General features: G+C 42.9%; 3 protein-coding genes and 1 long non-coding RNA gene across 6 annotated transcripts; 2 read left to right on the top strand and 2 right to left on the bottom strand.

The window, feature by feature from the left end:
- Positions 1-10,218: 10,218 nt before the first annotated feature.
- On the bottom strand, positions 10,219-19,127 carry LOC133343360 (uncharacterized). The gene is made up of 3 exons (XR_009755246.1): positions 18,832-19,127; positions 15,976-16,080; positions 10,219-13,721 (listed from the first exon to the last, which is right to left on the bottom strand). It is a non-coding gene; the product is annotated as an uncharacterized LOC133343360 (long non-coding RNA).
- A 33,276-nt stretch (positions 19,128-52,403) lies between these two features.
- On the top strand, positions 52,404-75,812 carry MAN2B2 (mannosidase alpha class 2B member 2). The gene is made up of 19 exons (XM_061552906.1): positions 52,404-52,758; positions 54,448-54,594; positions 55,817-55,922; positions 57,559-57,731; positions 58,533-58,648; positions 59,744-59,921; positions 61,923-62,121; positions 62,651-62,841; positions 63,383-63,569; positions 64,041-64,174; positions 65,071-65,381; positions 66,297-66,488; positions 67,047-67,311; positions 68,427-68,546; positions 68,798-68,984; positions 69,656-69,832; positions 70,273-70,361; positions 73,274-73,391; positions 74,610-75,812. The coding sequence occupies exons 1-19, from the start codon at positions 52,606-52,608 to the stop codon at positions 74,708-74,710; spliced, it is 3,144 nt and encodes a 1,047-aa protein (XP_061408890.1). The 5' UTR covers positions 52,404-52,605; the 3' UTR covers positions 74,711-75,812.
- Positions 75,813-78,155: 2,343 nt separating this feature from the next.
- LOC133343358 (beta-1,4-galactosyltransferase galt-1-like) lies at positions 78,156-84,899 on the bottom strand. Its single transcript, XM_061552905.1, has 3 exons — positions 84,375-84,899; positions 81,624-81,785; positions 78,156-80,366 (listed from the first exon to the last, which is right to left on the bottom strand). Exon 3 carries the CDS (start codon positions 80,322-80,324, stop codon positions 78,993-78,995), a length of 1,332 nt encoding a protein of 443 aa, XP_061408889.1. The 5' UTR covers positions 80,325-80,366; positions 81,624-81,785; positions 84,375-84,899; the 3' UTR covers positions 78,156-78,992.
- A 12,911-nt stretch (positions 84,900-97,810) lies between these two features.
- Positions 97,811-131,650, top strand: LOC133343357 (protein shisa-like-2B). Of its 3 annotated transcripts, none has more exons than XM_061552904.1 (4): positions 97,811-97,905; positions 106,411-106,594; positions 116,748-116,891; positions 128,686-131,650. In XM_061552904.1, the coding sequence occupies exons 1-4, from the start codon at positions 97,860-97,862 to the stop codon at positions 128,732-128,734; spliced, it is 423 nt and encodes a 140-aa protein (XP_061408888.1). In that variant the 5' UTR covers positions 97,811-97,859; the 3' UTR covers positions 128,735-131,650. The 3 variants fall into 3 exon arrangements, with proteins under 3 accessions (XP_061408888.1, XP_061408886.1, XP_061408887.1); XM_061552902.1 differs by having other exon boundaries at positions 116,748-116,925; XM_061552903.1 differs by having other exon boundaries at positions 97,854-97,905; positions 106,486-106,594; positions 116,748-116,925.
- Positions 131,651-144,179: the final 12,529 nt, after the last annotated feature.

Genomic DNA, 144,179 nt, shown 5'->3' with positions numbered 1-144,179 from the left:
ATAGGTTCGCCATTGCCAAGCAGATGAATGGAAATGTGCTGCTGCACGAAAAGTGTTCCCGCATGCTGCTATATAACAGGGACTGGTGTGAAAAAAAAATGTTTTGTTAATATTCTCCATGGAGGGTAATGGTGCATTCTATAAGTGATTGCAAAACTGTAATCGGAAAATTACTTTAATATTTCTCAAAGGTCAGCCTAGGTAAGAACGATCTTATTTCAGGCTCTTAAAGAGCGATTGGTTTAGGGGCCGTCCATAAATGACGTCACGCACCTGGGGGGGAGGGTTGAGAAATGTGACGTCACATCAAAATGCGCAACTTTAAATAAATATAGACAACACGTTCTACTTAATTAAATAGACTTTTTAATAAATGTTTTATCCTACAACATCAGAGTGCAGCGCCACATTAAATACGCACTACAATGACAATGGTTTAAAGCGATTTGAAGCATGTTTTTTTTTGGGGGGGGGGGGGGCAGAGCTTTGTGACGTCATTTGAAGGGGGCTCTGACTTTTTGTGACGCCGTGTGACGAGGGGGGGGGGTCAAAAATCGTCCAAAATCGCGTGACGTCATTTATGGATGACCCGTTCTATTAATCTACAATGCTGTATACTTGTAACTGGAATAAAGTGCTGTGCAGTACTTCAACCGCCTACATTAAAGACGTAACGGACAGTATGTACTTTCTTGTACTGCAGTACATTGTCCTGTATTTTCATCCGTGGAGGAAATAATACGGGAGTCAAAGTCGACTGTATAATAACCTCGTGGTCAATGCGAAGGCCAAACTGTGTAACTATACATGAACTATCGTAACTGTTTATGAACTATTATTTAAAATAGCAATTAGAGTTATAGTTCTGTGCGTGACCTTCCGTGAGTCGCTTTATTGTCAACACATTGCAAGTGAAGTGACGTACATCCATATTGCCGTTCACGTTAGTTTGGCTTCTATACATTTCCACACGATAAGCCACTTCGTTGGGCTATCATTTGTGGCCAGGTCGCTTCTGATTAAAAAAGAAAATTACTCTATGGTTCAGTTGGCTGGTACCTGGCATAGTTTAGTTTTAGTTTGTAGTTGTGGTTTCTCATGCAACAGATGTGACCCGTATTGCTATACCCATTGCCACCTTAGCTTGTTCACTGGCTATGGCTAAACCTGAACCAGTCCCAGCCAATACACTTTCACCAACCCACACTCGACTAGCCCAAGGAAATAATTATGAAACAACTCCGTTACCCTCTACGTGGCCATGAGGAGGCCTTCGTTTGGGATTAACAAAATACTGAAATTAATAAATAAAAACTGAAATGTTGCCTATCAGCATTGTCAATTTTTTTTATGGCGTGTCGTACTTGAAAAAAAACACGTGTTGTAATTTGAACGTTGCGACATTCATGCTCTAGAGGTTACTTTGGTAATATTTGAACACTCTTGAGAAATACCAATGGAAATCCATATTATATAACTGGGTGTGTTTCAGACAAACATGAAGCTGCTCACCATGACATGGCCTTGTACGGATATCTTCAAAGAGAATGCTTTTTGCGTCCTTTATGGGAGATATAGCAGGTGTGTTGCGATCGAAACGACGTGAATTTACTGAAAGACCCAAAGAGTATAGCAGGTAGTAGTAATCTTGTCTCTTTCCCAAGATTAGTTTGCGTTATATTTCAGAGAATAGGCTCACAATACAGCATTTACTCGTGCATACTACTTATGTGTACTGCAGTTACATGGACATGGATTTTAGTGCACTGCTATAAACCTGGCCTTTTGATTTTTATTCCTCACCACGCCTTATCTGCCACCCACCTTCAACATGCATTGACCAGCATGGTTTTAGGTATGGTCGGTCAAACCACCGTAGTAACCACCACAGAATAGGAAGTATATCATCCAGCAATGGGATTGACAAAGGGCATAACGTTAATGTGTTTTTGCACTGTAAACTATTCAGTTCACTACAGTCCAATCACTATTATAATCGTACCTTTAATTAATTAAATAAACAATTTGAACATTGTGTATGTTCATGTGAACATGCACAACCAATACAGTGCACGAAATATACAGGGGTGCCACGGTTCAAAGATGTTAACTACCTTGCCTGGTATACAGGAGGTCCTGGGTACGATCCTGACACCTGCATATTTGTAGTTTGCATATTCTCCCCGTGGTCGTGTGGATTCTTCTCCAGGTCCACCGGTGTTGTGACTGAATGGCTGCTATACATTCCCACGTGACAAGCCACTTCGTTGAGGCCAGGTCGCTTCTGAAAAAGAGCTATATAGCTCAGTCGGCCTTACCTAGTTAAATAAAACATCAATTCTAGATTTGAAGCTTTCGTGACTGCAAGGATTCATATTCTTAGGCTTTTTCGGTAAAGTCACGTAGGTAAAACATTAAAATTAATAAAAGTAAAATAAAATAAAAATCACGACGTTTCGGAGGCAACACAAGCTTCTGTCTTCAGGTGGAACCGTCACAGCCACGACAACTGTATCAAGTAAATGAAAGATTACAAGAGCTACCACTCCGTATATATAATGGTTGGAGAGGGGGAATGGCCAAGTACGGCACACTTTTTTTATTAATATGGTAAGGTGAGGCTTAAGAGGCTGAGCCTTTGTTATGGAGAGGTACGGTTTGTGACTAAGCCTGGCCTACATATTGTTACGTGACTTTACCGAAAAAACCTAAGAATATGAAATAAAACATCATTTTTTGTTTTTTTTATATAGTTTAAATACAGTCAGCAGTTTTAAAGTGCCCTTTTGGTGGCAAAAGTTGGTGGTGCATTCATATGACCAGCACTTGTGAGCATAAACTGTGAATGATTCACCCATAGCATGTCTTATAACAGTAGTTTGCTATACGGAAAATATCATCCATTTCAGTACGTTTGGTTGTACTGAATCATTGCTGCTGAAAGAGTTACTCCAATATATATGTGGAGATAGATACATGAAGGAAACGTAATGTCTGCTAATATATTGTGTTATATAGGGTAACTACAATGGCATTAATTATTACTTTAAGTTATGCACTGGAGTGCGGCACTATGTCCTAACTGTATTAAACGAATTCTATTATCCGAGGCTACCAAGCAATCCCCATTGGTCCCGCATAGTCCCGCTTTCAGATAGGCCATCCTGGTGTCTCGAATAATTTTTCCGTTTTTTTCTTCTTGCATCCACTTGACTCGTGACATTGAGCAAATGGGCAAGGGCTTCCTTGGCCAGCGTGCAGGGCTCGGGTCGTAGAGAGCGAGAAGGCCACACTTGCTGTGGATGGGGCTGGAGCGGTTGAGTGTGAACGTTGTTCAGCAAAACTTGGGCGTGGATGACGGATGTTTGGGTTGCTTCGAGCTCGCAAAATGTGCCCCACACCCCCCCCCCCCCCCCCGGTTGAGCCTTGAACCTCCAATAAATCTTATTGCGGTTTAAAACGTAGGCTTTCGCGACCAATACAATCCATAATAGAGGTTGTTTGGGTTAGATATTATAGCATATAATTTGCCAAATATCCGAAGTGTAGTTTCGGGCTATGTTAATAAATACTCTACGATTCAACGTCAAATGTATTGTTCAATTAATTGTAACGCATACGGAGTACGGTATGTACCAAGGCCGTAGCCATAGAGTCAACATTGGGGGGGGGGGGGGCAAATCTTCCAGGGGGTCTGGGGGTCACCCCCAGAAAAAAAATCTAAATTTGAAAACGAATTTCCTGCCTAAAACCAAAAAAATTCACTAACACATAGGATGGACTTTTTATTTATTTTTTACAATAATGTCAGATTCCAAGAACACAGGATGAGATGTTACTATCCTTTGTGCAAGCACTTCCAAGAGTTCATGAACAGTGAGCCTGGTGAAATTTGGGGAGCGCATCGTCAGTAGTGTACCCTTGGTTCCTAGGGTGTTTCGGCCTTTCATACTATACACCCTCCCCAAAGGCGGCCAGCGACAGGGTGATCAATCCTATGCTTGCGTCCCATTCCCAATTAGTCATAGGAGTTGCCTTGTTGTTGATAGCCAACATCCCATGGGACTATGCATGGCAGGGGTGTCCTCCTCCCTGAGTCAAGCATTGTTGACCGCATACCTCCTGGCCCTCTCACTTCGGGGCCCAGCTGGGGTCTTTCCTCTTCATCCAGAGCCACTGACTACTGCCTTCTGCCGCCTCCGATACAGCTCTGATTGCCGAACGCTGGCTCTGGCCCTTAATTCCCAGGTCTCTAAGCAGTCTGGTTGTAGATGTTGCCACAAAACCTCTGCAGCCCACCTCCACTGGTCGGACTTCTGTGTTCCAGCCATGATGCCGTGCTTCGGCAGCTAGATCGGCATAGCGCAGATGTTTTCGCTCATAAGCCTCATCTCCTGAGTCCTCCCAGGGTACTGTGAGCTCAATGATGAAGACCTTCTTGAGCGAACGGGACCAGAGCACCATGTCAGGTCTTAGGGTGGTGGTTGCGATCTCCGGAGGAAACACAAGTTGCCGGCCAATGTCAGCTAGCATTTTCCAGTCGCGGGCCAAGCGCAGCTGGTCTCGCTCTAATGGTGTCAAATAGTGTATTTTATTACATTGTTCTGTTTTTTCTTTTATACCTTTTCTTGTTTCATTGTATGTAATGGCAGAGGTTAGGGATTAATAAAGTACAACCATAACCACAATCATATAAACATAAATCTATTTTATAGCAATATATTGGGGGGGGGGGGGGGGACATTTTGAGCATGTTTGAATATTTGAATATATATTATAATTACGGCCTTGGTATGTACTGAACCGTGCATGGTGTTCATTAAATGGTCATATTTTGACATGACTCACCACCCCTCGTGGCCGCGCCGACCTTAATAGATGTAATCTTCGGAACCCAGTGTCCAGCCTCAATGCCGAAGGCATGCCTAAGATAAACAGCTCCTTGGAAGCCATCATTGTTGAATTTATACAGTGCTTGAATAACAATGACGGAAAGGATTTTTTTCTTCCAAATCGTATCATAACTTACAAACCATGCCAATGCAGTGCTGGCTGAAGGGTTCCCCTACACCAGGGGTCGGCAACCTACGGCTCCGGAGCCGCATGCGGCTTTTTACGGGCTGCTTCTTGACGATGAGTACGTATGTACTCAGATGCATTGCGGCTCTTGAAATACTGAATTTTGTACCGAATTGGAAAGAAATGGCTCTTCTTGTTATTTTGGTTGCCGACCCCTGCCCTACACTGTCGGTGATGGAGGTTGTTCGGTATTACTTCAGTACGGCATAGGGGCAAGACCGGTTCTGATGTCGCTCATTGGGAATCGAACCCAGGTGGCAAGGTTCCATGGCACAATACGCTCATAAAGCGTCAACGCTCTCCCCGTCTAATTTTAACACAGGAATAATTAATGACTAATTTTAGGGCACACAAGAGTGAAGCGTTGACTTATTGGCGCATTGAATGGTGGGTATGTATCGCCCCCTTGTGGAATGAATTATTTATGCAGATCACAGGCCACGACGCATAACCAACTGCCAGTTACCTGTAACTACAATATCGACATTATTGTACATACAGTTTATTAATATTGTATGCGGAGTCATAATAATGTCAGGTTGTGACATGTATCGTGATATTGCTTTTGATTCATCTGATTTTCTGCTTATTTTGTAACCCATTTTTTCCACTGGCCTCAAATTAAAGTGTGAATTACCATGCGTGTGTCTAATATCATCATCCCGAGCCATAATCCACTGCTGCATGAAGTCCTCCGCCAGCATTCGCCATCTTATGGTTCTGCGATGTGAAAATCCACTCCGCACCTGTCATCATCATCACAATCCATGGGCAGATAACCCCATAGGTGTCCTGTGCAAATGTCGTCATTTGTTTCCACTTTCCTCTGTCTTGTGCCACTGGACTCAAGTTGTGCCACATCTTTTTTGTCATTAATCTCTCATGTCGTCGTCAAGCCGTTCTCTGTCAATGATCATCGACAATCAAATTGAACCGTTCTCCATAATTTACTTTCCATTACATTGTCTTTACAGTTCGATAATAGGCCTGTGGAGATGTTAAATGAGCTATACTTGTTTTCAGTAATGCAGAGTCCTTTTTTCCCTCATTTTAAAAAGGGGTCACTCAACCTGCACGAATCAGGCATGCTAATGGCCTCCATCCTGAGCTTACGAGTGCTTCATCATCATCATTACTGCTTAAAGGTGTCACTGATTAATGCCCGTGACATTAATAATTGGTCCAATGCTATTCGTCCGTGTTGCACCCAACGTTTGCGTTCGCTTTATTCGCAGATTTCACATATTGTCCTCCACATTCCTCACTCCCCAAAGCCTCATTTATCGTGCAAAATGGACAGACTGACGTGAAGTGATCACGTGACCCAGTGCCTTCAGTTCACTTAGGAAGTGGGTAAATGTGACACATTTTGTAGTTTGTAAGTTAATTTATGGAAGCAAGATTATATTTTTCACTCGATGCTATAGAATGGTTCAAGACAATCAACAAAAATAACTACTTGGAGCGTTGCCTATTGGTTGGCCAGTGTAGTAATTATTTTAATGACGTTACTCGATTTGTTATAAATATGAATAATCATACAAACCAGTGCGTGTGTGCCTCGTGTTTCCTGTGCACCAGTAAAACATGCACAGATGCAAGGCAAGGCATGGGTTAATGTCGTGTGTCACGTGGAAATAGCTGAGCATCATTACACTGCGGTGATTTCACATCACAGAAAAAGAAGCTGATGTCAATGCTCATTCATCATTGCCTGCATTCATCTTCTGGACACCAGGGGCAATTTTGTGAAACGACAGGGAGAATGAAACACGGTGCTGTGGACACTTTTTTTAAAAAAAAACCCTATTCAAGTACTCAGTTTAAAGTTATTTTTAATTCACAATCATTCGTTTTTCTTGTTCGTCAAGCAAAGTAAAGATTAAATTAAAGAATGCGACATGCAATCATTTACAATGTATCTTTCTTTAAGTAATAAAAACATGTTTTTTACAGCTCTGAGAAACAATCTCGAGGGGAATTTTTTTTAACAATGTATGATATAAATAGTTTTACAACATTCGGTGGCGTTTTCACTTACGATAAAGAAATGTGTACAATAATGTAAAAATAGTGCGATCCTTAAAGTAAGATTACAGTTCGGGTTCATTTGAGTATTGTCCATTACCAGCGTCTCGTGTGGCTAATAGTAATTTTTTCAAATAAATTACGTTATTTACAAGCGAGTGCGTCATTTAGCAAAGCGTATATGTACATTCTTGAAATACGACTTCACTGTAGAGCATGTGGCAAGCATTGAATCTACTGAGATACAACATAAACAGCCTGCTGTGTTGTGCAACTGTCGAGAATACAATCTGCTTAATGTCTCAGCTCAGGATAATACCCTCTGCTGGACAGACGTGATAATTTAAACTCCACACGTCTCACTTTACGCTATCCTGACCGAGTTGTCTCGAAAGCAAATGCGGTAGCCTCGTCTCTCTCGGCTATTTTGCCCAATCGTCAAACGATCTTTTGATTTAAAAAAAAAACACTCAACACATTCAACAATTCAAGTACATAATGGGATACATTTCACGCAATGGCCTTTTTCTTGATCGCGCAAAGAGCACGTATGTTGAGAGGTCGATTCGTCTTTTTTTATCTTTTCAGTGCACTGAAAGTGTTGTTAGGCTTTTGTTTCATACTCTTTGGGTTTTTTTCGGTAAAGTCACGTACAAGGGAAATAATACTGGTAGGAACCTCCTGGTTACACCAGCCCACAGGGGATTATTGTGTCCGTTCGTCCGTCGTGAAGGGAGGGGCTGGGTGGGGAGGGAGGGGCTGGGTGGGGAGGGGAGGGTGGGGTGGGGCTGGGTGGGGAGGGGAGGGTGGGGATGGGCTGGGTGGGGAGGGAGGGAGGGTGAGGAGGGGCTGGGTGGGGAGGTAAAAAATAAAATAAACTAAATCACGACGTTTCGGGCGCAACGCAAGTATCCTTCTTCAGGTGGGGACAACTTAGCGAAAGCGCTCCGCTTAAGCGAAACGATTTCTGCACTCCACTATGAACCCAGCGACCTGAGTTGGATTTCTGGCCAATGCCAACGTAAGTGATTAGTGCTATATGAACCGGTCCTGGGGATTTCTCCTTTAACCAACACTTACCAGTGTGGCCACGTATGGTCAAACAACTTCCATGAACCTGCCAGGAGTGGATAGACAGAGAGGCTGTACATGCACATGGAAATACATAATGACATTCAATCCTAATTTATCATCTCATCACTTTTTTTTCATTGTACATGTATTTAAATGTATTGCTGGATATAGACCTACCCAAACAGTTGTTCGTCATGGTGGTTGTTGGACCATACTTCACCACGCTGGTAATTGCTGATTGGTGATAGGACTCAGTACCAGTGTAAGATATCACTCGTCACTGATGTTAGTTTTTTACATCCTCATTTCAAAATATAAAATAATGCTTCATTTGAAACTGTGTTTTGCATTGCATTTTGGATTTTCCCCCAGTATATTACGTTTTATTGAGTTTTAGCTAAACCAAAAATCTACTTATTTTTTCTTTTGGCACTAGAACCTTTTTGCTGTTCGTGTACAATGTATTTGCCCTCGTCTCCGTTGAACAACACAACATTTTATTTAGCAAATACAAAGTCCCTAAGCCAAGCGGTTACTACCGGTCCTGCTGTGTTGAGGGTGAGTCAGCCTCCGCTGCGTTTGTGGATTGAGCAGCCATCTAGGATGTGCTGCATGTTTTTCTCCACTTCACAGGCACATAGCAGGGCTTGCTCTTATGCCCCATCGGTGGAGGTTGGCGAGGCATGGGCCGTGACCGGTCCTGAACCTGTTGAGGGTGGACCACTTCTTCCTGGGGGGGGGGGGGGGGGGGGGATAAAACCAGGGGTCTGCTGTGTGGGTGTAGTAACGAGGCTCTTATTTGGATCAGCGTTCACGCCGCACACCCGTCAGTACCCAGGTCCGCCTGGGAAAACGAATGCTCCTACAAACAGACTACATTCGAAGAGAAGCTTCGTGAGAAGAGCCTCAAAGATTCCTAGTCAAAGACCCAAAGCTGAAAAGAAACAAAAGAGACTACTGGTCACAGTGGACACCAAGCTGGCCTGAAAAGCAAAAGTGATTGACAAGTCGAATTATTATTAAACGCTTGCTGCATGTTGCCATCCTTCTCCATGGCGTCTCGTGTACAGCACACACCTCCCCACAATAATAAATAAATAAAGCTCTTTGGGAATAACTTCATGACATCCACTGCAAAGGTTTATGTTCACAAAGTTAAAGGCTTCTCAACAGAAAAAAAGGAAACTGCCAACAATGCTGGCGTTCGCGACGGAAGCCGAGCGAAAGCAAACAGGGGAAAAGAAGGCTCGCAACCCATCCAACATTTCTTGGCTCCGGCCCAGCAGAACGTCTCGTAACTCAATATTCTGGCTCAGTTACCGATGGATGGAGCTGGGGGCCCGAAGACTGTGAGATTAGCGGAGCCGGTCAGTCGCCTTCTGTGCGCCCGAGACTGGCTGTCTGGGGCGCGCAGCTGTTAAATATAACACGGTCAAATTCCGATCGTAATAACTGGAAACAAATCTCATTATGTAGTTCGGGTTGGCACGTCGCCCCCTAAACGGCTTGGCTATTGTTCAGGTGTGAGTTTGCGTGATACGCTCAGCTAAGTGCATCGGTTATAAATTGAAAGGCAAAATATATCTTTGTCAGATGTATAAGGGGAATTTTTTTTAAAGATGGAGTACATTAACGTTTTATGAATTCAATTCCTCTATAACATTTTTTTTTAGGGTTTTATTCCTTCATGCAGTGATAGTTATAAAGTTTAAGTTGCACAACCATCAGGGATGCAAGTATGTGTGTGTGTTCATTTACTTTTAACAAATCTTATTGCTTGACAGTAGTTTTGTTTATCTAAATTTTTGCAGATAATGCAGAGGATCATCGTGATATCCTTCATAAATATGGAAACTAACCGGGCAAATATGTACGGTAGTTTTAACAGTTCTGCAATGTGTGTAGAGTAGATTGCAGATAATGTAATTTACAAATATAAGGCAAATACCTGAATCAATTTAATGAGAACCAAACAACAGGACACAAACGTCAAAAAAACATGATATTGCATATAGAAACTTTATTGTTTACCATATATTCATGACTTGTTGTAATAAAATTAAATATTAAAAAAAACTGATCAGGAAGCCTGCTTCATGATGTTTGCATGTCCGTCAAACACACACATGGCAGATTACATGCAGTTCTAATCGCGTGGTTGATAACCCCAACATACGAAGGCCCGGTAGAAATGTACAGATTAAACTTTTGTCAAAACAAATGAAGGCAAAGACTGAGCACTGGGTTTGTTTTGCATTTAAAAAATATCCGATGTGGGAGCCGTAGCAATTGTCAGAAGACACGTGAGCGTCGTTCTCCAAAGTAGTTTCAGGTGGACATCCGATACGTTATACCGAACAACACTGCCGCTTTCAGCGCCACATGCTGGGAGCTTGCACACCTATCAACCCATGCGGTTTACCCGCGTTCGTGTACAGGGAAATGTAGTTTTCAGGTCCATACGGCATACAGCCGTTTCAATACGGGCAAAAAAATATACTTGTTTGTGTTTCTCCCTTGTGATGGGAGCTTGTCGGATGAACGTTGAGATTTATAAGGGCACGGGGTGACCAATACGGTCTGAATTGGTCTATAATAAGATCGGCTCTGATAAGGGGTTGACAGGTATGAGCGTCAGTTCTTGAAGGCCCCAGAATGTGGTGCGAAACGTCGGACAGCATGTCGAACAGCACGTGGTACTTCGGGGAGCTAGACAGCACAAACGCTAAACACCTCCACAGTAGAGTACCGTAATTTTAAAGTTGAACCGTGCCTTTGAACATGTCTAATGGGAATAACGATTGCAATGCACATTAATGAGTAACATACAATGACAATGTTGAACTGATATGATTACTTCAAATATATTTTTCAGAACAAAAGTCATGCACTACGTGAAAACGTACACCACATTTAAGATGAGTCCATAATCACTCCAAAAACGGATTTACATATGTTTAGGGGACTCAATGTAACCACAGTCTAAGCGTACCCATATAAAAGCCCGCGGCATTCTCTCTATGCCTACAGTAGCCACTGCAAATAACAATTTTATTTGATGCACGGTGCGGCCCCCGTATAGTGTACAGCCTCTGGTGTCTTGCATGAGCGGCACTTACAAACTGGACGTTTGGGGCGGTGTTTCGAACGTGTGATGGATACACAGATCCTCCGTCAGTCATTATATCGGTTATTATGCACCTGTTCTTAAAGCTAATATTTTCATGGTTGGTAAATGGTTCTGGTAGTGAACAGAGCACATCGTGTGTGTTCTGGTATATATATATAGATATATTTTTGCAGTGGTCGGCCCGCTGACACTAACATGTAACGAGAGACTGCGCTTTACAATCAACCTTGACGAAAATTGCGCAATTTGTTACGTTTTAAAAACGTGCTATGGGTGGTCATGTCGGGCGCACTGCTTCACCCGAGCAGGTAGGGTTTGAGATGGACACGAAGTTGCTCGAGACAAAGAATTGACTGCATTGTAATGCAATGTACGTGCCAAAGAGGTTCCTCCACTCTTGTGGTGTGTTACGCTATTATATACATTTAAATCGTGTTGCCAAGTTGTGGCATTAGAGGAGGCATTACACTCAATACTGTAGAACCATTTACTTTGTAATTATGCATGTTAAAACTTATTTCGCACCGTACGTAGCCAACCAACGCTAATCGGAGATGCGGGGGAAGGACAATGACAAAAAGCAGTTCTTAAGAAATTAGTTTTTCAATTAGTTAACTTCGACCACCTCTTATATTTACGAGCTAAAACAGTGCATTTATGCGTCGATTTAAAAATTTCAGACGTCCGCTGGTTGACGGATGTGCGAAACCTGATTTAGCGACCAAGATCTCGAGATAAAAGTAAACCACCGCGTTGTTGATGTGTGAATGCGAGAGGCTGCATCGCGTTCAGATGAATTCATGCAAGCAGGGCCATTTCCGCTGACATCCCACCTCAGAATGCAGTTCAAGTCAACCACATTACATTCCTATACAAAGGGGTTTTTATACAACGAGCACCAAGCACATATAGTTTATTTCACATTACTCACATATTAAGCTTAAAAGTAATTTGAAAAGACAAGGCACCCCCAGGGTTACTGCATGCCTCACATCTTACTTGATGAGATGTATTTTCAAGAGGTGTGAAACAGTGTGTGCTAACTGCCCATTGTCTTCAAGAGGCATTTGCACCGTTATCACAAGCCCCTCTTCCACATCATCAGATGTAATCGTTCACGAACACTACTCTAATAAAATTATTTAATTTAGATTTTAGCTAGGATCAAGTGCCAGCCTTGATCAAATACTCATTTACTATACAATACTTTCTAAGCTATGTGCATGTCAAACCCATGAACGTAGTTATATTTTCTGGGCACTATATTACAAGAGAAACCAGCTATTGTTCGAAATTGTCTGTGTAGAACATTTTATGAACGGTATTACATATACATTATGATACTAAAATGGCAAGATAGGCGTTTTGTACAATTATTTATTCAAATGTTGTTGTTATTATTATGGTTCTATATATGTGTTTATTAAATGTTTAAACTTTTTTTCAAATGGAAATGCAACGTAGCATTCTTATGATTTACCCTCACAAAATGGTAATTTGTAAACGTTGTCCATTCAATGTTTTAACCATAACACTACGGTAGGTAAATCTTGACTTAAAGCTTACGTGACTGCAGGAATTCATATTCTGTGGGTCTTTCGGTAAAGTCACGTAGATTGGTTCAAAGAAAAAAACTACGACGTTTCGACCGCAACACAAGTGTTTGTCATCAGGAAGAACGCTTGTGTTGCGATCGAAACGTCGTAGTTTTTTGTTATTTTCTTTGAGCCTATCTACGTGACTTCACCGAAAGACCCAAATTATACGGTATGTCTTGAGTACGTATTTCCTGTTATGAGTTAATCAGTAGTCCTTGGCCACTAATTTCATAGATCATTAACACTCCAGAAATATCTATGCCTTTGACCTCTCAGTGTCATGGCGGGCACCGCAGTGCTTACAAAATAAATTAAATGTAATTTATTTTAATCCTAAAGTGGGACACTGCATTCGCATAGGAGAGACTGAGTATTTGACTTAGGGGTGAACACTTTCAACGAACCAGCTCATTTGCCATGTTTTCCTGGCATGTTTTCCTGGCAAATACATTGTTGGGCACACGATGTCAATTTTGTTGACCACACTGACACTGCTCCCATACCCTTACAGCTACGGTACTTGTACGTGCGTTGATATTTTTGTTGTTGTTGTTGTTCTGCGCGAGTCTGTCGACGGCGCGTTGCACTAGCCCCTATTCCGGGACAAGCGACCACGCGACGCCGGGGGGCTTGGAAAGGCGCCAGCGTTAGGAGGCATCCGGGTGACGAGCGAGGCAAGGATGCGAAGGAAGAGTGAGAGGCCCTGCTGGGCACGGCCGTTCCTCTCGCTCGGGTCGACCCCCGCGGGCCGGGCAGGAGGGGGCGGCTGCTCCTGGCTCTGCCGTCTTCTCCGTTTGATTCTCACTATGAATCTGGCACCGCGGAGGATGCGACAATGCAACGGCGATTAGTTTGTTGTTTTTGTACCAGACGGTTGTATGCATTATAATTTGAGGAGAAGAAGAAAAAAAATGGACGTTCAGAGTTTGAGATAGCAAAAAAAAAAATGGACGTTCAGAGTTTGAGATAGCAAAAAAAAAATGGACGTTCAGACTTTGAGATAGCAAAAAAAAAATGGACGTTCAGACTTTGAGATAGCAAAAAAAAAATGGACGTTCAGAGTTTGAGATAGCAAAAAAAAAAATGGACGTTCAGAGTTTGAGATAGCAAAAAAAAAATGGACGTTCAGACTTTGAGATAGCAAAAAAAAAAATGGACGCTGCTATGTAAGAATATTTTAATGGATAATGGGTGATACGAGATGTTGGGGTAAATGTGCCGCCCTAAAATTACTTGCTCATTTACGGTGGTGGCTAGAGGACGCTCGACAGGGCCACACGAAAGGGTAGTTTAGCCTCCCTGTCGATGTCTTGGAAGAGGCTGTCTCACCCACACTTTCACTCACCACATTCGACGTGCCGATCGACTCAAATGTGCTGTACCCATCTTGATTTGAAGCTTTCGTGACTGCAGGAATCCATATTCTTTGGTTCTTTCGGTAAAGTCACGACTTTACCGAAAGAACCAAGGAGTATGTGCTGTACCTATTTATACTGCTGGGTGGACAGAGGCGGGGAGGATGTAAGAAACTTGACCGTCGTTATTGGAGTTGTGAGATTGTATTGTCTGTAACTTCAATTGTGCAATTATTCTATGCGACAGTAATATTTTTGTATCCATATAGTGGAAAAAACAGCATTACGTCATGCGTTAACTTTATTATTAAATGGAACTACGGTCTGTGAGTGACACTTAAATGCACGCTGCAATGTCTTGTTAAAACAATACAGTATGTAGTAATGCTAATATATATAAAGAACAACGATAGGTACACAGCAACATTACTGGTAAATCTTTTAAAGTGAATACACAGAAATGTGGCCAAAGCTATATTTTAAAAAACGATTGCGGTACTGTATGCGAGGTGGAACTGCAGAGTAGTGGTTAGCCCATGACGGTGTGAATCGGGAGACCTGTGTAGGCTGTGTTTGACTCCCGGCCGCAGGTAACAACATCAAATGGTCATTTTCTGAACCAGTCCCGGGCCCTTCACTTTCACCATTCCAAATTTACCAGCATGGTGAAGCATGGCCAAAGACTCTCCGTGAGTGACAGACACAATGCGGGGAGATCTTCATCCAGCCTTGATTTCACAAAGGGCTGTAACATACTCTTTGTTTTTTTCGGTAAAGTCACGTCGGTAAAAATTTTAAGTAAATTAAATCCCCACCTGAAGAAGGACGCTTGTGTTGCGCCCGAAACGTCGTGATTTAATTTATTTTAATTCTTTACCTACGTGACTTTACCGAAAAAACCCAAGAGTATGAATCCTTGCAGTCACGAAAACTTCAAATCTAGAATAAAGGGCTGTAAATTATTATTTTCATATTTTTCTTTCTGGATATTGGACTATTTAATTATAGAATCAAAACTTTCTGAGAATTAACGATACGTTTTTTTAAAGCCTCTGTATTCAGTTTACAATCTGTTGTGGTGTATATATCTTCCATCTATCGATATTCAAGGAAAACTAAGTGAATAGGAGACTACCTTTTTATTTTCAACAGTCACTTAGATTCGGCCATTCCACAGATGCTGTGTGTGTCGTGTTCCAGAATTGTTGGTTCATCAAATCAGATCAGTTGTATTTATTGCCGTGTGTTATTAGCCTCCTGGTTTAAGCCTTGCAAATACAGCGAAAATATGCCGAATGACTACGTATCCAGAACTTCAACCATCGCTGCCCATGCAGATCACGGAAACAACGGGAACGAAGTTCTCTATTTGTCTATGAAGACGTTCAAGTTAAATTATATTGAACTGAGGTGAAGTGATTAGTGATCCTCGGCCACGGCTAACATCAGTGGCGAGTTAATATCTGAAAGGGGCTTGGAGCCCCTCCTCTTCACCAACCAGAATTGACCAGTGTGGTGAAGTATGGTCAAACAATAACGCGATGTGTGGGAGGCCTTAATCCAGAAGCGGATTGACAAAAGGGGTAATTACATATTACATCAATGACTTGCCCAACGTCTTTATTACTGCTGACTGTGAGCCCGTATGTTGGAAGTATATCGAGAAATGCACTTCCAAAGATGTGTTTGTGTCTGTGTGTGATGACAGCACCTTTTTTTCTTCATCTTGTTTTTCTCTATTTCCATATTTGGAGGCGCTCTTTCTTTAAGTTTCTGCATAATCACGTGCTCTTCGTTGGTTAAGTTCTTGCATATTCTGAAACCAAGTGAAACGCAAAAGAAATTAACATCCTACCAATATCATTTCTGCGCATATATGTTTCATATTTTTACGTTGTTAACTACATTTTCATAAACATGGCCGCATGCACGTGTAAATTTGAGGTTTATATAATCAATTATTTACAGAATAATATCTCATTGCAATATCATTTCTGGAATGCATTGATGATGCAAGTTTTGGCACTGATATTGAATAGTATGTTCCCTAAATGCAGCGTATTAGTTTACTTAAAACATTCTTGAGTATTCTTATATGTACACTACTTATAGTGAGACATTCTGAGATGTTGAACATTTTCTGTTTTATCGCAAATGTTTTATGAATTTGACTACGCAGAGTATGTATCCATACTGATTCATTTGCTGTTTCAAAATAATGTTCCCTAAAGTTAAGTTTTTTACACATTGAAGTACAGGAAAAAAAATTGATTGAAATAAGTGGCTTATTCTTTAAACACAATTAATACATCGTAATTGCGTATTGTATGATGGCGCTTGCCTCCAATGATGAGTTATGTGTGTTTGCTTCATAAATCATACTGATTCCAGAGCCCTGGGCTGATTTATCGCACTAAATTCCATGCACGTTCTCCAGTCGACTATTTATGCGTTAACCAAAGATTCCCGAAAAATGCCATCATTGCACATTTTCAATAGCCATCATCCCATTCATCGCTACCATCATCCTGAAATTACTGCAGATCGTAGTCATCTTTTTCGTACATAGCAGTCCTCATAAGTAATAACGCTCTGGAGTTCCTTCTTAAATGTAAGTTCTTATGTCCAGAGGAAACATTGAGGAAGTGAACCCTGTTGCTAGATTTGAAGTTTTCGTGACTGCAATGATTCATACTCTTTGTTTTTTTCGGTAAAGTCACATAGGTGAAAACAAAAAAAAATATTTAATTTAATCTTTTTCATTTATTTATTTTATAAAATTTTTACCTAAGTGACTTTACCGATAAAAGCATAGAGTATGAAGTGAACCCTGTTACTCGATTTTGTGTGATGTGCTTTAATCCCTTGTACGTAATCTACAAAATACTCTACATCATTGTCTTGTGCTAATGATATCAATTGCCGCTATCTTAGTTTACAAACCTGTCTTTATAAAATACATGTGCCCGTGACCAGTCTTTCAATGCTTCACGAAGCGTAAACAAGACTTTATTTAACAATAACCATTAAAACTTGCCATGCGCACGGTATTCGCTCACTCTCAAAAGAGAGGGAACAAGGTTTTTACAGGTTTTTTCATGGTCGATAAAGTCAAGTAAGTCCTTTTTTTGCGAGCAGGTAAAAGCCCATTGAGACTAATTGACACTTGCCCAGTAACAGCAATGGGGCGCGAAACTGGCAGTAGGAATTTACTTGATATACATGTGGATTAATCAATAGATAACAAATCTTGTGATGTGTGTGAGAATGTCTTTTTATTCACATGTCGTATGGCTTAATGTGACCTTTGATGTTACAAGTGACCGTTGCATTCACCACAAGGATAACAAGTCAGATTTTTTAACATAAGTCCGACCCTGAATTTCGAAAATCCCTGTCATGTTTATTAAACAACATAAGTTAGAACTAAAAATCCAATAGTAAGTACGTGTTGTATTACATATTGATGCCTTTGTCAAAAACAATAGCAAGAATCATGTTTAAATTAATCCAATTGCTCGACAATTTTATTTCAATGACACCACTGGATACATCGCTTGATGAATGTGATGTGAGAGTTGTTTTATTATGATCAATAACATTTACTTAACATAACACAGCAAAGTAAAATAATCTGTCTACACATTTACTGCAGTGTGCATGGGTTTAATTAACCGTGTGCAGGTTATTAAAACGTCTTTAAAGCTCTTTTAACATCGCTACTTTACTGTGCAAGTATTCCAGGATGAGATACAACACTTGGTTTTTCGTGTTAAAAAAGCACTTAAATGATAAAAATATATTTTACTTCCCCTAAACGTACTCGTGAAATAATGTGAACGTTTTACTTTCATCTCTAAAACACAATCAAGAAAAAACATGATCACGCAACATCGATATGAAGCTTTACACGACTCTTCTAAGTACTTGTAATAACACAATTTGCCAACCCGATGAGGTAATGCACCATTCAAAGCGTGTTACCGATTGTGAATTCACTAAATATCTTCATTTTAGATTTCCCAACAAAATTTACAATTTTCATATTAAATTATTCTGACTTTTTGGACATGCGACGGGACAACAGAACATTGATTTCCAGCTTGAACCGTACATTTCTCACCAACAGTTAAATTGGCAAAAGTACAAAGATTAAATATTCCAAACATTCATCCACATCTCTGGAGAGGACACACGCATATGACAGGCGACGTTTCTGGCAAAGGGCCTTCTGCATAGCAGAGATATGGAGAGGCCAGAAATATTGAGTAAATACTATGCACCATGAGGCACTGATATATTGTTTTTTCTTACGTCGGATATTTGACATTCGCTTAAAATAAGATACCATTCATCAAAAAAGATACCATTCGTTTCGTTACAGTCTACATCATGTTACCGTACTAGGATCATGTCAATATCAAAGTGCAATTGAGTTACAGCTGCTTGATCTCACAAATGGTTTTCCATTGCACACTGCGTAACAAAAACCCGTGTATGGCAGTTATGCGAGGGTGCGAGTTTAAACGGGCACGACAAATATTGACAAAAGATCAAAAATGCTCACCTCTTTTTAACTTTCACCCTCCACTTCATGCTACCCATTCTTGCGTGGAGGTGAACTTGGTTGTGGTGACGCTGACTGACGGATGCTTCCTCTACGCTTAAGTTATATATATATTTTTTTCGGAATCTCACGACTGAGCAAGGTGCGTGGGAGGTGGAGGTATTAGGTCGAGCGGCCACACCGCCGAGCTCGGGAGAAAGCGAACTATGATAAGTGAACGCGCCGGTAAACGCGGGCAGCTCGCCACGTGCACAGGCTGGCAGGGAGCGTGCGGCACACGTGCCTGGGAGGAGGACGGCGTTCACACTGGAGGCTGCAGGGGACTTGCTTGTGAGTTTTGTCTGCATGGATAAGGGGGGGCTGGCTGTGAGCGCCGTGCCAGCTGCAATTCCACACCGACCTGACCCACCCCATAGAAAAACCACAACACCACCCACCCACGTACCCACCCACCCATCACATCCACCGCACCCGCCCTCCCCTCTCAAATCGCCTTCAGCCCGCCCCCTCCGCTCGCTAAAGCCATCCCAAGCTCTCCGCTCTATGCTAATTGCTCAATCAGCTGGTCCCTTACATCACCCGCTCAGAATTACGGGGTGATGTCACCACCTGAATCTAGGAGGGGGCTTGGGACATGATGGTGCGCTGGTGTTAGGTAATGCTTGGTCAGAGAAAGCTTCCCGCGACGTTTCACTATCCAGTATTTGATACGCCACACCAGCCATAATTATACACCACTTCGCAATTCCAGCCACTGACTGAAACTCTTTAATTAACGGGTATTTATTAACACGGTGTTAATTAAAATAATGCATGTAAATTAATGTTAAAGGCTGTAAAGTTCACAGTGCATTTAACTTAATAAAGTCAGTGTCTCGATACTCAAATGGAAAGGGTCTTCATTGGTGCTTCAGAGATAGTAGTGGAAATTCCACATTCCTATGGTGGGTGCCATGATATTCGTAAGACACTCACTGTGGATGCCCACCATGTGGTAAAGCGTTACCCGTTGGTAGGCATTTCAATCAGTGCCAGATTAAGCTAGTGCGGGGCCTATAGCATATGTTATAAAGGGGCCCTAAATAAAATAAAACACATATATATTAAAACGCAATTTTTTTAACTTGCATAGTAAAGTAATTGTATTTTTTCATTTGCTATACAGCAAGATAATACGACAAATCGCTCACGTTAAACACCCAGTCGCTCATAAAAGTTGAAGGCGGTATAGTACTATAGTAATAGAGCAAGTGCAGAATCACTGAACCGGAATTGATAGCTTGAAAGCATTTAGCGCGGGGCCCTTAAAAGTGCGGGGCCCATAGCTACATATGTAGCTACTTTTGTTACGAGGATAATTCGGCACTGCATTTCATCAGTCAACAGGGATCTTGTGCCGAGTTGCCAATGACCATAATTTGAACTCACGATTTGACTACTGATAAATCTACTCTTCTATCAACTCAGTTATATCCCAGCCGTGATTATAATGTATATATTGATTACCTCACTGAAGGATCATGGTAGAAAAACAAATGATACAACTCTTCATGAATGCATCAAGGAGCCCAGGAGAAACGTGAAGCTGCTATAAAAAGTGTCATGTGATGCATTATGTCTGCACGGTGGTATTCGTACTGCATTTAACACAGAGGATAAACTACCACGTCCTTCGCTTTCTGTCAAGTATCACATCGCTCCATTTTTTGCAGGTGCCGTAAGAAGTAAATATACATAGTAACAGAGCCCCTTTAACAGCCATATTCAGCACCAACTGTAGTTGGGTGAGTCCTATGTGTTTATGCGTGTCCTGTCTGCTTGCAATTGTAACACGTCTTCAAAAACGGATAGAATAAATATTTAAATGTTTGGCTTTTTGTAAGGCTAAACAAACTATTTTTAAAAAATCGTTGTTTCCGTCTGTTTTAAAGCCACACAAGACTACCAGAAATGATATATCGTACAAATGATCATCGTCCATGATCTATCCACTGCAAGATGAAGGCCCCTCACTAAGCCGTCGCCATCACCCAGTCTGGTGATGCAACAATCCACTCTGCTCCTGCAGGCGAGCTGACCGTATGTACCTTTGACAATCATTGAGGGCAGACCGGCATCAGTGTGATGATATCAAGACGCTATTCAGAAGAGGTTGGAGTGCTTTTGGAAAGGCGAAGCTGACAATGAAAATGTATCTTAAGAAGAACGGTTACTATTGCAGGAGTGTATACTAGCTGTTATAACATATGGATGGAAATATGGATACTGGCAAAAAAAAATGGAACAAATGCTTAAAAATCATCAAAGAAGCATGGAAAGTTGCATGCTTGGAATTTCACTGAGAGATAGACAAAGGAACACGTGGCTTAGAGGGCATAAGCAGGTTAAATCATATTGAGTGTAAGAAAAACGTAAATGGGCTTGCAAATTAGAGACATCGTATTTTGAATGTACAAACGAAAGTGCGGAATTTATCTTCCAAACAATAACTGCGAGTTGCAAACAGCATTGAGAATAATTCCACGCCGCGCATACAAAAACGTATAAAGAAGGTGCTCTTGTTCAAAAATCGGATGGGTATATGATTTAGTTCAGTACCTGACTTCGCATTCCATCATCTAAAATGTGTGTGTAGTCTCTTTGCAATCCTCAGCAGTGTATATATATAAGCAGCTGGAAGTGAACGTATTTTAAAGGTCTTGCGTGAGCTGCGTTTTAATTTGTACTTATCATCGACCTCATTTTATTCCCACTACCGCGAGCCTGCTTGACAGTGAACATCACGAATCAAACAAGACTTTAAATGCATTCATTAAATCAAAGTGTGTAAATTCCACGGGGCAACGTGTATAATGTGTAGACTATTATTAAGGCATTACTCGAACGAGTTGTTGCATAACCTACGAACGTATGGAATTGTGATTAACTTTCTTCGGAGATGAAAGAGGATATGTGGTACCTTAGACATCGCCGGCTTAGAAACAAGAGGGCTGTAAACAGCTATCGTACATTTGTTCAATATCAAAGTCAATATTTGCACAATGCAATATTAAGAGAGTAGCGGATCGGTAGGGTCTGGAAGCACGGATTGAGGCTCACCTTTTTAAACCAAGTCAAGCATTAAAGTGAACATTAATGTAAATACTATATGCATCTTTTATGATTATGGACTTTTACAAAGTAAACACGTCCTGACTGTTTTGAATGCTGGTAAGATTTTTAGTGTTTATTCCAGAGTCAAAGGGTAATCCAGTGTCTGTGCGAAAAAAATACACGACAGCGAAAAAAACAGTCCAAGGGTACAACCACCTATTCCATCATCATCGTCATCTTCCGTTGTCTATCCACTGATGGATGTAGGCCTTTCCCATGCAGTCAATATCCCTTGTGGACCTGTCCATAAAGTCATCTCAATTGCGTCTTCTTCGTGGTTGTAGTCATCTCAGGTTCATTCTCTGCTTTGGATGTCATTCCATCACCGGCCTCGTCCGTCGGTCGTCATCCCTTTCTCAAGTGACGTGCGCTGCCTCAGCATACTTACTTTACTTAATACAGGAGTCAAAACGTGATGTCTCTGGTTTTGGATGTATTCCCTGATTTTATTAACGCCACGAAATATGACGATACGAAGAGGCAAACAAGAACGCGGTCGAGTGCTTTCGGAAAACTGAGTTATGACGACAATGAAAAGCAGTTATACTGTGCCACTGTGTCCGAAGGAGACAGTTATACTGTGCCACTGTGTCCGAAGGGAAAAAAACATTTTCAATAAATGGATATTGACAGCTGTGGCACGGATCAGACATGTGGACGAGTTAAAATGCATTATCAACAACAACAACAACAAATAATAATATATAAACACCCGCAGTATTGAGGGTGTCACACAAAAACTGCAAACAAATTGTCACAAATGTTGTCTGAAATGACCCATATCCTCGGTATCCGGATTTGACTTTTGTTGCTTACGTTAATTCTTCCATTGTTTTTAACACGAACGCTTGACACGTGCACATTCCAGAGGGGTGTCATCCTTTACAGAAAAACTCCCAACGTCAGTAATCCGCTGTCATTTCCTACGTCGGCAATAAGTAATTTTTTTATCCAGCAGGATATCATTCCAGGGGCAGCAGTCTTTTCCTTTAAATAAAATCGTGCATTACACGCAGGAGCAAGACGACCCCACCCCACCACATCTCCTGTTACGGCGCGTGGCACTTGCTAGATGGTCGCCTGGTGCGCTTTGGGGGGGGGGGGGGTTCTTCACATTCTTCCGAACTTCCAATAAGGCGTAAACCTCAGGCATCCAGGCAAACATTGCACTGATGATTGCGCAACAGCAGGCATGAGTTGCAGTATTGCTACGTGATTTTTTTTGATCGTCTCTACTCTACACACCAACCTGTAACGTATTGACAAATGTACCGCGGCAAAGGATGGATAAAGGCTTAAGAGTTGTATAAATATTCTGTTTAATAGTTATGTGGTGGCGCAGTGGATATTGCACTGCGGCATTTAAAAAAAAAGAACAGCGACCTGAGTTTGATTCCCGGCCATGACTTTCATCAGTAGTGAGTGATATCCAGGGCCTACGAAAACAATGTTTTGCCATGTTTTTTTTGTTTCTATGTATGATAATAATTTTTTTAACTAAGATATCTTCTTGAATAAATATATTTACAGAGCAAGGATAGGCACAGTGCATATACAAATAGGCAGAATTCATGTCAACGTCGTGATAATTATTTTATTATTTTATTATTATTATTTTATTATTTCCCTTCTACGTGACTTTACCGAAAGAACCAAGAAGATCATGTCAATGGGTTTCTTTTTCATAATGTGAGAGAAATTAACACCGGAGATGAACTTTTCCAGGTTGTTTTTCATCGCAAAATTACCAATAACAGTCTTCAAATGGTGCTTTTCGCACGATCTCATTCTCAAAAGAGAGTGGTGCACGGGAAGACAAATGCGGCGGCGTTGTTGTCCTACGCGTCAAAACCAGCGAGTGACAGCAGTGATAGCAGTCACACGGGGCTGCAGCAGCAGCAGTACCAACTTAGAGAGTTATCACTGAAGGCCCACGAAACAGAAGTGCCTACAAGCACCTTAATCCGGCCCTGGTGATATCACCTGGCCTACGCCATCAATTAACTCACACTGACCAGCGTGGTAAAGTATGGTCAAACAACCCCGCACTGAAGGATCACGGTATAAAAACAGCCCAACCTGTGAGTATGTTGACCGTGTGATGAAGTCAGCTTGTGTGAAGGAGATAGATTGATTGTTGCATTGTGATGACTTAGGGGAGGCTTTCCGCCAGCATTGAATAGTTCATGGGGGATGATAATGATACAAAAGCGAGTTATACCATAAAGGAATAAGCCTTCAAATCGAGGATTTAAATGTATTCTCATACAGTGCTGTATTTTGTTATGTTATATCTCATCCAGAAATGTTTGTTAAATATGCTTTCAAAAAACAATCAAAATCATGTTACAATTTAATTGAAGGATTAGCTAATGTGCTTTAGGGGTTGTTTAACACGAAGCTGTAGTTGGGAAATGTCAAGCCGGGTCAACTTGGATTCTCTCCATAACCCCCTTCGGGTGCTCTGCACCTGCAAAAGTTACTCGCTGCTGGGGAGGTGGGAAGGTTGGGGAGGTTGGGGAGGTTGGTGAGGTCATGATGACATCAGACGCCAGCTGCCGAAAAAAGCCCTTGAACAATGGAAAAATAAAGTGTCTACACTGTGGATGGAATGTTTACGCTGGGTTATTTGATTGAACTACAAGTGACTCGGAAGCCAAAGCGATTCCGTCATGATTTCCAAATTGCTGGCAAATAAATACAAAATTAAATTATCCCTGAAAAAGAGGCATGTTGGTAGAGAAATGTGAACTATTTAATTACACGCACGCACAAAACAATCCTTTGGGATATTTATATTTTAAACATATCTGTAGCGGAATCAACTGCAAGCTACGTGTTATAAATTGTTCAGCCAGCCACACAATCTGAGACGTTATCATGGCCATCTACCAAATAGTTGGAAAGTGTCCTTTCAGCATGAGAATAATAATTCATGTTTTCTTTCCATAGCATCCTGTCTCGCTGGCATCCGCTACAATATCACGTAGAGCTGTGACATTTGCAATCGTTGCATCAGACCTGCCCTTCCATATGTCTGTCCGCCCTCCATCCGTCCACACTTGTGTATGAATCAAGGAAATCAAACATTTGCACACAAACCCCGCAGCTGGGACCATGAATTAGGAGCCAATGTACCTGGTAAAAACGAGTATTGGGGTTCGAAAAGTGGAAATACGGTGTTCGCCGAATATAGAGTGCGTGTTGCATAAACCGTAGTTGTCCACAGTCCATCACTGCAGCACCATCAGTGTGTGTGTTTTTGTGTGTGTTTGTTTAAAATAAGCCAATCGCTTTGATGGATGTGCTGGCTACGCCCACGTGCGAGTGGCAGCATGCCAGGAAGATGATGTCAAGTGAGGGCCCTTTGCCAGCTTCAGTATTGCAATGCTTAAGCTGCTCGGACAAATATAATTTCCAAATCATTCTGACCTCTAGTGTAGACAGATAAATAAGAGTCTAATCTGATGAGGGCGCCCCTAAATATCAATAGCACCACATACTTATCAGCAGTTACATTTATGCATCGTTAATTTTTTGGGTGGTTTAGTGAAACAGCCATTGGGCCTTTGCATTCCTCGTTGGTGCACAAACCTCGGTTTAGGCAGCAGAAATGGCCAATGATCGAGATGTTAACTACCTAGTCTGGTATACAGGAGGTCATGTGTTCGATCCCGACCCTGATGCCTGCTGTATATTCGTAGTTTTCATGTTCTACCTGTGGTTGCGTGGATTTTTCTCCGGGCCCTCCAGTTTTTTCCTGTCGACATTTAGAAACGTGCGTTCAGCGTATTTGGCTGCTATAAATGTGCACGTGATGAGAAGCCACTTCGTTGAGCTGTCATTTGTGGCCAGGTCGCTTCTGAAAAAGAGCTACGTAACTCAGTGGGCCTTACCTGCTAAAATAAACTAAAATGTGTTTAGTTTGGAATGCCTGCCAAAGGAGACATCATTCCAGAAAGGACGACCACCACGGAAAGACATTTTGGACATTGAGGCCACGGCTGACGACGATGATTATGAATTTCATCAGCATCATCGTTTGGCAAAATATATATGTTTTCGTTCCAGAGCAGCTAGTGGGAATACACGTCTGTCTCCCATCACTTTTACAACCTGCCTTGCAAAATTGGACCCATTCCCAGGAGAAGGGAAGAGTTGGCTTGTTCAACATTAGTGAATTTTAATTAAGATAAGTAAGCAGTCTTTGCCTGCTTTTATAGTAATTGGTCTTTGGGAAGGTGCTTTGCCAAGCATACATCAATTTCTTCAAGTAGTGTTTCGTCGGTTTGCAGAATAGTCGTGCAGTACTCGTGCCCAATTTAAACCATTACAACATAAACACTATAACTGTGCTTCGTCACTTGTATGCATGAGAGAGGAAGCCAAAAGTATTTCGTGAAAAGGTTGTATAGTGTGACAGACAAACACTTAAAATTGCCCCCTAATGTCAATATTACAATATTAATGAGGTAAATACGATGTCTATGGGGACCTCATTTGCCAGTAAAAATATGATAATTGGTTCTTTACCCTTCTATCTGGCAACAAAACTGACACCTTTTGCAAACATGACTCCTTGCAAAAGGTGTCAGTTTTGTTGCCAGATAGATGGGTAAAGAACCAATTATTAAATACGATGTTTCAAGATATAGCTGACATATATCCATGTGCCTTTTTAAGAGTTATATTACTTACATAACGGTGAATCCATTTTTATTTTTGTCACAAAATCTTCTCAGATTACAAATATTCCAATAAAATATTTAGCTAAACATTGGGAAACTCGTCGAATACTATGAATAATGCCACAAAACATTGCCAATTAAATTTCGATTTAAAGCTTTCGTGACTGCAGGGATTCATCTGCTTGGTTCTTTCGGTAAAGTCACGTAGAATTGAAATAATAAAACAATTATTTTATTATTTAAAGTTTTCTTTTTATTATTTTATTATTTCCATTCTACGTGACTTTACCGAAAGAACCAAGAAGATGAATGCCAATTAAGTATATAAAATCACATTTTTAAAAAGGTAGTGTTGACGAGTGTGTTAAGTTTTTTGTTTGTTAATAATGCAGTAGAGTAGAATCAAATGATGGTGGCCAGGTGAAGCAGACATTCAAGGTTGTGAATCACTTATTAGAGTGAGCAACTAAAGTGTATTGCAATTTAACACGCATACCTTCATTGACACTGAACTCTGTAAGTTTGGTGCTGCTCCAACACAAACACCCCAAGTGATTTTTCAGTGTGTACTCTTTACTGCAGCAACAACGAGATATAAACTATGACTTCATGTACCATGTTAATAAAAAAACAATTATTTTTTCCACCAGATCTCAGCAGTACTTCAGAAAAAGACCTCAAAGAGGCACTTACGTAGTAATAAGTAGGGCTTAATATATTTGCGGGGAGATAAGAAAAAACGTTCAAAATGTAATCCCGTTTAAGCTTCAACGTTTCAAATATTTTGTGGACATGTAATTATAATTTAAAGTTCGAACGTATGACGATTTCAGAGAACAGCGGTAAATTCATACCTGTCACCCCATACGGTTTAACCCGTATTTGTGTACAGGGAAATTGAGTTTTCAGGTCCATACAGCGTAAAGCCGTTTCAATACGGGCACATTTTTTGTGTCTGTTTGTGTTTCTCCCTTGTGATGGGACTTTGCAGGATGACCGTTGAGATTTATAAGGGCCCGAGGTGACCAATAAGGTCTGAATTGGTCTGTAATTAGATAGGCACTGATAAGGAGTTGACAGGTATGTTAATTTCAGTTGGAATTCACATTTTGGTATTCAAACAATATTGATTTAAATACATTCTATACGTAGATTGTAAAACGAATTTTTTTTCTGATTATTTCACGAATAAAAAATATATTAAAATCAGCCAAATTAATTATTATCGCTGTATAATTCCTGTTAGAACAAAAAGCCCCGTATTATGTAATCCCATTTCTAGACGCCATGTAAAGTATGAGAAAAAAAAAATACTTTATCGTGAGAGTTTTTTGTTGGTGCAATGTTTGACCAAGAGCTCTCTGCATGAGTCACCCCGAGGCGAGGCGGTGTGCCTGTCTGGTGATGTCACCCCTCCCTCTGGTAGCCCAGTGCCCAATTGTCTCCTAGATGACTCACTCGGAGTGCTGCTGCTTCAGATCGCATCTGTGTGCAGTTGACTGAACAGGCACGCGGCAAAACACGTGCGACTCGGCCGCCGTCTGAGCGCATTGCAATGGGAAATACTGGCATATGCATTGAAATGTATATTAACCCTGAAGGGGAAAACACAATAAAGGAACTTAACAGTGTAGTCTATAAACTACTAAACTATGTTTTATTTTACCAGGTGAGGCCCACTGAGCTACATAGCACATTTTCAGAAGCGACCTGGCCACAAATGATAGCTCAACGAAGTGGCTTATCATCACCTGGAAATATTTTAGCAGCCAAATAATCTGAATGTACGTTGATTCTAAATGTGGAGGGAATACCGTAGGCCCCAGAGAAACATCCACACGATCACGGGGAGAGAGACACGCAAACTTCAGGTACACAGCAGGCGTCAGGGTTGGCATCGAACCCACGACCTCCTGTAGACCGGGCGAGGTAGTTAACATCTCCTAGCCACCGTGATGATGATCATGAGAGAGAGAGAGAAACACCGCAAACTCCAAATATACAGCAGGCGTCAGGGTCGGGATTGAACCCACGACCTCCTGTAGACCAGGCGAGATAGTTAACATCTCCTAGCCACCGTGATGATGATGATGAGAGAGAAACACCGCAAACTCCAAATATACAGCAGGCGTCAGGGTCGGTATCGAACCGACGACATCCTGTATACCAGGCGAGATAGTTAACATCTCGCCACCATAGCGCCCGAATCCTTTATATACGTTGTCTTCCGTGGTATAGTGAATTAAAAGCAGTGTTTTGTTGGATACATTACTTAACTGCCGATTTACCAAAGTGATCATCCAAGTGAGTTGTATGCAGAGTACACACAATGGTGGCTGCCCCATAGAACAACCACCGCTGTGGTCACCACATGGGCTGTCCTGTAGGGAGACTGGCCCCACACATTAGTTCAGACAAAATAATCATTAGCGTTATTGTGGAAGATTTAAGTAACTGACCAAATACGCAGACGAGGCACCTTCCCTCGCTTCCGTAAAACAAATGATTTTTTTTAGATATCCCACCAGCCGCAAGGCCTTCTGAGAGTAAATAATTTAAGCAGCATGGATTCAACGCAAGCAGGTTATGGCACCTCGACACCCACAAGGCAGGAGTCCAATGTTTCAATGACATTCAGATTCAACGCTTGTTACATGGAAAATCCCATCTAGGCAGTTACCAAGATAATTTGCAAGGGAGATCCGTCCTGCATCAGCACAGAACAATAACATCAAAGTGATGTATACGAATGAACAGGCAACATTAGAACAAAACGCGCTGGAGGAACAGGCGACATACGAACACGGGTACACAGTTGTAATCCCATTGCACTGCTGACTGAAATAGCTCTCTTGGGTCCTGACCTCAGATGGGGTCATGAAGGGGCTTTACAGGGGTCATAAGAAGTCACTGCAGCATCCAGGACTCATACTACTCTTTCTAAACAATTCGTTGTTTCATGGTGTCAGTGTAACATAAAATACGTTTCCGTGCTAATTATCGTAACTTGCATCTTGACCACGTTGCAGAAACTAGCATTATTAGTAATATTTACATTAAATTCGCTTGCAGAATTAAAACATCTCTCTTTCATTAGCACTATTTATACATTTGGTCTTAAATATGTCATTATGGCTGTAAATTGTGTTTAATAAATGAACTACAATCGTAACAATTGTGGTTGTAACAATATTTATATTCAGTTTAACACGTAGGCTTTCGCGACCAATATGTATATATTAATTAATAAATATTGATTCTCAAGTTAAGGACACGTGCCTCATTTCACGGGCGTAAACATCCTCTATTTCCATAGAATGTGTTGACAAAAACCCTTCAGCCACCAGATAGTCTCCTTTAAATCACCATACATCAAAAAAAAATTTTGAATCAAACCATCAGCAGCAGCAGCAACGGTAACTTATTTTGGTCGGCAAGGAGGCATAGTGGTTATATTTGTGCGTTTCCTTCAGATTCTCTGGTCTTCTAACCATAGCTAAACTAAAACAATCATAAAATGTAACTGGTATTGGGCAAAAAAAATCCGGATGCTTAGAATTATTACCTGCAAATTACTCAATGGGGGTGACAGGTATCGATGTCGCCCCCTACTGTAGAAACTTGACAGGGTCCTACCAAACATAGAGTCTTAAGACCCAGTAAGCCTTTGCCGGGTAAACAAGCGTGATAATAAATATATAATGGTCAATCCATCTAAATTTCGATTTAAAGCGTTCGTGACTGCAGGGATTCATCTTCTTGGTTCTTTCGGTAAAGTCACGTAGAAGGGAAGTAATAAAATAATAAAAATAAAACATAATAAAATAATTCTCACGACGTTTCGGCCACAACGCAAGCAGCCGTCCTCAGGTGAAAACCAGGTCCGTCGAGGCGACAGCGTCTGAATGAAACAGCACACGAGCTTTATTACTTCCCTTCTACGTGACTTTACCGACTTTACCGAAAGAACCAAGAAGAAAAAAGGTCAATCCATCGTTGGATGAAGGCCTCCATAAGCCACCACCATCCCTCATGGTTCCTGCGATTCCACAATGCACCTCGTACCTGCACAGGGGCAGATTTCATCACTCTGTCCCATCAGCGGGCATCCTCTGTGACTCATTTAATCTTTTGGCTGCCACTCCATCATTAATATTAACCATCAACCATACACCCTCACAGCGATGTAACCTGCCCTCACAGCGATGTAACCTGCCCAAGCCAACTTACTTTTCTTGACACTTTGAATTGTTTATAACCTGGGCATGTTCTCTGACCCACATGTTCCTCTTAATGTACATACATGTAATTCCACGCGTGCTGAATCATATTATGACTTGTGAACAATTATTGAATGTTTTTTTTTGTAGAACCTGTACAATAAGTATTTAAGAGGCATTGCTCGAGTGATAATCAATTGTAACAAAACACCATGTTAACACGTGAATATGTTCGGCATTTCTACGTTACCCCACAGCATTTCCGGATCGCGTGTACCCAAATCGGTGTTGGAGACATGCAGTCAAAGGCTCGATTAATTGACAACAACAACAACATTCACACTTATCTACCTACGTGCCTAGGACGGAGTACATCGGCTCCGTGTGTGGGACATTGCACAGGGAGGGGACGACAACTTTTCCACATCTTTTGAGCTGGGGAGGGTTGGGAAACCTGAGCCAGACTCGGTGCAGCTCTTCCAAAATAGCGGACACTTGTGCAGGAAGTCAATCCAGCACTCCCACGCACAAACAGCTGCTGTTTGCATTCAGACGTTCGCTGGGCCCCACCCGAGGCCCAGACACAGTCAGGAACCACCGTCAGACGCCCAAGATATTCACGGTCAATCCCCGCGCCTCGGAGTTGTTCAACGCGATTTTGTTCGACGTCCTCCGCATTTCGCGCACCCGCACAGCGCACGGTGTTATTGTATCGGTGCACTGCGAACGCCCTTTTTCTGAGGTTTCATTCGTAGTCTAATATAGTCAAGAAGTCGAGGTGATTTCGTGCTCAAATGATCACGAACACAGCGCTCATCGCCCGCTTACAGCCCCTGATACAGTGGTGGAAATTCCACATTGCTGCGGCGGGGGGCGGAGGGGGTGGGTATGCAAGTATCACTGTAGCACGACCATCGACGATTTCCCCCGCAGAGTGGTGCTCATTGTGTTGACCTTGGAGGAACGATGGGGCTGAGTCAACCTCCAATCAGGATTTGAGTTCGCAAACCTTTCCGCTGAGCCACGTGACAAATCTGTTTGGCAAATGTTGGTTTGAGCGAAGGGGTGCATCCCTTTGTCCACAGAGTCGTGTTCTTTCTTTCGATGATGATGATGATTTATAATCGTGAACAATTTCACTTGGCACATGGTAATGACTCGTAAAATTACGTACCCTGTAAAAATATACATATTTTGTGATACTGCAGTGGTGCCACACGCACAAATTATATATTTTTAAAACTCAACACATTCTTGAATAACACTTCCTATTTATAAAAAGGGCCATCACCCAAAACGTGAATGATTTTGGTGAGTTTTTGCAAAAAATACCAGTTATGACAGTCGACTGCATGCAATTACATCACCGATAGGGTGAAATTAAATAATGTTTGTACATGCCTACGAATACGTTACTTTTGCCAGATTGCAATAGGTTACACCATGATACAAAAATGTATACGTAACACCACTAACTTGTTGAATTTAACCGATTTGTTAAATATTACTAAAAGGAGCTATGTAAACATTGCACCAATGCGGCAAGACGTGGATACGAGTCATGGATTAACATCATTCGAGTGGAATAGTGTTCGATTCCCAATCACAGGTAGCATCGAACGTGAGTGATATTCCTGCACTTACCAGTGTGGTGAAGTATGTCAAACAACCCTCATAGCAACACAGCATGGGAGGGACCTTAACGAGCAGATGCTTGACAAAGGTCCGTAAAGCGTTCTCAAATATATATTTAGCATCATTATTACTTAAGAACGATTCAGGCTAAATATTGACTTAAAGCTTTCGTGACTGCAGGAATTCATATTATTGGGTCTTTCGGTAAAGTCACGTAGATAGGTTCAAAGAAAATAACAAAAAAACTACGACGTTTCGATCGTCTTGTGTTGCGATCGAAACGTCGTAGTTTTCCGTTAATTTTGGTTATTTTTCTTGAACCTATCTACGTGACTTTACCGAAAGACCCAAGAATATAAACGATTAGGCTACCAATGCTGCTGCTCAATCGCTTAATAAATTGCATTGGTAATTGTCTTAATAATTGAAATATAACGTAACAATATGAAATCCACCCCACCCCACCCCCCCCGACGAAATACGTCCGTGCATTTTCAGCGACCTGGCCAATCTCACCAAGCCCACACGGTAAACATCCCTCCCAGCCAGCCAGCCAGCCACCAGCCCTCCACACGCACCCCACGCTCCCAACCCCGCCACAGACACAGAGGGCCCTCTTGTCCACAGTCTAAATTCCACAGACGGGTGAGTGGCAGGGGTGAGGCTTCTAATTGCTGCTATCTTTAGCTGCCAAACGCGTCAGGGCTCGGTGTGGGTTACATTACTGCCCCCCCCCTCCCCCGTCACTGCCGCCCCCCCCCCCCTTTTGCCAGTCAGACGAATAAAAAATATGAGAGAGTAATGAAGGACATAAATAAATAAATAACACTCCACCATATTTTGTTCCTTCAGTGCCTTCTATTTCAGACTCGTCCGCTCCCTCCACCCAAAGTTACCCCCCCCCCTTCCACTACAGCAGGTCACGTGCAGGTCATGCAGCCCCCCCCCCCACACACATCTCCCCCAGCTCGCCCCCACCTCACAACAACCCTTTCTCTTTTCACAGCTCATAGATAGTAACATACAGATATTTCACATTCTGCACGTACAAAAAATGCGCACACTCCGATTGCACAGAGCCGAGAGGGTGCGCGCGTAGAGTTCAACCCGCGCCGCGACCAGGCGAGTTACAGCTGCAAGCGACCAGTGGCAAAGGCGCCGAGGTTGGGAAAGCTTTGTCCAGCAGTGGGTAGAGAATGATACGATGATAACAATTCTTGATGAACGCGGGAGAGTTTGCTTTTGGCAAGCTGAAACGAGTTGATGTTAAGGGTGGTCATTTTCAAAACATAAGTTAGCCCGGAATGCACGTGGTTTAAGGCAAGAGATGTATTGGCCATTCCGTAAGAACGATAGCCAAAAGTTAAATGATGGGTCACCATGAAAGCTATGTAGAGTAGATATGATAAATGTATATGAAATAATATACTGCGAGCAATAAAATAGCTATTGCTGTAAATTCACACAGGAGTAAGTTATATAAGAGATATATTTAGTTTTGAAAGAGGTCATATTCCATTGCATAATAAATACTTTTGATACATTCAAGTGTCTCGTCAATATTTAACGTTTGCAAACATTTATTTTTTAAAATCAGAACTCTCTTTCCAGTTGAGGTTATCCAACTATTTCGTTGTGCGAGTGAATGGAGCATCGATTGTTTTCGCGGACGTACACGTCACCTTATTGTTCCTCTCGTTAAGCTCCACGTTGCACCCTTCTCTATTGAGTTCTGTCATTTGCCGTTGTTGATTCCGTTGGCTGTTGTAGTGGCTACGTCAACTGAATGTAGGGCGTATTATTTACACGTGGGGGTATTTATTGAACGCGAAACTGCGATATTCCTTCTAGATTTAAAGTTTATATATTGAACTGCGAAGTTTAAATAGTGAACTGCGATACACACAAAAAACACTATAAACAAAAGGGTGGATGGGAGCAGGTTCGAGTGATGTTATAAATCTGACTAGATAATGAAGAGAAAAGTTGCCTCAAGAATAACGTGCTTAATTGGTGTATATTATTTGCTATGACGAATAGTTTAGGAATACGGTAATTAACAAAAAAACAATAGACCAAACACTGAGAAGTGTGCAAAGCAGCACGGAGTGATGCAAACAGTATGTGGAGTTACATTGAGAGAGAGAGAGGAACACATGTATGAAAGAAGATATGCATAAATTTCGATTTAAAGCTTTCGTGACTGCAGGGATTCATCTTCTTGGTTCTTTCGATAAAGTCACGTAGAGGGGAAATAATAGACGTTTCGGCCACAACGCAAGCGTCATTCAGACGGTAATTAACAAAAAAAAAACATTCAGACGCTGTCTTTCCGACAGACCTGTTCTTCACCTGAGGACGGCTGCTTGCGTTGTGGCCGAAACGTCTATTATTTCCCTTCTACGTGACTTTACCGAAAGAACCAAGAAGATGAAGATATGCATACTGTTTGTTTTTTTCGGTAAAGTCACGTAGGTGAAAACTAAATAAAATATAAATAAACAACTAAATTAAATCACGACGTTTGGGAAGCAACACAAGCATCCGTCATCAGCAAAATTACTGTAGCAACGTCGCGATTTAATTTAGTTGTTTTATTTTGTATTTTATTTTGTTTTCACCTACGTGACTTTACCGAAAAAAACAAAAAGTATGGATCCTTGCAGTCACGAAAACTTCAACTCTAGAAGATATGTGTGTTAACGATATCATACAAGTTATGAAGAAAAGTGGGCTTGGAAACGTCGCTAAAAGGGAACGATGGACAATGGTGAGAATAAATATAAAAAATGTATAATGAAGACAAGGAATGGAACGCATTGCGGGATCGTGAGAGGTGAAGATGACTTGGGGAGGCCTTCATCCAGCAGTGGATTGACCATGGCCGATGATGATTATGATCACAAACCAAGGCCTTAAAAAATATGGTCATAATTCAAAACATATATCCAGATTATACAGCGACAATGAGATTACATGAAGCAAGTAACAAAATACAAGTCAGAAGATGAGTCAGGCAGGATTTATAAATAGACCAAAGCTGATCAAGTTGACATTAGAAGACATTTTCCCAAAAAAATATTGGAAAAATCAAAGCATATACGTAAATATTGAATATACAGGGTGCTTACATTTTTTTTACACTTCTGAGAATTAGCAACAATACCACAACAGAGACCACCTGGAGAAGACTCCAGGCATGTGCTGACAATGATGGCGAACAAGTCGAGACTCTGACCTTTTCAAGCTATTAACATACATTTAGTATCATGTGACGGTGTATTATCCGTTCTTTTTCCATTAAAAACGATAGTCCCGTGTAAGTGTTAACATTTATTTGAAACACCTTGTATAAACAATCTCAGATATGTTAACGACATCGTCGTTATAACAAAAATTACAGTGACCGACAGGAAATGATGGGTTCAATGTAATCACAAAGCAAAATAGAGTAATGTAATATAATTTTTACAAGCAAAGACAATTATTGTTGAAGGGATACAACTGGTAAATAGAATATGAATGAAGGCAGACTGTTACCAAAATGATCAGATAAATATGAGATTAAGAGCAATATAGAGCGTTTTTTCTACACTGAGAGGAAGACAGGGGAATCCATGAATCAGGTAACAAAAGCAAATCAGAGACATATTGACTGTCAAATAAGATAAATAGGCTTAGGCAGGGTGCCGCGGTTGCGAGATGTTAACTCGCTCGCCTGGCATGCAGGAGCCGTGGGCTCGATCGTGACTCTGTGACGCCTGCTGCTGTATATTTGGAGTTTGCGTGTCTCTCTCCTCGTGGTTACGTGGAATTTTTTCCCGAGTCCTCCGGTTTTTCCCTCCGCATTTAGAAGCATACGCTAAAAGTATTTGGCGGCGATAGATTTCCACACGATGAGCCACTTCGTTGAGCTATCATTTGTGGCCAGGTAGCTCAGTGGGCCTTACCTGTTCGAATAAAAAAAATTGTTTCGTTTTCCATCGCTGGAAGGGGTGACGGTTGAAGAACGAGACTGGTATTGGCAGCAAAATATGAAAATGCGCCCAAAGCATGATCACTGGGGAGATGTAAGGATGAGATCACTTTATGTGCAGGAGTCAGATGAATCGTGACATTACAAGACTATGAGGGATAGCAATGACATGGAAATTAATTCATCCAGCAGCGTACAGACCATGTCTGATGATGATTATTATTTTAAAAAAGTATATATTGATAGATTTCAATCTGACCTTGTATATATGACTCAATCCCAGTTTTCACTGAACCATTGTGAGTTTATCAAACTTCAAGTCCGAAAGAGGAGGATTTCTCCACAACTCTGCCTGTCATCTGATGATGCTGGTTGTAATTACTGGCGAAACGTCGTCCTCGAATTGTAAATCTTGTGAGTTTACTCTCCAACACACCGGTGTGCTGTACTAGTAACAAATTGACATGTTTTTTACGTGACAAAACCTATTAATTGGCTATGTCGGGTGGTGATGGGTTTAACGACACATTTATATATTAACGTGACTTAACCCAAAAACCCCTATTATGGATATAAAAAAGGTTGGTTTGTGGTTTTCAGTTCAGCACTTTTCAGGAGTTTGTCTCTCATGAAACTACTGCTGCGATTTTTATTTAAAGCTTTCGTGACTGCAGGGATTCATCTTCTTGGTTCTTTCGGTAAAGTCACGTAGAAGGGAAATAATAAAATAATGAAAATGAAACATAATATGATGATTATAAAACATAATACAATTTTATTATATTTTATTTGTATTATTTTATTATTTCCCTTCTACGTGACTTTACCGAAAGAACCAAGAATATATTGCTGCGATGATTGCATCTACTCTGTGTATAAAGGTATACGGTATGTGCCGTGTCACCGATCACCCTATAGAGCTCGAGAAATCCCCGGCTAAGCCTGGACTGGCATGCTTGGCACACGCTTGGGTACTTCTCTAATCTGCCTGCTGAGCTGTAACATCAAAGGGGGCATTGTTTACTTGACCATGAAAACAGTGAGCCACTTCTGATGTCCTTTTCAAAGTGATCAGAACAAAAAAATGGCCCTTTCATTTAAACTGTCCATATATACAGAACAGTAGGGTTTTTTTTGTTTCACTTCAAAAGCCAAATAGTTTATATTTAGGCAGCTTCAGATGATAAACTTCTAAAGAGTTAGTGTGAAGCTGTGGTGTGCCCGAGAAAATTACTGTGCTTTTGGGAGAGCGCTGTTTTTAATTTGTTGAGAAATAAGTGTGCAGCTTTATAAACAAACCACTACTAATATACAGCATATATAAGAGAACCATTATTTTGAGTAACAGTTGTGTTATTCATGACAGTGCAAGTTTACATCCCTTTGTCAATCCACTGCTGGATGAAGGCCATCCTATGCTATGTCAATGACTGGGGTTGTTTATGCATATTCTTAGGTTTTTTCGGTAAAGTCACGTAGGTAAAAAATTAAAATTAATAAAAGTAAAATAAAATAAAAATCACGACGTTTCGGAGGCAACACAAGCTTCTGTCTTCAGGTGGAACCGTCACAGCCACGACAGCTGTATCAAGTAAAGGAGAGATTACCTGAAGACGGAAGCTTGTGTTTCTTCCGAAACGTCGTGATTTTTATTTTATTTTACTTTTATTAATTTTCATTTTTTACCTACGTGACTTTACAGAAAAAACCTAAAAATTTGAATCCTTGCAGTCACGAAAGCTTCAAATCTAGAATTGTTTATGCATACTTCACCACGCTGGCGATCGTGAGTTGGCGAAGGGCCAGTCCAGGGTTGATTCCGATATTACTCGCCAAAGATGTTTGCCACGGAATCAAAAACTCCCTGCAGTGTTGCCAACCGCTGTGCCACCACTCCGACATTATTAATATTATAATGGCTTCATTGTTGGACTGCGGTGTAATGCCGTGTCGCCTTAAACATAATGTACGTACGACGTGTAAAGTCAACGATGTGGCCCACCAGTTAATCCATTTGGATTTGTGTTCAGAGTTCAGAGGGTCAAATTCAACCACAGTCACTTTGCTCTGTGCTGTGGAAAAATGATCAAATAAGGCATGCCATCTGTTAAATTGTGCGGTTGTAATATAGAAGATCCAATGGCAATATTTGTGGCAACCAGCTATTACATGCTGGTGTTATGGTCACATTTGGAGCTATATTTGCAAATGCTGTTACGAAGTCGGGTTTCGGGACCAGAGCAAAAACTGGTACCGCCTGAATTGACAGAACTTTAGTGCTACAGATTTATTTAATGGGCAACATAATTAATTCAAGAGATAGTTCGCTCATTTGAAAATGTATCACACAATCCACTTTTACTGATGAAGTAAATAACATGGTACCACTCACACTTTGTCACTAAAAGTGATACTATCATATAAATGTCCACACTGGACTTATGGACGACCGTAACTTTGGCGAAACATTCCCGTGCTAAGATAGTGAAATAATCTCTCTCGTTCAAAGGAGAGGGTCCTTGCCTATAACATCTGGGAATTCTGCAGAATTAATTCAAGCAAGCCTGTCTCTAACGATGAGATAATGAATGTCAGAACTTTGTCGAGGGTTTTCTTGCATTTGAATCAATGCTGCTGAAATTATGCACTTCCAGAAGACCGTGCGGCCGATGGTTTGCATGAAAATACTTTATCTTTCATGTGCAAAGAGTGATACATATTTATTTAACAAGGGATGTAATGTATAATTATACGAAATAAAGACAGTAATAGATTAACTACTTGAATTAATGTGCGGATGAGAGCAAAATTAATTGATTCAAATTTTGTTGTTACAATACTGAATAAAATAATTGTTACTTATCCTGAACTTTATCCCATCGCAGTTAACAACACAACGTTTTGAAATACCCGTGAATGGTGTGATCATGCTGCACACACACGTCATATAGTAAATACATTTTTAATGCATTTGTGTAATTCGTGGCCTTGTGATGACTGATATGTGAATGCTGTCTGAAGCTCAACAAGTCCCAACTTTCAATTAGATTGTGCAATACATGTAGGTGCACGATGTGCACCATATTTTGGAGAGAGAGAAAAAAAATCTTCAAAGGTATCCTCGTCAAACTTTAATTGTAGTCCCCCTTATTCTGTAAACGTGACCTGTCGTCCATCTATGAGTCTTCTTCATCTCACGGCAGTACAACAGGGGGGTCGTGGGAAATTGTCAAAACAGTTTACACACGGGGGACTTTAAATGAACTTTCCTTACGCATTCAAGCATCTACAAACAAATGTATATTATTGGCGTATAGCACTTTGGTGGCAGGCACGCGTGGGCCGTCTGACGTTCTCTCGCAGGCACTGGCTTTCTGAATATTTCAAAAAGAAATATATTTGGCGATTGACGGCCGCATCTGCTGCTGTTTGCGGCACCGAGACAGCTGCGTCCTCTCTGCAGCCCTTTCCCAATCGTGCAAGACAAGACAAAGATCCCCCGTGTAGCCTTAACAGACTGTTGGGGCAAGTGCTGTTAGCGAGCAACAGCACCTATGAAGGCAGGCACGGCACACGAGGCGGTGGGTGGCCAGCACCACGCCCGGCCGCCTTTGTCTCCCTAAGTGGCGATATTTACGCATCGCGCCAGGTACTCATTTGAGGCTGAGTCGACCTAGGGGAGACCCAGGACCGGTTCAGATAATCGTTACTGGTGATGGCCGTAAGCGGGAATCGAACTCGGGACGCCGGTTTCGTAGCGCAGCGTAGCGCAGCGTAGCGCTAACCGCTACACCACCGCTCCCCACACGCGCGCGCGCACACACACACATGTACACACACACACATGCACGCACTCACACACTCTCGCACGCGCACACACACACGCACACACACACACACGCGCGCACACACACACGCGCACGCACACACACACGCGCGCACACACACACGCGCACGCACACACACACGCGCGCACACACACGCACACACACACGCGCGCACACACACACGCGCACGCACACACACACGCGCGCACACACACACACACGCGCACACACACACACACGCGCACTCATACGGCGCGGCACGTACCCACAAACGCATGCAGTACATCGATGCACAGATCCCCCGTATATCCTTAACAGAGTGCTGGGGCAAGTACTGTTAGCGGGCACGCCCCCGGTCGTATTTGTCACCCCAGTGCTGATATTTACACACCGAACCAGGTACTAATTTTTGTTTAAGGCTGAGAAAACCTAGGGGAGGCCCAGCACTGTTTTATATAATCGTCACTGGTGTTGATCGTGAGCGGGAATCGAACTCGGGTGGTCGGGTTTGAGCGCAGCGTGCCGACCGCTACGCTGCCGCTCCCCACACACCAATGCGCACGCACACGCACACACGTGCACACACAAACGTGCACACGCACACACACACACACACGTACACACGCACACACACACACGTGCACACGCACACACACACACGTGCACACGCACACACACACACGTGCATACGCACACACACAAACGTGCACACGCACACACACACACGTGCACACGCACACACACACACGTGCACACGCACACACACACACGTGCACACGCACACACACACACACGTGCACACGCACACACACACACGTGCACACGCACACACACACACGTGCACACGCACACACACACACGTGCACACGCACACACACAAACGTGCACACGCACACACACACACGTGCACACGCACACACACACGTGCACACGCACACACACACACGTGCACACGCACACACACACACACGTGCACACGCACACACACACACGTGCACACGCAAACGTGCACACACACGTGCACACGCACACACACACGTGCACACACACACACGTGCACACACACACGTGCCAACGCACGGGACGCACGCTAGCACAAGTGTCCACACATAAAACATAACACATGGCAAGTGACGCGTTTGCGGTTAGAGCACGGGCAGTGGGGGCTACTTTATTTAGTGCACTGCCTGCGGTTGGCATTGGTTTGGGAAGATGGGTTGTCAAAGGAGGGGGGAGGGGGGTAGAGCGCACGGATTCATCTTACGCCGTTTTGAAATAACCCTACATGCAGACCTGGGGAGAGCGTGTGAAAACCCCCTTTGTGTTCAAAGCCAGATGTTCACGAGATTTGCCGGCGGTTCTTCGTTTGGGTTTGCGGATGGGGAACGACGACCCTTAGAGGTGGGAGTATGGGGGGGGGGGCTAGACGGGCTTTGGCCTTCGAGTGGTGGGGGTGGAATGGCTCTGAAATTAAAAGCACCATAATGTGCGCAGGGTGAAAACAAAGTCTGGCCGGCTAAGCCAAACAAGACAGCCAAGAATGATAAGTGTACCGGCATTAGCAAGATGGCAAATGTATCTTAATTCGATTTGGGATATCGCCCGTGGTAGTGCTGCTGCTGTAACGTCTGCTTACACGGCGGGCTTGGGAGTTGAGCAGGGGCTTGTGAGTGGGATTATTCGTTACCTATCCAGTATAGTGCGTTATATAAGATTTGTACTAAATTGTTGCTACTCTAAGAGATTGGCTGGTGAAACAAAACCATTTTTTAAATGTGAACGTTCATGATATGTATCTTCGTGTTGTGTTTTATGTTCATGTCAAGAGTCCAAGTTTCTGATCCATATGTCATGGCAGGTAATATGCAGTGATGGAAAGCTTTGTTCTTTAGGCACATTGCAATATTGTTTCTCATTTTTAAATGTATTTATTTTTTACTTAAAACTTTCGTGACTGCAGGAATTCATATTCTTGGTTCTTTCGGTGAAGTCACGTAGATAGAAAATTTAAAATACAATTTCAATAATTTCTTAAATCAAAATTAAAGCAAAAAACCACGACGTTTCGATCGCAACACACGCGGTCTTCATCTTCTCTCCGCCTGATGAAGACTGCTTGTGTTGCGATCGAAACGTCGTGGTTTTATTGCTTTTATTTTTAATTATATTTTAATTGTATTTTATTTTTTATGTGACTTTACTGAAAGAACCAAGAATATTTTTTCTACAAAGGACTCTTCTTTATTTTCAGAATGTTGAGCCCCACCAACTTAATAACCGCACTAGATATATTAATTGTAGTGTTTTCCAGTTGTGTCCCTCCAAAATGTAGTTTTGTTCTCAATGAACGTGTTCTCAGTTGTATGTGACGTTAATTTTGCTCGTGTTTATCATTATCCCATCTCTACAGCTTTCTGCATTCTGAAAAAAGATCCTGTAACTGCATTTATCATTGGGTTTACAATAACAATATCATCAATGAATCTGAGTTAGTCAGTACTTTTGCCAATTATTTTTACACCTTTATTTCGACAACATAAGTTTCAGAAAATATTCCAGTGTCACTGTGAATAACTCAGTGAGTCAATCTCTTTGTTCCCGACTTCTGATTCAATGTTGTTATTTTCTTTTTGCAGTCTCAGTGTAGCTGTTCCAGGTTTATAAATTATTCTGATAATATCGGTATATTTCTATTCGGGTCAACGTTTGTGAGCGCTTAGATGGCTCCATATTTTTAACTGAATCAAGTGCTTTCTCATAGTCTACAAAACCAGACATGGTAATATTTTGAACTCAATTGTCTTTTCTAGAATCTGCTACAATGCATGTGGACAAGCTGACAAGCACGCAAAGGAGCAAGGAGAGGTGCGTGCTGAGAATTATACTGAGAGACTGAAAGACAAACACCTGGATCAGGGCGCCACGGTGGCGAGATGTTAAATACTTCGCCTGGTCTACAGGAGGTCGTGGGTTCAATCCCGAAACTGACGCCTGCTGTATATTTGTCTCTCTCTTTCCCGGTGGTCGCGTGGATTTGTCTCCGCGTCCTGCGGTTTTTCCCTCCACATTTAGAAACATGCATTTAGAGTTTTTGGCTGCCGTACATTTCCACAAGATAAGCTACTTCGTTGAGCTATCATTTGTGAACTAACTAGCTCAGTGGGCCTTACCTGATAAAACATATATATAAAAAAACAGTTTCCTTTTAGCTTACCCTTTATTATAACGATGGGGATAACCGCTGAATGTGCGAGGATCACGCGGTACACTGAGAGTCACAATAAGCGTGTACCAACAACAGACCCGTGTTGCAAGAGTATCATGTGTAGCCCTGGACCCGTCGTGGACTGTCTAGTTGAACACTACAGCTGTTCCAGCGGGTACAGCTGTTGTGGGGCAACCCAACCAGCCAGCGTGTGCTGGGGAGACGTAGCCTGTTTACCAGAGAGCAGGGACTACGTGACCCCACTGGTGGTTAGGATGCCGGAGTGCAAAGAGTGTCTACAAAGAGAGCCCAAGGGGAGGGTATTGATGAGTGGTCTCAGAGCAGAGGGGGATGCCAGGCTCCCCAGCCTTGTGTAACAGGACCAGGATCATAGACGGATAGAGGTGGATTAGCGAGACCAGAGATGTCATCCTTCGATTCGTGGGTGGAATTATATTTCTGCAGCGATGGTTTTGATGGTGGATGCTGAAGCTGTCAGCATTTACCACACCCCGACCGCCTCCACTGCGCCCCTCACCTGCCCTGGCGATTCGACACATTGCCATGATTCAAGACCGTGTTTTGATTCAAGGATCTGTTCTTTTTCGTCTTTTTTTTTTACCGTCTCGTTTGTATTTTGTCTTTATTCCGTCACATTTCTAGGTTTTCTGCTTGCGCGATTAGCATAAATGTAACGTGAGTAAAACGTTGACTCTTACACGTGCAAATGGATGCACGTTGCGTTCATTTGGCTCCCATGTAAGCTACTTTATATTTTATTTATCATGGTTTTTATCACAATGTATTTCACTTTATAGAACCCTAACTATTGGTGATTACTTTGCTGAATACTCTGAGAGGCTGTAAACACTGCTGTTCTGGATGCTGTACACACGTGCAGCTGGATACACAATGGGCATGCAATGATGCAGACAAATGATACAAAAATTATGATATTCATTTCGTGTGGCCGATGAAAGAGCAACGATTGGAGATTCAGTTCCAAGTGATTTAGCCATACAATTGCTTTGTCTGAGAGTTGGGGAATTGCAGATCAACCGCCTTGCATATATTTACTTGGGGTAATGTGCAGTTTGATGCAGTCCATGGTTTGGTGTTCATAGCCACAGTCGCAAAAAGGAGATAATCTAAATTATTCTCCACTTGTGCGTCGATTCCAGTTCAGAGCTGTCCGTGTTTTTCGTGGAAGATGGAAGCCGGGCAGTGTAGTGTGGTGATGGGGTCGCTGCGCCGGTATTTAACGGGGCACATTCGATTAAATCCCACGAATTGGTTCGCACCGTTTCGATGCCCAAAGTCGCGTCACGCAGAGTCTGTGCCACGTGATCTCAACAACATGTGCCATGTGCCATGTTGTTGAGACCACGTGCCATGTTGTTGAGATCATGTGCCATGTTTGTAGAGATCATCGTTTATTGGCAGGTTTGGGTCGACAGCTGATCGGTGCAGTTCGTGAAGTGTTGCTGCTGCTGCTGCATTGCTGGCGAATATCATCCGGTTCTACAATAGTTGACAGTCCAGCAAGTCAAGGCAATGGCGTAGATGTTTATGCTCCTGTGATAATCCACATCAATATAAAGGCGGGGGGGGGAGCAGGGTGGTGTATTTATATAAATTTGAATGTCGCTGAAAATGAAAAGCAGCAAATCATTGTGCAGGAATAGGAACGCTTTAAGTTTTGCACAAATGCCAGCAATGGTATATGGAGTAGAAAAAAATGTAACTTAGAAAGGTAATGGAAGCTGAAAAGTGCACACATAGGCATGGAATGTTAACACGTAGGCTTTCGCGACCGATATCATCCGTAATATAGTTTTTTTTTTTGGGTGAAATACGCGATCTAACCCAAACAAAACCCCTACATTATGGAGGCATGGAATTGTACTGAGGGAAGGAAAGAAGAGCAAGCAGACCAGGGCGCAAGAGCACATTGGAGACGTGTCAAGCAAATTGAGTGAGAAAGCACGATGGCTGACGGACAAGGCTGGTGACGGAATCGCCAAATGAAGGAGAACGCCCAAGAGAACGACCATTGCGGAGACGGAGCGATGCGATGAGCTCGTGCACGAACGGATTACGGAATTGACGCGACCGTGTGTGCTCGTGATGGCCTGGGGATGTCTCCTACCAGCAGTGGATTGATTTTGGCTGATGATGATATTTTTGACATCGTTTTTGCAACTTAATACGTTTTTTCATTGTTTCATGGCGCACTTTCCAAAGACTGTTAAATACTTCCTAGGTTCCAGCAATTCCAATATTATACACAAACTATACGTTTCGATTTAAAGCTTTCGTGACTGCAGGGATTCATCTTCTTGGTTCTTTCGGTAAAGTCACGACTTTACCGAAAGAACCAAGAAGAAGAAACTATACGTTGTTTTGCTTTTGCGTTAAATGGGAACCCATACATTCTACAGAGCGCTCCTACCAATAACATCCAACAATTCGGCAGTAATTTTTTTACAAGCCTGAATCTGCCGGTTAGACTCAGAAGGGTCAAAAGCAGTCGGTGGTTTTGCTTTCGGCAACAACCGTTGCCGATTACTATTACATTAACATCACTAGCCACAGCCACTTCTTTATGACCCTTGGGCTACACCCATTTCAAACCTTTTAGCAGACCAAGCTTTCCCACCTGATGACGGACGCTTGTGTTGCGCCCGAAACGTCGTGATCTATTTTATTTTCTACCTACGTGACTTTACCGAAAGAACCAAAGAGTATGGATTCCTGCAGTCACGAAAGCTGAAAATCAAGATTGAATACTATTACACTGGAAAGCCAATAGGCCGGTAATATATTTCATTCATATGTGGAAACAAATGCCCATGCAACGACTCTCTATCGCCGCCTCGTGAATACGTGGCGTTAACAACGACAACACGGAGAGACACGTGCACGTGCGCGCGACTCTTCGGGTACAACCCACTCCTTAAGTCCCAACAAAGGGCTCAAGTTACAAATATGCCAACGATTGCGGAGCCGAGCAAAGGAGAGAGAGCGGTGGACGCTCGGAGTGGAGACAGATTTGTCCCCCCCCCCCGCCTGCCACCAGCCCATGAGCAGCGAAGTCCCACACTTCTCTGAGACTCGCTCAAGGTGACCCGTCTCCCAAGTGGGCCCTGTGCAGAACTATGAGGTCCCCGGAGGAGTTCCGACTATCTCCCCCCCCACCACCCACCCACCCACCCACCCACCCCCCGGCCTGCCGCAGCGCGGTTCCCACCGCATGCCAGACCTAAATGGTCGGCACTAATTCTCAGCGAATGTTTGTCCGTTTCTGTGTACGTTGCACTCGTCACGACGCGAGGTCACAGCCACACGGAGCACCTGCCGTGATTCCGTGCGTCACGCCGGCTAAGGCAGCGAGCCGCTTTCCTCCGATTTGCACGCATGCGGTGCATTGCACGGCTTCTCAGATTTTGTTACACGCAGCTACCAAATTATTTTCATCGTCGTCGTCGTCAATCATGACTTGATATTACGCTTCGCACGAGTATACAAACACGTCCTGAAGCACCAACAATTAAAATGAGCATCGCACATCGGTCGTAGCACACATTAACTCAGAATTACAAATGGTTATACGCCAATACTTTAAAGTTTAATGGGTAACCACGTGCTCAGCAAATTCTAGGTGTTTACATCAATACAGTAGGCACGATCTATTATTTTATTGTTATTAAAATAAGTCGAATGATATCAACATTTACATGCTACTAATTTTGTGAATAGTATTCAAATCAATGATATACAACATTCACTATAATGTATTTCTTACAATGTGTTAATACATGATAGATAAACATATGAATAACATTTTTACGGATTTTACAAGCAAGCTACAACACGAGAACACTTGAGTGTAAGTCAAATGGTCGTCACCATTCGGTCGTGAACAAGGCAAGTGAAAGGAACAATTTAAAGTGTTGTACATTCCTTTTTAATGGGGGACGCAGAGAGGATGAGCGTAGAGGCTGTAATTGACAAACTATGCGCGGGCCACCAATCCATCAGTCAACAAACGTGAGCTCAACGTTGACAACTACCGTCCAGCGTGCAATGCAACTCTTTCCCTCCCGTATACTTTGCCCTTCCAAGTTAACAGTCATCTAATTAAGGCATCCCTCCAAGGGAGGAACTGAACAATAGCCGTGATTGTTGTAATTAAGCTGCGGCTCCTGAGGAATTGACAAACAATAATATCCCCTGGGGGTGGGAGAGAAACTCTCCACACAGTTACATAACTGTGGTCTCAATTCAGACTCAGGCCTGGAATGTTGCACAAAAAACAACCCAGCATTGCTAAACCACAGGTTTCAGGCAGTAGCTGATGTCACCGCTGAAGCTTGCAACCCAATCCATCGTGGTCAAATGTCTAGTCTCTGATTTAATCATTGAGAATCGATGTCCCTTTAAAACATAACTTGTTCTAAGGGAGCTGTCCAGCCTCCTTACCACCCCTACGTTGCAATGCTGTGAGTCTAAGGAATATGAAAAATAAGAATAGTGTTAACCGTTTATGGCAATAAAACAGGTGTTATGATTTTTAAACACCAAATAGATACGCTTTGCAAAGAATCAAGTCTGCATCAACCACACGTACTTGTGGTGAACATGCAAACAAACATGCTCTGATAATGCTCTGATAATATGGTATTGTCTTTGAAACTGTTTGGCCTACACCAGAGACAACCTTCTTCGTGGTCGAGTCTCACCAGTGTCAGACCAGAGAAGGCCAAATGGCGAACAGCATAACGACATTGCATGTATCAGAGAATGTGACCAGCTTTGTCATGGGATAGCTTTTTGCGAGTATCAAGAAAGGTCCCAGTCTAAGTAATGTGCTTTTGTTTCTCACCGAACAGCACGGGGTAGGGGGGGAGGAGATTCCATGGGCCAAATGAAGTTAGAAATGTTTAACTTGATTTAAGTAACCAATACCTACACCCACATATGTTTAAATAATTTAATTCTTTTTTTAAACTTAGAATTGGCCAGCGTACAAACTCTACAAACGCCAAGATGCCCTGCCAGTTTTTTTTTTCCCAGACAGACTGACTTACTCGTCCACAACAGGCCAACTCACAGTATAAAAACATCGTTTAAAAGTGTGCGTGGATCACTGTGTATTTGTGTACGTTTGTGCGGGTGTGTTTATATTCCCATTAAAAAGTAACTTGCGGCACCACCGCTATTATCGTACGGAACGCGTGTGGTTGTGTTCAGTGTAAATCGCGCGTATGATCGCGCCCTCTAGCTGATGAGTGTTTGGGTATTGCACGTCTGCAGCAAATATCGAACACAACTTGTACATATTCTTGGGTTTTTTTCGGTAAAGTCACGTCGGTAAAAAAATTTAATTTAAATTAATAAAAGTAAAATAAAAATCACGATGTTTCGGAGGCAACACAAGCTTCCGTCTTCAGGTGGAACCGTCACAGCACTTGATACAGCTATCGTGCTGTGACGGTTCCACCTGAAGACGGAAGCTTGTGTTGCCTCCGAAACGTCGTGATTTTTATTTTACTTTTATTAATTTAAATTTTTTACCTACGTGACTTTACCGAAAAAACCCCTAAGAAAACAACTTTTACAGAGCGGTTCCGGATACCTTTTCACCCCCAATTAATTGAACCCTAACATTTGTCTATTTCTTTGAATATTAATTTCTGTTTGAAACAAACCTTACTTTAAAAAAACTAAAATTCGACGTTTTAGAGAATCGAATGGGGGGAGGGAGGGGTCACAAGACATCCGGGCCACTTTGTGCAATCGCAGCGTGAACACAGCTGGGTCGTGGTTCGCTTCGGACGGGCAACACGTGACTCACAGCTCGGAACCACGTGGGGTACTGTGACGTCGATACGCGTGCACGAGGTTGCTCCGACATTTGACATTAAAATGTCGAACCGTCCTGAATGATAAGATAATGCGAATCACGCGTGCATCTTCTTTAACACAATTAAAGCGATCAAAGCTGAAATGGTAAATATTTGATGACTTTGCGAACATTATTTTGCGGTGTGTTAAACGATGCAAGATTCACAACGCATGGTACTTCTGTGTAGTAGTGAGCGAGGGTAGAGGAGCGCTCTATCTGCGAGCCGAGTCATGCCCCAGTGTGTTCACGTTACAAGTCGGTGATATATTGGTCAGATCCCCTTCAGTAAATAGTTTAAACGTGTGCAGAGAGCCGGGCCTACGCTCTGGCTTAGTTAATCAGGCACATTGCTGGACCTTAGAAAATCGCTCCCGCTACTCCAGCCAATCAGCTGCCAGGGAAACAACCCCCATGCAAGAGGCAACTGTGACGACATGGCTCCATACGTTCAGCCATTCTGTGGCTGAAATAAGTTGCATTTTGTTAATATTTTTTTTATAATGCCAATGTGATTGTGTGTATATATTAGTGCGAGTATGTAATTTCTCAAGTGTCTTTGCGTGATAATGTCTTTATATGAGCCGGTCTTGGGACTTCCCGTAGGTCGACTCAGCCTCAAATGAGTACCTGGTGCGTTGTCTAAGCATCGCTACTGGGGAGACAAAGGCGGTCGGGCGTAGTGCTGACCACTCACCCCCTCGTGTACCTTCTTATGTGCTCGCTGACGGCACTTGCCCTCACAGGCTGTCCAAGGCTATACGGGGGATTTGTGACACACTGATTGTAACAGCTACTGGGGTTTCTCCCTCCTCAGCATGCCGGGAAAGGACCTGCCAAGGATGAATTATTCAACATCGCCTTGTCAGCCAACCTGAGAAAAGGCTTGTGGTCCTGCGCAGGCAGATTGAAAGCTAATTTCTTTAGAACTGCTTTTTGTGTTTAGTTTGTTGACCTTCCGATTTGGACGATTGGCTTCGTACGGTGTGAAAGAAGTTCAACATAACTGTACATACATCCCCATCTCGATCTGTGCTCCCCACTATGCCGCACCACGCACACACACAGACACACACACACAGACACACACACAGTGACTGTAACCTCTGTATGCACGCGTGTTTGTGCGTAGGAATACGAAATAGGTTACAAACTTACTTGTATGTATATGTCACGCGCATTTCTTATTACTGCACTGGAATTGTTTTTAAAATGATACTGGGTGTCAAACATTGTTGGCAAGAGCACTCCGCCTAAACGACGAGTCCCTGTAAAAATAATAAAACTAAATTGTATACTAATCTCATTGCTATTGTGGGCGAAATGCAAATACAATTCTGCCCGTGTCTTTGACGGTTAATTTGAGCCACCTCCGATTAGCAAGGTTGGCTACGTATCGTGCAACATACATACAGACAAAGATCCCCCGTATAGCCTTAACATACTATATGGGCAAGTGCTATTAGGGAGCACCTATAAAGACAGGCACAGTACACGAGGGGGTGGGTGCCCAACACCACGCCCGGCCGCCTTTGTCTCCCAAGTGGCGATGTTTACACATCGCACCAGGTAATTATTTGAAGCTGCGTCGACCTAGGGGAGGCCGAGGACCGGTTCAGAAAATCGCCACTGGTGTTGGCCGTGAGCGGGGAATCGAACCCGGGTTGCCAGGTTCGTAGCGCAGCGCGCTAACCGCTACACTACCGCTCCCCCGACAACAGACACAAACACACACCACACGATCAAGATGCCTATCATTTAAATTATCACTCGACCTCACACGGGGCTACTGTCCTGCAAGAACGAGCAGCGTGCAGCAAGTCTGCACCTGCTAATCGTAATCATCGATCGTATTTTATTGGAACTCCACCGCTCTCTCCTTTGCTGCCCCGTGCTTCCAGTGTTCAGGGGTCTGCTCAAGGCGCGGCTCCGGCTGGAGCACGCCATGTACCACACACATGCCGGTGATGTGCACGTCTTCTTCGAACGCTGGGGAGCCGGACAAGCACCCTCTCTGTACCAGCGTGGACGGCACCCTCGTGGTGTTCACCTTCTGAAGCGCTCGCTCGTCACCGTGGCGTGCGCGATGACCACCACCACCACCACGTGGCTTTTCTTTCGTGTTCTGCGCGCTGCATTTAGCGCCACATCGCGTGGATTTATAGGGCTTATTTGTTTGCTGGTGACTTTGTGTATTTCATATCGGAATCGCCTCCAGTGCTGTTGCTGCTGGCGGCAATACAAGTTGTTTAAAAGTCAAAAGTCTGTCTGTATATGTGTGTGTCTCTCTCTGTCTCACTGTCTCTTTCTGTCTCTCTGTCTCTTTCTTTCTGTCTGTATGTTTATCTCTCTCTGTATGTCTCTCTCTGTCTCTCTCACTCTCTCTGTCAACCACGTGGCTTTTCTTTCGTGTTGTGCGCGCTGCATTTAGCGCCACAGCGCGTGGATTTATAGGGCTTGTTTTATTTGTTGGCTGGTGACTTTGTGTATTTCATATCGGAATCGCCTCCAGTGCTGTTGCTGCTGGCGGCAATAAAAGTTGTTTAAAAGTCAAACGTCTGTATGTGTGTGTCTCTCTCTCTCTTTGTCTCACGGTCTCTGTCTCTCTGTCTCTTTTTGTCTGTCTGTATGTTTATCTGTCTCTGTATGTCTCTCTCTGTCTCTCTCACTCTCTCTGTCAAACCACGTGGCTTTTCTTTCGTGTTGTGCGCGCTGCATTTAGCGCCACAGCGCGTGTATTTATAGGGCTTGTTTTATTTGTTTGCTGGTGACTGTGTGTATTTCATATCGGAATCGCCTCCAGTGATGTTGCTGCTGGTGGCAATAAAAGTTGTTTAAAAGTCAAAGTCTCCTTTGCCGCGTGCGTCTCTCCCGGTCAGCTGCTCGGCGCACAGACTCGGAACCACGTGCGCTTCCGATCAGCTGATCCGCGCGCCGTCAGATTTCATTATTTAACAGCTGAAACACTTCCTACCCCGGGCTCAGTTCCTCGTCCACTCCAGCGGCGTTTGCATTTGTTTAGGCCTACGTGCTACGGTATTGTCGATGAGACTCTTTTAAGCCAACTCCAACCGAACTCCCATTTTGCGAGTGCCGTGTTAAATCGACAGTACGGAATATTTATCGCCCGCCTCGTCTCTATCCCATCATCGCCTCCCTCCCCCCATGTTCCCCGGCTCTCCTTCCGCGGCCTGGCCATGGACCAGGCTGCTCGTCCTGTGCACAGCGTGCCTGCTGGTTCCTTCCGTCGAAGCGGAGCTAGAGGTGTTCGTGGTCCCCCATAGTCATATGGACGTGGGCTGGGTGTACACGGTGCAGGTGAGTTACAAGGATAAAGCTGGGATAGGGTAGCGAGTGGCAAGTGAAGATGTGCGGGCTCGAATCGCGTTCTCGTAACCGTTTGCAAGTATTGAAGTGTGTATGTTGAACTTCTTTCGCGCCGTACGTAGCCGACCGTACGAATCGGAGGCAGGGTAATAGAGGCGAGAGATCGGTCCGCCTTGTGAGAATTAATGACAGTGCTTCTAAGTCGACGAAAGATGAAGACGGCGAAAATCACAGCAAATGCCTGGCTACGATGTGGGCAGCAGAGGGCAGTGCACCTCCGATTAGCACGGATGCCTACGGACGGTGCGAAATAAGTTCACCATACGTACAACAAAAATCATTTGTACCCTGCGGTGCATCTCAGTCCACGCTCCCCGCCTTCACGTAACGCCCACAGATCCAGCGTGGCGAGTGACGGTACCGCAGAGTCAAATAATACCCCGCGCCCACCAACACAAACCACACGGCGTGAAGAACCACTTCATGGGCCATTGAATTGATTTAAGGGCCATGTTGGGCCCTTTCCCAAATGAAATTTCAGCATGAGATTGAATGGTGAACGGATTCATGATATGCCTCAACATACTCGGGTGCAAATTGACCAATAATTAATCAACCCATGCGAATCCATATACGGTACTGGGATTCGTGAATAAATATCATCAACGTATGTTTAATGGATGAAGAAATGTACAAGTTATATTTTCAGCTGAATAGAGTCATTGTAATTGTGCAACTTAAAAAAACCCGTTAATCACAGTGCTGCATATTGATGTTATCGCAACAATCGGAACGCATTTGTTGATAGCATTGCCTTAAAGCAAACATGCGTGCATCACTGGTGTTGGTCGTGAGTGGGAATCGAACTCAGGCCGCACAACCGTGGCCTCTCGTTCTGTATACAGGCTGCTTAAAACAATGTTTAACACTTCTGAGAATTTGCAACAACACCACAACGAGATGTGCTTCCGGGCTCTGGAGACCACCTGGAGAAGATTCCAGGCCACGTGTTGACAATGATGGCGAACACGTGGAGACTGAGAATAGGTTTTCCCCCTTTTATCTGTCAACAAACAGGTGTTAAGTTCTTAAAACACCAAACTAAAACCTTTTACAAGGAATCATGTCTGTTGTAAAAGGTTTCAGTTTGGTGTTGGAACAACTTAACACCTGTTTTGTTACCAGATTAAAAGGGGAAAAACCTATTCTCATATTTTGGTACTGGCAAAGGAGGTCCCATGATGTAAGTGGAGACTCTTTGACTTTTTGAAGCTACTAATATACATTTGTTATCATGTCCCAGTGTATGATCTATTCTTAAATCCTTTATATTAAGTTCACTTGCTTGCTTGCGCGCTTACGACCGTGCAAATTTGTCGGTCGTTTTTTAACCCACTTCCCGTGATCCAATCGTTGTGCGTGACAATTTATTTTTGTGAAAAAATGTTTCCAGAATGTTACACTTGTTAGGAAAAAATAAATTATATTTAATTACCAATTGCTTAATGGTGGCAGGCGATCATCTGACCCATAGGTGGCAGCCATCTCAAGCCAGAGGACGAGAGGACTCTAGCCGCCACGCATATAAAGGATTTATAGTGAAAAACTTTGTTTTTACGGGTTAATTTTTTTTTCCATTAAAAACGATCGTCCCATGTAAGCGCCGCGTGCATCCTGCAGGAGAGCATGCACGCCTACGCAGCCAACGTGTACAGCACGGTGGTGCGGGAGCTGCTCAAGGCACCGGAGCGGCGCTTCATCGCCGTGGAGCAGGAATTCTTCCGCCTCTGGTGGGACGGCGTGGCCTCGGCCGAGCAGAAGCACCAGGTGTGGCCCCCGGAGTGCAACGGCATCGGTGGGCCCAGCTGGGTCTTTCCGCTAGCGTCCTCCACTTTGCGTGGAAACCCGCGGTCTTTCGCTCCGGAGATACAATTTTACGCGTCCAACACAATTGATGCCAACGACTTCAAGAGAAGCTTTTTGTTGCGCTCCACGGGATGATTTTTTTCATGGTCTCTAATTTTTTTGTAGTATCTTTTAAAGCTGTGGAGAGCTATGGGAGATATTGGGCAATCCACAGCCCACCATTGTTGTGGTTCTCTAACTAGCCAGTGGTCTACAAGTGGTGTAGAAACCCACATTTTGTATTCGTCATGCACTCCAGATCCTGAGAATCTCCATCAACTGTAAAAATGTAACATACATGGCTTGGGCAGGTGGATTATTTGCAGTGCATGTATAACGTTTGTACTCAGGATGCTATCCTGTTAATCAGCAGCATTAATGAGTGACATCGATGTGACTATGTTTCCGAGTATGGGCAGCATTTTTAAATAGAGAAATGCCTTTTTATTAAATGTGAATATATTTAACTTTTTTACTGTGGGAAGATGTGGTCTGTGTGCACATGCAGTTTTATTTTTAAAGGCTGGACTTGCATGTGTCACAGGGTGTCTTAACGTGAATCAGTTACAAGAGTAGATGTTCGTTTTTACGTTTTAAGTACTGTTCATAATTGCGGGAAATTTTCACTAACTCACAACTTTGTCAACGCTGCAGGAAACCAGTTCACTGCTGTGTACATGAGTAAATAATTCACGGTTGTATTAAGATGGAGGCCCATTACCTAACAAGGTTGAGGCTCATGTTCCACTGTTTATACAAAACCACGTTACAATACGAATGTTGGTGATGACAGTGTTAATAGGTGAAATGAAATCAATAACAGTTTTTTTTGTAATACTGTCACTCAGAAGAAATACAAATCTTGACAGAAGGGACTGGGTGTATTCAATAAACGAAGAGTAATGAAGGACAGGAAATTCAGAAGGCCAGGTGGTTGAACTGTCAAAATGTTCCTTTCAGTGACAGTATACAAGAAAACAAACGTTATTATTCGTAAATAACTTTGTAAATGTTTCAGCCCATCGAAGCAGACATTTGACAACGTCTATTAAAAGTTGTCCGAAACGTAAAACATCTTGGCAATTAAAACAGCGCTTTTTAGATGTTTAAAATGCACGCATCTCTCATTACTGCTTCTGCCCAGGTGCATGAGTTGGTGAAGCAAGGTCGACTGGAGTTCATAATTGGGGGCCAAGTGATGCATGACGAGGCCGTCACGGAGCTAAGTGCCCAGATCCTGCAGCTCACCGGTAACAATAACATCACTGCAGATAGTCCCCGAGTTACGACGGTCCAACTTACGATGTTTGGATCTTACGATGGCGATAGCGACAAAATTTCGATTTAATGCTTTCGTGACTGCAGGGATAATAAAATAAAATAATATAATAAAATAATTCTCACATTTTATTATATTATTATATTATTTTATTATGTTTTATTTTTATTCTTTTATTATTTCCATTCTACGTGACTTTACCGAAAGAACCAACAAAAAAGCGACAAAGTTGTAAAATATTTAAAATTTCGCGCGGCAGCAAAACGCAACAGCGTACTAGGTACGAATCTTGGTGAGTACAGTACAATATGATACGATACGGTACGTTCAATGCATGCATGATAGATAGCTTTAGCGATTTCATTTTAGGATTATTACGATACGATACGTTCAATGCATGTTAAAAGTTTTTATAGCAGATAGGATTGTGTCCTGAAAAAACTTTCTATTAAATTGCAGTTCATATAGGTAGGCTAAGAATTTACCTTGGTTTTTTTTACTCTACATTTTACTGTGCAATACAGTATTGTAATTAATAAATACATACAGTATATAGTTTATACAGTACGGTACTGTAAATTTCTCTGTTTTGCTAAATTATCACCATTCTCTAAGACTCCTGGGTAGGCTAGGCCATCTTCGACTTACAATATTTTTGACTGACGATGGGGTCGTCGTAACGTATCTCCATCGTAAGTCGAGGACTACCTGTGTAGGTATGCAGGGTTTTGCATTTGCCAATACTTCGCCCAGAGGAACCCTCTTTATTTAAATACAATGACATATATTCCTATCGACCATACACAAAAATAAACTACAAGCATATGTCAAAAAGCTCTCACAATCATTATTAACTGCCTTAAAGCAGAATAATGTATACTTGGCTGACATGTCGCACAGTGACGATTCTTGTGAAGAAGGCTTTGCTAATAATGGATGTGGCGAGTTTATTGTTTTTATATCCTTTATATTAAGTTCACTTGCTTGCTTGCTTGCGTGCTTACGACCGTGCAAATCTTTCAGTCGTTTTTTAACCCACTTCCCGTGATCCAATCGAGCTGACATTTTCCACACAGACTCGTTGTGCGTGACAATTAATTTTCGTGAAAATATTTTTCAAAATTTTTACACTTTTTAGGATTTTTTTTTTTATATTTAATTACCAATTGCTTAATGGTGGCAGGCAATCATCTGACCCATAGGTGGCAGCCATCTCAAGCCAGAGGACGAGAGGACTCTAGCCGCCCGTTTCAAAGACCAATGTGGGCTGAGTTGTGGCCCATTGAACACGCATATAAAGGATTTATAGTGAAAAAACTTTGTTTTTACGGGTTAATTTTTTTACATTTGTGCTTGAGAACCAATATCAGCGTAGTCCGGTCACTTACATTTCTTTTCCAATTCTGTAATGACACCTCTGCATATTACCATTGCGGGGAATGGAGTTGGATTGTCACCGATGAAGCTCTCATGATTTAAAGGCAAGGTCACTCGCCATTAGACACCTGGCTGCCTCAACTACAACAAGAATAATCAAAGTGAGCATACGTGCTCTCCCGCACTTTTGTACACAACCGTTGCCGTTTGTTTCATCCATTTGCCGGCAGAGGGTCATGGGTTCCTGTACGAGACGTTCGGTGTGAGGCCGACGTTTTCTTGGCACGTGGATCCATTTGGCGCCTCGGCCGCCACCCCCAGCCTCTTCGCGATGGCCGGATTCAACGCCCACCTCATCTCTCGCATCGACTACGATGCCAAGGATGCCATGCAACAGTTGCAGGTCATTGGTAATAGCCATTACCATTGTTATAGCAGGAATGCAACGTAGCCCTCCCACCTCGCAATGTGATGAAGTGTCAGGGCTTAAGGTCACGTGTTGATTCAATGATGTATATTTATTTTTTATAAATGGCAGTGATTATAGTGCCAAATTGCCTTACAGTGACTGAATCAGTCCTTCCTGTAAACCCGTTCCATGTCATTTGCTAAATGTGCTGTTCGACGCTTGGGCGTAATCATTTTAACGGATGAATCGATGCATCGTTAGATGCTTAATTATTGTCCTTTTAACTTTGCAGTGTTATCGCCTTTCAAGGTTACCACCCTTGTCCATGTGCTTAAAATAATTAGACCATTGTTGCTCATCACAAATTATAGTCGAGCATTTTGTCTTTCGCATTTACACCTTTAAATTCCAGGCCAATTTCCCACATTTATATTTAGATATACAGTGACGTGATACTTATTATTTCCCAAAAAGGTTGGCTTTTGCCCTCGCGGAATGTAAATTGAAAACTGTTCATATGCAGCACCTACCGCTGGCTTCTCAGCCACCGTCATTGTGTGATTGATGGAATGCCGAACTTGCAATCACACGTCGCGAGTTTCGTTTGTGGTAACAGAACGATGTAACCCTATTACCTGCAACTTGACACGGGTTAAACATGAGGTGAAGTATCACAACCTCTATTTCGACCTGAGGAAAATCCGATGGGCCGTGAAGCTCTTTTTTCACAGCTGCCCAGTGCGGACGGCTCGGCAAGCTACACACAGCCCTAACCTGTGTGCCGTCATCCTCCAGAAGCTGCAGTTTGTGTGGAGGGGCTCCCGCTCACTCGGGGCACGACAGGAGATCTTCACTCACGTCATGGACGAGTACAGCTACTGCACCCCCTCGGCCCTTCCCTTCTCAAACAGGTTTGGGCTGCCACTGAGTGGGGGGTGGGTCGAGTGCTTTGGTAAGGCCCTGCACCGCCAAAATGTCAATGTGGCCCGGACAATTGTCACTCGTCTTAGTGGTGTGGAGCATTGTTGTGGTTGCCCACCCACACAACAGGTCTACTCCCCTCCCCCTCGCCCCCCCAAATCTGAGCCACACGTGAAATAGGTGTCTCTCACATTCTTCGCAAAGTCGCAGTACATTTGCAACATATCATGAATCATATAAACTGTTGGGGAGGGTAGTGGTGAAAGCACCGAGCTGAATCGCTTCCCGGACATGGCTAACGTCCGTAGTGAGTGATATCTGAACGAGGTCCAAGACCCTCACATCCCACTTCACCAATCCGTTGATCGGTCTGGTGAAGAATGATCAAACAGCCCACGTGACCTACACGGTGTGAGGCCTACATTCAGCACTGAATTGACAATGGACTGTGAATTAAATATTGTTCATTAAGCTGTCAAACATACAATTGACTTTATTCAAACCGGTCCGACATATTGGCTTCAGACAGATGGGCGGACGTAATATTCTGAGTAGATTACTTACAGGACAACTCAAACTGTCAGTAAGATAAAAAGTCTTGTTCGGTGTTTTATTGATGCAGGGCACATATAAACGTTCACCACATAGTGTAAATATAAGAGGCCTTTTGTGTCACAAAAGAGGCATTTTGTGACACTAATGGTAGATCTTCTTGGCTCTTTCGGTAAAGTCATGTAGAAGGGAAATAATAAAATAATAAAAATGAAACATAATAAAATTAAAAACTAATGGTAGAGTTGTATTGTAACTGGGGGAGAGGGAAACGGAAAACAATGTCGTGATTTAGTCCACTGCTCTGGCCCCTTCTCGCATACTCTCTCAGGAAATTATGGCGATTTACGTCAAAACGGAAATTGTATTTTTGCTCAAGTCGATCCATCACAACTTCACTACACGAGTGTGTAACACCAGCAGCTGAGTCATGAATACAAAAAACAATTTATTCATCGTTTGCACAGAAGACTAACTAAATTAGCGTTCATCAGAATGCCACAATGTTTTGTTCTTTGTTGTATCCTTCCCAGGAGTGGATTTTATTGGAATGGCGTAGCCCTGTTCCCAGACCCGCCGGCTGATGGTATCTACCCCAACATGAGTCTGCCGGTTACAGCGGACACCGTGAAGCCTTACGCCGACACCATGGTGGCAAACATCCGTCAGCGAGCCGCGTGGTTCCGCACCAACACACTGCTCTGGCCCTGGGTACGCGGCAACGCACCACACGTGCTTCACACAGTCATGCCGCTGTGCAGATCTTACAAACGCACACGTGGTTTAAGCCGTCTTAGTTTTTTTATCACCTCGGTTGATGAGAAAAATGCTGAGCAGAGGCCCGAAAATCCAAAACAACAGGGCGGCCAGAAACAAACATCACTATTGAAGGTGTGGTAGAGAAGAGATAATATGTCACATGAATTGAGAAGGGTTTTGAGAATATGGGAAGAGAGATAATGGATGAAGTTATGAAATTGCGCAGAGCAAGCCTTTGAGTAATTTGGTAGTTGATTGTAGCATGGATGAAACAAAACGATCAGGCTGGTAGACTCAATTAATTAGTCACAATCGTAAAGCTGATATTAAATGGTTAATTTTCTGATGTGATTCATGTTTTTTCAGTTTAAAATGGTTGCAGCATGATGTGATTAAAGTTGTGCAAATGAAATGGAACGAAAGCAGAACAGTGCGGAGAGAAGTATTGATAGCTGCATCATGGGACCTCCTTTGCCAGTACCAAAATATGAGAATAGGTTTTCCCCTTTTTTCTGGCAACAAAACAGGTGTTAAGATATTCATATTCTTGGTTCTGTCGGTAAAGTCACGTAGAAGGGAAATAATAAAATAATACAAATAAACGTTTCGATTGCAACACAAGCAATCATCATCAAGTGTTAAGATGTTAAAACACCAAACTGAAACCTTTTACAAGGAATCATGTCTGCATTAACCACAATACAATGCAATGCAGAATGCAAAAAAAACGTACTCTAATAATATATGCATTGTCTTTGAAACTGATTGGTCCACGCCAAAGACAGCTTTCTTTTGAGCCTCGTTTCAAAACGCTGTTAGACCAGAGGACATCCTCTTTCTGGGAATTCACTGACAGAAAAAGGAACACATGGAATGGAGTAATCACAGAAGTTGTAATCCTCGTATTGACCGTTCAGAAAAAGTGGTCTTGGTCAGGATACATCGGTAAAAAGGATTATGGATGTTGAACTTATTTCGCACCATACATAGCCAACTCTGCTAATCGGAGGTGCGGGGGAAGGACAACAATCCGTCATGGCTCGATAGATTGTTACAGCACAGGACCCTCAGAGATGGTGACAGCCTTCGTCCAGCAGTGGATTTATCATTCATGATGATGAACAATACATGTGTAGGGGTGTTAGAGAGAGAGCCCGTTATGCATGGCAGCCTATGGCAAACAAACACAGTGGGCGGGGCTACGTAAGTGCACGGGGAGGTGCCCTCTACGACGTCCGAGCCAGGCACCCTGGGGGGGGCTGGTTCGAACGTTATGATCCCCCGGGGCCCCACCCCTCAGGGAGGGGTTGGGTATAAAAGGGGATGTATCAAAGGGCTCGGGAGTTATGTTAAAAGCTAACCAGAGAAGACTGAAGACGTCTTAGATAGAGCCCTGGACTCCCCTAGTTCGATGTCCTTATCAGGGCCGAACAGGACTGAGCCAGCGGCGTGGTCCCGGAAGCCAGAGCCGGTGCTCTTGTAAGAGCTGGTCTGGGACTCCGGGTACCGGGCCCGACTTACCAGTGTCGGGCCAGATAGCCTCCCCTAGCCCATTAGTGGAGGACTAAGAGGCAGGCTAGGAGTAGCTAGGACGTGTATCCTTAGCTAGTCGGGTGAGGGGGCCGATACCCCCTCCAGTGCTGTATGCCACGAACGTGCTGTGTCAAATAAACCCGTGTGCCTCCAACTCCGGTGTCAAGAGTCGTGAACGATATTACACATGCATGGAAAAAGAAGACTAAATACCAGATTGTGGATATAAATACTGTTCATCGAAGAAGAAGAAGAATATGAAAAAATGTGCACGTTGAGCACGTATATAGGCTGATCACAAATTTGCGAATCGCTCGATGGCCCTCGGCGCATTGCCTCTCTCCTCGTTCGGTTCAGATGCTGTCGTCGGTTACGAAGTGGCTCCCCGTTGGGCGCGTGCTCCGATTTTTGTTGTTGCAGGGCTGCGACAAGCAGTTCTTCAACGCGTCCGTGCAGTTCGACAACATGGACCCGCTCATGGCCCACGTGAACGCGCACAGCCAGGAGTACGGCGTTCGTCTTCGCTACGCCACGCTCGGCGAGTTCTTCAGCAGCGTCAAGGCGGCGGGGCTTCGCTGGGACGTGCGGGATGAGCGAGACTTTCTGCCGTACTCCTCGGGTATGATGGGGAGCGAGCGGTTTCATCCGAGCGCTGTGTGAGACTCGGGTGAGGATTCGGGGGGGGGGGGGGGGGGTGTGCGAGTAGAGTACTTACGTATTTGTTGAACTTCTTCGCATCGTACGTAGCCAACCGCGTGGGTGGACTCGGGTAAACCATCAAACCCGGTGCGAACCGCTCTGTGGTTTCCAACCCTGCCTGTCGAGTCCTTGGTGCCCTGTGATATTTAGCTCATAGCACTTCAAACTAAATGAACAAACAAACCAAAGTAAAATGATCGTAAACATCCATAGCCGGTGAGACTCCGCCTTTCACCTCTGTCTCTTGGTGATACTCAGACTAAACTGTGCTGTAGTGATTTTTTAAAGTATTATACAATTTAAATATTCAGTTGTTTGTAGGTTATCATTACACGTTTCAGGCAGGATGTGAAATCGAATGAACGCTCACGCAAAAAATAATTTAGCAACGCACTTATTTACAGTATGATGCCTTCCCATGCCTCCAACCATCACCGCGTTTAACTCAGACTGGCAGTCGGCATGGACCGGCTTCTACGCCAGCCGCAACACCTTGAAGGGGCTGGCGCGGGGGGCGCAGGCCGTGCTGCACGCGGCCGAGACGCTCTTCACGCTCTACGTGCGCTCGGGCCTTGCCTCCTCGCAGGACGAGCTGCTCGTATTCGAGCAGCTGCGGCGGCTGCGCTGGGCCTCGGCTCAGGTCCGGTGGCGAATGCACGCACACGCTCGTCGCACGCGCAAACACGCTCACACTTCCAGACGTACGTCGCCACGTGCGCAAAACGCTCGCTCAAGTTCACGCGTCCACAGACGCGCGTTCACGGATCGGAACACGGGTGATTGCACTGTGCTATGAACCTGTCAATTGTACGTGTGTATGTTGAACTGCTTTCGCACCGTACGTAGCCAACAGTGTTAATCGGAGTTGCGGGAGAATGACAACAAACTAACCATGGATAATCTCAGGGCTATAGAGAGGGACGATAGATTGGGCGATTTACCCCAGACCCTGGGTCCATTAGAAAGGTTTGAAGAGGTCTCAGAAGGGGCCTCATCTGGCACTTTACCTCGGCCCTCTAAATACATTTGAGCGACCCTGCATATTCCACATCATAACCTGGTCCATGCTCATATTCAGCTCGCAAATGCTCCGTTTCTCTCGCTTGATGACAAACGTCTTCCGAGTTTGATCTCTCCGACTTGCTAGTAGCAAACCCGGCGAGTGACCCTCGTCTCTCTAGGTGCAGCACCACGACGCGGTGACGGGCACGGAGTCGCCGCCCGTGCGCGAAATGTACGTGCGCGACCTGGCGGACGGGGTGGCGGGCGTCACGCCTGCGCTGGCGAGCATGCTGAGCGCGCTCGTGCCCGGCCTGCCGCCCCCCTCCAGCATGCGCCTCCTTTCGCCCCTCTTGCAGCTCCGCACAGGCACGGATGCACGCCCGTATGTTTTCACCGGTCTGCTGCCCGATCAATCGGTCAATCGAGCAACCTTCGGTTGTTTGCAAAACAAATGTGCCTTCTTCTTAGTTTTTTCGGTAAAGTCACGTAGAAGGGAAATAATAAAATGATAAAAATAAAACATTATTTCCCTTCTACGTGACTTTACCGAAAGAACCAAGAAGATTAATCCCTGCAGTCACGAAAGCTTTAAATCTAAATTTAAATGTGCCTTCATCCTGCTATTTTTCATGTTGTTCCCAGCACATGTGTTTATCAAGTTTGGTGTGTCTTCGTGATGTATAGCAGCATCGCTACAAGAGGAATGTGTTAAAAACACTGCTCCCTGCGCAATGCTCGTCGTGGATTACGTAGACTCGTCAGAGGCCCTTCTGTGTGTAAGCATTTGTTGAGAAGCACGCCATTATTTGTCATTGAAGTCCCTTGCTGTTCCAACAGCTGTGTTACGGAACAGCAGCACAGTGGTTGTCTACAACCCTCTGGGCTGGGAAGTGATCTCCTTCATCAACCTGACGGTGTCCAGCCCAAAGGTGGCCGTGTGGGACCAGCACGGCCGACCTGTTCCTACCCAGGTAACGATGCCCTATTATTCTCGGCGTCCCTTGGCCCGTTCGGTCGCTGGGCATGACCGTTTCGTTCACTGGTAGCCCCTTGCAGGCATCTTTACACTTCTCTATGTCTGCCATTTTGCTGCGTTGTTAATAACCTTGTTGGGCTCACCACATATACAGAATGAATAATATTTCATTCCATCATCCTGTTAGCCTTATAGATTAGTGTTTCTTCAGCAGTATTTACGAAATGCAATCCATCAGCAGTCAGGCTTCGTAAGCAAATGCAACAGCAAGAGCTTTCCGTTGGCAATAGGCAAGCTGTCCACAAAGACTGTGGGGCCTGTACATCAATATCTAAATTGTGGAAAACTAATTAACACATTTTTCGCTTTCGTGGTAGCTTGTGGATAATGAATGTATAGATAAAGATCTAGTTAGTGCAGACCATAGCTTTGGTTTGGTGGTTAGTATTTAAAAATTCTCATGCCTGGTATGATCAGTAATTGTGGGTAATTCAAGTTAATTGTTGGAATAGAATAGAATTATGTACAGACCGATGAGTGTAATTACAAATGTTTGGCCGTGCATTGTCAAGGAATTGTATTTATGTGGCGAGTTATTCACTTAAAATTAATGACTGTACAATTGTACATTTCACTCGAGGCCTCGCTAATGGCATACCTTAAATAAACTAACACCATTTGTATTATAGGAACATCCTAAGGTATATATTTAAAGACATATATCAGCCCTTATAAATATATTCAAATGAATTCAAATTTAAACGGTATATATATTTTTACATTTGCTAATGTGGAACCACACTAATATGCACATACCCAAATTCCAAGCCTTAACCTAAAATAAAAAAAACTGCGGACCCGACGGGCGTGTGTTTCCATCGCTTGTGCCAGGTCTACCCATCAGCGGCTTCAGCCAAGGACTTCTCCGTCTATTTTCCCGTGCGTCTCGACCCACTGGGCATCTCCAGCTTCCGAGTGCAGGTGTCATCCGCTTCTATGAAGAGCACAGGCTGGGCTGCGGTCGGCCCGGACGCCCCCGCTGGTTTTCCCACCTCCGTGACGGCACCGCTGTCGTTCCCCAGGAGGTGGCACCCGGATGGAGTGCGACTCGCAGAACGGCCCAACCTCATTGCTGTGGAAAATAAGTGCTACATGCTCATGTTCGACAAGGACACAAACCTGCTGCACTCCGTCACGGACAAGTAAGAAGAAACACTTGTGGGAGCTGTGCAAACCTCATGTGTGTATATAATAATAATACAGCTGTAAATTTTGATTTAAATAATTTTCTTTCTGTGGTTTTCACACCTGATGATGATTGCTTGTGTTGCAGTCGAACCGTCGTGAGAATTTGTATTGTTTTATATTTGTATTATTTTATTATTTCCCTTCTACATGCCTTTACCGAAAAAACCAAGAATAATAATAAAGCTGTAATTCAGTTTTTATATATTTATTATATCAATAATTATAATGATTTGCATACCTTTCATCAATCCACTGTTAGATAAAGACTTTCCCACGCCGTGTCGGTCATATTTCGCCGTGCTTGTCAGTGCAGGTTCGTGAATGGGACACCCAGGACCGGTTCAGATATTGCTCGCCGCTGGCCGTTGAATTAAATTAAGCTCACTGGGGTTCATAGTACACTCCGCGCACCACTAAGCCACTGCTGGACCCAATTATTATGGTTTCTCAATGTTAAATTGTTAAGTTCCATCAAGAGTAAATTGCAGGTTTAAGTGACCTGCGACAAGTCATCTCTCACTATATTTCAAGGGAATATCATTTGTGTTTCCAAGTATGACTTGTTCATGTAGAAAGCATGTAAGTGTAATATAAATAAGTGATTTTTTTCACAAATACGTATAAAGGAAAAGCTATAGGACATGCTCCTGAAAGCCATTCATAAATATATTTTTCCACAATCCATGTAAATGGTAATTGATAAAATGTATAGGCTTAAAATACATTTATTTTGAAGTTACTCACATCTAGTGTCACTCCACTCTTCCTGACACGCGTGATATTTTCACATTGAAATATTAAAACAACTTTGCTCCGCAGCCCATGGCTTGCAGTTGTAATGCAGCACACGCATGTCTGGCTTCATGCAGGGTCTCTACGCAGACTGTACTGGTGACCCAGCGCTTTCTGGAGTACCGTAGCCAGACGAACGTGACGATGGGGCAACCTTCAGACAACTACATCTTCTCTCCCCTGGGCCCAGCCACGGACGTGTCTCGATTCGTGTCCATGGAGGTGGTCAGAGGGCCGCTGCTCACCGAGGTCAGGCAGTACTTTTACGGGTGAGTGAACAATGCAGCTTCAACCGTGATTTTTTTTGCATGACTCATGGTTACAAATAAAACGTAAACGTGTATTATAGATGCCTCTGGAGGGGCTCTCTAGGGCAGCCTCCAGTGGAGTTCGCTTCCACCAGCAGTGACCTGAGCAGGCAATTACAGGGCTGCGCCTTTAGCTTTTATAAATGCATCTGTGGCAGATGCATCTATAATGTCAATGTAGTTTTTTAAATATTAGAATTTTGCACTGAAATGTAAAGTTCACTTAAACAATGTAACAATTTAATAAAACCAATGTACATTTGTTTCATTGTCCTGCAGCTGGCTAAAATAATGACTACTCCATTCATTCTCGATTTGATTGTATAAAAAAGGCTTTGTTGTGCAATATACGTGCAGTGTGGAGATGTCACGTGATGTGCAGGCTATAACGGGAACTCCGATCCTGTGGTCACATGTTTTTTAAAGTTTTTTTTTTTACTTACCTTTTGCGTCTTTCATTACCCCTCTTAAGTTCACCATTATTTGATTTGCTCCTGCTGCCACTGCTTTGTTTTCCAGCAAGGACTCTTCACCCCCCGGCTCTCACCGCTACGCGGTGCTGACGCGCCTGCATGACGCCCCCGGCGGCTCGGCGGGGGCCGCCGATCTGAGCTGCCATCGTCTCGAGCAGGAGCTGTGGGTGGGGCCGCTGGCGATGGACCGCGAGACCGTCCTGCGGACCAGCACGGGCCTGCGCACCGGCCGCGTACTCCACACCGACAACAACGGCTTCCAGATGCAGCGGCGGCTCTACCGCAAGTTCCCCAAAAACGAGCTGCCCAGGGTCGGTTCTGCTTTTATGCTGCGTGTTTCTGCGCAACCTCCAATTTGCACGGTTTGGTTGCGTATGGTGCGAAAGAAGTCCGACGTTCATATATTGCAAGCGAGCGACTGTATCTGGAATAGCAGCATATGTTTTCCGAATCTTTATTCATCGTGAAGGAATCCCGTGAGCTGTAAAGTTCTTTTTTAAAATCCTTTATATTAAGTTCGCTTGCTTGCTTGCGTGCTTGCTTGCTTGCTTACGACCGTGCAAATCTTTCGGTCGTTTTTTAACCCACTTCCCGTGATCCAATCGAGCTGACATTTTTCACACAGACTCGTTGTGCGAGACAATTAATGTTCGTGAAATTTTTTTCCCCAAAATGTTACACTTTTTAGGGAAAACAAATTAAATATTTAATTACCAATTGCTTAATACTGGCAGACAATCATCTGACCCATAGGTGGCAGCCATCTCAAGCCAGAGGACGAGAGGACTCTAGCCGCCACGCATATAAAGGATTTAGAGTGAAAAACTTTGTTTTTACGGGTTATACTTATTACAGATGTCCAATAGGGGCGGGTTGAGAAAGTTTCAACAACAAGAAATACAAAAACACGACAGGGAGTGCTAAGTAACTGAAAGATAATTAAATCACTACGAAAACATAAATCAACTTTAGTTTTTATTTTACCAGGTAAAACCCACTGAGCTACTTGCTTTTTCAGAAGCGACCTGGCCACAAATGATAGCTCAACAAAGTGGCTTATAAATTGATGTCGAGGTTCGTTGGCCATTCAGCAGCATTGGTTGTTACGTTGATTTTGGTGCTTTGGTGCCGCCGTTGAGTGGTTTTGTTGGGCAGCAGGTGACTTCGTGCTCCATTCTGCTCTGCGACTGCAGGGGGAACTCCTTTCCTCAGGGTCTGTGTGGGGGCAGCATGTGGCAACATTCTGTAATGCGCGCACGCGGCTTAATGCAGTACCGTAACGCATCCATCGATTGCTCGGAAAGAGCTGTATGCTTTGTCGGGACCATTGTTCTTGGCATGTTTTAACCAATTCCTTAGATATATAAGTGACTGGATATTCGTATGAGTACTCGTATAAATGAGCACGATTTTCTCTGCGTTCAAGAACTACTACCCACTGGTTCGGACAGCCTTCATTGAGGAGGTGATGGAGCACGGAATGAGGCTCACCGTTCACTCTGAGCGGAGCCACGGTGTGGCGAGTCTACACGACGGAGAAATGGAGGTAAACGCATCCTTCTATCTATTTTTTTACGACTGCCAGCTTGTTTAATTGCACGTAAAATGTCCATTTCAATAAAGGTTAGCTTCAGCTTGGCGCAGGCGAACTGTGTCAAGCTGTAGCGGATGCGCTGGAGTTAGCTCTGCTTCACGTAGGGGGAAATTAAATGTGGAACTTCCAATTCGCCATGGGGGTGGCATTTGCCAACAGCTGACGATGACGGAGCAGCAGCTGACCACTCATCCTCCCCACAGGTGATGGTGCACCGCAGGATGTGGAACAACGAGAACCACGACTACAACCTGACGCTGAATGACACCTCGCTCGTGCGACCGCTCTTTTGGCTTGCGCTGGCCAGGAAGAGCGACGGCGTGTCGCTCTATCAGCGCACGGGCCTTCAGCTGGAGAATCGTCCCCTCGTGCTTGTGGGAGAGACTCCAGGTCCCTCCTGCGATTGCAGAACTCACCACGGCTTCCTTTCGTCTCATTTCCTTAGAACCCATTTTTTAATCCTTTATATTAAGTTCGCTTGCTTGTTTAGGACCGTGCAAATCTTTCGGTCGTTTTTTAACCCACTTCCCGTGATCCAATCGAGCTGACATTTTCCACACAGACTCGTTGTGCGTGACAATTAATGTTCGTGAAATTTTCAAAAATGTTACACTTTTTAGGACAAAAATATTATATTTAATTACCAATTGCTTAATGGTGCAATGCAATCATCTGATCCATAGGTGGCAGCCATCTCAAGCCAGAGGACAAGATGACTCTAGCCGCCACGCATATAAAGGGTTTATAGTGAAAAACTTTGTTTTTACGGGTTATACTTGTTTGTGTTTAGTTTGTTGCCCTTCCCCGCACCTCCGATTAGCACGGCTTGGCTACGTACGGTGCGAACGAAGTTCGACATACATCCATGTCACAGCCACTTTTCACTGCCAACTCCTGGGTGGTGCATCTGCGAGCACTCGTCAAGAGGCATCTGCCTCTTTTACCTATTAATCCAAACCCTAGGTGGTATTGTCTCTGTTATTTTAGAGAATGCATTTCTTAGAGACAGTCGTATACATCTACCCCGCGTGTGTGTGCCGATGCTGCTGCTCGGTTTTCAGAGTTGGGCGTGGCACCCGTTGGCCGGGCCACGGCCCTTCCAGCTCTCCCGCCCAACGTGCACCTGCTGAGCCTGCAGCTGCCTGGCTGGAGCTACAGCTCCGACCACCAGAAGCACCTCAAGCGACTGCGCCGACACAAGGCCGAGGGTGCGGCCAACTCGACGGCGCACGGTCCAAGTGAGTCGAGCACGGTTGTCCCACGTTTCCCGGGGGCAGGATGCCTGTGGTGCCTATCGCTGAACACAGTGGCCGAAATGTTAATTGCCTCGCCTGGTATGCAAGAGGTCGTGGGTTCGATCCCGACCCTGACGCCTGCTGCTGTATATTTGGAGTTTGCACGTGCTTCCCCGTCAGTCGCGTGGATTTTTCTCTGGGTCCTGCGGTTTCTACCCCCCACATTTAGAAACGTGTGTTTAGAGTATTTTGGCTGCTATAAATTTGCACGTGATGAGAAGCCACTTTGTTAAGCTATCATTTGTGGCCAGGTCGCTTCTGAAAAGAGCTATATAGCTTGGTGGGCCTTACCTGGTAAAATATTTGTTTTATCTACGCGTATATAGTTTTAGTTTTACAGACCTGCGGCGGTGATGGTTTGCGTTTGTCCGCGGCTGTCGCAGACTTGGAACGAGTGCTGCTGAGGCTGCAGCACCTGTACGAGGAGGGAGAAGATCCTGTGCTCTCACAGGCAGCCACCATCGACCTGAAGGTAACCCTAAGCTTAGGCTAAGGCAAAGCACAGAGGCTCACTTAGCCAAAGCGCTCGAACTTACTTATATACGGTACATATAAGGCAAAAAGAATAGTTTAGTTTTATTTGTATTTTTTTAAAGTTATTTGTTTACCTTTACTATACTTTGCACGCCTATCGTGTTTCTGTAATGTTTGTTGATAACTTTCGGACCCCGTGCTCCAAATAGATATCTGTGAAAAGAGCTTTATAGATAATCGGATTCCTCCGGTATAAATACATTTTTTTGATTCTGATACGTCTATCACATATCTGCCCTCACCAGAGTGTGTACCTGGTGTAGCTGTCATGTTCTGTAGATGTTCACAAAATCAAACCTTTTCACATAGAAAAACCACAATTTACAGACTTTTTTCAATCCACTGCTGTCATTGGGTGTTGGTTGACCATACTTCACCACGCTGGTCAGTTGCGTTTTATGCGAAGAATGTGCTTGATTCAGTTAATTTGTCACTCGCCAACATCGGTGGCATTCAGAGCCTATATTGTAAACGGATAAACGGATTCATCGTGCTATTTGCTCCTCCATGTAGCTTAGAGCAGCGTTCTTCTTTGCAAGGCCCGTGGGCCACTGGCGGCCCCTGATGGCCTTTAGTGCGGCCCCTGACGTACGGCCCCCCGACAATACAAGTGATGTCTTATCGACGAAAGGGGGCCCTCTCTGAAAATTAGTGAACAACACTGGTTTAGAGTCTAAATACGTAAACGTAACTTTTCGGCACTGAACGTTGTCTTTGTTTTGTGCTTTTCTTAAAATGGTGCCTCTCAGTTCGTAATTTTCATGCAATTTTTTTGAAATCACATATTAGAGGGTGACCTCAAACCATGGTACGTCTGTGAATCTTAAACAAGTGCACAATGCGAATGTGAGTAGACTGTGCCTTTCGTTGTATAACCTTGACGTGTGATCTCAATTACCGTATTTCACTAATGGACGCATTCAGGGCCTATATTTTAAATGGACTCTGGAGTGTGGGCTCCCCTACCTTGTCCGAAGAGTTTGATTATTTATTAAATGAACCATGCCAAGCGTAAATAGCCACTGATGCTCGTCCTCTGTCACCCTCCTGAATACTGTCTCCAATGTTTATGGTGCACTAGCTCAATAATGAGACTAATAAGCCTTTCGATACCAAAAATGTTGTTCACTGGGTGGTTTTGTTTACGGTTACCTCTTAGCTGTGGTGGAAAACATTTTTTTCATGCACATGTCTAAAAATATTTTTGGGCTTGAACATAAACAGTCCATTATTGCCTCCTGTGAACCCTAATTACTGAAATGTGTAAGCCTGGTTTTGCATCATATATTTCCTGGCCATGTATTGAGAAGTCATGTCGTCAGAGCTCGTCCTGGGATACCACGCACGTCTCTCGCTCGAGACGCCTGGGGACATAGGCATGTCTTACTGCCGCTCCAGTGTTTTTAACGTAATTCTTTGTATTTCCTTTTTTTAGCGTTGGAGTAGCGGTTTTTTTTGTATCAAAACCATTTTAATCGTAGCTCTTTTAGAGTGTTTTTTCTTACGTAAATAGTTTTTTTCAGTAACTTTTATCGTGGCCTTGTTCGCCTTGCCATCCTGGAAAGTACCACAGCGCCAACAACAACGACTACAGCAATGGTAGAGCAACTACCTCGACAGCAGCAACAATAGAGCAATGACACCAACTCCAGCACACAGCTGCTACAGCAACAAAATCGACAGCAACTACAGAAATGGAAACAGCGACAACAGCGAAAACAACCACAACAACAGCAACTACGGAAACAGCTACAACAACATATACTACAGCAACAACTGCAGTGACACCAGCAACTACAGCAATAGTTAGGGCTTGGGCAACAACATCGACTGGAACTACAGAAATGGAAACAGCTGCGGCAACATCACTCCTCTTTTTGCATCACTTCACAGGTTGCCGGTTAATTTCCACATTCAATTCAAGGTCATCCTCACATTCGAGGCCCTGAATAATCTTGCGCCTCCAAATATTGGGGAGTTGATGCCACCCCTGAGTTCCAACAAGAACTGTTGAGGTCAGCTGACTTAGATCTCCTCTGCATCTTCAGAAGGAAGCTGAAGCCCCTGGGCGATGTAGCCTTCGCTTCTGTTGCACTTGGATTGTGGAATTTTCTGCCTAAGGCTGTCGGGGAGTCTGGTTCGGATGGGATATTCAAGTCCCGTCAAAAAAAATAATTACCTTTCAGAAGGCATTTCCTGTTTTAACTTTGCCACTTCTTACCCAATCCCCCCTCCCAGCCCTTGATATAAAGCTCGTTGAGATTTTATAATCTGCAATTTTTAATAACTGATCAGTGTGCTGAATTATGGTTAAACAACCCTCATTACCAACGTGGTACAGAGAGGCCCTTGTTCCACAGCGGATTGTCAAAGGGGCTGTATTTTTTATTATTATTTACCCACACTGCATTTTGTCTATTATTTTAATGCTTTTATGTTGTAAAGGTCAATTCTGATGTGTCCAGTCTCCGTGGATATTTCAGACACTGGGCTGAATGCTGTGGGGTTTTTTTTTATCCCTCAGAATATTGTGAGATGCAATTTATCTTTGAAATGCAGTGGTGTTGTTTTCCATTTCATATTATGATGAATTATTAAAATCTACTATTTCCATTTCGTGTAAAAAAAAAGCATTTATGTTGCTATGCGGTTGTCTGGCATTCATTCCATAGAGCATTAAAATATGCACCATTTAGTTCCGACGAGGAGCTGAACAGAATGATAGATGCTGTATATCTCAAACCCTTTGTATCGTTGAGTTATGTCTATGGGGAAATCGTTTTAGTCTTTACAGGCTTCACTTTTGATACTTAAGGAATAAGGCAGAAAATGTCATGGTTTTGATTTCAGATCCTCTTGGCCTCACTGGGCATAGTGAGGCATGTGGAGGAGCGATCGCTCACAGGCACGTGGGACATTGCTCAGCTCCACCGCTGGCAGTGGAATGTGACAGCACAAGCGAGCGCAGGTAAAACTGTCAACAACGTGGTTTTGTACTAATAGGGGTTTTCCCCTTTTTTCTGGCAACAAAACTGACACCTTTTGCAAGGAATCATGTTTACATTTACCACAATACTTGCAGTCAAATGCAAACAAAAAACAATACTCTGGTAATTTATGCATTGTCTTTTAAACTGATTGGTCCACACCAGAGACAGATTTCTTTGGAGCCTCGTCTCATATGGTGTTGGCGTCATCTGGTCGAACGCCATATGAGACGAGGCTCCAAAGAAAGCTGGCTCTGGTGTGGACCAATCAGTTTCAAAGACAATGCATAAATGACCAGAGTATTGTTTTTTGTTTGCATTTGACTGCAAGTATTGTGGTTAATGTAAACATGATTCCTTGCAAAAGGTGTCAGTTTTGTTGCCAGAAAAAAGGGGAAAAACCCTATTAGTATATTTTGGAACTGGCAAAAGAAGTCCCATGATGTAACGTGGTTTTGATTTAAACATTTAACTGGCAGATATTTGTAGGGACCACCTTTGTGTGCATATATGAAGTAGGCATCATTTTTCGGAGTGTTTTTTTAGTGTATAAACTTGCCATGGGTGAGGCCAACAATGTTTCTTTTTCCTTGACCTTACACAGCCACCAAATTGTTTAAACTCCTCAATTGCCCATAAGGTAGCGTGGGTTCTAGTTCGCAAAATAAGGCAAGAGGTTCGTTCACTCTGGATTACCCTGATGATGGAATGGCTTCAGTTGATTTACCTGTATCCATAGGCATATTTATAACTGTTTAAAATAACCATTTTAATTTACCATCGTTGTTAAACTGAAAATGCATCTCGCAAACGAAACGATCACATTATCACGGATATATCGTTTTCAAGATTACACAATACAATTTCTTACATCGGTAGAATTATTTCCTTTTTCACTGTCTCATAAAATGTTCACCATTTAATCTAAGTGTGAGTTATATCGTAAGAGCTTCACTAGAGCACGTTTCCGTCCACCCTGTCCCCATGTGACACGAAGGGTTTGTTTTCAGTGCACGTTTTACCACCATTCGCGACACACGGAAGCCCCTTGTTCAGTGCAGGCGGTGAGTGCAATTCGTCTTCGAATCACAGTGGGGTTTTATTCTCCTCTCTCCTTAATGTACCGATGCATTGTCAACATGTAACCGATGTAGTTCTATCAGCGTTGTGTTTACTAACGCACGGTATTTTATTTGCAGAGGCTGCTCACGAAGAGAGAATGGTCCACGACGATTTCATTATTACTATTTTCCCCAAAGAAATTCGCACCTTCTTTGTCCACTTTGAAAGTATTATTTAACACTCTTTGTGAAGATTTAATATCCAAAATTGCTGCAACCTTTCAAAAACTCAATATATTTTCTATGATTTCTAATACTGTAGACATTTGTAAATGAATGTCAAATTAACTCTAAATGTTTGCACAAGTACAATTTTAGATTTTTTTTATCTATGTCAAACGCTGGGTTTCTGTCAGGAATCATTAAATGTACAGTATTGCAACACAATATTGTGCGCTACGAGTGGTGCGATAGCGGTTGCCCGTGTGAAAAGATACCTTTGGAAAGTATGTTAAGCGAGCACCATAGGACCTTGTCAACCTACCACATTGCCCTGCAAGAACCTGGGCAAGAAAAACTGCGTTGCTTTGGCCTCTGTTTTTTTTTTTATATTTGGAGAAACCAGCATTGTCCGTGTCTCATACATTGTGCATCCGACACATGCAAGTTGTTCCCAAACACCTCGCGCAATTTGCACGTCTCACACACACAGACATGCGTCATGTCACTTGCGTGGATTTGACGAGGGTGTTTCAAAAGCGATTTGACAAGTGACGGTAGCGGCAATGATATGCCGTGTGTACACCCTCGCTTGATGTTACTGGAATATTGTCTCCTCTTGCTACACTGGCCTAATGTGTGCGAACACAAGCCTTTTCACTTAAAAGTTGCAATGGAGTTTTCATATCCCAATTGATCACTACAAAATAAACAATCTTCTATTATAGCTTGGCTGATTTGTTACTATTGTCCTGAAGGGAAATAATGAAGCCAAATGTACATATATAATATGCAATCAATAGTAAACAATTAAAATAAGTGTGAAAAACAACAAAGCAATCAGATATATTTTATCGCGTATTACTATAAAAAAAAAAGTTCTAACTGTGACAATTGGAATTCTACGAACAAAATATGAAATGCATTGGAAAGATTAAATGAGCTTTCCAATGATGTACCATACAATGTGCTGTCCCATTTACCTTTCACAAACTGCATTAATATAACCGATAAACATGAAGCGTGGCTATCCGTTTCCCACCATGGGCCTTCCAACTTAAATGTAACTGATTTCAATTCCGTTGCAATTTGTCCTGAATAAAGCCACTATTTGAACCCAGACTAATTTGTCCGAATGAGTGCACGTGCAATTGTGCGTCTGTGTGTGTGTCTATCTCTGGTTATGCCTGTGTTTGTCCATCTCCGATAGTGTCTGCGTGTTTCTGATTGTGTTTGTGTGAAGAAACGTGGAATGTGGAGACATTACTTGGCCACGGGTATAAAAGGGGCATAAGCACGTGGGTCTGTGGAAAGTGTTAGTGGTGAAGGGAATGGATAGTGTCGGGTTGGCATTGGTGTAAACTTGCCGACTCGCCCCCTACGTTATAACGTATGCTAAACTTCTTTCGCACCGTACGTGGTTAACCATGCGAATCGGACGTGGGAGTTAACACTTACACCAGAGGTGGGGCGACAGTCCGTGTTTATTTGTTAAAACAAGAACTCTTTACATAAAAATCATGCGGGAAGCCAACTCAATCCATGTACTGTACAGCATATCGACTCACAGTGGGCTTTTTGTGCCCATGTCGTCACGGAACATGCTGACAACCTAGAGTGTTTATTTTCTACCAATCATCCCTTTAACTGAGATGAATTTGCAACATGAGTAACACTGTACACGGGAAAACTTAGCGGAAACTCACGTTGCAAATAGTATGGCTGAGATAGCGTATGCACGTGTAGTGTAGCACAAGTCGGAGACGAGGTGTTGCAAGAGGCACCTTTATTGTAACACTCTTTCGGTTCACACAGGTCCGCCTCCTCCCTTCTTGATGCCGTACAGCCCACCTTAGACACAACCCTAACCGTGTTACACCGACGACATCGACCGAGACAACCAACAACTGCCCGGCCGCGCAATTATCGAGTGATGGTGGCGAAGACGACGGCGACAAGAGTCCACTCACTCCCAGAACCGACAGCCCGAAGCTCTCGCTCTCCGCTGCTTTTATCCTACTCGGCGTGGCCTGGCTCTGCCCTGGCCGTGCCTCCCTTCTAGAACTCACTAGCGGGTTCCAGGGGATTCCCAATGAGGTCTTCCATGACCCTTGCCCCAGTTCCTCCACCCTGCCGGCACACCCGTGTGTACGCTCAACGGCGTGTGCGCTGTCCACCGCAGTTTCCACTGCTGGACAGCAGTTTCCGCAATGTCACTCCACACGGAGAGGGTTGCGAGAGTCGACTGCTGCATTGGAACATACTCGAAACACGCTCACACAGAGCGCACAATGTTCTTGGTTCTTTCGGTAAAGTCACGTAGAAGGGAAATAATAAAATAATAAAAATAAAACATAATAAAATACAATTCTCACAAGTTTTATTATTTATTATTTCCCTTCTACGTGACTTTACCGAAAGAACCAAGAAGATGAATCCCTGCAGTCACGAAAAGCTTTAAATCGAAATAGAGCGCACAATGTTCACGCGCGTCCAAGCCCCATCTCCACTCGTTTGGGGACGCTGGATGGCGACTCATTTAACGGTCAAGTGACACTTCTGGCAGTGAACATCGGGCTGGCAATTCAGTGGCCAGGGATAAGCGTTGGGCGTGAGCGTCACGGTGCAGGAAGAGTAATGGAGATGGTTGGGGGGGTTAAAGTGAACTTGGAAAAAATTAACCCGTAAAAACAAAGTTTTTCACTATAAATCCTTTATATGCGTGGCGGCTAGAGTCCTCTCGTCCTCTGGCTTGAGATGGCTGCCACCTATGGGTCAGATGATTGTCTGCCAGTATTAAGCAATTGGTAATTAAATATTTAATTTGTTTTCCCTAAAGAGTGTAAAATTTTGGGAAAAAAATTTCACGAACATTAATTGTCTCGCACAACGAGTCTGTGTGGAAAATGTCAGCTCGATTGGATCACGGGAAGTGGGTTAAAAAACGACCGAAAGATTTGCACGGTCGTAAGCAAGCAAGCACGCAAGCAAGCGAACTTAATATAAAGGATTAAAAAAATAAAGACCGGAATTCTAGCAAAAAACGCCCAATGATGCTGGATGCAATTACTGTACCAGCGAAACGTCACAGTACTCAAATTGTAAACGTTGTGGATTTACTCTCCAACACACCAGGTGGGCTGACGTAGTAACTAATTGCCACGTTTTGTTTACTTGACAAACCTTACGAATTATTGGCTGTGTCCGGTGGTGGCGAGTTAACGACACATTTATATTTCGATTTAAAGCTTTCGTGACTGCAGGGATTCATCTTCTTGGTTCTTTCGGTAAAGTCACGTAGAATGGAAATAATAAAATAATACAAATAGAACATCAAAAATTTTTTTTTTTTATTATTTTATTATTTCCATTCTACGTGAAATAATAAAAATAAAACATTTTATGTTTTATTTTTATTAAAACATTTTATGTTTTATTTTTATCATTTTATTATTTCCATTCTACGTGACTTTACCGAAAGAACCAAGAAGACACATTTATATTTACGCGATCTAAAAAAAACCGTTATGAATATTGGTAAAGCTTGCGTGTTAAAGTGTACACAAAACCAAACAAGAAATGGAGAGCGACTCGGCATTATTTCTTACCAATAACAGGAAGCGGAAATCATGCAGCGTTCGATAAAAAAGGGGTAATAATTTCGGACCCAGGAACACATTCCTATTTTCCCCCTAAGGTCTGTTACTATGCCTCAGTTTTACCCAACACAGCATTTTCCAGGAACGTAATCCCCGCGTTCGGCGAGGTTTTTGCTTTGTACTATGTGTAAGGAATATTTGTTTACATCGAGCATCAGATATAGGAAAGACATGATCTGCTGACCTATTTTTCTTTATGTTATCCACAACACTCAAGAATATTTTGTGTTCTGCGCTATATAATCTTTACGTTGAACTAGGATCCATCTTATGAAGACAGGCTCCTTGCCTACAACATAATATAGTTCAGCAGCATTGATGCAACCAAGCCTGACGACTGATGAGAGACGATATGTTGATAACAGTCAAAAGTTTTCTTGCACTGAATCAATGCTGCCGACATCATGCACTCTCAGAACGCCTTTTGTCCAATGAGTTGCTTAATAAATACTTGGCTTTATGTGGATATATTGTTGGATTATCCATTTAGCCATATTATTCTGTAGTTCAATCACAATTCACACAACACCCTCGACACGTGGCAGCCAACATGACTTGAAAGTAATACATCTTGTGTCTTAAATGTGATAACTGCATTGACATTCAAAACGTTGCAAATACATTCAGAATCAGAATATGTATTTTACAACAATCCTTGTATTGAATTCCCTATCATGGAAACTCTTTCTCCAAGTAATTGGGAATACTTCAAGGTGCTGTTGTCATATTCGAGCTCTGAACTTTTGGGAAATTGCCATCTTTTGTCCCACGCTTTGTAGTGCTGCACTGTGGCGTCTGAGTCTGGCACATCTTTCCTCGTGAAACCAGAGTGAAAAGTCAGAACACCATGGACGGCGTGGAAGACGACCCTTGTTGGGCACAACAAAACCTTGGTAGGTGTATCGGCGGAATGGATGGGTGGCACCAGTTTCACAGTTTGCTTAAGTATGTCCGTGCCCCCTAGTTCCATTCCAGGACCCAGGTTCCACGTGTATGTTTCATTAACTGGGAATGTGTGCATCCTAAAGTAGTATGCTGCAACCTTGTCTTCTTCCAGCGCTTCCATCATGTTTGCCCAATTTGACCAATGCCTTGGTAGGATGATCTCATCAATGTCATTCACGGCAAGGTATTTTACTCTATACATGTTCCTGTACAAGCAGTCATTTATTGTAGCCATTTGTCCATAGTAATGAATGTCTCCTGGACTAATTGTTGGAATCCAACCTTTGGATGGGTTGAGGTGATGCTCTATGGGCCACTGCACAATGTCAATAAACCCAGTTTGGGCATAATGCTTGAGCACCTTCTCCATGCTTGGGCTTACACTCGTGTTGTACACGGTAACGACGCCGACTCCGAGAATGCGGTACATTTCCACGCTCTGGATGAACAGAAGGGAGTTGTTGAACTCTCCAAATAAGGTGGGGAGGCATACTCCAAAAGTGTGCTTGTGTGATGAATTACTCGGAGCGTAGACAGGGATGAGGAAATGCTCACCGAGGTGTAATGCCTCATCCACAAGGGTCACGTGACTCGGGGAGGGAAGGTGTTTTGGAGCATCACAAATAAAATTATACACGGTGTACATGAAGCCAAAGTGACTGTTCAGCATTTCCACTTTTGAGGAAATCTGGACAATAGGGGGTAGGCCTCGATAGAACAGTTTACAGGATATGTGGATGTAGCTTTTGTCCCTTGGAGCAAGTGCAAAGACACGGACAAACACGTGGTCCTCAGTGCTGGTGTCAAAATATGCCGAGAAGGCAAGTGCATGGGTGCCTCCCACAAGGTGAAAAACATGATTTCTACCAATGTCCCACGATGGATTTGGTCTCGTATTTAGTGACTTGTTAAACATCTGTAATACTTGTTTTGTGGCAATGAATATGCAGAATACTAAGAGCAATATGAACAAAAATGTGTTTTTCTTGGAGAGCGGAAATGCTGTCGTTCTGTACCATGGAAAACCCATGGTCTTGTAATGAAGTCTCCAGTCAGTAGGATTAACTCTGGCCTGCATTTACAGAAACAGAAATGGACATAGTTAACAAAATTCCGTATTTTGACCACAGACATTACCCCTAAGTGTATGAAATGGACAAGGCTGTATGTTTTAAGTCAGTTTGTCCTCAAGTGCATAAACCTAGTCAATTCATACCCCCATGAGACCCACATAATCAGCCATAATCAGCACGCTGGATGAGGGCCTCTGCAAGCCATTGCCATCTCTTATGGTCTTCAGAATAAACAATCCACCTAGCTCCTGCACACGATTTGAATTCAACTTTCCATCTCCTTTGCAGATATCCTCTCCGGCACGTTCCTTCCCTTGACTATGTCACCGTTTTTATCGTCCAGTGATGTGTCCTGCCCAAGCCCACTCTTTAAACAGTCAAAATTACATCACACACCTGCATATGTCACTCAATGTAATTGAAAGCATGCACCTCTCTTAAATTTAGTTTTTATATTTTTCTGAATCATGTTACAGCAGGTAATATGCATTGGCTACACACAATTGCTTCTTTAGGCACATTAATATGATTTGCAAAAGCACTCAAACTCGTTCTGTTCCACATGTTTATGTCAGCACTTTGATACAAATCTGCCTTAAATAACTGTTCAAGGTACAAAATATCCACGGTGATTTGGGGGACCAATATCGAGGATCCTTGTAAACTGTAGCGTTATCAGCGATTTTACTCCTCTTATCCACTGGGTAAAAATTGACAAATAGGAAAAATTTAGTTCATGGCTCTTATCTGCAAGAATGTGAACAGCAGTAATGTAACATCCATACCACTATAATCCGTGCACTTGCTATGATCATGGGTTTTTTTTTACTTGCAGATAACTGCGGCTATTTGGTGTCATTTGCCGTGCAATTTATCTTATCCACCTAAAACCCGAAAGTATTAGGAAACCACTTCACTATGCATTACAGGTAAAATAGTGGATAACCGCGGATAGAAATAGGGCAGCATTTAATGATTTTCGCAAAGCCTACAGCTTCCACAATAGGGCTGTGGATAACAGTTATCCTGTATACAAATTCTGTTTTGTTTTTGTCTTGACAGACATCTTCAATTGTTTTACACATTTGCTGTGCACGACCTTTGATTAGCTCGTGTGTGTCTTGTTTTGTGAATGACGTGGTAAAAATTGTGTCACCTCATCTGACTCCCCTGTTAATATGAACCTTGGTTATTTATTCATGTCATCTCTGTGAGTTTTAACTTTTCTTCAAATAGAGTGTGGACGGCAATCTTACCAGTTCTTGACGAGGTCTGTTTTACAAGTTCTTTGTTCTCATTTGCATATGTCTGCAATCATCTCATTGTTGTTCATGTTCTGAATGGCATGGAAACCTCTTGAAGCTGGACAACTTGGGGGGGGGGGGGGGGGAGAGATGGCAAAGAGCCTTTCCGGCTTCCTGTAAAATAATGCGGCATTATAACATTACATTGCGTATACATGTATTTAACACCTACCATATGTATTTCTCCACAATAGAGGTTTGTTTTGGGTTAGATCGCGTAAATATATAAATGTGTCGTTAAAACCCGCCACCACCCGACACAGCCAACTAGTAAGGGTTGTCACGTAAACGGAACATGCCAATTCGTCACAAGTACAGCACACCGGTGTGTTGGAGAGCCAAGTCACATTTACAATCTGAGTACGACGTTTCGCCAGTAATTACCACTAGCTTCATCAGGCGACAGCCAGATTTGTAAAGTCTAACTGTTTCGTTCCTCATATAGAGGCGTAGATGTGATGACCACGCTTCTGTGCTCTTGTGCAAAGTGAGGTGGGATTACTGAGTCAACGTCCATGATGCATGTGCATTATGCGAGCCCTTTGATCTTGTCCTTCCTGTCTATTGTGTATTAAAATAAGCCGTACCAACGGTAATCCCTATTGAAGTATGCTGCCCTTTATAGGCATGCATTTAAATAATGTATTATTTTATTATTCGCTTCCACGCAGCACTAAGGCGGTAGCTATCCGAACGGTTAAAATAAAAAAATCAATTTCGATTCTCTAATTAGTCATGGCCAGTAGTAGCTAGTTTTGCACGGATCATCAACATTATCAAAATCCATTGAATATCCTTGTTGGCACGAGTGTTCTGCTACTGACAGTTGTACTACTGGTTATTTTAATACACAATAGACAGGAATGACGAGATCAAAGGGCTCGCATAATGCACATGCATCATGTACGTTGACTCAGTAAACCCCACCCCCCACTTTGCACAAGAGCACAGAAGTGTGGTCACCACATCTACGCCTCGATATGAGGAACGAAACAGTTAGACTTCACAAATCTGGCTGTCGCCTGATGAAGCTGGTTGTTAATTACTGGCAAAACGTCGTACTCAGATTGTAAATGTTGTGGCTTTGTTCTCCAACACACCGGTGTGCTGTACTAGTATACTACACTATACACTACACGATAAACTACACACTAGTGCTGTACTAGTGACAAATTGGCCACGCTCTGTTTACATGACAACCCTTACTAGTTGGCTGTGTCGGGTGGTGGTGGGTTTTAACGACACATTTATATATTTACGCGATCTAACCCAAAAAAAACCTCTATTATGGATATTGGTCGCGAATGCCTACGTGTTAAACCCACATGTATTTAATGTACTAAGTCAATCACAGCAATTACAATCTCATGTCAAATGTTTTATAACAATAAAAAAATCAAGTGTACTGTGCAGTAATCCCTCGCTATTCACGAATTCTGGATTCGCGAGTTTTGGTATAGTATTTGCGAGTTACTAAATGAATGCTAATACTGGTAGGAACCACCTGGTTCCACCAGCCCACAAGGGATTATTGTGTCCGTCCGTCGTGCATCAAAAAATGGGAGGGGTGGGGCTGGGTTGAGAGGGGAGGGTGGGGAGGGGCTGGGTGGGGAGGGTGGGGAGGGGCTGGGTGGGGAGGGTGGGGCTGGGTGGGGAGTGGGAGGGGTGGGGCTGGGTGGGGCTGGGTGGGGAGGGTGGGGAGGGGCTGGGTTGGGAGGGTGGGGAGGGGCTGGGTTGGGAGGGTGGGGAGGGGCTGGGTGGGGAGGGGCTGGATGGGGAGGGTGGGGCTGGGTGGGGTGGGTGGGGCTGGGTGGGGGGTGGGAGGGGTGGGGCTGGGTGGGGAGGGGCTGGGTGGGGAGGGTGGGGAGGGGCTGGGTGAGGAGGGTGGGGCTGAGTGGAGGGTGGGAGGGGTGGGGCTGGGTGGGGAGGGGAGGGTGGGGAGGGGCTGGGTGGGGAGGGGCTGGGTGGAGAGGGTTGGGCTGGGTGGAGGGTGGGAGGGGTGGGGCTGGGTGGGGAGGGGCTGGTCACCCCGTGGTGCCCTTATACAACTCAACGTTTAACCTACTCACGCCGGCTTGTGCCCGCGCTCACAGTCGGGCATATTTGCGGAATACACCACGCCGCCGTTGACCCTGCAGGCCATTGACCGAGCAACCCAACGTTCCTACCAGCTCCCTCCGCAGGAGGAATGTGTTCATCTATTCGCGTATTCACGAGACCAGATCTTTGTCCGCAGTATAATCCCGTGTACCACGAATAGGGGTATACTTACTCCGCTTGCAGATCCTCTGAACTTCGCTATTGTCCACATTAATGTTATACTTGCTTGTTAATTGCCCCCCCTTAATGATAGGTGCCAAAGCGTCCGATGCGTCTGTGACTTGCCTCTCATTCCATCTCCCGAGGAGTCATCCTCCTGAATTCGTCACCATCATCACCAAACTCCGTAGTCGTCAATTCATAATCTCGACGATTACGAAACACGCATTGTTCTTTATAATGTATTGTAGTATAATGAATTGTTATTAAACATTTACCATGTCCCCCGCAGCCCCCCTACTCCTACGTCCACTCGTACCAGGAACGTCATCGCATTGTTTTGTGTTTCCCGTTCAACACGGTTTCTGCATATTCGTGAATTCTGTAATTGGTGACCAGAGATGGTTTTTAACCCGTGGTGTTGTATCACCAGTGAACACTTACCACAAGTGTAGGGGTGGAGCGATGGACAGGCCCATTGTGATGCCAAGAGGCTGATTCTTACGGCTTGAAGAGTTGGATTTTTGTTGTTATAGTATAAAAAAAATATATATGGCAATGAGAATTCCCCGAATGTAAAGGGGTGCAGAGATGTTGCCACCAATTCCATGATTTTTAAATCGATTCCTCGTCCCAACAATTGCGAGACTCGATTCCGATTCTCTTAAATACCCCCTCCAACATTTGTTTTGTTATAACCACCTTTAATATTCCGAGTGTCGTATTTCTAGATGAATAACAGCGTGAACAATTAAAATAATTACGTTACGGGGGAAGGAAAAAAAACGAATTACTGTATATACACACACGTGTAGCATGTCTACATTGGTTATTAACAAATCGCGTTTGACCAACGAAGGCCACTGTAGTTGCAGGCGGCGTGGACGATTTGCTAAGAGTGGGGACAGTTGAAGAGACGGTGGCTTTAAATAAAATAAAAATTTCGATTTAAAGCTTTCGTGACTGCAGGGATTCATCTTCTTGGTTCTTTCGGTAAAGTCACGTAGAAGGGAAATAATAAAATAAAAAAATAAAACAATTAAATTATTCTCACGACGTTTCGGCCACAACGCAAGTAGCCGTTCTACGTGACTTTACCGAAAGAACCAAGAAGAAAAAAAACAAACATGGCTCAACCAATACCGCAGGACCCGAATAAAACCGTAGGACCCGAATAAAAATAAAAATAAATCCACGCGACCATGTGGAGAGAGCGAAAGGGAGTTATTTCTTATCTCGCGAACGCCTGGGCACTGTGGGTTTGATGTCAAACTACCACCGTGTTCTTCTGAGTCTAGATATGTCACGGTCCTGTTGGATGACGTTGAAACTAACGTGTGTGGTGGTGCATGAGTCAGTGTGGCGAGTTCATAGGATGAGTAATGGCCAAGTTGTGGTATTAATGCAAATAAATGCGTGGACAATGTGCCACGAGGTGAGTGCTGGATTCAAGGTTTGCTGGAAAATAAATGAACACTTTATTCACATCAAGACGGGTAGTATTTTTTGGTGCTTCGCCAGTGGACGGAATGGAAGAACGGGAAAATACATTTCAAATATCAGAATTAATAAAAATAAAATAAAACAAAAATCATGACGTTTTATTTTTTATTAATTTTGATGTTTTACCTACGTGACTTTACCGAAAAAACCTAAGAATATGAATCCTTGCAGTCACGAAAGCTTCAAATCTAGAATTTCAAATATCCACAACGGAGATGAATTTCAGCATATACGAGCTTCTCTCCCACAGGCTAATTCAGTCGGGGTTGAGTATTGCATCTTGTCACAGAGTGAGTGATGAGCTACCTGAGAATGTTAACTCGAATACTTTGGGTCAGCGGTTCCCAACCTGTGGTAGTAAGTTAAAAAATGAGAATATAACATCATCACCAAGGAAATGTAGAATTTCAAATGACTAAGTAGCACGTGGTGGTCCGTGAAAAGTTGGGTTGAAAATGGGTTCGTACCCAACAAAAAGATTGAGGACCGCTGCTTGAGGCTACCTACATTGAAAAGGTAACAAAATATTAAAATAATAACCACAATTAACACAGAAATAACTTAAACTCAACAATGAATCGCAACACCTATTTTTTTTATATACCTAACCAATACACACGGTAACTATTTTGGCACTGACCACCGCACAGTCTCCAACTACATATTGCAGGACGTTAAAAGAGAGTCATTTTGACCTCATGACTTAATTAGTCATGTTTGTATCTGAATAAACACCAATCGTGTCATTTCAATTCCAGGTTTGGGAACCCATTGTGCGGTTGGTAGTCGACATTTCGTATGAAGGTTAGAATCAATTTCGAAAATTAACATCCACGGAATAGATTTATCTTGGATCGACTCCCCATCCCTACTTGGTGCTCAAGAGCGTTTTTCTATTGTCCGTCAACTAAATTATAAGAGCCTTTTAGAAGACCTGAATCAACAAATTATAGAAAGTGGACCCCCCCCCAGATGTGGGGATAAAAGTTGATCCAGGGGATAAAAAGCTGATCCAACAGGTTTCCAAAAATTGTCAAACCCCCAAAAATAAATGATCCTTTGTCGGCACACACCCTACATACAATCAAGTTCAGACATAATAATTGTTCAGACATGTTTCAGTCTGACTGCTCTGTTTTGTTTGGTCTGGACTGGTGATAAACAGGAGTTGCTCTTTTTGAACAGCACTGAGAAATCAGTACTAGCGAGTTAAATACCTCCACATAAATTTCCATTCGTTTACATTTTCTCTTTGCGGCCATCGAAATTCTAATCTGATAACCCCCCCCCCCCTCCCAGTAGACCAGGGCGCATCGCAACAGGAGCTGACGATGTGCAGAGCTGCTGAGCTTGAGGTGTGTGGGGCACTGTCAAAGACTGTTTCAAGATCTGACTGGCTGGCAGTGGATGGTCCCGACGTCTAAAACAAAAACAATGTGAAACGTTCGGCGAACTTTGAGGAAGAGCTAAAACTTCACAGCTCTCCCTGGTCGAGGCACCGGTCAGTGGCAACTGGTCCCCCCCAATTACCACAAAGTTACCACGCATCAACTTAATTTGGAGCTTTCGTGACTGCAGGAATTACTCTTTGGTTCTTTTGGTAAAGTCACGTCTGTGTGCTTATGTTTGTTCTCTCTCTATGTATCTCTGTGATATCTGTCTGCTTATATGTCTGTCTATATGTCTCTGGTTCTGTGTTTTGTCTCTCTCTCAAATTTAGCATTCTCAGGAAGAACGTAATCAACCAGGTAGGGTGTTGACTGTTATGTTATCCGACTCTCTGTTGTATTACATTACATTTCTAAGTATACTAGCTTGGTGTTTCTATTTCTATTTCATTTATACCTGATGATGATTGCTTGTGTTGCAATCGAAACGTCGTATGCTAGTATTTAATTTATTAATTTATCTTTATACGTGACTTTACCACGCAAACCCACACACAAAGACCCCCCCGTATAGCCTCAACAGATTGTTGGGGCGTGGAACACGTGTGGGTGGGTGGCCGCCTTTGTCTTCTCAGTGGCGAGGTTTTTACACACCCCACCAAGTACTAATTTGAGGCTGGCTCGACCTAGGGGTGGCCCTGTACCGGTTTTGGATAATCGTCACCGCTGGTGTTGGTGGCCGTGAGCCGGAATCGAACTCGGGTGGCCGGGTTCGTAGCGCAGCGCGCTAGCCGCTACCCCACCGCGCTAGCCGCTACCCCACCGCTCCCCACTCACACAGCCCCCACCCCCCAAAGACAAAGATCCCCCGTGTAGCCTGCCACTGACTGTTGAGGCAAGTGCTGTTAGCAAGCAACACCTATGCAGGCCGGCACAGGAGAGGAGGTGTGGGTGGCCAACACCACGCCCGGCCGCCTTTGCCTCCCCCGGTGGCGACGTTTACTACACACCGCTACACCGGGTACTCATTCGATGCTGAGTCGACCTAGGGGAGGCCCACGAACGGTTCAGATTGATCGTCACCGCTGGTGTTGGTGGCCGTGAGCGGGAATCGAACTCGGGTGGCCGGGTTCGTAGCGCAGCGGCGCTAACCGCTGCACCACCGCTCCCCACTCATTCCACGCCACCCTGATTCCCTTAGGGATGTGAACTCGGGTCGTAGCGGCGAAGAAAACACATCGGGCCTTCAGCTGATGTTGTACAAGAACGGGAAGGCATTTGGTGGTGCGAAAGGAAAGATTTTTTTAAGAGCGGCCAATGAATCGTACCCGGAGACACCGGGCAGCGAACACCTTGGAGGAGGAGGAAGATCGCATTCCACTCGTGTGCCGCAAAAAAAAAATCCGTCGTCACCTTTGTCGTTGTCGAGAAGTCTAATCATTGATACAGTACAGGAAACATTGGGAATTAGCTCGCCGTCCCGCAGAGTGGATCGTGAATAATTTAACGCGGCGTGCACATTAGCAAGCCCTGAAAATCATTACAACAAGAACGCCGATGCCATCAAGGGGCACGCGTGCCCCTGTGAACAGCAGACTCGCACGAACTTCGAACAAGGCATTTGTAAAACGACGCGCCTTCACGAATATCCACGCCGCAAGCTATCGGAAGCACAAACTCAACGTCGTCGCTACAAGTTGTGCGCAATTCGCAAGACACGGATGGAGTTCTGCCAACGCGCGTGTTGAAACAGCGGTGGGGCAGGGCAGGGGGTGGAGATACAGCGTATTAAAGCGATACACACGCGCGTATTAAATCATTGTCCGATGACAGCATCACAAACTCCGTACACACACTATGAGACATCTCCTTTACCAGTGGCAAAATATAGTAATAGGTTTTTACCCTTTCAACTGGTACAAAAAACTGACACCTTTATACACACACAGAGAGAGAGACGGAGTACTTACATGTTTATGCCACCGTCACACTGTGGGTCAATTGTAACAACACGAGGCGGAAATGTTGTGACCGTACGTCGATTAACGATCAGCGCGGACGGATATGTCGTCGTCTTAATTTGCTGCCATCAATGTCGTGGGGCGACATGTCCCCGTTGCTAATACAAAACACCAAACCTGATGTGGAAATAGATAAGATACTGCGTGGCAAGGAGAAGTGGGTTTCTTGCAAGGCTGGTGGGAACTGCTTGTGGGCAGCAACGCATCCGCTTATTTCGCCATGAATTCAGCACAGGGTTGGCTATGTGCTAAAGTGGTTTAACATACGCACACCGTGTCTACCCCATACGGTGCACCCCGTATTGTTGTACAGGGGAATTGAGATTTCGCGTCCATACGGCGTGGGGCCGTTTCAATAGGGGCAAAAAACGTCGATTTAAAGCTTTCGTGACTGCAGGGATTCATCTTCTTGGTTCTTTCGGTAAAGTCACGTAGAATGGAAATAATAAAATAATTATAATAAAACATTATAAAATAATTATCACGACGTTTCGGCCACAACGCAAGCAGCCGTCCTCAGGTGAAGAACATGTCTGTCGAGAAGACAGTCTGAATTATTATGTTTTATTTTTATTATTTTATTATTTCCATTCTACGTGACTTTACCGAAAGAACCAAGAAGGCAAAAAAAGTGTCTATTTGTTTGTGTTTCTCTGCTTGTGATGGAACTTTGTAGGATGAACGTTGAGATCTATAAGGGCACGGGGTGACCAATAAGGTCTGAATTGGTCTGTGATAAGGTAGGACACTGATAAGGGGTTCACAGGTATGCATACGAAACGTGATGCAGTTGTAATGGGTTTTTTTTAAAGAGTAGAATGCCTCCTCGCACGTTTGATTTCAACCAAATCAGAATCTGTGACTTCGTTTCATTAACGTTTAACCAGAACGCTCGTGCAATTATAAACGATCCCGAGCGTATAAAGGGCATCAAGAAAAACGCATTTGAAAGTAACATTTGTGGACATTAACACAGATTTCATAATTATTTACATTTGTGAGGAAATGTGTTTATGTTGGCACTGAAATGGTCCACCCCCCCCCCCCCCCCCCAACAATCACTTTTCAGTTCTTGAAAAATGTTTATGAATCGTAGCACAGTTATCTCAAATATTGCACACATTCTCAAAAGTATGATAATATTCTCGCACTTAAAAATATGTTTGGGTGATATTTGTCTAACATGTACAGTACTAAGGACAAGGCAAGTGTGGCGCTTTTAGCTGTGATGAGGTGTAAACAGTCGTACAGAGTGGTCCAGATGTCTTGTGACCCCCATTTAATTATCTAAATCTTAAATTTTTTAATCTTAAATTTATTTAAAACGGACATGAATATGCAAATACATTTTTTCGAGGGGTTAATTAATTGGGGGTCACAAGACATCTGGACCACCCTCCACATGTACGGTTTTGACGAGTACACATACACGGATTCTCCTAGTTCGCACAAAGTACTGCAAATGTATTAGTTCTAATACATCAAATCACCACAAAGGGCACCTCTGGCCTACAGCCCCCCTTTCGCTGACCCTTCTTTAGCCCCCTCCACACCCCGCCTGTCCCACACAGTACCGCAATTACCCCAGAGTTAATACTTCAGCGTTCCGCAAGTCTCGATTGTCACACTGAATCCCACTAATGTACCACACAGTTCCCAAAAAGGACCCCACTAATTAATACCACAGAGTACCCCCCCACCACCACCCACGTCCTCTCCCTACCTCTGGTATCCCTACCCGCGGGTCGGGCTCTCGGCACGCTCGCTGGCTGCTGGCTGCATGGGCTCTCTGCGAGCAATCGGAACGTGCGCTGGTCGACGCGTGGGGCGTCGTGGAGTGTGTCGTGGGGGTGGTCGGGGGGGGACATGGGATCGGTGCGCTGGGTCGGGGTGTGGGGGGAACTGGGTAGGGGGAGGGAGAACTTTGCAATAAATTTGGCAGAAGCGGTAAACACAATTTTTTTTCTCCAAAATTGCTCTCTGTAACGTGCGTTGGTATTCCTTCAGCGCCAGTGTTCTGGAATCCTCTGATGGAGACTATGTCCACCTTTATGAATTGTAAGATTACCAATTCAACGTTAATGTTAGATGTCACAGGAAACTAATTCTGATGCAATTTTCTTACTGCCTTTGGCAATGCGTGCTCCGCTTACCGCCAGGGGCGCCAGTTCCTACAATGCGTCCAAAAACGAGACAGCCCTGGACAGTGGAACTCAGTGATTCTTCATTGCAGTGGGAAGTGGAGGGGGGGGGGGTCATTATTCGTGGCTATAACAAATGATGCAGATATGAGGTGTGCTCATCGTCTTCGTTGAAAATAATACCTTATCCGTGACATGAATCTACAATAATTGTGGATGATACAATGGACAATACACTCGCCACCATCGCTTCTCAGTGACTCGTTTGCCGTTAAAATTGTATGATTGTAAGAAGATTAGACCTGCGGATAGCACGAGTTATTTTTGATCTATTCGGAGCCACAGAGAAGAGGCATTTCGCTTTATACTGTATTTTAAAAAATATTTGTTATTTCTAATTTTGTTCAAGCACTGCTGCCTCCGCAAATCTCAACTGACAACTGCAGTGTTACCCGCTGTCGCCAGCATACTTCATACTGCAATGTAAAAAAGCTGTCACGCATCGTCAGACTGCTATTGCAATGGTGTAATATCTTCTGGTGAAATATTTTGAAATAAGCATAGTAGAAGCTTTATTATTAGCGCATGTTTAGTTTGAATTGGAAACCTGCACTGACCAGCGTGGCGAAGTATGGTCAAACAACTCCTACAATCGACGTGGTGTGGCAAAGCCTGAGAAACTGCTGCAAAAGGCAATCGTACTGTAAATGATGTACTCTATATTAAAAGCTATAGGGAAATATGTCACATGCTGAACACTTGAATAAAGATGGGATCTTTCTAGACTGGGCAGGAACCTATATGAGACATTTCAGTTCGGTTTCACTGCTGCATACATTGCCTTTTATAAATTGTAACTTCAATTCTAATGCTATTCTACTTTCTCTCTAGGTCCAGGTTGCAAGTGAATTACTTGAATTTGTGATATCAGTCGACCGCCTTTCCCCAAATGTTTAGACATTTGCCTATGCAACCGACACTGCACTATTTTCCTAAAAAAATTAGCAAGACGATATACAGTCAATTTCAGTGGTTTCATTCATGTCCTTGGCTGGCGTACAATGGCAGGTTTTCGTCAAGCCTCAAATGACATGACATTTAAAGAAGATGGCTTTTGACAGGAACCCAAGGCATGAGAAGATAAGAAAGGCTGTGACATGGACGTCAATTTCATCACAAGTGCCCCGTAGATACAATGCTCAATAAGGAACAGGGGGAAAATATTTCTTGGCAACCAAGAAGAGGCAGAAAAGACAATAGTTTATAATTAATGTCTTACTCAAATGAGCAGTGGAAACTATATATGTGGAGTCTTCACTTCCACACTATGGGGCCCATTATCTTGGCTAATGCCAACAACAATACATTTGATCACATTTTTGTGTTAAGTTTCTTGCCGATTATGTTAGGATGGGTTTTTCACAATCATATGCTGAGTTTCAACACCTTTTCGCGCATGGTTGAACGCAAAAAAAGCATTACAGTATGGATATTTAGGTCCAGTTTTTGAGCCAATTGATTGTGTTTGTGGATGCTATGTGTATCTCCTCCATTCCCCCGTTCAACATTCTATTGGGGCAGTGGGTGAGGGTGAGTTCCATGGTTTCTGACAAAGAGCCTTTGTCAAATTTGTTATTCATTACACACTTGTGGGAACACACCACCTGACTGCCCCACCCTATCTTGCTTTTCTTATTCCTCATTACGTCCCATCTAGGCCCCTGCGTTCACAATCTATGCTCATTACACCCCCCACCCCCCCCCACGTGCTCAATCACGTGCCACTCCTTTTACCTCCTGGCTCCCCTCCATTGGAATAAACTCCCACTCCACATAAAACACACAACTTCGCTCACCGTCATCATGGGACCTCCTTTGCCAGTACTAAAATATGAGAATAAGTTTTTCCCCTTTTATCTGGCAACAAAACAGGTGTTAAGTTGTTAAAACACCAAACTGAAACTTTTTACAATGAATCATGTCTGCATTAACCACAATATTTGTGGTCAAAATGTGTTGCCAAGTTATTTCGGTAAAGTCACGTAGGTATCAAATAAAATAGATCACGACGTTTCGGGCGCAACATCTGATGACGGACGCTTGTGTTGCGGCCGAAACGTCGTGATCTATTTTAGTTGATACCTACGTGACTTTACCGAAAAAACCCAAGAATATGAATCCTTGCAGTCACGAAAGCTTCAAATCTAAAAAAATATATACGGTGCAAATCGAAGAGCAGATTAATCACGTGGGTTTAGTCTGTTTATCGATTAATTAGGAGCTGATTCTTAAGCAGCAACACCATCGTCAAACACTGGTAGAATTATAGCTTTAACAATTTGCATGCGTAATAGAATGTGAAAACAATGTTTCCGTATTTTAAAAAATCCTATTTTTTATTTTCTTAGAGATATGATCAATGTGGGATTGTAATGTACATTATGAAGCACTCAGTTTGTTCAATGATGTTGCTTCTGATATCAGTAATAGGTGAGGAGAATTAAACTGGATATATTCACTACAGGTGAACATCGCAAATAATAATCTCCACTTCAAGTGTTTTCAAACTTGAGAGCATAACAAATTAGGAAACATTACAAACATGTTGTATCAGTTGAAAAAACAGCAGACAGCATTTAATTTTACCCAATCAGAACCTCGCTGTAAAACAACATTTTCTTTTGAAGTGTTGTATTTGATGATGAATTCTCTCAGAATTAGATTTTCTGAAATGATTTTGCCACTCTTCATACCCACTGATCGTTTACTTTCTCAAAAGTATTTTTAAACCCATAGGTTGCAATCCTTCTATAGAGGGCTCGTAAAATTGTGTCCCAATTCAAGCAGTTTCCCCAATCAGTTGTATAAGCCCCCCCCCCCACGCTCCAGTCTATCAAAATAAATTAATTAATCAGGTTTACTTGTATGCGGTAAAAGGTGGATCACGGAGACATATGGCAAGTTGATCTCTCTTGATCACTTGATTCTAACACTGCCAATCATATTGTATTCTTGTGAGTGTTCCTTCCTTATTTTGAAGCTTGTCACGGGCATCATCTCTGTGATCTGACGGTGCTGTCATTTGAGCCAAAACCAGTGAGGATGATCAAGTTAAATGCCGTTCATGATGAGTTAGTACACGTTCCTTGTGCAGTATATTTATTTTACTGTGGATCAATTGTTCATACAAGCATGCTTACATTTCTCGACGACAGAGAATGACTCGGAGATACGCTGAACCGCGGATGAGCAGGAAGGCAGCCACACCGTGATCCAGCGCCAAAAAATTCCCAAGCTCTGCAGTCCACTATATATTCAGGTGTTATCGGCCAATTAATGAGTGTTTACATGTGGGAGGAAACGGGATTACCTGGAGAAAACCCACGCAATAATAATTATTTGGAGCCCATAAAATGTGTGTGTGCCTTTTACCCCACGTACGACAATAAAACTCAGATATGATGGGAACTTCTATTTGTATCGTTACTTTCACATGGATCTACCATCCCATACACCTCATTAGCGTGGTATATTTCTGAGCTCCAAATACTCATTCTTGCCCATTCACGTCCATTGACCAACAAATAATCCCATTGACCAACTACAAAAATCTGACCTCTATTGTTAGCTCATCTCTAAACTGGCTCTCCATCACTCCCGTTCAATTATTTTTACTAAGGAACTTTAACTCCACCACCTTAGACATTCACACTCTAAGTGACCCGAATGACCAAATTATGCCATAGTCACGATGTAGGGAAACTGACTTTTATCACCATTTTCACATTCATTTCGTGTTGCTCTTGCCTCATACGTTCACCACACAGATCCAAATGTAAAACTCCTGCTTTTTTCCCACAGTGGCCAAAGTATTCCACATATTTTAATAAGGCAAATGAGTAACGTAGTGTGGCTTTGCTCTCCACTGTTTTACCTGATTTGGCTTGTGACATCACTGTCTAGAGCTGTTGGGTTCATGCGTCGAGCGCAGCTGTTAGGCACACGAGACATTGTCTTGTACCACCCCTGCTATTCACCCATATATACATAACACATTAACATGCCCCACTATATTATCTCTTCAAAGGACGAAACAAAACCATGAAGACACCTCTGCAATTATTAGTTTAAAAAAAAACTGGATGAGGTATACATTTGGAAATGTGGTCGTTCCAGGTTTGTATTCGTATATAAATGCAGTATGGTATATCTGTGAGTATATACAATTAGTGTATAACAGAGATATAAACATGAAATGTGCTGATTTAGCATTCGATAGCAAATAAATTCAAAGATAATTTAATAATTGGTACTGTATTCCTATACACGACTTTACACTCCCGAAATTTTATATGGAGTTCATAATTAGCTTCCAAAATAAATCGATATTAATCCAAAATGTCACGCACAATGCTGCATGAAATTACTTTTATCAGGATTTTTTTCCGCTGGGACACTTAGCCGGGGGACATGTAATACATTTAAGCTATCGTGTCTGTCACCTTAGCTCCCCCAATGCCGCATCAACGCCGACCATGCTGCACCTGCAGAATCCACAGCAGATGGCAGTAGTGAACAAGGGGCATGCGGACGATGGAGCAAGGCTCGCTCTCTTCGCAAGCGTCATTAGTTGGCGTCTACAGTTTCAATCATTGCACATCGTTCGGCATTACGGTGAAAGTACACGCGTGTAAGATGCACGTGCACATGTACATACAACGCTTTTTGCCCAATCTACGAATTTAGGAAAGCCTCCCCCTGCAGTGCTGGGTCGTGGCAGTTAGTTTAACCACACTTGACCAGTATGGTACATGACCACGAGGATGAATGCGGGTTTTAGGTGGGCAGGGCGTGGCATAGACGTAATAGAGTACAACAGTTGTTGTGCGTGATGGTCGCTCATGCAAGTATTATCCAGGCTCAACTCACCTTAGCTCACGAGATATTAATGGATCGCTTGATTTGGTCACAGAAGAGATCTACAACGTTGCATTAAACGCAGTCAAACATTAAGTGCGCACCTATCCGAATCTTTGACACAATTCACGTTGGTAACTATTTCAAATGCTTTTACTTTTTTTTTCGCGACTGCACAACACAACCGTTTCCATTTGGCCTAATTACGAGTTCCACTGGGGTCCTTGAACGCCAGCCAGAACCCGTCTTTTGCAGACAAAATGTGTTCAATTATAACAGTTTGCACTAAAAGCATTACTCTTGGCGGGCCCTCGAACGTTTCACTGAAAACGCCACGCGCTTTGGTCCGGCTTGAGTTCGTCTCCAGCTTTCACGCCGCATTATACGAGCGGAGAGGCTGAATAAACCGTAGAATGGTTTTAAGCATATGTTGTGTATAATTTATATGGAGGGGGGGGGGGGTACTTAGCCTTCTGCGCCCCCACAAACAAATAAACAAAATTACGGATCTGGCTCTTCTTGAGGTTCATTGAACCATTGCGTCGCAGGTGGGATTGTTAAGGCGTTATGAACACTTTGGTATGAAATTATTGAAATTTGGGGATACAATTATGAAGGTGAACGTTCTTTTTTCAAGGATTCCATTTTGGATGGGTTAATGATAAGCAACAAGGTTCGCATGTTAGGCAGCTCTGCATATGCACATTTATAAACGTAATCAGGAAGGGAAAAAAACTTGAAAATGTTATTCTTATCAGGCCCCACGGTGTATACATTAGTGCAGATGCTATGCAACTCTTATCCACTCTTTCTGTGTGCTCTACAGAAGGACCATTGCCTGAAATGTCACCTATTATATCTGTTTCCGTATCAGCCCACAATTATATTGATGAACGTGCTGAGTGTTTTTTTGTTGGGTTTGTTTCTGGCTTATAAGGCAGAGGCAGATCAATACATCAGGCGATATGGATAGCTTCCTGTTGCAGCTCGGATAAGAGTGGGCTGGTGGGTTTAATAAAAGAATGAAGCTGTACGGAGAGAGAACAGCAGTAAGCAGGACCAGATTATGATTCTTGGAGGCACTTCTGTTTCGTATGCATTTAGTGATAACTTTCCACAGTTGGTACTGCTGCTGCTGCTGCCCCATGTTCTTACTTCAGCCGCCGCTGTCACTCACTTGTTTTCACGCCGGACAGATTTGTGTTAACTGATACGTTCATTATTTAGTCTGTGCCCTAATTCGATGGGAGCACGCTGTGTGCCGCAGATACGCAGATTCAATTTTAAACACTGTGCCCATCCTTGCTATGTAAATATATGTATTCGAGAAGAGATCTTGGTGATATTTTTTGTTATCATACAAATAAACATTTTCTTTCGTAGGCCCTAGGCACAGTGCCTACTGTGTCTATTGAATAATACGTTCGTGGCTATAAGCATGGATTTAGAGACGTCTGATAAGAATGAAGATCGTGTAATGCAGGGCACATCCCAAGAGGGCCAGCTGGAAATATTACTTCGACGATACAGAAAGGGATGAGTGAAAGAGGAAGAACATTTATCTGTTGGTGGGACAACGTGAGAAGTTGAACGGAGCTCTTCATTAGAGAAGATCGCGAATGCGCTGGCATGACCATCAATGGCATTAAATAGTCGTCGTAAATATGCTTTGGGTAAAACACTACGCCAGGCTCAAATGTTGTGGAGTCCGGCAGCAGCAGAACCACGTATATGTCAGAGTTAAAATCGCACATCATCCAGCAAGCCTTTTATTGTGTTGGGAGGGGGGGGGGGCGGGCGAGTGACGAGGTGGGTCTAATGGTGATGTGTTGAGTCGGCGTAGAGTATGGCGGTGGTGGCCCCCACCTCCGTGCCGGCGGGGGGTGGAGCTGTCCATGGTTGCCGAACGAGCGCGCGCTCGCCGCTTCACCATCGAAGCGAACGCAGAGCAGAGTCAAGATGATCCCGTGCAGTCCAGAGCAGGCGCCCAGCAACGAAACCGTGGGTACGTGGCTTTGAGAGAAACGTCGCCACCAAAGAGAATTGAACGTTCGCGGCTTGGCGCTGTACTTGTTGTGATTTAACGGCCGCCGCGAGAATTGCGTGCGTGGGTCTGTTTGCTCGTAATGCGCTACTTTATGCACCGCGCGAAATCGGGAATGTATTTGTCCGGGGTACGGAACCTGTTGGGTTTATGTGCGTCTTTGACTTTTTTGATGTTTGTCGTTATCGAAAAAAAAGTGTGTGTATTTATATATTAATTAAGGAACTGCGTTGGTTGTAGCGGCAATTTTAAAACACATACACTGACCACGTTATTTATGCTACCTTACAATAGAAGCAAACATTGGCGAGCGATTCCGGCAAGTGACCCTTAATCAAGGTAGAAAAGGGACGGGGCGACTGCCTAACAGTTGTGATCTCCAACTATGTCATTCAATACCTGCACTCTTGGAAGGGCTATTACCTGAAACGTTAGCCTGCAACAGTATATCGTTTTCTGTTGTAAGGCAGTTGTAATGATGGACTTTTCAGTTGTTCTGATTTGTTTTCTCTTTTAAAGCTAGTTTACATTGCCTAACACAATGGGACTACACTTATTATTTTCCTCCACTCGTAAAAAATACAATACAATATACAGTTATATCACATCAAAATGAAATCACATCTCCAGATGCTTCCAGAGGAGGAGTGGGAGGGGGGGGGTACATTTTACCTCTTGAACATGAACAAATGGGTCTCAAGTCTTGACTTGAACAAGGGTAGACTCTCAACTGCACGAAATTCAAAGTGAAAGAGAATTCCAGGCAGCAGGAGCAGAAGCTGAGAAGGAGCGACGTTATGGAACAAAGGTTCACTGTGGGCTTCGTCAGGAGGAGAGTAAAGTGAGACGAGAGAGTAGAGGTGGACAGGGGCAGGACCATGAAGACGAAACAGAAAAAAACAACAATCACTGCAATCTTAAAATGAATCCGAGACTTGACAGGAAGTCAGTGGAGATAATGTAGTACTGGGCTGATATGATCTTGTTTTCGTGTACAGGTGAGGATCCTCATCTGTAGCTTTAAAATAAGGGCATTTGGGAGACTATGGCAGAGCGAGTTGCAGCAGTCCAGACGGTGGATCCATAACATTGCAAGTGTGGGCAATGCTTTGCATATTCTTGGGTTTTTTCGGTAAAGTCACGTAGGTAAAAAAATTAATTAATAAAAGTAAAATAAAAATAACAACGTTTCAGGAGGCAACACAAGCGTCCGTCTTCAGGTGGAACCGTCACAGCACGCCTGCTGTATCAAGTGAAGGCCAGCGTCTCGAGAAGCTGTGACTTCTTGTCTCGTTGTCTGTTAAAAACTCTAACAGATAGGTGGAATTCCTCCCCGTAGAGGGTATTAATTCTAGATTTGAAGCTTTCGTGATTGCAAGGATTATATATTCTTAGGTAGGTAAAAAATGTTGCATTTGCAGGGAGGAGGTCTCACAGACGTGGGATATGTGGTGGGTGAATCAAAGCTCAGGATCCCAAAGGTTGTGCACCAATTTTTGCCAACTTAATATTAGAGTCTAGGAGATGCATATTTGACTTGAAAACTTTAGGATCTCATATTAGGATATTTAAATGAAAAAAATAGCTAAATCAGTCGGAAATTTCTTCAAGGTAGACTTCAAGAGTGAACACTGTGGGTGGTTGACAGGAAACCATAAACACGTATTATATTCTACCTTTAAATTATATTATTCTACTCAGTGGAAGCAGGTAAATTGAAAAAGCAGTGGATTGAGGATCCCTAAGGCACCCCATAATATTATGCTTTTAGAGAGGAAGATTTACCCTGGAATGTGACATTAAAAGCACAAATTGATAGATAAGAACAAAACAAAGAGATTAAAGTTCCTGATGTGCCTATGTATTTCGCAAGGCACTGGAGAATAATGTGGTGGTCTTTAAGGTGTGGAACAGAGATGTGACATCAAGGAGAACCAGAAGCATAAGAGATGCACGGTGGGCAGAGACTAGGTCATTGGCCATACATAAAAGAACCGTCTCTGTAAAATGGCCTTGTCGAAAAACAGACTGCACTGGATCTTAGAAACCATAGATTGAAAGCTCATTAGATATATCGCGATATTTTTTATTTTATTTTTCAGAGCCTTCCCGAGAAATTGGAGATTCTTTAGATTGGGTGAAAATGTTAAAGAATGTCAGGGTCGAGGTGACATTTCCTAAGTATGGTGGTGACAGTGGATAATTTTAGTGCAAGGGACACAGTATGAGTAGAAAAGGCAGTATTAGCCACTGAGTAATGTATCTAACTGTAGTGGACAGGCTGCACAGGATGACTCCTGTTTGTAGATAATATCCTTGTTTTTTTCGGTAAAGTCACGTAGAAGGGAAATAATAAAAGAATAAAAATTAAAAATTCATTATCACGAGAAAATTTGAAAAAAGTGGCGTTTTTTTCTTAACCGCCACTGTTTTCAAATTTTCTTGCTGTGGTTTTCACACCTGATAGTGATTACTTGTGCTGCAATCGAAACGTCGTGATAATTTTATTGTTTTATTTTTATCATTTTATTATTTCCCTTGTACGTGACTTTACCGAAAGAACCAAGAATATGAATCCCTGCAGTCACGAAAGCTTTAAATCGAAATTTAGTAGATGATGTTGGTAGGTCACTTGCAGGCACCCAGCCGTCGACAGCAGTGGCAGTGAAGGCGAACAATGGCAGAGCCAAATTGATGGCAACTCTGGCAGTCGGTGACAACAGCGTTGCTGATGAACAGCAAAGTCGGTGAAGCCAGAGGCAGGGTGGACACCCCAGAGATAGTGGAGGAAAAGTTGATGACGTCAGCACCGCTAGCACCCGGCAGCAATCAGCAGCACCATGTAGGCAGAGCGATGCCGTGTTAACGTCACATGCTGGCAGGTCACCAAACACGCAGCAGCACTGACTGACCCAGGCAACCACTACTTGCAAGCCCAGCACAGCAATGTTAGCAGGTTGCCGCGTGATTTCTCAGACTAAAGTAATCAAACTAACATAACAGTTAAAATGCAATTACATGGTAATTAGATTTTAAATAATGAATGCATAATTAAAAAAAAACTTTCAGAGCATGTAAATCGGGTTAAAATAAATCATTTTTTGGCCACTCCACAAACACTCCTGTGAAGGTTTTCCTAAATCCGGCGAAATGTTGGGATTATGGTCTGGGGTATGGAGACCAAACGGATTGATGTATTTCTCTGTGATGAACATTTTCTTGTTATGTGCATGTATTCATCTTTATTTTTATTTATTTTCTAAGTAGTAGGGTTTTGTTTTTGTATCACCTGAGTAATGGACTTGCTAATGATGTGCAGCGTTGTAGGATGGAATTGCATGAATGACGCTCTACAAAATAAAATTATTATTAAAGACAGAACTTTCACAAGAGAGCAGTGAGCGATAAGAGCAAACGTCGGCAGTGCAGAATATACCTGGGAGAGGAAGATAATACAATGAATATAATTTGAATTTAGAGTAAATTAAATAAAGATCCAAACTGTAAATTAACGAGAAAATTATTGTGAATAACAAAAAGAACAAGTGACAAGTTTAACGAGACTACAATATAAAACAGCAAGAGACACAGGAGCAATATCAGAGGCAGCACATGTAAGCATTGGAGACTGAAAATATTCAACTAAACGAATCAAACTTAGAATAACAGTAAATTCTTAAAAACGTGAAAAGAAATAATCAGATTATATCTTGTTTCCAAAAGTATTATATTGAACAAACGATTCACGTACATATTCTTTGGTTCTTTCGGTAAAGTCACGTAGATAGGTTCAAATAAAATAGCAAGAAATAACAAAAATCTTGATTTGAAGCTTTCGTGACTGCAGGAATCCATACTCTTCGGTTATTTCGGTAAAGTCACGTAGGTAGAAAAAAATAATTAAACAAAAAATCACATATCACGCTTGTATTGCGATCGAAACGTCGTGATTTTTTAAATTGTTTTCTACCTACCTGACTTTACCGAAAGAACCAAATAGTATAGGCCACATGCACTTTAGCGGCCATGCATTTTGTTTACACTTCTTCCTAAGCACGCGAGAAGGGTTTTCGTGATGTACCCAAGCAGGAAGCAGGAGACGAGCACAACATATATATATTCTGGTTGGCTATCATTTATTCCGTGCACGTATAATCAGTTACAATGTTTAACACGTAGGCTTTCGCGACCAATATCATCCATAATAGAGGGTTTTTTGGGGTTTACGCGATTTAACCCCCCCCAAAAAAACCCCTCTTATGAATCAGTTACAATGTTTAATTGAAAACTGGTTGCACCGTTCCACCGCCATTATATATATACCAACACGTTTAGGATAACGAAATAAAAGAACGATAGGGAGGTCAAGCGCCGTGTTAATGATTACTAATGATGCATGTGACATGTCAGGAGCTGTTGTCGATTACAGCAAAAGCTTTCTTTAAGTGACACTGGGGTTTATTCACGCATAGGAAGGTTCCACTTTGTGAATTATACAATTACTCCCTTTGTTGAGCGGCAAGGTCTTGCGACTTAAAAAGGTAAAAACCTACAATAGGCTTCAGTAATGCACCTTGAGCAAGTAACCTGGTCGCCGCTTGAACGTTTGAAACCCAATTTAAATGAAGAGGTACCTTGAACGTTATATTCACTCATTATGAGTGCAAGACATTGCACTGAGACATAGGGCATTTAACATCCGATACATTGTGCGCAATTATAGCTGCTCCCTAAAAAACAATATGCAGTTTAAAAGTTGGGGTTGCCAGTACAATGCATCTCTTTGCCTTAATTGTATTTAAAACTCATTGATGCGCCCGCTATAAATGCGTCTGGGTTGAATGCGATTATTCACACGAGGTTCACCCTAACAAGAAAACCAAAGTATACACCATGCCTGCACTAGATTGTGGGTTTCCGAATGGCTTTCCACCACGTTCTGGATATCATGGACTGGGTGAAAATCATGGATAAATATCTTGCAATTCCGTAGCGTTGGGATAAAATGTATTAATAATAGATGAGGTCATCTGAATCCAATCCACAAAATGATGTCTACATACAATATATATTGCATACGTCGATTGCTCAAGCTACTTGTTTAGACTACATCTTTTTTACATGCGCATACACATTCTGAACTTGGTGTACATGTGATGCATGCATCGTCATTTGTTCGGGCTTAAAAAACAAAACGACTCCGTGTGCCAGGAATCTCCAACTGCATGTTGTTGTCACTTGGCCTTGTAAGAGATGCAACCATTCTGCAATGTTCCACAACCGTCTTTCTTTGTACACCTACTGAATTACTTTCTGTTATTTATCCTTGAGAAAAATACGTTGTGATAATGACTGACACATGTTGTAGAAACATAGCAGAATAATCAAGTATTCATGTAGGCGTTGATTGTTATTGTATTAGGCCGATCCAAACCAAATATGTTGTACATTTAAATGTTCAAGTGCTCAGTTATGGGTCTGCAGCATCTCCATAAAACATGGCAGATGTCAATACTTCCATATTTAAATTGCCTCATTATCCAGACATACAAGCAATCTATTACGTGCCAAAAACTAAGAATCCGTAATAATCAATTCTGTTTGTTTATTTTGTTGTTAAAGAGCTAAATAATTGTTTATAGCTGCAGTGCTTGGTCAGTGAAAACGTCCTATAAATCTGCACTTGCGTTTTGCATACTAATTTACATAGTTAAATAAGGCATGTTTACCATTTTTATTCAGAAAATATATGATGGAGACATTTTAACAAGTGCTCATTATGGTGTCGCAATGTATATTTAGCAATTGCTCTTAATGGTCATCGTAAAGCTGTTGACTATGAAATCGAGGCAATGCCATTTTTTATATCTCTGAGGACAGCACGCATAATGAGAACTTTCCTGAAACTTATTTTGATGAGATCTCAATAATGTTGTCCCTGTGTACTGTAGTGGCCACACATGGTGGATTCCCACTCTATGGGTCTTGCAATAGTACAACTTTCTCACACTTTGGAAGGAGCAGTCCGTGTTATTGTCGAAATGTCTAAAGTTGAGGCGTCCAGGGGAACTTATGAATAATACAGATACTACACCGTATGTATGAGGAGGCTGAAGTTGGGTGGGATCATAAGTGTTATTCAGTGCATCAGCGGATTAAGGAATTGTGTATGGTACGTGTGCACACACATTCTGAAAATATCTGAGGTCAAAAATGTCATTCTGTACGAGGCCTCACTCCAAGGTGTTAGGCCAATTGCGTCTCAGTCAACACTCCCGAGAAGAGACTGCAATGGAATGAGCCCAATACACTGACTTGGCCAACACCAGACATTCAGTCTCACACGTAGGCATTCACGGCCAATATTATTAACAATAGGTTTTTGGGTGAGATCGCGTGAATATAAATGTGTTGTTAAAATCGCCACCACCCAACAGCCAATTAGTAAGGTCTGTCACGTTCATTGGCATGTTTTGTTTACGTGATAAACCTTACTAATTGGCTGTGTCGGGTGGTGGTGGGTTTAACGACACATTTATATTTACCAGGCATTTCAACAACCAGCGAGCAATGAACTAAAAAACGAACCCTACCTCTATACCACCCGGCTCCCATAGCAACTCGGCATGCAACAATACATCCATCCAGAGGTTAAAATAAATTGTCATAATTAGGGGCCATATTTCTTATTTTGTTGTTTTTAGAATACAGTAATTAGTATTGTTGTTTTACACGTTGCTCCCCGCTTCAGCCTCAATGTAACAGCAGAATATAATTTGAAAGTCATTTCCATACAGTATACCATAGATAATACATTATTTTTACATTTGATGTGTGTGTTATGAATCGATCTTAATTTGTAAGAATTTTATCTTAATTGTATCAACAGATTGGCCGTTGTACATCGAATAACTTCCCCGTCTGTTGCTGCTATAGCTATAGCAGTGACAAATGAAAGGAACAAAAAGTATGCTCTTGAGAACAGGGTCGAGGTTGGCGATTGGAGATTAATGTTCCTCATCAGTGATCCCTTGACACGAGGTACATAGAAAACGGCACTTGTCCTCCAGGAGAAAGAACCATGATTTTTGTCAATATGTATCAGGACAATAGAGTAAATTATGACTGGAAGTAGAACTTTTGCCGAGGACTACCTCCAAAGTGGCATTGACACTCAACATCGACCAGTGATGCAAGGGACGTGTGAGTGCAGCAAGTGACTGTAGGGCAGAAAGTTTTCTCGTGTTTGGCACTGGATGTTGCTATAGGATACTCGTTACAAGCACGTCAAACTGCAGCAGCAACAATGAGCTGAGACCTTCTCCTGCATCGCATCGCAAGACACATTCGGTTGCTGAAATCATCATCTAAATGTGCTTCATCGCCACGTGTGCCTGCTAACAATTATAGACAGAGGTGGGAGCAGATGTCGCAAACGGGTTTTGATTCTTTACCCGTACCCGGCCGCACCAGGGTCGCAAACGGGTACCCGTACCCAGCCGTACCCGTACCCTACCCGTACCCGGCCCGGTACGAGTAAGGTACGGGTATCGGGTACATGATTGCGACCTCTGGGACCAAGCCATGTTGCAGGCGCGGGTGGGTTGATTCTGGGAACTTGAATTGTGAGAAGAGACAAGACGTTGGGAAATGAGTGACAAACGGTGACTCACCAGTGACTCACGGTCTACCCGTACCCGGCCGCACCAGGGTCGCAAACGGGTACCCCGTACCCGGCTGGGTATGGGTAGCCGGGTATCGGGTAGGGTACGGGTATCGGGTACCCGGTTGCGACCTCTGGGCGGGAGGCAAAGCTCCCAGGAAGGAGATCGGATCAACTGCAGGACTTTTTTGCACTTGTCAGCACAAATAGAGTTTGGAACGCGCACGTGCATCTACATAGTAATGTTCGTGCATTATATATTCATTGTGCATTCACCACATGAAAGCTTAATTTAATATTTCGCTGCAGAAATGTGTTCATGGAATGTTGAAGTCGATGTTACATTCACGAGAATGTACATTACGCAAAATTCGTTCATATAACCTTTATGCAATACGAACCCAAAATGCAAAAAAAAAATTCTGCATGACCGAGTCATTTATTAAAAAACTTTGACTGCAGTGCCTTAAACATTTTGACATGGACATGCACGAAGCTATGATTAAAAAAACATACTTCTGTCGATGCTTCTTTACCAGTGTTAATCTTCGCTGGCCTCCTGTTAGCGTCGTAATTCTCTCGTTGCGAAACTCAGTTTCGTATATTAGTGACTGTGCAAAGAAGGCAATTTACTTTGTTACTGGGAATCCATTTAAACGTGGCCCTGTGACATCAGGGTGATTATAAATGGCGAAAAAAAAATTGGACTTAAATACAAGCGCGTTGAAGAAGATAAGTTGCATTTACATCGTGTATTTTTAGCATACGTTTGTATCCCTGCAATGATTTGCCGTGTGTTATAGATTCAACTGCCCTGTGCAGTGGCTACACGAATGCTGAGCATGTGTCCGTGCTGGCGTTCATGTGCCCGGGGCCAGACGACTCGAGCTCAGCGACCTACTGTTGCGGCTTTGCTGACCTCAAATACTGCTGTGAAGAGCCGGATCACTTCTTCCCTTACTCACACAGCTACATGTGGGCCCTGAGGTAGGTCTGCAGCATAGACTGCTGCTGCTGCATCCCGCAACGCTTTGCATTCAAACACGTGTTCGCCCTCGTGATGAAGAACAGAGACGCGGTCCTGCGATGATCTTGCTCTCGCCACTGCTGACAGCAAGGAAGGCCTCCTCCACTCGATACAAGCTCGAGAGAGAATGTGCCTCTACTCGTTATTTGCCTTACTCGCTTATGCTGACTTGGCTGTCTTGGTAGAGGTCAGAGGACTCCACACTTCATCCCACCACACGAGACCTGCCGATAGACTGACTCTGTTGAAGCCCTTTGCACTACTCGGCGAATGGAGTTTGGGGGATTTAAGAACTTGCCCCGTTGCGTCAGCTGCTGCTTTCGAGATCAAATCGAACCGGTGACCTCTGCATATTTAAGTCCAGTGTTCTAACCATTTCTCCATGGAATGGGCTCTGTATATATATCGTCTATACCGCATATATACATATGGTATATCGTATGGTCTCTACATCATTCATCATTTGCAGAATTTCGATTTAAAGCTTTCGTGACTGCAGGGATTCATCTTCTTGTTTCTTTCGGTAAAGTCACGTAGAAGAGAAGTAATAAAATAATTAAAATAAAACATAATAAAATAATTATCACGACGTTTCGGCCACAACGCAAGCAGCCGTCCTCAGGTGGAGAACAGGTCCGTCAAGTAGACAGAGTCTGACGGACCTGTTCTCCACCTGAGGACGGCTGCTTGCGTTGTGGCCGAAACGTCGTGATAATTATTTTATTATGTTTTATTTTACTTTACCGAAAGAACCAAGAAGACATTTCCAGAATGTTCAGCCATGTGTGTCAGACATTCAAAGACAAGGATCACCCATATAGCCTTTAACAGACTCTTCAGGCAAGTTCTGTTAGCGAGCACCTATTAAGGCCGGAAAGGTATGCAGTGGGGTGGGTGGCCAGCACCACAGTCCGACCGCCTTTGTCTCCCTAGTAGCGATACTTACACACCACACCAGATACCCATTTGAGGTAAACTAGGGGAGGCCGAAGAATGGTTCTGAAAATTAGCTGACACTGGTGTTGGCCGTGAGCCGGAATCGAACTTGTGTCGCCGGGTTCGTAGCGCAGAGTGGGAACCGCTGTGCCACCACGCACCCTCTCAAACATACCATGATCAACGTCTACATGGGGCATTGCTCATAACCTTTTTCAGGGCGATATGTAGTTTGAGACTTCCGTTATGAACTCTTTAAGACAGCGGTTCTTAACATGGAGTGCACGCACCCCCCGCAATTCAATGTGGACATTTAAACATTCACATTTTAATAACTCAAGGCCCTTTTTGCCTGTAATTTTAAGCCTCCAGCAACAAAAGGATGAATGGTTTTGCCAGATTAAAAAAGAGAGGTGCGTGAAAGAATATAAGAAAAGGCTTTACCCTTTTTGGCAATCAAAACAGCTGTGTTAAGATGTTAAAACACCAAACTGAAACATTTAGCTAGGAATCATGTCTGCATTAATCACATATACTTGTGGTGAACATGAATACAAACAAAAAAAATCTATAAATAAAAAAAATTACCTCACAAATTGCTTCACTCGGTAGAAACCACTTAAGCAACGTAGCCCTCTAGAGGCAGACCCTACAAGATGTATGGCACCTTCGCGCTAAGAACGGCGTGAATGTCAAATTATTTATTATTCATTATTAACAGTATCAATATCAGTGTTAGCAGGTGAAAGGTACGTTTCATTCGATCCCTGTCATGCCACTGGCAAGCGCGGAGTTTGCTAACTGTGCAGCGAGTCCTTGTTTTTTTTGTTGCTAAAAATGTTTTTTTTATTCCAAATGCTCAAATAAAATGGGAATTATAATTTATCTTTTTTACCTATTTCAAGCAAGCATTTGGGCTGCATTATGCTGTGCAGCTCGATATGGAGGCTTTAAATAAATGTCAGGTTGTGACTCGGTTATATAAAGAGCACAGTGAGCATATATTGAAAAGGGCAAAGGCTGAACCAATCTTTATCTATTAAGTCTAGTGCACAATTTAAATGGAGCAAATGTCAGTAAAGGGAGTTAGTCTTGGTGCATGTATTGTACTGTATTGTCTATAACAAGATTTACAATGCTAGTTTATTGAATATATATAAAAACAAAACATAATGGTACACCTGGTAATCATTGAGATAGATTGTTTAACAGGAAGGCTGTGTCGGGTGATGGCGGGTTTAACAACACATTTATATTTACGCGATCTAACCCATAAAAAAACCTTTATTATCGATTGAGATAGAAAACCAAAAAATACCTTTAATTTCCCACAAAAAAATACCAGATGAGGTGCCAATAACAAGAATCGTGAATAAACATTGGCGAAATTATTGTTGTCTAAAGTGCATGCTTTCCTGGAAAAATGTCATCTTGTAGCTCAATACTCAGTAGCCGTGTAGTGACATCTAGCACTGCCCTGTGATTTGCAGGTCTCGCTGACATAAAGCCATCTCATTATTAAATTATTTGGCATCTTTTGACAACAGAAAAGCAAGGCTATAAAAGACGAAAAGGCGGTGGGAGAGTTTATTTTCTTCTTCACAGCTCGTGCCCTTTCACAGCACTGCGATGCCATTGTCCTGTGCGTGGAATAATGTAAATACATTTACAAGGGAAACACATTTGTGTAACTTAACTTACAAAGAGAAAATAGATCAATCTCGATTGATTTAAGCTACGTACATCACAAGCTACCGTCTACCTTTCTGCAAGCCGCAATCCTTGTCGGGAAATGTTAGGCTCGTTTGCCTTTTTTAAATCCTTTATATTAAGTTCGCTTGCTTGCTTGCTTGCGTGCTTACGACCGTGCAAATATTTTGGTAGTTTTTTAACCCACTTCCCGTGATCCAATCGAGCTGACATTTTGCACACAGACTCGTTGTGCGTGACAATTTATTTTCGTGAAAATTTTTTCCAAAATGTTACACTTTTTAGGAAAAAAAACAATTTCATATTTAATTTAAAATACCTATGTGATAAAAATGAAACTCTTACTCAAGAAAAACAGAAATGAATAATAAAATAAAACCGATGCCACGCATATAAAGGATTTATAGTGAAAAACTTAGTTTTTACGGGTTAATTTTTTTTAGGATAGCCAGCAGCCTGAATGAAAGGTTTCCTTACAGAAACAAAATCTCAGCACAGTATCAGGAGCCTATTCAGGGCCTGTGCTAGGTGAGTGCTGTGGTGGTGGCCTGCACCACCAAATGTCCTTTGGGCCAACCCAAATTCACTCTCCTTAGCTGTGTGAATCACTGCTGTTGATGGCCTCCCCAAAACAAAAGATCCACTGCCTCTAGCCTCCATCCGAGAGGAGCTGAGCTTGAGCCTTTCAGGAACAAAATATAGCAATCAAACACAGAGAAGTATATACTAAACTATATAAAACATTTTTTACCAGATATGGCCCACTGAGCAACATAGCTCTTTTTCAGAAGCGACCCGGCCACAAATGATTGCTCAACAGACGCACGATTGGAAATGTGGAGGGGAAATCCGGAGGACCCAGAGAGAAATGCACACGACCACGGGAAGAACATGCAAACTCCAAATATATAGGCGTCAGGGTCGAGATCGAACTCCACGACCTCTTGTATACCAGGCAAGGTAGTTAACATCTCACCATCGTGGTGCAGTGCCTACTGTGCTTTCAAGGCTTCCATCATCAGTGTAATGAACATTTATTTACGTTAATTGTTGAAAGAAGCAAGACGCAGTAGTATATACTATTTTAGCGTTGCAACAGTACCTTGTTTATCTTTAAATTATGTTATGATCGAGGCTTCAGTCTTTCTTGATATTACGGTGCGTAGAACATATTGCTAACATAGCCTCGATATTCAATACGTATAACTAGTATCTTCCATTAAAGGTCCAAGACATAAAGTCAGTGCTCTAAGAAGGGAATGAGCAGTATGTTAAATTATTGGTATGCATGACAGGCTTCAGGTACATCCATTTTTTATGACTGGTTAAGCTTTTGACAAATGTCAGGGCACAAGGAACTTGGAGGACAAATATTTACAATCATTTAATTCATAGTACTGTTGATACAGGACTGTGGTTAAAGGGGGTAATAAAGGGGGCAATTTTTTTACTTCTTTATATTTTTCCAGTTGCACAGTCTGTACAAAAAGTACATCAAATGCTTATTTTGCTCCCCGCTAAATATTTACTTCGCATTATAAATCATGCAAGGAAATCGAAAATGCCCCTACATTCACCAGATGGGGCTTCGTACAGCAGCTCTTTCGTTCGATTTTAACGGCAACAAAAAACACAACACTTTTTGGAAATACATTAAACAGTAGGTCTGGGCCAAATGCACAGGCAAGCTGATTTTTTTTATGTTGTATTGAATGGATCATGAATAAAATAAGGGCATTGCTTTGACAAATAGTTATGTTGGTTGAGCTGCCTGTAATAACAGGAACATTCTAAAGTGTATTATATACACCAGCAATGAGATTTATTTTTCTGAATACATGTACTTGGCCGTCAAATTAATCATCAGCCCTGTTAACATGAAATTTTTTTCAGCTACTACATACTGTTTTTATGTCTATATCAAACCACTATATAACTTTTGACAAAAATATTGCACATAGTCTTGCATTGTAGTACTGTTGTTATTGGTGCATTATTTACAGTGGCATATAAAACACTGCAGTGTCATGTTTGAATACTGGACCAGGAACCATGTAACATATGGGTTCAATTCCACGTAGCTTTTTGCATCAAATGATAGTTACACTCTCCCAGCCTCTTGTGGTATTGGCTGAGAGCCGGGTTGCTGTGCACTGGTATGCCAACAGAGGGCATGTAGAGTGCTTTCAGTTTCTCCAATGATGCCACGTGGCGTCGTGGGGCATTCCACGGAGCCCTCGGTCATGTCCAGCATTGCTTTCAGGCGCATTTTGGTTCGGGGTGCTCGACTGGTGGTCATTGGTTAAGTTACAGATATCATTTGTCACTCAGTACAGTGCCTACTGTGCATTCATGGGTTTCCGTCATCAGCGTAATGAACATTTATTTATCACCTTGTTGAAAGAAGCAAAATGCAGGCTCAACAAGATTGTGATTTTCCCCCCTCCCTAACTTTGTGGGTGCCTCTTAGCCGTCTCAACTCGGTGAGCGTATCCAGACACCTGGTTACATTGATTACATTGATATACATTCTTAGGTTTTTTCGGTAAAGTCACGTAGGTAAACAATTCTAATTAATAAAAGTAAAATAAAAATAAAATAAAAATTACGAAGTTTCGGAAGCAACACAAGCTTCCGTCTTCAGGTGGAACAGTCACAGTACGATAGCTGTATCAAGTGAGAGAAATTACAGGAAAACCAGTGTTCTCTCACTTCATACAGCTATCGTGCTGTGACTGTTCCACCTGAAGACGGAAGCTTGTGTTGCGTCCGAAACGTCGCGATTTTTATTTTATTTTTATTTTACTTTTATTAATTTAAATGTTTTACCTACGTGACTTTACCTAAAAAAACCTAAGAATATGAATCCTTGCAGTCACGAAAGCTTCAAATCTAGAATACATTGATATACATTCACTGGTTTCCAATAAGTTGTAGGATAAATAAGAAAGATAACTCGGATGCAAATGTATTCGTATAAGTCGGTGTTCTTCATTGCAAGGCCCTAGTGGCCTTTAGTGCGGTGCCTGGGGTGCTCCCACGTTGCACAAGGGGGTCAACAGCAATACACAACACGTGACACCCCCCCCCCCCATCATCATCGCGCTGTCAAACTCCAATGGTTTGAAATGTGTGGCAGCCCCTTGCACGCTGATGATGTCTTATTGGTGAAAGTGCTCCCACCCCCCCCTCTACAAATGTAATGAAGAACACTCCAGTAACTTGACCATTTTGAAAACCACGTGTTTTCTCTTTTTACAGAAACTACTGGCGTCTAATGATGTCATTGATTTATGTTTCCTCTTACCGTAGTGTCCTATTCGAAGTATGTAACTGAATGGAATTCATAACATATGTATTGATCACAGTATGAAGGATATATACATTTTTTGTTATTGTTTGCGAACTTTTTGAAGGGACGTATTCATTTTTATTTCTTCTATTCATTTTCTAAACAAATGACAACATTTAATCACGAGCACTTATTTGATTAAACATGAATTGAAACCACAGAAAATGTAGGGAATTACGCGGTAGTTTTTGCTCTTTTTCATGAACAGAAACTAATGTTGATTTGCTTTTCAAGCTTATTGATTATAAATCACAAACCTGGCTCCATAAGTGCTCCGAATTTTCAGGTTTCCAAGGCTGCAGCATTCCTTACTCGTGGTTTACCCCACAATCAGAGTGAATAAGCTTCGTGTTTCTCTCCAATTGTTATAAATGGTGCTTCTGCAACACTTAATAACTGAGACTGAGTCGCCTTCAACCTTATAATGTTGCCCTTAGAGGCCAATAAATAAAACTACCCAACCAAACCGATGTATCAATCTCTTTTGCTATACTATATTTATTTTGCACGTGAATACAAGTGCTCACAGTGAAATAAAGTGCACTGCATGTAAACGGTGGCTTAAACGAGCACATTTCAGCAACAGGAAATTTCACCGGATTCACTGCAAACGCAGTCATGAGTTTTTTTCGTGTTCATGGCATGGCGAAAAAAACATTTCAATTCATGTAAAGAAGCTGCTGCATCCATCCATTTCTAGAGACTCGGTGTGTAGCGTCATGCTGACACTGACACGTCTTAAAATGAGCACCTGGCAGGCTATTTAGCACTCGAGGGCTTACAGAAAAACGGACCTCAATCAAGTGCTGCCTAACAGCCCTTGCAAAAATGGTGGCAGGGATTTCAAGTGGACCTTTGCCATCTACATGTGACCCTTCAGATACACATTTGAAAAGCTGTTTTGGCTTTGGGCCTGGAAATGTAATTTGTAATTGAATTTCTCTAATTGCGTCTGCGAGGAAAGGATTGTTTTGATTTGAAGCTTTCGTGACTGCAGGAATTACTCTTTGGTTCTTTCGGTAAAGTCACGTAGAAATAAAATAAATTAAATAATAGAATACGACGTTTCGATTACAAGACATAGTGTGTCTATGTTGTGTGTGTCTATGTTGTGTGTGTCTCTCTCTGTGTCTCCGTGTTGTCTCTCTCTGCTGGTGTGTCTGTCTGTGTGTCTCCGTGTCTGTGTTTTGTCTCTCTCTCAAATTTAGTTCGACCTGATGACGACTGCTTGTGTTGCAATCGAAACGTCGTATTATATTATTTAAAACATTTTATACGTGACTTTACCGAAAGAACCAAAGAGTAAGGATTCTTTTGTGATGTTGCCTACATACTTGTGTTATTTGTTGTTGAGAAAAGGGGTTATTATGCTCATGTATTGGTGGCTGAGTTTCGTAAAGAACAAAACCTCATTATCCAGATGCATGCCTGTGTGCTTTAAGAATGCAATCCAGCATGAGTGCTTGGTGCGGTGCATTCAACTCCAGCTCTTGAAAGACATGATGACCTGGAACTCATTCTTTTGTAACATTACCAGTGTAATTATGCTTCCAGGATAATGGGTGGTGACGAGCAGCACTTGCCATTGCAGTCGAAACTGGGACATGTAGGAGGATCTTTGCGATAAATGAACGGTGCTGCCATGGTATCGAGGTTAGTCTCTGCCAACTGAAGTCCGGTCAGCATTGATTATATATAATCGGTGCTTTTGAGATCAGACGTAAAACACTTGTATTCTCTTCTGCTCCTGATGTTTAGTTTCATTTTAAAATCCTTTATATTAAGTTCACTTGCTTGCTTGCTTACGACCGTGCAAATCTTTCGGTCGTTTTAAACCCACTTCCCGTGATCCAATCGAGCTGACATTTTGCACACAGACTCGTTGTGCGTGACAATGTATTTTCGTGAAAAGTTTTTTTCAAAATTTTACACTTTTTAGGATTTTTTAAAAAATATTTAATTAACAATTGCTTAATGGTGGCAGGCAATCATCTGACCCATAGGTGGCAGCCATCTCAAGCCAGAGGACGAGAGGACTCTAGCCACCACGCATATAAAGGATTTATAGTGAAAAACTTTGTTTTTACGGGTAAATTTTTTATCAGTGCAATGCATGCTTCTGTCTCTGACGCTTGCTCAATATGGCACGTGTTACAAATCTTGGCTTGATTGATTGAAAGATGATAGCACCAAAACCACCAACCCTACCCCTCACACATATATCAGAAAATATCTTATTCACGAATTTTTTTATTAGAATAGGCATTGAGATATGAGGAGTTCCACCAATTAATTGTATTTAAAACATCTACATTGAAAACTATTCTACTGTATTGATACATCTGTAGTGTGAATAGCTGACTTTAAAAACCATTATAAATACATGACTCTATAGAGCTTATGTTTTGTAAGTGTAAAAAAGTGGCAATTCGATTAGTTCTATTAGTAATAGCTCATTCTCTCTATAGAAGAAATGTATTAAAGCCGTGTTCAATACCATTTATATATCCAGTTTTGTTCTTCTATAACAGAGATTTAATCTCTCATATCTTTCTTAATGTATAATTTATATGAAATGTCAATTAGGTTGTAATTTGCAGCGGGGTGGTGGGTGGACATATCACTGGCTCTGCTTTTCTATTGCCTCCACTGCATTTTCAATTATCATTCCTGTGGGGGGTGGGGGGGATACATTTATCCACCACTCCCAGATAGAGATTTTGATTTCAAGCTGCCAGTGTTGAGCCTGGTTGGTCCTTGAACGGGTGACCTCTTGGGAATATTGGGCGTCGTAGGGTTGGGGCTGGCTGTGCGGTGACCACGGGATGGAAGTGCACCAATGGATTCTTAAACCTCTGTGCGTGGAGCTTTGGGCGTCACCCCTTGCTGTGCATAGTGGGTTTTCTCCGGGTTTTCCGGTCTCCTCCCAGAAGAAGTCAATCACTCATTCTTGGTATTTCCCCATATATCCCAATATAGCAAGACCCTCATGAACAAGAGCCTTGAAAATCAGAAAGGTCTCCCAAGGTAAAATGTATTATTGACATTTTAAAAGTAACGCATTGAGGCAATATCACTTTATTTCTGTTTAATCGTTATTTTCAATTATTTGTCAATCGATTGTTTACAAATGGACCTCCTCATACCTTGTCCATCATGGGGATTTCTTTCTACCATACTTCACTACGTTGGTCAGTGCGGATTGGTGTTAGCCTTTCAATTTTATCCCCTGCACTGGAAATTTGATCATTTCCACCGATATGTCAATAACAGTAAACATATCGACTGTCTCTGGAAAAGTGTGTGAGCTTGTGTTCAAATGCCCTCGCGTTAAATATAACAGGTTTTAGAACGCACACATATCTCTTAATATATTGACATAAATGACTTTATTTTTAACTGTGTGTAGGCATATTTAGCTTTCACTTAAGTATCTCAATATTTTGAACACATTAAGTTAATGGCCACAAATAGTGACAAAGTGGTAGCCGAGCAATGAATCGCACACAAGGACATCCAATCGGGGAGATGGAACGATCAACTCAGCTTTGTGTGCAGGCATCGCTGGGGGTAGATGATTATGTGACTGCATTATGTTAGATGTCGGCAGCTTGGTCAGTCCTTCATCCAGCACTGGGTTGCACCATGACAAACGATAACACGGATGGTAATCCTGACCTGGCGCTTGAATGATGTTGCCCTGTGTGTGTGCGTGCAATTCCGTCACAGTTCATATGATCACTGTTTCATTGCTTTCATGGCTTTATTTTGGTGATTTCGAAAAGTGTATTGGCTTAGCCATGTTTGTTTGTTGTAGTACAGAGTTAGACTGATGGCCTTAATCTAAGTTGTCTTGTGGTTGTTGTTGGTTGTTTGACTTGCATCCCACTGGGATTTTTGCACACAGCGTTGGTGTACGGTGATTTTTTTCTGCAATATTTTGCTGTCTTTTCTTGGATTTTCTGTTTGCACTTAGTCACATATTCACTTTAAGATGTTTTTTGTTCATGTTTTTTGTTTGTTGCGGTTGCACCCGATTCAAGAGCCGAATGACTCACAGGGCTATACCTAATAAATAAAACTTGAACCTATGAATGCCCTTGTCCCTTGTGCAGCGTGGGAGCGCTGGTCGGACTTGGCTTCGCGGCGCTCGTCTTCCTGGCGTTCGTCGGTGAGCGTCTGCGTGCTGGGCTACCTCTTCCTGTGCACCAAACCCCGCGGGCGCCTCGAGTCCGGCCTGCAGCTCCAGCCGCAACACGGCAAGCGTCCTGCGGCACTGCTGGCGGGGCACGAGTAACAACACTATACGCTAAATTTCGATTTAAAGCTTTTCGTGACTGCAGGGATTCATCTGCTGTTTCATTCAGACGCTGTCGCCTCGACAGACCTGGGTTCACCTGAGGACGGCTGCTTGCGTTGTGGCCGAAACGTCGTGAGAATTATTTTATTGTGTTTTGTTTTTATTATTTAATTACTTCCCTTCTACGTGACTTTACCGAAAGAACCAAGAGAAAGATGAACACTATACGCGTGCTGCACTGACAGCCATTCAACCCGGCACTCATGCGCGCGTGGTCCCCCCCCCCCATCGTTGATAGCCACGTGACAGACAAAGATCCCCCCTCTCAATTTTTATAGCCTCAAGGGGGCATATATTTAGTACGTGCGCATGGAGGGGGGATTGGGGGGGTAACCCAAATGCGTAGCTTGCGTATGGGGGGGGGGGGTCTACTGGCAATGTACGTAAGCATAGGAAACGGGGGGAGGGGGGTAGAGCCTCGATAATAATTTGTCTACACTGGGCTTCGAATGAGCCACAGTTCAGTGTCTTCAGCTGTGAGACAACAACTACTGCCGGGAGAAGTGGGACTGTGGGAGAGGTGTCACTCGTGTGCCACCGTGCCCCTGACTGCAGCTATTACGCAGCCCAGCAAAATAAGTGGCCAAGGTGCGCGACTTAATTGTTTAATGCAGTCGGTGGTGGACTATCTGTTTGCTTAAACGAGTTCATATCATTCATTCTTGATCGTTTCTGCGTGGATTACATATCGGCCGTTCTATAGGATTCGGGGGTGGGGGGGGGGGGTGCGTCAGGCGTACGTACGCAGGTGGGGGGGGGGGTAAAGAGTCCACGTGCGTACAGGGAGGGGGGGAGGGATCAAGTTTTGACAGATCTTTGCGTGCCTACTCAATGGATGGCCCCTTATCGTGGCTGTTGGGGCAGATTCCAAGAACACAGGATGAGATGTTACTATCCCTTGTGCAAGCACTTCCAAGAATTCATGAACAGTGAGCCTGGTGAAATTTGGGGAGCGCATCGTCAGTAGTGTACCTTTGGTTCCTAGGGTGTTTCGGCCTTTCACACTATACACCCTCCCCAAAGGCGGCCAGCGACAGGGTGATCAATCCTACGCTTGCGTCCCATTCCCAATTAGTCATAGGAGTTGCCTTGTTGTTGATAGCCGACATCCAGTTAGCGAGCCACCCCGGCGCACGAGGCGGTGGCGTGGCCAGAACTATGGCCCAACCGTCTGATGTCTCCCTCAGGAGCTGACATGTTCACACCGCAGCAGCTATTCGTTGAAAAGCTGAGCCAACGTAGGGGAATTCTAGATTTGAAGCTTTCGTGAGTGCAAGGATTCATACTCTTAGGTTTTTTCGGTAAAAAAACCTTAGAGTGTGAATCGGTAAAGTCACGTAGGTGACCGAAAAAACCTAAGAGAATGTCGGGGAAGTCAATGACAAGTTTAGATATTCGCCAATGATGTTGGCCATGAGTGGGAATCACTCGAATTGCCGGATTTGGAGTGCAGGGCGCTGGTCACTACACTACCATCTCTCACTGTACATCCAGGCGAGGGTTCACCGAGACACCGACATTTACACGTTGACGCAAAGGCGTTATATTTCCCATGAAATTGGCCAAATTGCTGTAAATTTCTGCCAATTCCCATATTTTCACCAAAGACACAAGTTGCATCTTTGGCAAAAGCAAACATTACAACAGGGTACAAATCTGTCCTTCGGCCAACCTGCACTGCTCAGCCTGGTGATGTGTGGTTAAATCACCCCCACGGCTCACGTGGCATGGCAAGCCACTCATCCAGCAGTGGATTGACAAACTGGCCGTTACATATATGCATGTACAAATGCGCTATCTCATAGAAAATCTGTGCATGGACAACACGAAATTATGCAATAATATATTAACATGTTTAATGCCAAACTTCTAGACATATGATTATTTCAATTGAAACACCCCCACCGCCTCACCGCCCTCATTTGACATTAATAATACTTCGTGATTTAAAGAATGAGGACAAATCTAACCAATGTGAACTGTAATAACGCCTTTAGATCAGTGCCGGATTATCCGAGTAGAAAAAGTAGCTACAAATGCTACGCGCCTGCACTTTCAAGGGCCCCGCGCTAAATGCTTTCAAGCTATCAATTCCAGCTCAATGAAACTGCCCTTACTCTATTACTATAGTACTAGACTGCCTTCAACTTTTTTGAAAGACTGGGTGTTTAAGGTTAGCGATTTGTCGTATTATCTGGCTGAATAGCAAATGAAAAAATACAATTAATTTACTATGCAAGTTAAAATTTTGTGTTTTAATATTTATGTTTTTTATTTTATTTAGGGCCCCTTTTTAACATATGCTACAGGCCCTGCACTAGCTTAATCTGGCACTGCTTTAGATTATAATTGCAATGCAGGAAGTGTACCCATCTCCTTCGGCGTGTCCCAGGGGAGTCGCAATCTTGTTCAGCCGTGCAAATCACACAGCCGTAGCCAGAGGTTATATTTCGGTAGATTGTGTGATGATTACAAATTAATGCCAAGCGTACAATATATATTACACCGAACTCTCGATCTAACAAGGTGACACTTTGATTTGTCTTCAGTTGGAGCTCAATTGCGTTGCTAAATCAATCTTGAATGTGTGAGCTACAATGGCAGGCATATTTTTTTATTGAACAAAACCTTACATTGGATACAATATTACACTGGTTATAACGCGGCGCTACGAACTCAATTACCTATATTTGATTCAAATAACACCAGCGAAGATTGATATCTGAACCATCCTCGAGTATACCCTTCACCCACTAACTAGCGTGGTGAAGTTTGGCCAAAACAACCCCCATGGCTGACACAGCATGGGGGAGACGTTCATCTAGATGCAAATTGACAAAACTGCTGTAAAAATATAGTCTGATCATACCTTGCCCAACGCTGTTTTATAGAACGCGCGTTTCAGCTAGACACAGTTGACTTAGAGGTACGTTTTCCGGATCACGGGGGTGATGTTTCGGCTGTACGCGGTTTGACGCTGCTAAGAGTCTCACCTTTGCATCGACAAGGAGTGCGCGGTGTGCTTGTGGGTGGGGCGCCGCCGTGGCTAAGAGATGTTAACTACCTCGCCTGGTACACAGGAAGTCGTGGGTCCGATCACGACCCTGACGCCTGCTGCTGTTGTATATTTGGAGTTTGCGCGTCTCTCTCCTCGTGGTCTCGTGGATTTTTCTCCGGGTCCTCCGGGGTTTCCTTCCACATTTAGAAACGTGCGTTTAGAGCAAATTTGCTGCTATACATTTCCACGTGATAAGCCAACTCGTTGAGCTGTCATGTGCGGCCAGGTCGCTTCTGAAAAGAGCGATACAGCTCAGTGGGCCTTACCTTTTAAAAACAAATATATAACAAAATAGTTCTAGATTTGAAGCTTTCGTGACTGCAAGGATTCATACTCTGTTTTTTTTGGTAAAGTCAAGTTGGTAGAAAATTTAATTACATAAATGAAAACAACTCAATTAAATCACGACGTTTCGGGCGCAACACAAGCGTCCTTCTTCAGGTGGGGACAACGTAGCGAAAGCACACCGCTTATGCAGGTGTGCTTAGGTGCAGGTGTGCTTTCGCTACGTTCTCCCCACCTGAAGAAGGACGCTTGTGTTGCGCCCGAAACGTCGTGATTTAATTTAGTTGTTTTCATTTATTTTATTTTATTTTTTTTTGCCTACGTGACTTTACCGAAAAAACCAAAGAGTATAACAAAATAGTTGTACTGCGTATGAATTTCTCGTCGCAATCCTCTCTCTCCAAAACGCTCATGCGGTCTCACTCCACACGTAGGCGCCCTCCATCACCCCCACTAACATCACCATCATCATAACCATCATCATTCTTATTTGTAAGTAAAACAAAACATTTCATCCATAAGAGGTTTTTTTTAGTTAGATCGCGTAAATATATAAATGTGGGGTTAAAACCCACCACCATCCGTCACAGCCAACTAGTAAGGGTTGTCACGTAAACAGAACGTGGCCAATTCGTCACTAGTACAGCACACCGGTGTGTTGGAGAGCCAAGCCACAACATTTAGAAACTGAGTACGATGTTTCGCCAGTAATTACAACCAGCTTCATCAGGTGACAACCAGAATTGTGGAGAAGTCTAACTGTTTCGTTCCTTATATAGAGGCGTAGATGTGTTGACAACCCACGGGAGTAACTGATAAACTAGCCAGACTCCTTCCAAAAGGTATCTAATTGGTGTTTGAACATCCCAACACCTTGACTTAAAGCTTGCAGGAATTAATATTCTTGGGTCTTTCGGTTAAGTCTCGTAGATAGGTTCAAGAGAAAATTGTTTGTTAATTTTGTTATTTTCTTTGAACCTATCTACGCGACTTTACCGAAAGACCCAATAATATCTTAACACCTATTTTCTTGCCAGGAAGGGTAAACACCTATTCTTATTTCTCAATCTTCTCGTATATCCGCTTATGGCAGGGTGCTCCCTCGTTCCAGGCAATCTTTGACATTATTGAGCCATTTGCCTTGTACATCCTCTCGTCCTTGTGAAAGGGCGTCCACACGAGGTGATTTTCGGGTTCAGGGCTTTATTTAAAACAATCCCTCACACTACAAACGCACACGCAGGCAGCCGTCTCTGCCAAGAGCTTCGAGCTCTCGTCAATCCCCTTTCGATCTTTCTGGAACCTTCCAGCAAGTTCCTTCTCATCTTCTCCCTCTCCTCCTTTCCAACAACCGGGTCCCTTGGCCTCTTTCTCCACCTCTAACTCTCCCCTCCGCCTTCCTTTCTCTTGTCTCGCCAAATCTCTGCCCCCTCTCCCAGTCCTCAGTCAATCCCCTGCTTTCTCCTGCACGGCCGTGTTCCCGCCGCCTTTGTCCGGATGTTGAACTTCTTTCGCACCATACGTAGCCAACCGTGCCTACGAACAGCTTACATCACCCTCAACGTCTCCTTACATAACCTCTGCGCTTGTTCCACTGTTGTTGGTGCTACGGAAGGCTGTTGAGAAAGCTCTCTTTTGACAAAGGTTATGTGCACAAAGTGACATCGCCTCTGTTTGATCATGTCTGCAATGCCCCCTTTTTATTTGTAGGTGTTTTATTGATCTCACTATTCGTGTCTCTTCTGGTTGATTCGACTATCTATCTCAGTGCTGCACTGTGTGTTGTTCTTCTGACCGTGATCTTCATAAAAAAAACACAGGAGGTGGTTATCAATAAGTAAAATTGTTAAAGTTTGGTCGTATTCCACGATATATCCTTGCTGGTAAGTATTTTACTGAATAATTAGACCCATGAGCTTTTCATCAGACATGTGAATTGTTTAAGAGGATCATAGATAACTGAATCGTGGACACTTTATCGGTCAATCGCATGAGCAACCTGGATTTAGAACACGTTTATGCACCATCGAATACAAACTATCAAATTTACATGAAAGACAAATTAAAATCAATTGCAATTATGTTTGTTTTTTTAATACTGGGCATTTTATTTCTTGGAAACGGATATAATCATGCATGCTCGCCCTTATCCAACCCTTATTTTAAGATATATTTTCAAAACCATTTATAAAGAACTGAGGACTAATCTTGAATTGAAGCTTTCGTGACTGCAGGAATTCATACTCTTTGGTTCTTTGAGTAAAGCTACGTAGATAGAAAAATAACTAATAGATCACGACGTTTCGATCTACATTTCTTCCTGCCTGAGCAGTCCGCCTGCTGTATTGTTTCACCTGAAGACGATTGCTTGTGTTGCGATCGAAACTTCGTGATCTATTAGTTATTTTTCTATCTTTGTGACTTTACCGAAAGAACCAAGCGAAGTTGATATCGATAATTATAATTCGTACGTTGTTGACGATACATTAAAGTGGGTATAAAACAATGATGAAGATAAATTAGATGATGTAATGACGATTAATGAAGCTGATAACGATGCAGCGCCCATGATTCACCATCCCTTACCTCCAAAATTAAATCAACGATATGGTGATGCTGCTTTGGCAGTGATGCTTTACGCACAAATAACAAACCAAACACATCTTCTTTCTTCGTTCGGTAAAGTCACGTAGAAGGGAAATAATAAAATAATAAAAATAAAACATAATAAAATAAAAGTGGGTATAAAACAATTACGTTATATTTTTATTATTTTATTAATTCCCTTCTACGTGACTTGCCGAAAGAACCAAGAAGATGAATCCCTGCTGCAGTCACGAAATCTTTCAATCGAAACCCAACACATTCGTCAATAATACTGCCTCAAATTGAAAAATTATATAATAGGCGATGCTTTGAGCTATTTCCTTTTTTTAAAAGCACATAGGCCAACGTGCACACCCGACTGGGTCCTCGTTTAAGGCAGAGTCACTGTTGATATTTACAATTGATGAGTAATGAACTGAGGTTCGTGGTGTTGTCGCATAGTTTACAAGCCACAACCTCCCACATATATACACACACACACGTACATTTAGAAGTAATTGTATTGACAAAGGGCCGTAACATTATTATTAAAGATAAACGGGGTGACAAAAACGATTTCAGCCTATTATATAAATGCTTTAAAAACAGCAACGCCTCGATTGCCAGTCAAATCGCTGACAGCGAAGTTGTGAAAAAAAGTGTTTCCATCATTGGTTATGGCCCTAATCCTGCCTCCAAAATCCAACCGACTCTCGGCCATTCTTAAATTACGGCACGAGCACGGCACGAGCATTTTGTCACGCACGAATTGCAAAACAATGCTCAACGGATTCAGCATTCTGCAACAAAAGTGTCCGAATAGCAGGAGAGAGAGAGAGAGAAAAAAAATATTCCCATTAATCAGGCTCGTCAGATTGAATGCAAAGTAAAGTACGTGGACAGGAGGACACTTTGCTAGAAATGATAATTGGGTGATGGATGATGAGGCTGCCGAGGGAGGTGGCAGCTGAAGGAAGGCAAACACACCGAGCGAAATGACCACCACGCAGCGAGGGTGACCAGATCAGCTCACGTGCAGGAGGGATGTGGATTGGGGTGCTGCAGCATGATAAGGGATGGCATAGGTGTACGGAGGCCTTCATCCAGCAGTTGATAGAGCAGAGCTGCTGACGTTTGTATAGCAATGTAATGTGTAGCAGTGGAAATGGCATCATCATTGTGCACGGACTTCTCTATATGCTTTTCGTTAACCGTAACATTGTATTTTACTTTTATACAATTCTGTTGCTTTGTCCAGACAATCAATCGTTATAAGGCCACGCTTTCTATTAAGGCACAGTGATGTTTGCCTATCACCCTTTCATTCATAAGAGCATCCTGCATTTAAATGCCATCAGTTCAGCACTTTAGCTGCACAATGTCTCCTGAATGGTAAAGGAGGCGGGAGATTGCAAACATAGGCATTGTCAATATTGGCCATATAGTAAAATACCTTTTTTTGTAGATCCATCTCGAGCAGGATATTGGAGAATGGTGACAAATCAGTTGACAATTCAGCGAGCAATTTTAGCACGCTTGACTCTCTAGTTTCAGAATAGTGGGTGAACAAAACCACATTGATGGCCCCATTGTTACGCTTTGATCAATGAGGAAATCTAGTTTAACAATAATATCGATACACGCACGATATATTGATCCACTTAAATATTAGTTATGCTAATCATTGTTGTTGTTATATATATATAATCGACAGGAGCCATGATATATCCACTGCTGGAGAAAATACTTCCAAAGTCTTTGATCATGTCTTAGGGTCTATCCCAGTGTTCTTCATCGCAAGGCCCGTGGGCCACTGACGGCCCCTGATGACCTTTAGTGTGGCTCCTGACAATACACAACACGTGACAGCATCCGCCCCCCCCGCCCCCCACAATCATAGTGCTGCTGTCAAACCCCATTGGTGTCAAGCGTGTCGAGGCCCTCACACACTGATGATGATTTATCGGACGAAAGTGCCTCCCCTTCCCCCCCATCTCTTAAAACGTGTGAACAACACTGCTCTAGGGCCTGCACATGAGTTGACCTCATCACTTCCTTTAATCGTGGACATTCTCTTGGAGGTGCCGTTTTCTTCTTCTTCTTTGGCCGCAACTCCGTTTTCATATTCTTAGGTTTTTTTCGGTAAAGTCACGTAGGTGAAATATTACTTTTATTAATTTAATTTTTCACCTACGTGACTTTACCGAAAAAAACCTAAGAATATGAATCCTTGCGGTCACGAAAGCTTCAAATATAGAATTAATACGCAACTCCGTTGTTGATGCGACGTGTGTCGGTGTTATTCCAAGTGTGCACATCTCCACGCTTCCTTTGTGCACCCTTGAACCTTTGTTACATTCTCTCGTTTTCAACGGAACAACATCACGTTGCCAATGTCACGCGTCTGCAACATGAGTAATATTGTTAGTGCACTATATAGAGTAGCGTATTGAGTCGTAATTTTGTTTGAACGAACGGCATGTTTGTTTCCCGTTTACCTTGAGCGGTTTTTGGATAATGGAGCCCTGTCTCCCTCCCAGCACAATCAGACACACGGTTGGAAAGTTGTGCGCATCGTTACACGTTCGTTCGCCTTTGTCTGCAGTCGGATGCTGTTTCCAAAAAACAAAACCCGTCGGATGCATCGCTATGCTTGTTACCTTGGCTTTTTCTTAGAAATTAAGTGGGATATGAATTCAAACGCAAACAATTCCTTATGGTGTGGGAGGGCTTTTACTCGGTGAATATGCTTACATGAAATGTGGTGAGGCATTCCCTACCAAGGATCCACTTTGATGTTAGTAACCAAACCATTTGAGGCATGTTCTTATGCAGGCCATTATGTGAAATGATGTACCTATATTTTCCAACCATTTGAATAATTACCACTCGACTTATATTTTACCTAAATATTGCCAGGGACGTATTTCATTGCTCTTGTAGTTAGTTTGACCTTCACAAAGATCTGAAAGTGTTTATACACATATATATTTTTTACGTTTATTCATTTACATGTATGCATGTGTGCTTTTGCGTGTATGTGTTGTGTTATGGATATTAAGCACTACATGCATTAACCTGCGTTAACAGGGACATCACTGCGCTCAATTTAGACGATGGCAAAGGTCTGTTCAGGTAATTTAAATGCATGATGTTTCAGCCACTTGTCACTTCACTGCATTTGCCATGCCAGGCATACGGATTATAAAAAAAAAAACTATCCGAGATTAACCTATCACAATATTAATTAAGGTGTCAGAAGCGTGTGGATGTTGATCGTCAGTGATTTCTACCCATATTCAATCTATGTCGTATGTTACTATATGTATGTACGTTGGACTTATTCGCACTGTGCGTAGCCCACCGTGCTAATTGGAGGTGCTACTCGGAGCACAACAAACTAAACACAAAAGGCAGCTCTAAAATAAATGAGTTTTCAATCGATATTTAAACGTGGCATTGCAATAGGAGCCTTAAATATGCTCCCTACGATGGCTCCAAATTAACACCTATGCCTTCGAGTCTCAACGCAGGCAGCCCTGTGGCATGACCTTGTCTAAAGGGGGCGTAAACACTCAAACATGACACGGTCAATGTTAAATGAACTTCACACAAATGTTCAACAGATTTGCTTGTGCCTGTCATGCATCCTGCCCGAGCTCTCACCTCGTGTATCGGAGGAAAGGCCGCGACGACAATCGATGAATTGCCACCGGTGGTAAATATTTGTACCAACATTTTGTGATGCCGCACGGGGCCGATGGCTAGTCGGTGTCTTGAAACATCGCCCCACCACCTTCCTAAGCGCACCGTGATTGGAGCGCCAGGAATCAATGCATGCAATGCATATGTCGTGCCTTCTATGAAACATGTGTGCAGCATGGTGTGTGTGTGTGTGTGTGCGAAACACAACGACGGTTAGTCAATGCAGTTTGCGATGCGCGCAATATTTCCGAGATGCGGAGCCGAGCTTAGTGTTACTTGAAAGCCAGGCGAAATATGTGGAGGGGGCTGCTACGTAGTTAACAACACCTGGCAGTGACCGTGCTGGTCTGAGCTCTAGAGAGGAGGTTTGAAGACCGAAGCAGGAGGATTTCTCCACAACTCTGGCAGTTCCCATGATGACGCTGGTTGTAATTACTGGCAAAACGTCGTGCTCGAATTGTTAATGTTGTGGCTCGGCTCTCCAACACACCGGGTGTGCTGTCGTAGTGTACTAATTCAGAGACACTAGTAGGAGGCGTTATCCTTCTTGTTTCTTCCGCCTCTCACAGCCATAGGGGATAACTCCATACCGGGTTGGGACAGCCAACATTCTTCCAGACCCACAGCTTGAAAAGGCAAAGATCACGATGACAGCAACAGCACGACGAGTTCCATTCCCGATGGGAGCAGCCCCGACTGTGAGCCGGAGCTCGCCTTTTATTCTCCCCAACGTGGCCAGGCTCCGCCCTAGGCCACGCCCCCTTATGGATCCCCCAGAAGGCTCCGGGCTTGGCCCACGTGTCCAACTGGTAGAACGGGCTGCTACCGCTAATTCCATTGTCTATCAATCTCTCAGCGCCACGCGCTACAGTGACTCATTCAATGTCACTACGCTAGCAACGAATTGCCATGTTTTGTTTACCTGACAAACCTTACTAATTGGATGTGTCAGGTGGTGGCGGGTTTAACGACGCATTTATAATCACACTATCTAACCCAAACACCTCTCAGGGATAATATTGGTCGCGAAAGCCGACTACGTGTTCAACCATAATCCAGGAGGTCGCGAGTCGTGCACCGAATATCTCCGCAATGAGCTGGAGTGCAGGAAACATGCCGCTCAAATCAACTCAATGCCGAGACATTTCATTCAAGTCGTATGGCGGGAAGGATCGTCTCGATCTCCACATTGCTTTTCATCAGCTTGAGGGCTATTGTAGAGGGTTAAACATCCAGGTTGAAGGTTATGCTCTAGCAGATCGCTTCACTTTAAAAGGAATGCAATCACAACATTTCCATGTGTACTGTTAAGTACATCATGATAACATTTTGTAAAGAGAGAAAAAAATGACAATAAAGGGTCTTAATGAGCAGCATTAAAGATGTTGGTGTACGGTATTGGGAAATATTTTGCTATCAAGAGAAGTGAATATTGAAAGCAGCATTTAAACTTATTTCTACATTTAGAATAGTAGGTGAATAAGTATAAACAAGAGAATACAGAAGGCAGGCATTAGGTAGTACGATTATTTATTTGCATGGTATATGATTGGGGTGTAACAATGGCACAGTAGCTTTGCACACTTACGCTATTAATCCGGTGACCTGAGTTCAATTCCTGGCCATGGCTAACATTAGCGGTGAGTGAGCTGGTCTCCCCCCTTGACATGCACTGACTAGCATAGCGAAGTAGCATTGGGATAAAGGCCTTCATCCGGCAGTGGATTTAAAAAAAGGCAAAACATTCATATGATAATTTAAAAAATATGAGGAAATGTAAAAAATTGATATTTATATAATATTCCATTCACATTTGGTATTTTCATAAAGTCATGGTCCAAAATATCTAGCATTGGTATGCACCATAATTTTATAATACGGCGCTTGAATACGACCCTCGCCAGAGTATCATTCAAAATGTGTTGATTATCAGTCAACTGTGCATACGTGTACGGTCTTATTAAATTCACGTACACACCTGCATGTTGCGACGAACAGCAGCACGTTCAAATGAATCGACGGCCGTGACCTTTGACCGCGCCTCGTCGTCGTGTTGCAGAGGAGAAGCGGCGCGCCAACCCGGAGCTGGGGAACTTCAGCGCGTTTAGCGGCGGCGCGGCGAGCACGAGCCACGCCAAGTCCCACGGGATCCTCTTCGTCTCCGAGGTTCTCAAGTCGGACACCACGACCACCAAGATGGAGATGGTGCAGGAGGAGGCGGCCGTCATTCCGCTGGGGGCCGTGACCGTCCCCTCCCCGGCCCACCGCTGCACGGCAAGAAAGTGACCCCCAATCCGCGTGCGGCTGCGCTCGTCTCTCTCTGCGTTCCTATTCGTTCGCCGGTCTTCACGCCGCTAGCTGCCGTATTTTCTCTCTCTCTCATACCCACTTTTCCACTGGCACATGTGAGCTGCGCCAGCCGCGGGGCTCTCGCAGTACTGGGTGGTTTTCCAGGAAATTTTTGGCGAGACCGAGCTAGAACCAAAACGTCGAAACGCTGGACTCGCAAGGCTATATTGAGTCTGACTTGGGACAGGGTTATTGATTTCCTTCGTGCATCGTGTCATGTGCACGCCGTGCGGCTGATGTCGTCACATGTCCGTTGTGTGTGATGCCAGTGGCACGGCTCTGATTCTGCAGTTCAAAACCAACCTGGCTGCCTTGGTGCGGGCTCTGCGTGGGCCTATTGTACGATCGAAAATAGGTTCCTTTTTCAGTTGTTGTTCTGCAACAATGTTCCCCTGGGTAGCTTATTTTTGTAATTTTCGATAATGGTTTTCAGCAGCATTTCGTTTTCGTGTAGCTAAGAGATGCACAAACTTAAGGCGCATGGGTTCAAATATAGTTTCGTTGCTTGGTTTTGTGACGGGGGCAGAACCGATGACCCAGGAATTGGTCCATCACACAGAGGACATTGGCAACCATTAACATGTCAACTGATGCTGCATCTAATTTCTGTAATTTATTTTTATTACCATAATTTTCTGATGCAAACTGTCCATTTTGCTGTGAGCATTGGCAGAGTTTGGGCGAATTTAAATGCCTTTCAGAAAAGTATAAACATTAATTACAGCTGGATATTTAATGACCACCCTAATTTATTGACAAATTGCAGTCATTAATTTGGAAGACAATGCCTTGCATAAAGTCTGCCACTGAATAGAGCACTGACTCGACACACTTTAAACGTTCACCAAACGAAAACGAAAATACCGTTTTGCTAACTGAATTGAGTTTGCAGAGCCACAGTCATTGTTGAAAACATTAGCAGATTATTCTTCAAGCTGGACAATTTAGCGTTTTGTCATAGACAAAATTGTGATATTTTTTACAAAGAATAAAAACACACATGTGGTCTATACTATGGGAACCTCATTTGCCAGTAAAAATATGATAATTGGTTCTTTACCCTTCTATCTGGCAACAAAACTGACACCTTTTTACAAGGAGTCATGTTTGCATAGACCGCAATACCTGCAGTCATAAATACAAACATAGTGTAGATGTTTGCCCCGAGCTCTCATACTCTGATGGTGCATTGTCTTTGAGTTGTGCGCCTTTTGGCGTCTTCTGGTCCAACCCATGTGAGACTAGGCTCTAAGGAAAGCTGTCTCGGGTGTGGACCAATCAACTTCAAGGACAGTGCTCATTATCAGAGTTATGTCTTTTGTTTGTATTTATGACTGCAGGTATTGCGGTCTATGCAAACATGACTCCTTGTAAAAAGGTGTCAGTTTTGTTGCCAGATAGATGGGTAAAGAACCAATTATCATGTGGTCTATATTTTTATTTTGTACTCCCGTAACATTTGGCGGCACAACATTTTTTCGTACGATAATGATGACAGTAAATCCAGAATAATAACCCAAAGCAATTATCTCAGTTCACATTGAAATTATTGCACGCAGTCGTGAACATGGAATAAGCACACAAGTGCCCTGTTCGAGCAAAGTTGAACAGCTCATTTATATGCTACGGTTTATCCCATATTGAAGGCATTCGGGAGTGATTTTCTGTAAGATATTTCGCAACCTTGTAACCTTGCGAGCTTCTGCGGGCTTTATTTTATCCGACGGTTAGGGTGCTGAGGGGGGAAATGCCCATACATTTCAATTAACTTATGCACTGTGTGTGTGAAGGGACACCTTTTAAAAAAATACCCATACAAATGTACCAATCTTTGAACTGTACTCAAACCCCATATGCTGCAGTGTCTAGAGCAGTGGTTCTTAACCTTCACTGCAGCCTTGCACCCCTTTGGATATCCATCGTTGAAAATGTTATAACGCTAATAAATACATGGGTTTGATTAACAAAGTAGTTGTACTATGTGTACTTATGTGGCCGTGCTTAATTTGTTTTTCGAAAATCTGCCACGTCTCGCACCCCCAGAAGGGGCATTTGGCACACCCAGGGGGTGTGGGTACCCCCCTCCAGGTTAAGGACCACTGGTCGAGAGAGACCCTTTGTAGATTGTTTTTTTTTAAGAGCACTCTGTATTCTCTGTGTTTAGAAACACAAACATGCAAACAACTATCTGTTGGTGATCGACACAAACAATCTATGTCATTCCATTTGTGGGCAAAAATGTGGCTTGGACCATTTGATTAATAATAATTTGGATTTTCCAAGTGGTCTGTGTGTTGGAAAGTTTTGGCCTAATTAATGGCGTGTTGTATTTGCTAAATATTCTAGCATTACAAGTAGTGTACCAATTTAAAAACAGTTCGTCGTGTGTTTGCTCAGTATGTCAATATTTTATTGGATAAATGTTTGCAATTAATTAGTGGATAATTTTTAAATATTCCAGTGACAAATTGTCATTAATGTTAATCCAATCTTGCACTTAAAACGTATTAGTTATATGATAAAGGACACACTGGGCTTTATATTTTTTAAAACTAAATTATGTTTTCTCTCCCTTAACGCTCTGTAATATCCCCTTTACACCTAAAGTTGTGCTTTGCAGTATTTTTACCTGTAGATACAATAATTGTATTTCTTCTGGAAAAGGAAATAAAACGTTTCTGTGGAGTTGTGAACGTGTCAAGGTGATATTTGTTACAAATACAAAAAAATGTTCACTATTTCTATTTTTAGTTGAACAAGAACATAACAATATAGGATATCTCAATACAGAATCAAGATACAATATACACTACAAATATTGCTGCAAAACTGGATATTCATTGGAGTTCATATTCTTAGGTTATTTTGGTAAAGTCAGCGTAGGTAAAAAATTAAAATGAATAAAAGTAAAATAAAATAAAAACCACGACTTTTATTAATTTTAATTTTTTACCTACGTGACTTTACCGAAATAACCTGAGAATATGAATCCTTGCAGTCACGAAAGCTTCAAATCTAGAATTGTTGTTTTGACCCATACTATACTTCACCGTAGTGCTCAGTTTAGGTTTGTAAAGAGAGTGGCCAGGACTGGCTCGGATATCACTCATCACTGATGTGAGCCATGGCTGGGAATCAAACTCAGGTCGCCAGGTTCAAAGTGTGGTGCACTAACCAATGGGCAACAGCCTCACGCCTAATAATAATAAAAACAAGTTATTACAGTATATGCATTCCGTTATAGAACGAAAATGCTCATCTTATACACACTGTAGGCTTTCAAAACATATTCTGATTCATAATGTATCTCATTTAAGTGAGACCATTACCCCTCAACCACCCAACAGGACCAATCAAATCATGCAGTCACGTGGTCAAATATGTAAAGACATTTTTTTTAACAAAACATGAATATTAAAGGAAAGCACATTTTTTTACGATTTGACTATCACAAAATTATAAATGTAAACGTGAATACGTCAAAGTGGAATGCTGTATGATGATGAATTGGTTGCAGCAAATGAGTGATCATGTGTGGCTTTGAGCTACCTTCAGGATCCATAGATAAGTACTGATGAAATTCCTCGCCCCCCCCCCCCCCCTGGTTCTTATCATCGTAAAGCACACGTCCATTAAGGAATAGCATTCCACCTCTGAGATAGTTTTTTTTGTATTTGCTATATATTCATAATCAACGATTTTTGGGTTTAGATCGCGTTTAGTACTCAAATTGTAAATGTTGTTGCTTCAACACACCGGTGGGCTAAAGCAGTGAACTATTTGTCTTTGTCAACGTGACACATTTTTACTGATTGGCCGTGTCGGGCGGTGGAGGGTTACGACACATTTATAAATAACGCGATCTAAACCCAAAAATCGTTGATTATGAATAACATTGGTCGCGAAAGCCTACGTGTTAAATTGCTATATATTATTAACGTTTATAGGACCGAGCAGTGGAGCTGAGCTTCAACATTTTTCTCGGGGTGCTGATTAAATAGGAGGACATGAGCATCCATCGCCAAGGGAGGAAGGCCGCCGAATAACCAAATGCCCCTTCATCATACCTCTTGTCATATAACACGTGATAGTACAAATGCAAGATTATCATCATAATCAGCCATGATCAATTACTTCCACGTGAAGGACTCCCCAAGCCATCACCGTCTGCCCTGCGATGTTTGAATCCACCAAGCACCTAGAAACGAGCCGATGTCATCATTCCATGTCCGTGGCGGATGTAACCCTTGGACACAGCTCCCTGCTTTGGCTTCCACTCCGTCGTTATCCTTGTCCACCAGACGTCATCCCTTCCGGCGACATGGCCTGCCCAAGCCTCCTTTTTTTTCTCGACAGTCAATACGTTATATTTTGATTTAAAGCTTTCGTGACTGCTGGGATTCATATTCTTGGTTCTTTCGGTAAAGTCACGTAGAAGGGAAATAATAAAATAATACAAATATAAAACAATAAACATTCTCACGACGTTTCGACTGCAACACAAGCAATCATCGTCAGGTGTGAAATCCACTGCAAGAAAATTTGAAAAAAGTGGCGGTTTTTTGTGTTGCAGTCGAAACGTCGTGAGAATATTTATTGTTTTATATTTTTATTATTTTATTATTTCCCTTCTACATGACTTTACCGAAAGAACCAAGAATATAGTCAATAAGTTATGTATTTAACATGTATAAGTTTTCTGATCCGTGTATTGTTCTATTCGCATTTCAGTGTAATCCCAAATAGTTCACTTTTTGCACAATTTCGAAAGACTTGTCCTTTATTCTTCATCAGTGGCATCGTTTTTCATCTGCGTGTGACAGCAATTTATTGCACCCATTGATTGAAACTTTCTTCAGATACAGTGGCATTTTGTTTTGTATTACTAAGTTCAGGTTTCCAAAAGCACTCCAGGCTATTATTCATCATTATTTTTCCAGTCTGCTTTCAGGAGCTGTTGTGTTATCCTTTCATAGTTGTATCTCTCTGATCATTATTTTCAAGTCATTTTTATTTTGCTCATGTTCATCTTGAGCCCAACTTTGCAGCCTCCTTTAAGTTCTTATATAATTTCCTATTTTTCGTTTCGTTAATTTACATTTACTGTTAAATATCTATGTCATCCAAAACATTACATAATTCATATTGTTTTCTATTCATATGTATGCCTTTTTTTCTTCAACCAATTTTTCGGAAATAAATTTCAAATGTTGCTTTCAATAACTTTGATTGAAAGCATATCCTTGCCTTTCTCCCTATTTAATATGTATTTTGGTACTTTCTTCATGAAATCTGAATGTAGCTCTTCCATATTTATTAAAGCTTTTCATTCTATAAGTTTTTTTATTTTGCCATTTTTGTCTAGCGAGTCAAATGCATTTTAATAATCTATTAGGGCTCGCCATGATGGGGTTTTTGAAATATTAATTTTTCCATTTAAAGCTTTCGTGACTGCATGGATTCATTTTCTTGGTTCGTTCGGTATAGTCAAGTAGAAGGGAAATAATAAAATAATAAAAATAAAACATAATAAAATAATTCTCACGACGTTTCGTCTGAATGACACTGTCTTCCCGACAGACCTGTTCTTCACCTGAGGACGGCTGCTTGCGTTGTGGCCGAAACGTCGTGAGAATTATTTTTTAATTTTTTATTTGTATTATTTTATTATTTCCCTTCTACGTGACTTTACCGAAAGAACCAAGAAGATACATTTTTCTCTTCCAGAATTTAATTGACTTTGATTGGTAGTATGCAACTCTGATTTCATGAATGAATGATGGTAACTAGGGTAAAAAGCAGGAGGAGAGGATACGAACCATTGCAACCTACTAATGTATGACGGGGAAAAATACAAATTTTGTTGAGCTTGAAGACAAAATTGAGAGAAATAAATGGCAACTTGTTTGGCCTCGCTTGAGGTGGGATGACAAAGGAACTCCACACTTCTTATCGTGACAGACTTTTCTTTCATAGAGGGAGGTTGAGTGTAATTCTAGAGGAATAGATATCCTTAGTCTCTCCGGGAACTATGTTTCCAGGCTACATTGGAACATGAAGGCTCTTTATCAACGACAAGTTGGACATAATTCAAACATATGCTCCGACAAACATCAAGCCATCGCGATGAAGGAGACCAAATGTACGAAGAAATTATCCAACTCCTAAATGACGGTCAAATACACGACAACATCGTAACATTTAACTTGAATGCAAAAAGTAGGCTGCATTTGTAGAGACGAACGACTGATTGGTGTTTCGCATTGGAGTGAGGGATGCGAGAGTTCACAGCAGAGGTGGGACAAAGTCATTGTTATGCAAGTCCAAGTCGAGTCTGAAGTCATCAAATTCATGACTCGAGTCTGACTCGAGTCCAAGTCACATGACTCGAGTCCACACCTCAGAGGTGGGACAAAGTCATTGTTATGCAAGTCCAAGTCGAGTCTGAAGTCATCAAATTCATGACTCGAGTCTGACTCGAGTCCAAGTCACATGACTCGAGTCCACACCTCAGAGGTGGGACAAAGTCATTGTTATGCAAGTCCAAGTCGAGTCTGAAGTCATCAAATTCATGACTCGAGTCTGACTCGAGTCCAAGTCACATGACTCGAGTCCACACCTCTGGTTCACAGGCAGCAAAGACGTGTTCTGTTATAAGGCGGGGTAAATAATGAACATCGGAAGGAGGTTTTACTGAAATGTAAGTCTATACTAAAACATGTGCTCAGAACCAATTTTAATTGCTTGCTTGTGAACGCGCTTGTTGTTGGGCCGGAGCACATCACAGACGATGTGTTGGCAAAATTGTCAGTGTTCTTTTGTTCCTTTGATTTTGAGCTATATAATATCATAACATCGAATTCCCCTCTAAATAACGTATTCCAAAAATAAATTGTTTCAAGAAAAAAAACTTGGCTTGTGTGTCTGAATAAAAGCTGATTCTTTTGGAGAACATAATTCGATATGAAGGTTCGTGTGCAATGTTCTAATAATTTACTTAACAATATCCTCTCATACATTATTTGGGTTGTAAGTAGCACAAAAACATTTTGGTATTGTATCTATTATCCACAGCCTATTCTTCCCATTCGCGATTTTTTTTTCTGCCGATGTGAAGTACAACATTTTTGTGGATAACACCGTCTATATGATCCGTGATATTCATCCTCCACATCACTACCAAGACGTTCTACTGCAGTTACAGAAATAAATACATTTCATGGAAAATGTGTATAAAAAACTAATCCTGTGCTGTGTAAGCAGCGAGTGTGTACACATAAATAGCTTAAATAAATGCCTCCTTTGGGGGAAGCGTCCAAAAAAGACAGATCCCCAAACGGATATTCTGTATAAATAAATAGAGATGAAACTGTAATGTATGGGCCCTCCTGGCTCCATCAACAAGAAAGCGTCAGATGGAATAAAGGTCCTTTGTTAATGTCATCCATCCGGTGATTTCAAGGAGAGGCACAGTTATGGATAAGCTTTTGATTTACGAATGAAAAAGTGACAAGCATCTGTAAAAGTAGCACATAATGGTGCAGCAAAGCAATTTTTCTTCACGCCACTACTGGCAAAGGCCCTCTGCTAGAGATGGAGCTCTTCAAAATATCCTTTACATGGTGTATTGGCCTACTCTTTCACACTGTTCAGACGTCTTGGGAGAGGTGGGAGTACGGATATTTAGCACCACAAGCCGATCGACTAACTTGTGGTGTAGCCATTCAATACTATTTAGGGTGGACAGAGGTGAGTTGGGGTTTAAGGAACGCACCCATTGCTTCAACTGCCACGCAGGGAGGTCAGACGTGGATTGCGAGTCCACTGTGCTAACCATGACCCCATGGCAACATCCTGCTTTGAGTAAAAAAACATAGGCCTCGGGTGGCTTTTTTGTGGTCAAAGTTTGATTACGTTATTTGCATTTGAGAGAAAAAAAAACACGAACTTAGTTTTAATTAAATTATTGATTGAAGAAATCAATTAGGAATATGATTCCGACAGAGTTATATGGGTGCTATGGGGAACAGTTGCGTGTCTATTAAAGTTGGTGTTATTGGTCACGCAGATAAATATCAATGATTGATGGTGGTTTGCTACTGGTGATTGTGATGGTCACGATCAGAATGGTATTGTTGTGTATCGGAAAGAAATTAAGAAACTACCATGTCTTGTGCCCGCGGGAAAAAAGACGAATTAAATTAACTAAATACCGTAATTGTAACCATCCTCCCAGGGATTGTTGTAACCTTGCAAGTATTAATTATTTACTGATGTAACCCTGTGTCACCATGGTTAAACAAATGAAATGCAAACAGCAGATTTTGCTATTCGTACAATGTGAAGAACAACAGTGGTGTCTATTTACCTTTCTTTTTTTGTGATTCCTACCAATTTCTTTTTACCGACATTAGAACTTAACAAGTAAACCCGTAAAAACAAAGTTTTTCACTCTAAATCCTTTATATGCGTGGCGGCTAGAGTCCTCTCGTCCTCTGGCTTGAGATGGCTGCAATCTATGGGTCATATGATTGTCTGCCAGTATTAAGCAATTGGTAATTAAATATTTAATTTGTTTTCCCTAAACAGTGTAACATTTTGGGAAAAAAATTTCACGAAAATTAATTGTCACGCACAACGAGTCTGTGTGGAAAATGTCAGCTCGATTGGATCACGGGAAGTGGGTTAAAAAACGAGCGAAAGATTTGCACGGTCGTAAGCAAGCAAGCACACAAGCAAGCAAGCACGCAAGCAAGCAAGCACGCAAGCAAGCAAGCAAGCGAACTTAATATAAAGGATTTCTAAATATCTACAGCACATGTATATGTACATACATGTATTATCATCATACATGTTCTATCCATTTGATGGATGAACGCCTCTCCACACCGTTGTCATCCTTCACTGGTGCGGTGCTGCTACCATTCATTATCACTCCTGTGGATGAAATGATCTCTGTTTTTTTTTTATCTCACATCACCTCATCTCCGTGAGTAGACAACATTTTCGGGTCGTCTTCTGTGGCTGTCGTTAGCCTCAGCCACCGGCCAACTTCTCCTGCAGTGATGTGCCCTGCCTAAGCCTCCGATTAACACGGCCGGTTACGTACGGTGCGAAAGAAATTCGACATACATTGGTACAATATAATGCGTCTGATTTGTGTTTGTTTCATCATCACGTGTTAACTTTCTATCTCGGTGCAATTCCCCGTGCGTCTTTGTGCACCTTCGAACTAATGTGACTTTTTTGTTGTTTGGCGGAACAACACAATTCATATAAACCTTCTCTTTTCGACACACATTATGCGTATTTTCATTATCACGGTCAACTTTCATACTTTTTAATTCTGCCGTTGTTCAATTTTGTTGAGCAAACTCATTGCACGTTACCTTTTTGCTCACATTTATCCCCTTTTGTAAAGTGCTCCTATCATTTCTCGCAATGTATTTTCACTACTTGTCAAAATGCCTATGCCATGATCCAATATGACGTAACGTCTAATGTTGAATGAGCTACGTGCCTTCTAGACGTGTGGGGTGGCGTGTTGGTGCAAGGCGCGAGTACAACTTCTTGATGTACCCTGAGTTCATTCAAAGCCGAAGCTAAACTTTTGTCTAAGGGGCCGTCCATAAATGACGTCACGCGAGATTTGAAAATTTTTGACCCCCCCCCCCCCCATCGTCACACGGCGTCGCAAAAAGACAGACCCCCCCCCCCCTCAAATATGACGTCACAAAGCTCTGCCCCCCTCCCCCAAATAAACTTGCTTCAAATCGCTTTAAACTATTGTCATTGTAGTGCGTATTTAATGTGCCGCTGCACTCTGATGTTGTAGGAGAAAACATTTATTAAAAAGTCTATTTAAATAAGTAGAACGTGTTGTTTATATTTATTTAAAGTTGCGCATTTTGATGTGACGTCACATTTCTCACCCCCTCCCTCGTCACACATCGTCACAAATGTCTGACCCCCCCCCCCCCTAGGTGCGTGACGTCATTTATGGACGGCCCCTTAAGTTGTCACTAACCCGCACGCTAAATCAACGTTGAACGGTGTGCGCATTAAAATATATTTCAATTCCCCCCTGGATATTCTCAACATGAGCACTTGATTTGATGTGTAACACCTTTCGCTGCGGCAATCCACGTGTGGCCTCTTCTCTAATTATTCACTTCTTTGGGGTTCCGACCAACAGAGCGACTTGACACAATAAACCTCATCATTCTCACAAAGCAACAAGAGATAGTCACGTTTGCTTAATTTTTTGGATGCAAATATGTAAAATGGTATACGGTGTTTAAATCCTAAATTAAGCATTGGCACAGGGTTCATTGCACTGCTCTTTGATCCTGGCAACCTGAGTTCGATTCCCAGCCACGGTTAGCAGGAGTGGTGAGTGACAGAAAGCACATTAGACGTTCACCAACCCGCATTGACCAGTATGGTGAAGTATGGTCAAAACAAACTGCCTTTAATCAAAGAGCTATATCTTATAGTTTTATTATTAAATTTCTTAATATATATTTATGCATTCCAATAACAGTAGAAAATTTACAATACTAAAAAAGTGCATGAATAAAATATTCCGTGGACGATCGTTAATTATTAAACCTCATAACTGTAGACTGCGGGTTTTCAGCTCGCCGGAAATGTGTAGTCTGCACGTGGTAACCATTGGTTCGACATCCTGACGATTCCCAACGACGAGACGCAATGAGAAGTGAGTCGTTTACATCTGTGCGCATTACCGAGGCACACGACACAAGGACCACACACTCGGGAGAGAGAAAAAATCTCGTTACTTTAAAAATTACTGCGCAACAAAAAAATACCGAGAGAAAATACGGTGAGGCATTATAGAATATGTCAATTTGTTGTGAAATGAATCGCATTTTCAATTTATCTTCAGCTGATATTGATATTCTGAACAACAAAATGATTGTGCCATTCAGATCTAACAGTGCATCAAAGTGACAAATAGCACATTGATCCTACATTGTTTGAGCCTGGAGAATGATTACAGCCCTCTTTCTCAATAAATGAGACTCTGAAAGTGATTATTTGTGAATATGTGTATCTTTATTTTATTTATTCACATTTTCAATGTATGGTACATTCCAACAATAAACATGCGGTCTGACGCTACACGTCGCTGTACATTTTTCTTTACATAGCTCCTTGTTTGTATCTCACAGGGTTGGTTAAACTTTTTCTCAAAATGAACACGTGGGGGTATGGAAAAGGGGAGGAGGTGAGAGCGGCTGAAATAAACGTTTTCTTTTATCTTCCCAGGTAAGGCCCACTGAACTATACAGCTCTTTTTCAAAAGCGACCTCACCACAAATAATAGCTCAACGAAGTAGCTTATCACGTGGAAATGTACAGCAGCCAACTATTCTAAACGCGCGCTGATGCTAAATGTGGAGGAGAAAAACCGGAGGACCTGGAGAAAAATCCATGCCACTACGGGGACAAAATGTAAATTATAAATATACAGGCGTCAGGCTCGGGATCGAAAGCTCATTTATTAGATTTAACAGTTTTTTTATTTACAACTGCTTTCTGTGTTAAGTTTATTTTCCTACCCGCGCACCTCCTATTAGCACGGTTGGCTATGTACGGTGCGAAAAAAGTTCAACATATATACACACGAACCCACAACCTCCTGTACACCAGGCGAAGTAGTTAACATCTCACCACCGCGGCGCAGTGACTAACAAACGGGAGGGTAAGGAGCTACGCGTGTTGGCTGGGGGTTGTGTGTCCTGGTGACATTTGGCCCGAGGGTCTAGGACAGGGGTCGGCAACCAAAATAACAAGAAGAGCCATTTCTTTCCAATTCGGTACAAAATTCAGTATTTCAAGAGCCGCAATGCATCTGAGTACATACTGTACATACGTACATATCGTCAAGAAGCAGCCCGTAAAGAGCCGCATGCGGCTCCGGAGCCGTAGGTTGCCGACCCCTGGTCTAGGACGTGAGGCATGGGGGTTAAATTGGTTATTTAGGAATGGACCCTCGTGTGTTTTTTTTAAGTCGGTAAATGCGTATCTTAACACAAACCCAGCCCCAGTTCCTGTCGTCGGATGAGAGGTGGGGGGGGGGGGGACAGTAAAACCATAAGGGTGATGTCCACCGCTAAAAATGTAGAGGAGTAGAGGAGAGTGGTGGCGTCGTGTGCGCTGTCCGGTGCGATGACATCACGGGACGTGGGGTCACACGCGCTGGGCAGTGCACGTGACGTCACGCCTCCTAGGGTATTTAAGGGATACCCCGTGACGTAAGCGGGGTTACTATAGGAAACATGGTGGAGAGGGAACCAGGGATAGTGAGAGGGATCGAGTAGTGAGTCTGGGGAGAAGCCGGTGGTAGCCGTAGAGGTGAGAGACCGGAGCTAGCCGGCAGGGACCCGGACTCAGAGTAGGACCCCCGCTAGCCCCTGGGAGTTGTGTACCCTGCTGTGTAGTATGGATACGTGTTCATCAACCCTGGCGGAAGCCCCTAACTTACCTCCGTCTCCGAGTACGTCCGTCGGAACTACTCAACAAAAAGAAGAGTGACCCTGGATGGTCATAGGGGCATTTGGTGGAAGAGGTCCCAGCCCAGCGCTTCCCTAGCGCCGGCCCCGTGATCACAGCGCGTGGAGACACGACGCCGAGTTCTGCTGACGCACGCTTATTGTATCTTTGAAGGAACTTGGACATTTTATTGGGAAATACATCCTTTAATTTCGCGAACAAAAGGCTTGCACGAGCATAGAATGGCGGTCGTTTAGAGGCAAGTGGCTCTAAGCTGCTGTTGCCTGTTCACTTCGAGCGCGTCGGTTTATAATTGCTAATGAAGGGCCGCATTACAAGTGCACGTGTCTGTATTGTTTGATTTGATTATAATTACGCATGCTCTCGGAGATATGCACCTGAAATGAGCGGCCAATGGGGCACTAATAAAACAAAGTGACATCGTCATTGTTGAGGTCAAGTTAAAATTCCATCACGTCCTGGAATTTCAGTAACATCAAACTGTTGTTCAATCGAGCAATCACTTAAGACCAGTGGCGGCTCCTGCAAAATCTCTCAGGGGGGGCAAATGTCTGGATGATTGATAAGGATAAGGTCCACCCATGCAATGGATAAATTAACAGCTTAAGCATGTAAAGGCAACTTCACTTCTTTAATATTAATGAAAAATAAAGTGACTCTTACAATACATCTTGTTTGTTTCTATACTCACTATTAAAACAAACCACTCAAGTTTATTTTATTAAAGATTCCACTATGTGGCGATAAATTATATTGTTGGATGAAACGTGCTTACGTATGATGACGTTAGCACGTATGATGACGTAAGCACGTTAGGGCGAGCCCTCCCGGAAGCCATAGAGAATGCATTGGAGCGCCCGCCGTTCGAAAAAAAACATCTTTGAATGTAAGTCTATGGGGCCACTCGGGGCGATTCTCAGCCGGAGTGAAATCGCCCAAAAAGAGGCGGTACTCCACAGAACGTGACATGACGCTGATTGGACTATATCCAGAGGCACAGTGACGGCTCGCGTGACTCTGTGGTTCAATGACATTGGTGGTGCGTCGCCCAATCGCCCTAATGAAGAAACCGCCCCTGCTTAAGACAATGCTTCTTCACATTTACTGCAGCCTTGCATCCCTTTGGTTCTCAATCGTTATTTTTATTCATGTTAATCAATACATAGGTTTGATGAAACAAAGTAGTTGAACTTACGTGTCCGTGCTTTAGGGGCCGTCCATAAATGACGTCACGCGATTTTGGACGATTTCTGACCCCCCCCCCCCCCCCATCGTCACACGGCGTCACAAAAAGTCAGACCCCCCCTCGAATATGACGTCACACAGCTCTGCCCCCCCCCCCAAACCATATTTACATTTTGAAAATAAAACATTCTTCAAATTGCTTTCAACTATTGTCATTGTAGTGTGTATTTAATGTGGCGCTGCACTCTGATGTTGTAGGAGAATACATTTATTAAAAAGTCTATTTGATTAAGTAGAACGTGTTGTCTATATTTATTTCAAGTTGCGTATTGTGATGTGACGTCACATGTCTCAAACTCCCCCCCCCTCGTCACACATCGTCACAAATGTCTGACCCCCCCCCCCTCCAGATGCGTGACGTCATTTATGGACGGCCCCTTATTTGTGTTTCGATGATTTACCTTCTAAAACTATCGAGCATGTCTCGCACTCCCTGAAAGGGCATCTCGTGCTCCAGGTTAAGAACCACTGCCTTTAGATATCGTTTGCAGCGTAAATAAATGTTGAAACAATTTATCATTGAACGAACGTTGCCTAAGGATTGCGGTATGAATCATATCAAGATTTGTTTTTTTGTTCACGACAAATAGTTGGTCAATTAATCATTATTTAATTCGCGGTCGTGGGGGTCCTTGTGTAAGGATGGCACGGTAGCGCAATGAAGTATATCACGGTGCGTGTTTGATTGGCATATACCGGTGTGCCGCACGTACACATTGCTGCGAGACCATGGGGCGGAATTTGCGGGGGGAACAATGCCCCGCACAAATTGGACACATTGCCCCGCACAAACTGGACACATTTATGAATTTATTTTCAGTCTTCATGTGTTTCATTTTTATTATTTTATTATTTCCCTTCTACGTGACTTTACCGAAAGAACCAAGAAGATGAATCCCTGCAGTCACGAAAGCTTTAAATCGAAAATTATTTTCAGTCGTTTATAATCTATCAGAGCATGTTTCGTTGTTTGCATGTTCACCACAAGTATATGCGGTTAACGAAGACATGATTCCTTTAAAAAGGTTTGGAGTTTTAACATCTTAACACCTGTATTTTTGACAGAAAGGGTAAAAGATATTCGTATAATTGGTTGATTAATTATATGCACCCGCGATTCCTAATGTGAGCGAACCCCTGTCCCCTCCCCGCCCGCCCCCACAAATATATAATTCAAACTCCGCCGATGTAACACCATAGTATTGAAACACCAATTTATTTTTCACAACAAAGCCAGGTGTTCCTGCTCCAGTTAGTTCGCAAACTCCCCACTGAGATCACACTTTGGGTGCGGTGGAATGTGTGCACGTTCTGTCCGACTCGCTTCTACGAGCACATTGTTGCATTCGTATTTTGGACGAGAAGCAAACACGGTGCTACGACGTGAACAGGACCAATCCAGTCGGCTATGACGATGTC

This window comes from Lethenteron reissneri, chromosome 17, assembly GCF_015708825.2.
Source record: "Lethenteron reissneri isolate LAM-NWPU_2019-01 chromosome 17, ASM1570882v1, whole genome shotgun sequence".
NCBI lineage: Eukaryota > Metazoa > Chordata > Hyperoartia > Petromyzontiformes > Petromyzontidae > Lethenteron > Lethenteron reissneri.
This window is presented reverse-complemented; position numbering and strand designations above follow the sequence as displayed.

Coding starts and splice junctions, on each gene's coding strand:
- LOC133343358 (XM_061552905.1), bottom strand. CDS start 80,324: ATGGGTTTTCCATGGTACAGAACGACAGCATTTCCGCTCTCCAAGAAA.
- MAN2B2 (XM_061552906.1), top strand. CDS start 52,606: ATGTTCCCCGGCTCTCCTTCCGCGGCCTGGCCATGGACCAGGCTGCTC. Junction 52,759..54,447: donor GCTGGGTGTACACGGTGCAG/GTGAGTTACAAG, acceptor TGCATCCTGCAG/GAGAGCATGCACGCCTACGC. Junction 73,392..74,609: donor GACAGCACAAGCGAGCGCAG/GTAAAACTGTCA, acceptor TTTTATTTGCAG/AGGCTGCTCACGAAGAGAGA.
- LOC133343357 (XM_061552902.1), top strand. CDS start 97,860: ATGATCCCGTGCAGTCCAGAGCAGGCGCCCAGCAACGAAACCGTGG. Junction 106,595..116,747: donor AGCTACATGTGGGCCCTGAG/GTAGGTCTGCAG, acceptor TCCCTTGTGCAG/CGTGGGAGCGCTGGTCGGAC. Junction 116,926..128,685: donor GCACTGCTGGCGGGGCACGA/GTAACAACACTA, acceptor GTCGTGTTGCAG/AGGAGAAGCGGCGCGCCAAC.